Source organism: Danio aesculapii, chromosome 2, assembly GCF_903798145.1.
Source record: "Danio aesculapii chromosome 2, fDanAes4.1, whole genome shotgun sequence".
Classification (NCBI taxonomy): Eukaryota; Metazoa; Chordata; class Actinopteri; order Cypriniformes; family Danionidae; genus Danio; species Danio aesculapii.
Window position 1 is genome coordinate 31,352,060 of NC_079436.1, and position 144,179 is coordinate 31,496,238.

General features: G+C 34.7%; 8 protein-coding genes and 1 gene segment (V, D, J or C); 4 read left to right on the forward strand and 5 right to left on the reverse strand.

The window, feature by feature from the left end:
* Positions 1-1,496: 1,496 nt before the first annotated feature.
* Positions 1,497-6,254, reverse strand: and2 (actinodin2). The gene is made up of 5 exons (XM_056477257.1): positions 6,146-6,254; positions 5,288-5,362; positions 4,505-4,549; positions 3,944-4,071; positions 1,497-3,198 (listed from the first exon to the last, which is right to left on the reverse strand). Exons 2-5 carry the CDS (start codon positions 5,340-5,342, stop codon positions 1,894-1,896), a joined length of 1,533 nt encoding a protein of 510 aa, XP_056333232.1. The 5' UTR covers positions 5,343-5,362; positions 6,146-6,254; the 3' UTR covers positions 1,497-1,893.
* Positions 6,255-13,470: 7,216 nt separating this feature from the next.
* On the reverse strand, positions 13,471-38,055 carry retreg1 (reticulophagy regulator 1). The gene is made up of 9 exons (XM_056477268.1): positions 37,783-38,055; positions 36,353-36,459; positions 36,206-36,236; positions 25,828-25,954; positions 24,809-24,893; positions 24,384-24,506; positions 22,298-22,368; positions 22,088-22,211; positions 13,471-19,709 (listed from the first exon to the last, which is right to left on the reverse strand). Exons 1-9 carry the CDS (start codon positions 38,031-38,033, stop codon positions 19,252-19,254), a joined length of 1,377 nt encoding a protein of 458 aa, XP_056333243.1. The 5' UTR covers positions 38,034-38,055; the 3' UTR covers positions 13,471-19,251.
* Positions 38,056-41,572: 3,517 nt separating this feature from the next.
* Positions 41,573-42,435, forward strand: rnf182 (ring finger protein 182). Its single transcript, XM_056467103.1, has one exon. It carries the CDS (start codon positions 41,686-41,688, stop codon positions 42,433-42,435), a length of 750 nt encoding a protein of 249 aa, XP_056323078.1. The 5' UTR covers positions 41,573-41,685.
* A 1,052-nt stretch (positions 42,436-43,487) lies between these two features.
* Positions 43,488-63,262, forward strand: ranbp9 (RAN binding protein 9). The gene is made up of 14 exons (XM_056477280.1): positions 43,488-44,126; positions 46,516-46,627; positions 49,508-49,560; positions 49,855-50,022; positions 50,208-50,230; positions 52,041-52,225; positions 52,335-52,447; positions 53,147-53,255; positions 53,340-53,494; positions 55,627-55,768; positions 56,168-56,289; positions 56,482-56,633; positions 58,922-59,033; positions 62,013-63,262. Exons 1-14 carry the CDS (start codon positions 43,910-43,912, stop codon positions 62,141-62,143), a joined length of 1,794 nt encoding a protein of 597 aa, XP_056333255.1. The 5' UTR covers positions 43,488-43,909; the 3' UTR covers positions 62,144-63,262.
* A 3,095-nt stretch (positions 63,263-66,357) lies between these two features.
* nol7 (nucleolar protein 7) lies at positions 66,358-68,800 on the reverse strand. The gene is made up of 8 exons (XM_056467115.1): positions 68,529-68,800; positions 68,371-68,431; positions 68,172-68,227; positions 67,839-67,867; positions 67,267-67,306; positions 67,062-67,183; positions 66,894-66,971; positions 66,358-66,802 (listed from the first exon to the last, which is right to left on the reverse strand). Exons 1-8 carry the CDS (start codon positions 68,798-68,800, stop codon positions 66,729-66,731), a joined length of 732 nt encoding a protein of 243 aa, XP_056323090.1. The 3' UTR covers positions 66,358-66,728.
* A 659-nt stretch (positions 68,801-69,459) lies between these two features.
* Positions 69,460-72,940, forward strand: epdr1 (ependymin related 1). The gene is made up of 3 exons (XM_056467128.1): positions 69,460-69,811; positions 71,486-71,694; positions 71,784-72,940. Exons 1-3 carry the CDS (start codon positions 69,591-69,593, stop codon positions 71,972-71,974), a joined length of 621 nt encoding a protein of 206 aa, XP_056323103.1. The 5' UTR covers positions 69,460-69,590; the 3' UTR covers positions 71,975-72,940.
* A 1,342-nt stretch (positions 72,941-74,282) lies between these two features.
* On the forward strand, positions 74,283-91,182 carry stard3nl (STARD3 N-terminal like). Its single transcript, XM_056477290.1, has 9 exons — positions 74,283-74,391; positions 80,401-80,668; positions 82,802-82,879; positions 85,144-85,221; positions 85,923-85,976; positions 86,072-86,189; positions 86,623-86,721; positions 89,207-89,262; positions 89,354-91,182. The coding sequence occupies exons 2-8, from the start codon at positions 80,465-80,467 to the stop codon at positions 89,257-89,259; spliced, it is 684 nt and encodes a 227-aa protein (XP_056333265.1). The 5' UTR covers positions 74,283-74,391; positions 80,401-80,464; the 3' UTR covers positions 89,260-89,262; positions 89,354-91,182.
* A 2,524-nt stretch (positions 91,183-93,706) lies between these two features.
* LOC130244766 (immunoglobulin lambda-1 light chain-like) lies at positions 93,707-113,657 on the reverse strand. The segment is given in 6 exon segments: positions 93,707-94,091; positions 94,413-94,502; positions 96,701-97,009; positions 101,504-101,551; positions 113,170-113,469; positions 113,578-113,657. Coding segments are annotated over 6 exon segments (930 nt in total).
* A 16,530-nt stretch (positions 113,658-130,187) lies between these two features.
* amph (amphiphysin) overlaps positions 130,188-144,179 on the reverse strand; it is a 43,914-nt gene continuing 29,922 nt past the window's right edge. Inside the window, exons 9-25 of one of the 3 annotated variants that reach the window (XM_056477318.1) lie at positions 143,092-143,174; positions 141,336-141,474; positions 141,045-141,167; positions 140,829-140,930; positions 140,685-140,708; positions 140,504-140,530; positions 139,944-140,120; positions 137,352-137,393; positions 136,818-136,982; positions 136,385-136,438; positions 136,010-136,057; positions 135,707-135,760; positions 135,425-135,466; positions 133,886-134,116; positions 133,090-133,260; positions 131,505-131,606; positions 130,188-131,424 (exon numbers count right to left, since the gene is read on the reverse strand). In XM_056477318.1, the coding sequence (XP_056333293.1) occupies positions 131,320-131,424; positions 131,505-131,606; positions 133,090-133,260; positions 133,886-134,116; positions 135,425-135,466; positions 135,707-135,760; positions 136,010-136,057; positions 136,385-136,438; positions 136,818-136,982; positions 137,352-137,393; positions 139,944-140,120; positions 140,504-140,530; positions 140,685-140,708; positions 140,829-140,930; positions 141,045-141,167; positions 141,336-141,474; positions 143,092-143,174 (1,689 nt within the window). In that variant the 3' untranslated portion in view covers positions 130,188-131,319. The remainder of the gene's footprint in view (positions 131,425-131,504; positions 131,607-133,089; positions 133,261-133,885; positions 134,117-135,424; positions 135,467-135,706; positions 135,761-136,009; positions 136,058-136,384; positions 136,439-136,817; positions 136,983-137,351; positions 137,394-139,943; positions 140,121-140,503; positions 140,531-140,684; positions 140,709-140,828; positions 140,931-141,044; positions 141,168-141,335; positions 141,475-143,091; positions 143,175-144,179) is intronic. The other 2 variants (XM_056477326.1, XM_056477333.1) reach the window with 2 other exon arrangements.

The window sequence follows — 144,179 nt, forward strand, 5'->3', positions numbered from 1 at the left end:
ATCTATCTATCTATCTATCTATCTATCTATCTATCTATCTATCTATCTATCTATCTATCTATCTATCTATCTATCTATCTACAGTTGAAGTCAGAATTATTAGCCCCCCTGAATTATTAGCCCCCCTGTTTATTTTTTCCCCAATTTCTGTTTAACGGAGAAAAGATTTTTTCAACACATTTCTAAGCATAATAGTTTTAATAACTCATTTATTTTATCTTTGCCATGATGGCAGTAAATAATACTTCACTAGATTTTTTCCAAGACGCTTCTATACAGATTAAAGTGATTTAAGGGCTTAACTAGGTTAATTAGGTTAATTAGGCAGGTTAGGGTCATTAGGCAAGTTATTGTATAATGATGGTTTGCTCTGTACACTATCGAAAAAATATAGCTTAAAGAGGCTAATAATTTTGACCTTAAAATGCCTTCTCAAAAAATTCAAAAACTGCTTTTATTCTAGCTGAAATGAAACAAATAAGACTTTCTCCAGAAGAAAAAATATTATCAGACATACTGTGAAAATGTCCTTGCTTTGTTAAACATCATTTGGGAAATATTTTAAAAAGAAAAATAAATTCAAAGGGGGGCTAATAATTCTGACTTCAACTGTGTACATAGACATATATGCAACCAAACTTGATTGGCTTAATTTAATTTAGCAGACATTACAATGTCAATATGAGATATTTATGGTGTAAACACACATATACAAATGTTTGATAATCAAATAGACAGTTTTGAGTGTGACGCTTACATGATGAAAAATTATTGAGAAATAGTGAAGAATTTGACAGCTGAGAATCGACTCATCAGTTTTGAACAACAAGCCATATGCAATTAGTTTTTGCCTAAACTACAATTGTACTTACTGTTTGCACACGTGCCAAAGCATTTGCAATTTGCTTAAATCAGAAATCAGAAATGCCACTCTGAAGTGAACAATAAGCTAATTGTTCAGAGATCTAATCTCATTGTTTTGAAAAATAAAAATTTCAATCAAGAATTGAGCCAAAGCAATTGAGAAAAATTGTAAATTAAATGAAATAAATGATATTTACACAAATCGTACACACTATATATATCAGAACAGTATAGAATATACCGTATTTCTTGTATACTATACAGGGCTATATTTTTTTCTTTTGTCTATTTTCTTCCTCCCTTATTAAGACCTGAATTTGCAAAACCAATTAACTTCCAATTTGTTTATTTTGCAAGTGCATAATTCAGATTATAAGATAATTACATTTCTTTTCATTTTTGTCACAATAGAAACAATTATACAACAATGATACAATTTACTACACCATATGTTATCAGTTTGTGTAATTCACACAGAGGTTAAATATATTGAGAACATTTATTTGAATGTGCAGATTTCTGCTTTGCAATGACTACATTGTCAATTTCTTTTGTTGTACTAACATATCCATTATTCTCAAGTTATGTATTAAATGTAAATAATACCTCAAGAAGAATAAAAAAAACAACAATTTTAATTCATTTTTTTATTGAAAAAGAATTATGCATGAGAGTGGAAGCTACATTAAATATGTATATTAAAATGACCACATAACTAAAGAAAGTATAACACAGATCTGAGTATTGGTATTCGTCTTATTGAAGTACCCTAACCTACACTATATAATACATAAATACATATAGGCCTATCATATATTGCTTCACATTACCATCAAGAAAACCCCAAAATGTATTGATTTGTTTCCCAACATGACATTTCAGACAGAATTAGACATTATTCCCTAGAGTTAGTAAAATGTCAATGATTCCTGGATGATCCTGAATTGCTTCTCTTGCACAAAGCTAAATGTGTGCAAAACATGATTGAATTTTCAAGTTCTCATCCATTTCTCATCCAGTTCTTTCCTCTCATTTTTTGTAGCCACCCATGTATGCTCTGAGGAAGTCCTCAAATCTTGGAACAGGATATTCAGGAGCCACGTGTTCAGGGAGAGGGTTGCCATGACCTTGTTCTTGCTGGGCCGGCTCATCACCTGCAGATTTTGACCGGCGCAGGCGGCAGTTGTAATCAATTTCTGGGTCACAGTCAGGATGGGGCTCAATGATGCCATTCTTGACTGTTTTAGCTGGCTCTGCTCCAGTGGATGGCTGAGCGGCAAACCTACCACAGTTGGGGTCATATGGGTGGCAGTCTGGCTTGGAACTGACAGCACTGGACATCAGATCCTGGTTCTCCACTGGGGTGCAGTCCTTATCGTAAAACATATAGCAGTCATAACCTTCTTTGGTCTTTCCACGGACACCTAGATTGTGACGGGTCTGGAACTCTGGGAGAACTGGAGGGGGCTTCCTGAGAGCAGCGGTTCCACCTATCAGACAATACGGGTCGTAACGAGGGTCACAGGCCAGGTTGAGAGGTGCAGGCTCATCTCTTGGAGCATATTCCAGGACAGGCTTATTGAGAGCCGCTAGCTTGGCAGCTGTAAGGGGGTTACAGCCTTCTTCAAACAAAGGGTTGCAGAGCTTGTCTTTTGGTGCTTCGGCACTCTCAGCGGTTTGAGCTGCAGGTGCAACAACATTGGCAACACAAAGAGGGTCAGTAGCGGGATTACAGGAAGGGTACAGGTGATACAAACCTGAGGGAGATCTGGCTACAAGCTTGGGCTGACAGTAAGGATCTTTGGTAGGATCACATCCAAGGTGAGAGTAAGAAGGCAGAGGGCCGAGTGAAGGCCTGTAGCCGTAAGCAGCACGTAGGTGATATTGCAGACACTCTGTGTCTGAAGGGTTGCAAATGCGCAACAGCTCTGCTCTCTGCTCAGCTGACAAAAATGGCTCCATGACTGGAGCATAGTAATAATGGGCTAGAGGTGCTTTCAGGGGCAGCGGGAACAGAGGTGACATAATTGGAGCAGGGACCTTTGCTGGGGCAGGTGAAGGCTCTTCTGCAGCTTTTGGTCTGATGGCGTAGAGGCAGTAAGGGTCAAGGTAAGGGTTGCACACTGCCACAGTAGCTTGCCTCACAGGTAGAGGCATGACAATCTTAGCTTTAGGTTTGCTGGTGGACTCTGCAATGCAATCAGGGTCATCAGAGTTGGCACAGGTTTTGTAAATTTGACTCAAGTGAGTGAGGTAATGGTTGAAATTGGGACCCTCTTCTACTCTGTGCTTGTTCTGCAGGTAAACACGGTACATCCGATCCAAGTCCTCAATCTGTGGATGTCATCACAGAAAAATAAAAATTGGGTAATTGGGTTACTCTTGTTGCAGTTTCTTCTGAAAATATCTCTCAAAAAGACGCCTTTAAAACACCCCATTATGCTAATTTACAGGTTCCTCAATTTGTTTTGGAGGTCTTACACAATAGGTTTACATGTATTCAAGGTCAAAATAACACTTTCAGTTCTCATAAAATACAATAAAATCGCCTAATTTCTTTTACTCTCAAACAGTTTGTTCTTTATAAGCCCCTTTTTCAGAAAGTCTAAAGTTCTCTGATTGGTCAGATGGCATTGTAATGGTCTACCAGTTTTAGCATGTGTTGGAAAAGACCCATTACAATATTTGCTCATGTGGCTTCCTCCCTTAGTGATTGAAAACACTAATGCAGTAGCAATAATTGCATTGATGATAAAACATCTGAAGCTAGTTAATCAACCACAAAGTTGCAAGCATGATATTAGCAGGTCGTGTAGACTGATAAGTAGGTTAGATAAGAATAGGTTGGCATAATGGAAATGTGTTACAGATCTAGTGAAATTCCTATCATTTTAGTGGATCACAATGAATTTTTAGGAGACGTTATTCATCGTACACTTTACACATCGAACACTCCATTAAACACTGAATGAATGTAATATTAAAGTATAATAGGGGCTATTTAAAGAACAACATTGCATAAAGTCAAAGACAAGTCTCAGAAAGACTGTGACCCTGACTAATAATCTATACTACTCACTCCCTCCTGGTTGTTGGTCTCCATGAAGTATTTATACCAGCCCCAGAAATCAGGTTGAGTTCTGTAGAAGGCAATATTCCTCCTCTTGCGGATATGAGACTCGCTGTCTGTTTTCACCTCAGAAGCACCTTTTATAACAAAACAAGCACATGACAATAGTAACTATACACACTGGTATAAAATGTCTTTTTAATAGACTTTTAACTGGCACTGTATATGATAAGTTGCCGAAGTGGGAAAGAGTGGATATCATTGTGCATTCAAACTTGGGATTTATTTGGTCGACTGGTGTAATACAGTCCAAAACTATGTTGTATTCATTTCTAAATATATAACCTAAAATCACATTAAGATGAAAGGGTGTTGATTTTGGGGCCATGATGTAAAGAATCTGTAGATGAGAAAATAAAGCACTGCCATTTTACAGTGTGCAACATAATGATTCAATGGCATTAGAGCAGCACATCATAGCTTTGTTGGTAGTGCCATTTACACAGTAGCTGATGATATAATTAAACACACACACACACACACACACACACACACACACACAAACCTTACCATCCACTTCTTCATTACGCTTTACAGGACCAGCACTCAAGAAGTCTGTCTCAGGCAAAAAAAAAAAAAAAAAAAGAGAGAATTGTTACGAACCAAATGTCACAGTTCTTAAATGAAGGAAAATGCCAACTGACTAATATGGACCTATGGGTGCACAGCAGGCACATTTTTTCCTGTCAGCGGAGGCTGTGTCTTATTCTAGTGATTACCACTCTGTCTCGGCTGTCTGAGAGCTCTAAGTGCTGTAAAATGGGGTTTTAACTTCCGGGACCCCCTGCAAGTGTACCTGTTAAACTACAAAGAGATTGGGGAACAAGCCCACAGGCTCCTGCTATAATTACCAGTGCTGTAAAATAAAATGAAGGATGTAAAACGTTCTGTACGTGCAACATTATTTGTGGCATATATCTGCACCTCCAGTAGGTCCCTTAAGATGTTTATGGCTTATGGAAAAAGTAGTAGTCTAATAAGCGCAGGACTTATTTTTCCTGATTTGAATCTCAAGTGTTCACAAAATAAAATAAAACTAACTGCTCATTAGGTTTTTTGGTTTTAAATAGAAACATAGAAGTTTCATAGAACTTTATATAGAAACAGTTGTGTTTTCTCTCATATATATATATATATATATATATATATATATATATATATATATATATATATATATACACACAAGTTACCTGGTTTTTGTGTGTAATGTTACACAGTTTTGACAAATAAATTATCAGATGTCAATGAGGATTGACATATTCATATTTTGTTTTGATAAAAATGGATTCTTACCTGACACGAAGACGATCATGAGAGCCATTGCAAATATCTTAACAAGTCTGGCCATTTTTCTCGATTAGTTGAGTCCTAAAAACAAAAATTGGTACTTGAGAGAGTGATATAGGGACATTTTTTAAACAAATATTCAAAATAGTGGTTGGTCAGTTGGGTTTTGGAGTCTTAAGTGATAAAATTGTAACTGTAAAATGTAAAATTTGTGCAAAAAATAACCAATTCATTGAAACTTGAAATAATGTTTTAGAAATTGACAATAATGTATAGTTTAGTCATTTGTGAGTCTTTATATAACTTAAGATTATCTGTAGGCTACATGGTTTATTGCATGCAAAATTCTTGGTTGTTTTAACTAAGTTTGGGTAAATATGGACAAACCTACTGTAACTGTTGAGTTAATGTTGAAAAAAATCACTGGGTTTGTCAATGTTACCCAAATTTGGGTTAAATCAATAAGTGCACCCATATTTTGCTACACTTGTTTCTGTTTAGTAGAATCTTTGGCTTTTCCTCTCTGATGTACTTCACTTCTTATTAAATCCCAAATATTTCAATTTTTACATTCAGATAACGATCAGACAATGAAAACGATAAATTATTTAAAATGTTTTCAGTGACAAACACGTGAATAATACAACAAATAAAAAATCCATATGAGAATTTCACACAATGACAGCTACAAGATATTAGGTGTAGTTCTCCATACATATACACACACACACACACACATATATATATATATATATATATATATATATATATATATATATATATATATATATATATATATATATATATATATATATATATATAGTGCAACTCAATGAGAGAAGGTAACTAATGAAAAGCACTTACCTGTTCCAGCAGAAAGGTTTGAAGATGTTGCTTGTGGGTGTCCTGAACCCTTTACTCTCCCCTTCAAACCCTCTGAGCTGCTGTGGCGGATTGTAACATTTTTAAGGAGCTCCATGATCATTAAGTACAGAAAGGTATGTCATATGTCAGGAGCTTGCTGTTAGCTTTATCGTGATTGGCTCCTGCAAAATCAGCTCATTGACCAATGAGGGTCCTGTAATTTAGACGAAAAGCATTAAGATCCAGCTTGAAAGAAGCAGCCGGAGGGATGCAAAAATAATCAAAGCGATATAGTTCTGCTAATAGACAAATGAGGTGCCACATGTACAACTGACAAAGACATGTCTGAAAACCTTCAGTACAGATGTGGATTTTTTTGGTTTACATTGTGTAATAATAATAAGTTTATGTTCTTTAATCATACCAGTTTGCTTGCCATATTAATTTGTAGGCTCGGTTGTTTCTTTATCATGCAGTGTAGCTCTGTTGAATTCTATCATTTGGATGAAAAAATCCTCCGTGTTTTATTTTTTATTAAGCAAAATAGTGATAGCACTAATAGGCATGACATGATAACTGAATTCAAGGTTTACCGCGGTTTGGAAAGTTAAGGTTTTAAAACCGCTAAAATTTTCTGTTACACCTTTCCTACAGTATATGTAATTTTTTTTGTCTGTTTTTTTAAATGTGCTGTAAAGAAATCTGTGTTTTTGAAACTAATGAAGAGAGCAGAAGTCAATGTCTCATTTGGATTATTTAGCCTGCCATGTTTACTGCTACAAAATATTTTAAATATTTCTTAAAATAAAATATATTGTGTTCAATGAGGGGAAAAGTTGTTGTTTTTCACCCAGACATTTAAAAAGAATTTATTTTAGAGCAGTAATCCCAATACCATAATACAGTGAAACCTTAATATTTTTATCCAAGGTTATCATATGGTAAGAAATTAATGTCGGCCTATGCCTAAGCACTAATATAACTATACTACACGTTACAAATATGTTCTGTTTTTTAGTTGGATCATTTCTTTTTGCTACATATGGTATATTGTTTATGTGCTTTGTATTGTCTAATTGTGCATACAGTGAGGACTGATTAAATATTTCAGACTTTACTAGATGTCATTTGTATTTTTGTCCCATTAAAGCTCTTTGGGACATTGATTATATAAGAATTTCTTTTTTATACACATACTAAGACTCCTCTTTAGTCTAGTTATTAGCGTAGTGAAAGCTGTGTAATGTAAGCTAATTAAAAACCAGACCCATGCTGTTAAAAAAAGACAAGAAAGAAAACTCTCCTCAACAAGCAGATTCCTGTCAGCAGCTTTTTGAAGGTGTTATCAGGCAGTTTCTTCACACTCACTAAAGATTCCACAGAAGAAGCAGAAAGTGTTGGCCACAGTCATAAGAAACCGATGGCAAGTGAAGGCTAGAAGGTTACAGGATGCTATAAAAAATGGAGTTTAGGTTAACAATCCGAGATTACGGCTTTTTTATGACCAGGACATCATAGATCAAAATGATGGGCTATGTCAAATATAATTTCAGCCATGTTTTTCCCAACGTATACAGCAAATACCTACAGCTAAAGCTTAAAGTGTCTGCATTTGATTCTGGAAGTACTCTCATATTCATATATGTGCTTGAATGTTTAATGTGTTCTAGTGAGATCCATTCATCACGATGATGTGACGGCCGGATCGGCACGTCCAATGGTACACATATAATTAAACTTCAGGCTTGCAGCAAACAGGTGTTTTTCATAGCACATAAACCTACAATCCAACCTGGAAGCAGCAGAGCAGACAAACACGATACGGCCACATAATTTCAACATACCACAAGTAGAAGAATGTGACGTTTGCTCAGAATTTTGAAACAGCTGGCGCCAGAGAACACTTTAAAATCACTTATAGAGGACAACGAAAAAAAACACTTTGCCCAAAAGCATTTTGTTTGAATATGTCATCTAGTCTCTTCAGCAAATGTCCAGGTTTTCTCTTATATTTCCAAAAAAATAAACAATTTCACAAACTTTAGTGCTTTTTTTCTTCTTTTCTTGTATTACTTGTGGCAGAACAGAACTGTGACAGGAAGGTCAAGGTGATAAAACAATGAGGAATTCTGCTTCTTGATGTTTTCTTTTCCCAGTTCACTTAAAACCCAAAGTTTTACGAGGTTCGAGAGAAGCAAGTTCTCACATCTTGCCAGGTAACTCAAATATCTGCCTTAAAGACCAGAAAGCTATTTTGTTACCTAAAGCCCAAGGATAATGTTACTGTTATTTCTGACTCATAACTACCATTTTACTGAAAACATGTTTACAAAATAACTATGGATACAATAGATACAAATGAAAATGGATACATCTTTTGTCATTCCAAAATTGTGCTGCAAGTTTTCATTAGATGTTATCGCATCTGGTCTGGCCAACCTGATCTCACTTGGAAACGTAACTGTTTTACATTTTGTCAGTTTAGTGGCTAATTCATATTAAAATTTACGATTTAAAAATGGAGGCGTGGCACCCAACCCCGCCCCAAAACCCAACTGTCATTGGGGGATGAGCAAATCACACTAAATTGTACGAATGAGATTGTACGAATTCATACGAATTAGCCAGCAAATCAAAATGTTACGAATTTCTGTGGATCGTGTTGGGTCTGGCGTAAGCTCAACCCACAAAAAATTTGTATTGTAACAAATTCAAAGCTCAAATCTAATCCTATTTTTTGCATACGTGATCAAAACTCCATACATTCTGTACAGTATATATGAATTTAGCAGCACAGTATTAACACAATACAGCAAGTGGCATGTATATGAAAATGTACCAAAATGTTTTACGTTTGTGCATTTCCATTTTTGCTTTTTTAGTACATTTTTGTACTAAAACAACATTGATCTACACTACCGGACAATAGTCTTGTCGTCAATCCCAGTTGTAAGAGCAACAAATAATAACTTGACTTCTAGTTGATCATTTGGGAAAAGTGGCAGAAGATTTTTCTGATGAATCACATGTTGAACTGCATCCCAGTCATCACAAATACTGCAGAAAAACTATTGGAAATCACATGGACTCAAGATTTTTCACAGAAATCAGTCAAGTTTGATAAAGGAGAAATCATGGTTTGGGGTTATATTCATTATGGGGGCGTGCGAGTGATCTGCAGAGATCTGCAGCATCAGCAGCCTGAGGTATCAAAGCATTTGTGTTGCCCATTACATTACAAACCACTGGAGAGGGCAAATTCATCAGCAGGATAGCACTCCTTCTCATACTTCAGCATCCACAACAAAGTTCCTGAAAGCAAAGAAGGTCAAGGTGCTCCAGGTTTGGCCAGCCCAATCACTTGATATGAACATTATTGAGCGTTTCTGGGGTAAGATGAAGTAGGAAAGATTCCAAAGAATCTTGATGGACTCTGGGAGTCCTGCTAAATGCTTTCTTTGCCATTCCAGATGACTTTATTATTGAGTTATTTGAGCCATTGCAGAAATGGATGCAGTCCTCCAAGCTCATGGGAGCCATAGACAATATTCATTTTATTTCATGACTTTATATTCTATACTGTTTATTATTTATTTTAAGTGACAAGACTTTTGTCAAAGCAAAGTCAGACCTTACTGTCCTAAATAAATCATTAAAAATCAAGCCCTGATCATATTTTATTTGGGTAAAATAAAAGTAATCTAGAAGCCTTTGCCTTTCATATAAGCCATTTCTGATACCGAATGATGAACAAGTAGCTATTATTGGTTGGTCCTAAAACTTGTATAGGCGACAAGACTTTTGTCAGGTAATTTATATTACTTTAGATTGTGACTAATTAGCACTAGTAGGCCGATTACTGTAATTGTGATTACTGTAACTGTACTTGTGTTTACTCTGAAAATCATGTCAGTTTTTTAATACTTATTTTTTCAGTGGGTTTCACTTTGATAGGATAGGACAGTAGAGAGTACTGACAAGAAAGCTTGGGGAGCAGAGAGGGAGGGAGGTGGGAATCAAACTCAGGTCACCGTGAGCACTGGAGTGCATGTGTTGACGCACTTTCCACTACACCACTGCACCAACAGATTATGTCTGTTTAAGGATAACAGCATATTTCAAGTATAATGTCATATACATCAGACACTTTGAAATTTTCAGTGGACAGAGCTTTTGAAAAGATGAAGGTAATCAAAACGAATATTCTTAATTATGATAAATACATGCAAACAATATGTTTATCCAGTGCACATATGACTCTGTGTTTATCACAATAATTAAAATTATTATTATTAAACTAAATTTCTATTAAAAATAATTAGAAATAATTATTTCTATGAAATAGAAATATAACAATAGGCCTGTTTTACCGTGCAGTCAATATTAGTAACTTCTATGAAGAATTTTCACCTGTAATTAATATGTGTAGCAATTCAGGGACTTTTTGTGGCTTGTTTGATTCTTTTGTTTTGGCCCTAAGGCACAAATCACACCACATAAAGAAATCCAGTGGCAGTAAAAACATCTCCTGCTGGGCTTGAACCCTTAAAGGACCACCAGACACAGAATTATGGAAGAGTTTCTTTATAATTGTTTCAGTATGTTAAGAAATAACCCATTTAGTCACTTATGTTAAATCCATCAAAAACTGTGAGCTTGTTTGTTCACTTTAACCATATGTGACACTAGACTAGACCACAAAACCAATCATGAGGGTCCATTTTTAGCTAAATTAGTAAGCTTTCCATTGATTTATGTTTTTAGGGCAACATTTGGTCAAGATAAAACTATTGGAACATCTGGAATATGAGAGTTTTATTTAGGATTATTTTTAGTATTATATTTAATATTCTAATAACTTGTGGCATAAAAAGAAAACCAATAATGTTGACTCATACTGTGGATTGAAGGCTATTCATACAAATATTGCAACTTTTCTGTGTTCCAGGGTTACAAACGAATATATAATTGCCTCTCAATTTATATTTAAAAATTAATCAAAAAATGAATTTGAAATAAATCATAAAACATTATTAAATTTGAACAGTTTAAAATGAAACATTTAGCTAATGTTTGTTCACGCAGAAAGTTCATAAACCCACATAGTATCTTTACCAAGCATAAATCATTCACACTGGAGTCTGAAACATGATTTTATGTTGTTCTTTTGACTCGAGGAAAAGTGTAGGTGATATATGGATCGTGTGCTTTACAGGTGGACTAGGAGTAAATCACCAGGTGCTGTTTAGAAGTGTCAGATTTATGAGGAGAACCGGGCCTCCCTTTTACCTGGTAAACCTGCTAAGGGTTAAAATGCCTCATATTTAAAAAGTATGTGGATCTAATGACAAAAAAATGTATTTATTATCTCAAATCTGTGTTTATAGTTTTCGAATTTAATGTGATTGAAGTATTAGTTCCCCCCAAAATGAAAATTCTGTTATTAATTACTCCCCCTCATGTCGCCCGTGAGCTTCGTTCATCTTCAGAAAACTAATGCAGATAGACTATTTAGCTGAAACCGAGAGCTCCCTCATCACCTGTAGACGGCAAAAGCCGTGAGACTTTCAAAAAAAAGGAACAAAAATCTGTCAAAATTTCCGTGTTACTTCTGTGCTTCAACTATAATTCTATGATGCCCCGAGAACACTTTTAGGCACCCAAAAACTGTAAAAAATGACTTTGTTTGCATGTGCCTTCCGTATCATAACATTGTACGCGTTTACTACTGACATTACGACGCTTGCGTGTTGCGTTGCGTATTGGTCACGTGTGGCACCCTGAACTGACGCGGGAAAAAGGACAGGTGAGAAACTCTTATTTGCCCTACAACAGTGTTATTGGAACTTCATATGATTACAGTTGAACCACTGAAGTCATATGATTTTTTTCTACAATGTTTTTGGTTCCATTTCTAGACTTTAAATGTTGCTATGGAGGATGAAGGAGTTTTTCATCCAAAATCTTAATTTGTGTTTCTAAAATGAACAATGTTCACAAAGGATTAGACCGACATAAGGGTGAATAGTTAATAACAGAATCCAATCATTCATTTTTTTTCGCTTTATTAATTGCCACAGTGCGCCAACTTTTCCAGCATATGTTTTTACACAGCGGATTCCCTTCCAGCTGCAACCCAGTTCTGGGAAACACCATACACTCTCACATTCACACACTACGGCCAGTTTAGTTTTTTAATCCACCAATAGCCAGTGTTGGGGAAAGTTGCTTTAAAAATAATGGATTACAATATTGAGTTACTCCTTCAAAAAGTTGCGTTACTTAGTTACTTTTTATGGTATTAATGCATTACGTTACTTTTAAGTTACTTTTGCGTTACTTTTGATTACCTAGCTGTGGCTTGATCTCTTCAACAACACACTGTATAACCTACACCTACATTTACCTTTAACACAACACAAAAATATATTTTAGGATAATGTTATCTGAGAACTTCTTGACTCTTCCAGAGCGATACATGCTGTATATACACATTATTCAAAGTTTAAAGCGATGTGTTAAAGCTACTTTTGGACTATTTGTCTCAAGCAAAATCACTGTCCATGGAGACAATCCCCTTTTTCTTTTTTTTCCGATGTGTTCAACTTCAAAACAATGAACACATTCTCTTTTGAACTGTGATTCATTGTGACTACTTTAATTCAGCAATTAAATTTTTAAAAGCTTTTTAATTAACCTAAAATCTCCCGTTATGTTTTCAAAAAAGTATAGCTCAAATATTATTATTTATTTTTTAAAAGTAATGCATTACTTTACTCGTTACTTAGAAAAGTAATATTATTACATAATATTATTGCTTTACTTGTAATGCGTTACACCCAACACTGCCTATACCACATGTCTTTGGACTGTGGGGGGAAATCGGAGCACCTGGAGGAAACCCATGCGAACACGGGGAGAACATGCAAACTCCCCACAGAAATGGCAACTTACACAGCCGGGGCTCGAACCAGCGATCTTCTTGCTGTGAGGTGACACTGCTAACCTCTTTTAAATGAACTATTTTTTTAAGTTTTAGATTAGCCTACCAGTCAAAAATGTATTAGCATAGCAATATTAAAAAAAGTTTTATTTGTAAAAATAATGCAGTATTTAGTAGAGTCCACAATTTTTTATGCGTATTTTCTTGTTCCTGCAACACTGAATCTATTTATTTACCTCTCTACCTTAATTATCTGTCTTCTTATGTTTCTCTAGGTTTCAATAAAGAAAAGTAACCTGTCAGTAACCTGAAACAGCGTTGAGCCATTTAGCATCTTTTCAAAATCCCCTCCACCTCAAAACAAGAGACAGAAAGCACTACCTTTGAATCATACGTGTTTAATGACATTCTTGAGTTCATGTACATCTATATTTAGTTTATTCTTTTTCCGCTCTGACAGACAAACTTGCACAGGCATATAAGGCGATCATATGTGTGTGGCAGCTATCTAATAGGAGCGATAGATAGGAATAAATAATATATATTTAAATAAAAAATAAAAGTATCAAACTGACACCGATTACAATCATCTCTGGATAGCAGTTATTGTAGTGAGTGGCAGAAACTCACATCCAGCCACTGTGTTATAGAAAGCGCATGATATATTGCAAAACAAATTCATAATACATCAGTAGTTTGTTAGAAACACTAAATTTAGATACACACTGTGCACCACACTGTGAACAGAAACAGTCTTGTTTATATGCGCCTCTGTACTTACATTGCTGAAAAGGCAATTATGAGTAATGTTAAATTGATGACTCTCTTTCCCACTGAAACTGGATAATGTTCACCAAAGAGACATTCAGATTTATATGATTGACTAAAGATACAACTGTCTTCCCACTGCAATATTATTTCCATGACTGAAAATGGCTGTGCACATATTAAAAAGACGGTTCACTCAAAAATAATCCTTATTAACTCAAACCCCAAGTCATTCAAAACAAGTAGGAACCATTTTGGGGGAAAATGAAACATTTTGGTTTATGAAATGATAGTCAGTGGAGTCCAAAATAGCATTTTAAAAGACTAAGACAATTTATGTACTATTTCATAATTATTTATATGAATATGAACCATAATCTGTTCAAATTTGGTGCCTACATGTGCTCTAGTGTCTTAATTGGTTTACTCCATAGATATTTACATTAGATGTCACCTACGCTATTGTTGTCTATTGGAAGGAATGCGTCAATAGAGCCGCCATTTTAGTACAGGGTAGAGCTTCTTTAAAATGAATGTGAGACCAAGGTGCAGTGGAGGACTGGCCATCTGGAGCCATAGATATATAGACATATATACATATATCTATGATCAGGAGTTATTGGGCACCCTATTAAACTACCTCAAAAACTAGCCATTACTTCACTTATCCGACAATAATACAAGTTTTTAGCACCGTAGCCTCTTTACCATATTTCATTAACATTGTTTGATTATTTTTATTCAACTAAACTAGCATAAGCCTAGTATTTAGTGTAAGTTGGTGCTACTTTGCCTTATGGTCAATGCAGTAAGAGACTGTATCATCATCAATAAAGGTACTTGTTGAGCACAAAAGTTAAACACTTAAAGAATAAAATCTTATTTATGAAATGCTCTGCCTTTACGCTTTGTTTTTGTTGTTTGCTCATTACTACACCCGTACACAGCGCTAAAGTCCAGCATCTTCACATTGGCTTAGTCTTCACTAGTGCTGTTGAATGACATTTGTCCTGGGAGCACTGTACAAATGTGGCAGCGGTATTGACGCATGCTCAGGGTCCATATGCAATATCTAGTGTATACATCTATGGGTTTACTTTAAAGAGAGGTGCAAATAGAAACAAACATGACAATACATGCAAAATATTACACTAAGACCCTCAGCCTTTCAAAAATCTTTCATGAAAAAAATAATTATTAGAAAACTATTTAAAATAAAAAAACACATATATTTGCCACATGAATTTCTAGCACAGGGATTTAGTTTGTTTGTTTGTTGCTATGCTGATTGTCAGTTAGGGGAAGGCCCTTTCTCTTTGGCCATGAAGTTTTTTTTTGATGATGATGATGTGAAGTTTAATATTTGGCAGCAAAATATGAAGTATCCTGCCTCTACCAGCCCTTTAACAGCTAAACTAATGATTTACTCTGGTCCACAACACTCCGGTCATTGCAGGGGTTGGAGATTGACATGAAAACATTACAAAAATTATTCCATCCAATGACTCCACCTAAACTAAAACTACTTTCACCTTCTACAAAACAATACAGAAGTGAGCCCAAAGTATACTTCGTTTTTTTATGCATAAATGACATAGTGTCTACACTAGACACAAGTGGAGCAATGTGACTGAACTGAAGACAATAAAGCCCATTATAGTGTCTACACGAAAGATTCATCCTGGTCTAGTGTCTGTGCATATGTTCACTTAAAGTTATAAGGGATAAAACGTCTTTGTAAACTAGAGTTGCAGTTGTGTTTAATCCCCTCACACAAGCACTCATCAACACAGCTGTTTTTTGCCAGCTACAATGGTTTGTTTTTGTTCTTGTTTGTCCTCCATTTCTTTTCTGACAGCCTGGTTCAGTATTGACACCTTGTGGTCAAGCTGTCTTTGAACTTGCTGTTATATTTATGTATCATTTTGAGCAAGTATCAAGGCTTGCTCTATATTTTAACCTGTTTAAAGGAATAATTCAGCCAAAAATTAAAATAACCCCATAATTTACTCACACTTGATCTATCTTCGAAGTATATGACTTTCTTCTGTCCGACAAACACAGCCGGAAGAGTTTGAAAATAAATTCCTGGCTTTTCTATGCTGGATAATAGTATTGGATATAGTGGGCCTTTTTTAGCCTGCCAAAATGTCACAAGTGCATAAATCTATCATTAAACAAATCCATAGGCTGCCATGGGGTTAATGCAGGGGTGGGCAAACTCTATCCTGTAGGGCCGGTGTCCTGCACAGTTTAGCTTCAACTCTAATCAAACACACCTGCGTATAGATTTTTAATTATTTTGAAGACACTGATTAGCATCTTCAGGTGTGTTCAATTAGTGTTGGAGCTAAACTGTGCAGGACACCGGCCCTCCAGGAACGAGTTTGCCAACCGGGTTAAAGCTGCGGTCACAATGGGCTTTTCCTCCCATAGACTTCCATTCATATGCACTTGAATGCGTCAGACCGGAAACGCGTGGTCATGCGTCAAGTTTCGCAGGTTGCTGCGGTGCAAAGTTCAAGCTTGGTGAACTCTGACCTGCAAAATCGCATCACTTGACTGCATGAGACAAATCGAGGATCAAAACAGGACCTCTCTGGACAGAAATTTAAAACATAGCGCAATCGCTCGCTTTTTTTAAATGTCTAATAAGCTTGTTTAATCCCGCCCCCTTTTCGCAACGCCGCATGACAGAATATCGCAAACTCAAACTCTAATGTGACCGCAGCTTAATGCATATCTCATGAAGCTGATCAATATGTTTTTGTGACAACAGATTTTTAAAAATTTGGGGACCTCTTGGGAAACAAACTACTGAACTTCTCCATATGTTCATAATCAGGATTTGTACGCTTTTGGAAGCTTCAAAAAAGGACAACTACCCAAATCAGAGAGCCAGGATAGTATTTAATGAATTTCATCTGAAAGAAGAAAGTCATATACACTGAAGATGGCTTAAGGGTGAGAAAATCCCAAAGAAGGGCCCAAGGGCCAAAGTTGGCCCATGGTATCCTTTGATTTGGCCCACCATCCTATCTGAATAGAGAGGGAGAATGATGGGGAGGTGGTTGGGGCGAATGCTTTTGACAAAGATCATTTCAAAATTAACTTCACCTTTTGTTTCTTTGTTTTATTGCTGAGCTACAAATAAGTGAACTGAAATTAAATGTTGTAAATAAATCAGACTTTTAAAAGTTAAATGATGTCACTTGACAGACAAAGCACAAGACATATGCGAGCAAATCAAGGCAAAGGCAGGAGCAGCTCGAATTCAGCATTGAACTCCATTGTGTTATAAGTGGGATTGTTCATGTTTTTACTGTAATAAGTTCATAATAAAAGGTTCAAATGATACTGCATTAGTTTAAAGCAACATTTTCTAGTTATTTTTAAATATTACCAAATAAATTTGTGAATTACTCATGGCAAATTTATTATATATGGTTAGGTATATAAACGGCCCACAGTTCTCAATCAAGTTTGCTTTTTTGGCCCTTGATCTATACTATAGGATTATATAGAACATTATATATAGATCTGTGGGTTATTTAAATTTTTGGGTAAACTCTTGCTTCAAGTGAGCTGTTCTGACCAAATTTCAATTAGGCTATCGCTCCAGGTTAGGTTTAGCTCCAATTAGGTTTAGCTTCAGGTTAAACCACAATTCATTCTAAAAAGCATTAGCAAAACAAACACTGCTAGTTTTTACACAGTATACAATACATCTCATTTTGCATTGAGATGAAGCCTGGTTTGTTGGTCTGTTGTCTCAGATTGCTTTTCAAGCGAACCACTCCGGAGTTAATTTTCAAGTGCGGTAAGACCACCTTTTTAGTCTAAATTCAAAATCAATTGCCATGTTCAAAGGTTTGCCAATTATGTCAATATGAAATAAGGGACAAAAGGGATGCACTGATCTTGTTTTTTCATGGCTGATTCTTATTTTTTACAAGCAAATTGGCCAATTCTATCATAGAATATTTTTTTCTCATTTTTTAAATTGCATCCACTGCACTTTCATCCAAACAAAGGGTTCTGCATCCATTAGCTTGGGCATGTAGTGATTTAAATTTGATTACAGCAAACTATAAAGTAAAAATATAATGACCTGGCATTAACTTATGCAATTATGCTACATAAAACATACATTTACAAAACATAAGCAGTAGGCAGCAGACTATTTGAAATGGCAGATTCCTGCTCTGTCAGTTGGTGGCACTTCTGGTAGCAGAAATAAAAGTGATTCATTGGTTACTGCTGTGAACAAATCAGCTGTGCTGGTATTCAATATGCATTGATTGAGATCTTCTGACAAAGTACCATCCAAAGCAGGGGTGCCCAAACTCGGTCCTGGAGGGCCGGTATCCTGCAAAGTTTACTTCCCCAATCAGACACACTTGGGCTAGCTAATCAAGCTCATAAGCTGCAGTCACACTGCACTTTTCTCCCCATAGACTGCCATTCATACACACGCAAATGCGTCAGACTGTAAACGCAAGCTTGTGCAACAAGTTTAGCAGTTCGCTGCATAGCAAAGTTCAAGCTTGGTGAACTCTGACCTGCGAAATTGCATCACTTGACTAAATAAGACCACTTGAGGATCAAAACACAACCTCTCTGAACAGAAATTTAAAATATGGACCAATCGCTCGTTTTTAAATGTCTAATCATCTTGTTTAATCCTGCCCCTTTTCACAGCGCCATACAACAGAATTTAGCATGCTCAAACTCTTGTGTGACTGCAGCTTTACTAGGCTTTCTAGAAACATCCGTGCAGGTGTGTTGAGGCAAGTTGGAGCTAAAATCAGCAGGAGACCAGCCCTCCCTCCCAGAGTTTGGGCACCCCTGATCTAAAGTCTACTGAAGACTATACGTTTTAGATACATCATCCTCAAGCGTCCTGCTCAGCACTGCTGCTGTTGTATAGTTAAATCAGCATAGCAGTCAATAAACAGGAAAAGGCATGACAAAAGGCTGGGCAAATATTTTGGAAATGCAGGATGGCTGACAACCCTACATGTTCACATTTGCTTTAACAAACCAAATTAAGGATGTGAAGACTCCTCAAGTAGTTTAAATTAAAATATATTTATATATAATAAATCATAAAAAAGCATGTGTGAGTTGTACATACTTTGTGAATTAGGACTGATGTGTGATGATGAAAACATAAAACTGCATAAGCATAAAAAAGGAAGTATACTTTGGACTTTATTCTACCTCCACAGATTCCTATTGTTTTTTTTTATTTTTAGCAAAACACCTAAATCACACCAGCAAAGTAAAACAATGGAATACCTTCATGACTCTGGACCATTCCCTGTAAACCCTACATTTCTCCTCCCACCCACATCCCATCACAGAGGGAAGGCGGAAACCCCTCTGAATCCGATCAGTGGCGGCCCAGGAGTTTGGACAGAAAGCCTGAGGAAGGTTTGCTTGGTTTAGATGGCTCTGCGCGGTTGGCCCTGTCCAGCCCCAGCTCACCCTCCAGCTGCTCCAGCTCCGATTGGTCCAACAACTCAAAGTCCTCCGCCTCGCTGTCTGACTCCTCGGCCAGAGCCTGGAGCAGCGCAGGTGCCACTGCCGCCTCCAGACGCTCCTGCATGGCTGTGGAGACCGCGGCTGTGATCATGTCTCCGGCCAGCCTCTGCACAACCTCCAGGGCCTGAACTGTGGGCTCGTCTTCAGACTGCGTGGGGCCCACTCTGCTGGGATGAGCTGGAGGAGTTGGCAGCCCAATGCTCAAGTCTTCATCATCCTCTCCGTTCGTCCCCAAGCCATTGTCCAGAGAGGGAAACTCCGGCAGTCCACCTGTGAAGACCTCCTCGTCGCTTCTCCGGTCTGAGTCTGTATATGGAATATATAAATGAATTCATTAAATTTAGCTTGTGTGAAGCAGAAGTTCCTATTGACTATATTCAATGGAGTCTAATTAAAAATACTTTATTTTGACATATTTCCAACTGAAACAGAATTCTGATTAGAGGCCTAGTTTTATTTTCCAAATTTTCAGATTCTGAACAAAGACTTTTTATCAATTCAGGAATAGCAGGGTGTGCTAACAAAGTAAACTGTCAAATTTGATCTCATAAGGACTTGTCAGAGGGTATCTTAGATCTACATATATTTAGCTCAGCTGATGCTTAATTTGGTCTATTATGCATCAACATATAATTTCATTGAATCTGTATAATAAATAACACATGATAATACATGAATGATACTCTAAAAATGCTTGATAAAGACAATTTTTTAAAACTAATGCTAATATGCTAATGACTTTATTGCATGTCGCATTCATTTCATAAATTAGTCAGATTAATTATTTTTTTAATAATAATTTTTTCTGGGTTTTTCATCTTTATTTGATAGGACAGTAGAAAGTATAGACAGGAAAGCATGGGGAGCAGAGAGAGGGGAAGGATCGGTAACTCGGGTCGCCATGAGCACTGGAGTGCATGTGTCGACGCACTAACCATTACACCACTGGCGCCGAGCAAATTAAATATTTTAATAATAAATGTGAACTTTTATTAATTTATGTTTTTAATTTTAATATATTTTAAAATGTAAATTATTTTTGTGAAGGCAAACCAGACTTTTTCCGTGGCTATTCAGTCTTCAGTGTAACATGATTTTCAGAAATAATTCTAATATGCTGATTTGGTTTCTCAGAAAATATATTCTGTTTATATCAGTGTTGAAAGCTGTTATTGTTATTCATTCATTCATTTTTTTTAGGCTTAGCCTCTATTTCAGAGGTTGCCACAGTGGAATGAACCGCCAGCTATTCCAGCATATGTTTTATGCAGCGGATGCCCTTCCAGCCGCAATCCAGTACTGGGAAACACCCATACACTCATTCACACACACTCATACACTACGGCCAATTTAATTTATTCAATTCACCTATAGCACATGTTTTGAACTGTTGGGGAAACCAGAGCACCTGAAGCAAACCCACGTGAACAAAAGGAGAACATGCAAACTTCACACGGAAATGCCAACTGACCCAGCCGAGGCTCGAACCAGCGACCTTCTTGCTACGAGGCGACAGTGCTAACCACTGAGCCACCCGTAAAAGATATTTTGAAAAAAAGCATCTATTTCAAATAGATGTTTTGTAACAATGTCATTTCGTTTTCTGATCCTATTGCACAGTTACACGAAATTATTAACTACTTGCTTAAAAAAGTTTTGGACTTGTGAGGGAGCACCCGGAGGAAACCCAAAAGAACACGAGGAGAACTCCACACAGAAATGCCAACTCACCCAGCCAAGGCTCAAACCAGTGACCTTCTTTTAGTAAAATTAAATGTATCAGTAATAAATGTGAAATTGTAGTACAATTCATGTTTTTGATTTGAATATATTTTAAAATGTAAAATATTTTGGTGATGTCTTCAGTCTTCAGTGTGACAGGCTTTTAACAAATAATTCTAATATTCTGATTTGGTTTCAGATTTGAAATATTTACTGTTAGAAAAGCTGTTAGTTATCAGTGCGGTTTAATGTGTTTATGTAAACTAATATACTTTCTTTAAAAAATTATTTATAACTTGTTATTATTAAGTTATAAGTTATTATTATAACAATTTAGTCCCTTTTTCTGTTCCTAATGCACTGTTACACTAAATTATTAACTATTTGCTTATAAAAAGACAGCACATTTTAGCTCTTAAGTGGCTATTTAAAATACTTTGAATGTTTTATATTTTGTTACAGACATACAGAGTCATCCTGCATCTGTTTTGCAGCATATGAAATGTCCCAAACAATATTTTTAACTGTCCAAAATGGGAAAAAAAAAAGTTTTTACTCTCTGATAGTCAAAGCAAGTTAAAAAAAAAATTCTATGTTAAATATGCATTTAAAAAAAATCAGGAAAAAGTGTTTTATGTCAATTCAGACCACGAGTCCACATATATGGACATCATTTTTCTCTGAAAGTACATCATATCAAAAGATGATACTTAGGTTTTTATTCTAATTGAGTTCTAATAAGCCCATATAGCAAAGAGAAATAAAAATACACCATGTAAAAACACATTGGGCCTTAAGAGGATATTATAATTAAGTATACAGTACTACTATGTATTTTTGTTATGTACAGTGTGTAACTATAAAAAATAAGCAAGCCAGTTTGCGTTCAAGGTGAATGATATTTAAATTTATCCTCACACTACACACACATCCTATTCGTATATTACTAAATTAAAAAATACCGTCAGAGTTCTCTGTTTGAGGCGTGTGTCCCTCTGAAAGGTTGAAAGTGCCGTTGTCTGTCCACGTGACTTCAGAGACCTCTGTGTCTGATATGGACAGCTCTTTGCACACAGTGGAGTCCATCTGCAACAGATCAGTTCACAGGAAATGGACATATGAATATTATATCATTCAACCCTCTGTCTTTAATTGTGTGACAGTGCGCTCACCTTGGGGAAAAGTGCGGACAGATCTGCTTCGATGCACTCTCTCTCGGTTTGTGACTGGAGTATCCTTTTCTCTGGAGAAAGAGAGTAAGTGTGATGATCATTCATGTTTGCTATATTCAAGTTGTTTGTAGCAGCACATTGTTAGCTTAGCAACATGCTAATGCCAAACCTAAGACTCAAAGTTGATTCTTACATTTAAAGTAATGTGTAGTGGGAAGAGATGCTCCATATTTATAGGTTACCTACCGGATTACTTTCCATGCAATTTTATTTTAGTATTATTTATATACTTGTAGCATATATAATAATACTTAAAGGGTTAGTTCACTCAAAAATGAAAATTACCTCATCGTTTACTCAAGATATTTTGAAGAATGACAGTTGCTGAAACCCGACTAACATGGTGGGGGGATACTATGGAAGTCAATTGGCCCCAGTAACCAGCATTCTTCAAAATATCTTAATTTGTGTTCAACAGAATAAGTGAAGGGGCGAGTAGATGATGACAGAATTTAGGTTTTTAGGTGAACTGTCCCTTTAAAAAATGTATTATTAATAATCAAGTAATTAGATTTAGCTTTATTTTAATCTCAGTTTTAGGTTTGTTTTACTGCTTCAGTCATTTTATTTCAGCTCCCTGCATAGTATTTTTATCATAGCATCATAATTTTGTCTTAACTAAAAAATTGTATTATGTGTACCCTCATATTATTCCAAACTTACATGTTCATATTTTGTTCAAAACTATGTAAAAATAATCCTGTTGCTATAGTGGATTAATTCCAATTTCATGAAGTGATGCAAAAGCTCTAGCATGCATTAATAATTTTAAAATTGACTTTATACATTTTACATATATCTTTATACAATTTCTTTACTTCTTGCATTCTGGAAATGTAACAAATTTGGCATTATTCATTCAAGTAATACAGACTAGGGGTGAGCGGGTCACAAAGTACCACTCTTTGGTTGTGGTCAAATAATGAACAAAGTAAAGGGGTTAGACAAAGCATATTTTTACCAACAACACACAAGCCTCTTCTACAAATGAGCACTGAACTTATGATCGCCGGACCTATGGCTTTTGTGCAGTATTGCCTAAAAGTGCCAGGAGTAAAAATGATACTATTTACCCGACCTGCAGGGAAAATTGTAACAGATAGAGGGTTAACTGTAACACATGCATTTAAAGGCAAATTTCAAACAATTAATTTAAATTCAGTTTACTTTAAATAGTAGCTAATATACCTCAGTAGTTGGCTCATTTCTTTTTTATTCTACATAGCACAGTATGTTTATGTATTTATTTGTTTATCGGATAAACACATTTGTATCTATTTGCATTATTATCCATTTATCCATTATTATGCAATGCATTTATTTGCATTATTAACAATAAAAAAAATAAATTTCTATTAAAAAATATTTTCTATGAAAAAAAAAATGTATTTAAAAAGTTCTCAACATTACAAAAAATTATTTTGTTAGTTTAATTGGAGTCCAACAGTGTGTGTTTCGTACATCTTGCAAAACGGTTTCATCTTTTAGCCTAGAAGACGGTTATCACAACAATATAAGATTTTACATACATACTTTAACAGATTTAAAAAAAATAAATAAATTTGTGAGTATAAAAAAAACTTTTATGCCGCAAAAATGGTTTCTCCTGTGTTTCTCATCCAAATTTCGCCAAAAATTTTCAACAATTGGCAGGAATACGTCTGCTGATACTGTGGTGAAAACCTTGGAAGCACGCCATGGTTAACCCTAAGCAAATACCTTAAAACTCTGTCCTACATTTAACCCTGCGTTACTTTGTGCCCCGTGCTCCCCTACTTTTATGATGATTTTTTTCTAGTTTAAAAAGCTCAAAACATTTGGGTGAATAGAGTATCAATGATTCATCTGGGTTTTAAGTACCAAAAGCTAAAAAGTTAAAAGCTATTTCCAAGAAGGTTAGGATTAGGAACAGAGTCTGGTGAGGCATTTGTTTTGGGCTTCATAAAAACAGCACATCCTGGGGAAAAGCTATATAAATTTAGTAATGTAAAGTCAATTTTGTATAGTGAATGTATTTGGGATTTACCGTGATTCTCCTTTATTTTCTGAAAAAACTCAGCCACTCCAAAGTCCAGTTTCTGCAGAACTGGTTCCAACCACATCCCGAACTCATGTGACGACACCAAAGGCCAGAGAAAAATACCCAGCACTGCGGTAAACAGATGTGTAAACTATTAATGTAAGGCTCACACTTACAAACCTGCTGACTGCCAGGAGGAAAAAGAAACCAGAGACTGAGTGTGAATGTGAATGTCGTCACAGTGACATTACTAAGAATCCACTACCACATGACGACTGAACTGTTAGCTGTTTTTGGCTGTGCTGGAGGTAAATCCAGCTCTCCTTGGCCAGTAGCAGCATGGTTACATTAATTTGCATATAAATGTGAATAAACAAAGACAAAAATGACTATTATTACTATTATGTGTTTAGGATCTTTTTGGTACTTACCTAAGATGTATGAAATAACAACCCCTGGTACGTAACGTCCAAGTATTGCTAGAAAAGAGCACATACTGCAAACCAGCAGACAAAACTGCAAATGAGACACAAATTTAAAATGGCTCAGTTCACTGTAAATTAATCGCTAATATGAAATGATCTTAAGGTAAATAAGGTAAATAGAAACTGCAATAGGTTACTACACAATAACATACTACATTCTATCTAAAACTATCTTTAATTTTTAATTTTGATTATTGGCATACGTGTAATAACTCTCATTAAATTACTACATAAAACATGAACCCTTTCTAGGTATCTCATTGAAATACTTTTATGTATCTCATTGGAAACAGTATGAGTGATACTGCAGGTTATTACAGGACCCTTGTAGGACTTAATCAATTTATTTTTATTTTATTTAAAATTTATATTGTTATTAATGTCAATGAAGTTGCACATAGGTTTCACAATAAAAATACAATACAAATGTTTATAATAAACAACAATGGTTAAAAATAACAAATGGAATATTAATATAATATAATAAAATATAAAATAATTACATTAATTAATTTATTATTATTTATTTAAATTGAATTCAATTTATTTATTTTTATTCTTTTCTTCTTATATATTTATATGCATATTTATATATACACATGTAAATATGTATTTACTTACTTGTAAAGTTATTAGTTCATTTATATGTTATTGTTTATGATCTGATTTTGTGGTTCATTTTTGGTCGCAATGTCTTTAAAATTAGCTTTTAATTGTTTGTATTTTTGAAAGCACTTGTGCATGCATCCTAATAATTTTGCATAAACATTTCACACACAAAAAAAAACATGAATTATAAGACCAATGTAAGGTGATTAAAAGTGAATTAGTAAAGGCGAAATGATGATTATAACTGAATAAAAACTTCTAAAGAAATTGAGACTTGTTAGGTATATAGTTACTAAATTTGTAGCTTGATGTAACAAAAGACATGTTAGGTATCAACTAAACAAATCCATCCATACCTTGCCTGGATTCTGCTGTTTAAAAGAGGATGTCTCCTCAATGAACAGCTTGAGGCTTGTCCAGAAGTCTGTGAATGGAGATTCTGATCCAGACTTGCCCTCCTGGACAGAATCAATGATCTCCCAGCTACAGTTAAAAAGATCAATGGCATAAATAATCATTAGACCGACCCCGTCAGAAAAATGTGTTCACTACACTTCTTTAATTATCACTTTGAACTCATACACTACCATATTGTAGAGTATTATATTAACCTTTGCATGATTTGCCTGTGTTGTCAGTTAAACATGTTCTGTACATGCACAGTTCAGTACTTTACTAGAAGTGAAACCACATTCAACAACCAAAATAAAAAATAATTAATCACATGCCAAACTGTATATTCTGTGACTCACATGTGCATACATGGTGCAAGAAAGCACAGGCAACACTGCATTGTTTTACTCAATATCATTTGTCAATCTACTAAAAGTAAAAATGCAAATACAAACAAACTGACTAAACATATTAAGATAAACTTGCATAAACATAAAAGCATTTGTCATGACTTTTACTCATATTTGTGTATTCCTCTGAAAGCAGAAACTAGCACCATTGAAAGCATATGTGAATTAGTTCAGTGAGAGTGAGGACTACAGTAATGTACAGCAAGATTCTTCTTATAGTACAACTAAAGGTTCATGAGATAATAGAAATAGAGCCAACCTGAAAAACACTTGATGTAACCCTTAAACCCATACCTAAAGTGACCATCTTGCTCGTTCATTTTTTAAAGTTAGACATCAACGTTATTAGTATTCAATCTATTCAATATTGACAACATAATAAAGAAAGTAAATTTATAGAATATCTGTTTTCTATTTGATTGTACAGAGTTGCTATATCGACTCGAGAGACATGTCATGATGTATTTACTTTAAAAAAACAAATAGGTGTACCTGTCATTTGAAGGTGAATACATTAAACCAGACATTTAAAGACATTGGAAACAATATTTTTTTGAATATGACTGAGATTATGAATATGAGCCAGAAGTTGAATGGGCTGGGGATTTGAGCTCTGACAATGATAGTGATGTAATGTCATCTCAGACTGAACCTTCTGCTTAAATAATTCCTAAATTCTTGATTCTTTAATTTCTTTTATCATTTTTTTAATGACATATCAGGAGAGTTTTAAACTATAAGAAAACTTGGTCGCTAAAAAGTTAAGGGACATTGAAATGGCTTTGCTAATTTTTGCATTTGGCTTTGCTAATTTTAGAGTGTCTTTTTTATATTTATATATATTTATATTTTATATATTGATTTATGATTATATATATATATATATATATATATTTTACACTTTTATATACAAGTTAACTTTAAATATTTAATCATGGTAGCTAATAATAATAACCACTAAAATGTCAGGCAAATATTTCTTTGGTCAAACATTTGCCTTGCAATGAATTAGTGTGACTTTTAGAATGGGGCATCTGAGAATTTCTTGGCACAAGATAAGCATCTATTAACAGGCAGCCTGTTAATGCCCTTTATCTCTGGTTATGCGTCCCTACTCCAGTCCCCTCACAGCTGTCACCCTATATTTCCCATCACTAAAACAAACCAAACAAAGCCACCAATGCATCGAAAACTTCTTAAAGTCCATCATAAAAACAGATCAACTCCAAACCTAAGCAGAAAAACATGCTAGACATAACCCAAGCAATTAGGCCCTCTCCTGCAGATCAGCTTGAACTGCATTTCCTCTGAAAGGTCATAAACCAGTCACCTCCAGCATTGCAGAGACATGTTTCCCCCACCGGAGGTTTCCTATTAAACAGAGCGCATGGGGTGCATGTGACTATGAGGCAACAGAGCTCACATTAGCATTTCACCATCGACCATGTGGCAGATACAAGCGAATGTGCCAGAGAAAGTGAGCTCAGGCTTACCCAACCCCGGAGCAGAGCCGATGACTGGAGATCAATGAGGTGTAATACTCGCATGGCACTGCGAAGAGATTTCACCAGATCACATCTTTGGTTTCGTCTTTTGGGAAATCTGCTTGTTGACTAGTGCCATGTGGTGTTTGATAGTTAATGCTATTTGAAATCTAACTGCGTGGGACGTTTGCCACTAGTAAATATTAGAAATATTAAATATTGAATGAGGAATCAGTATTTATTTAGTGAAAATAAAGACTGAAATGTCTAAAGACTGAAGCTGTTTTACAAATGAACATGTGAACATGTTCCCTCCAGGGCAAACATATCTCACTGTCTAAACTTGTCAAAGATTTAATAGACAGCCAAGTCATTCCTTACACAAATTGGATAAAAGGTAATACAAATCTGTAATTTATTAACATTTGTATAACCAAATATTTACCATTAAAGATATTGCTAAAATACATACTGTTATGTGATTCTAAAGCTTTTTGAGTTCATGTTATTTTTGAACACAAAAGAAGATATTTTGAAGAATGATAGTAGCCAATAAACATACTTTTTTTTATCTACCAGCATCCTTTAAAATATCTCAAAGAAAGAAGCCCATGTTTGAAACAAAGGGGGGTGAATTTACATTTTTGTGTGAATTATATCCCTTTTAATAAGGTTAGTGAAGCAACACCATCTGATTACTAACCACTTTGGTGTTTTTGTTGTTGTTGTTATAGTTAAACCATAGTTAGCTTTTCTAGAACACACTATGAAGAAATTCACTAGGGAGTTTGAATAAAACTTATCACTTATCACACAGACTTATCACACAGTGCTATTCATGTAAATATGTTCTTTCATATTACCAGAAACCCTAATAAAATTAAAGTTTGCCACCTCGAGCAGGTTAAAAACCTTTTAAAACCAAAGGAAATGTGTAGAAATGCCTTTAATGCCTTAGTAAATGCCAACAACAGGTGAGTCTAGACTCAAAACCAAACCGCTCGACTAGCTGACTCCCATGCTAATCGCTAAAACAACACAGAAAGCTACTTGTCTGACACTCAAACAGGCCCAGTGACAGGGCACTAAAATAGCCCAAAACAAACAGCTGACAAATGGCTGTGAACATCCACAGCATCACTTCATTTTCAAAATAGGGTCAGAGAAAATAACAGCTAAATAGACAGCATAGAGTTTTAGCATATAGCTGAAAGCTGTATTTTTACAATGCTCTTAGCCTGTCTGTGGTTTTGTCTACTTGAAAGTCATCAGTCTTGACTGACAAGTTGGTGCCACTGCTGTGTGGCTTACGTGTATGTATCAGTAGTACCTAAAAAGTCCTTGAAACACTTAACATCAAATTCCCTCTCACAAATGTTCCAAAGCAAGCGTCACCATAAAAACAACATGACCCAGGATGCATCTGATATGATGACTGACGTTTATAATAATTTAGAGCAAGCCCATGTCTCAAATATTACACATGTAACTGTAATATAAGATTAAAGTAAGACTTTTCAAGTGTAACAAATACAATTTTCTTTTAAAACATGTTTTATCCCTTTGTCATATGTAACTTTACTGTTTTTGTTTGTGTGATGATGTGTTTTTTTGATTTTAGGTTGCCTTTTAAAACCTGGCAGGGGACAACAGATGAAAATTAGCCCTTGTGGCTAACTCTGGCTTATTTACAGTTCTGCTGTTTATTAATGAGCACTGTCCCTGTTAAATAAATAAATTCAAATTAAATAAATAAATTCAAAGTATAAGACACAAAATAAATACAGTCATCAGGTCAATCTAGCCAATTGGAGTTACAATTTCCAAACCATGGATGCTATTTACTCATTAGTATTCACAATTAGTTTTTTTTACCTCACCGCTGATCCATGGTCTTCAGCTGTCATCTCAAAAACTTTGGGTTTCAGCATAAAAAGTGTTCAAAAGGTGAGAGTGTCAAAGATAAGTTCCAAAGTCACAAATGAAGTGTCGCATGAAGCCACACCAACTAGTGTTTATGTTGATCAAGGCCTGAGCTTCACTATTTCAACCAGTCAGGTCTAAAAATACCATGAGTCACATAGCATTCCAGAGGCAGGCATCAGACAGACAGTGCTGGAGCATGAACACACACACGTACAAACACTTCATATAATACCCCCTTAATACCCCCTTTCACAGAAGGAGACCCTCTTAGAAGAGTATTTCGAATGGCACAAATTTCTCACTGAAAAATGATCTCTGTTTATCTTTATTTTTACTGGAATGCAATTATCTGATGTCACAACAACAAAATATAGTCTTTGCTCTGTTCCCTCAAATTTCATCTTATTGATTTATGATTATTTTGTTTTTGATTATTGTTACAAAATTGACTAACTATAAAAACTAAATTAAAAAATGTCACCATCAATTTTAAACTAATAAATGAAACACTATAAAAATAACATTTTTCATGACTCACATTTAAGCACTGATGTTTCTTTTTCCTTATTACACATTTTAAGTTGTTTAAAACTCTAGTTTAATGATTTAATATTTTAATAAATGTTTACTTGTTTTAACTTGTTTTTTTCACCCATTGTTTTAAATGGAGATATAACTAAAACATTAATACATTTGTATTAATTATCTTGATAAATGTCTGTTTGTGGCAGATTTTTCTATTCCCTTTCCATTTTGTCTTTTAAATGACATAAAGATATACCATTTATTAAATAAATAGTCCCTTTAATATAATGTCTGTTTAGGCCAGGGGTGCCCAAACTTGGTCCTGGAGGGCCGGTGTCCTGCAAAGTTTAGTTCCTACCCCAATCAGACATACCTGGGCTAGCTAATCAAGCTCTAAAGCTGCAGTCACACTGGTGCGTAAGGTTTCGCAGTTCGCTGCATTGCAAAGTTCAAGCTTGGTGAACTCTGAACTGCGAGATCGCATCACTTGACTGTGTGAGACCAATCGAGGATCAAAGCTTGCCGCAGTCACACAAGCGTTGTACGGTGCTGCAAAAAAGGGGCGGGATTAAACAAGATGATTAGACATTAAAAAAAAGCGAGTGATTGGTCCATGTTTTAAATTTCTGTCCAGAGAGAGGTTGTGTTTTGATCTTCGACTGGTCTCGCGCAATCATGTGATGCGATTTCACAGGTCAGAGTTTAACAAGTTTTAACTTTCCAAGCGAACTGCGAAACTTGGCAGATGAGCTTGCATTTCCGGTCTGATGCATTCGTGTGCGTATGAATAGAAGTCTATGGGGAGAAAAGTGCAGTGTGACCGCAGCTTGACTAGGCTTTCTAGAAACACCCTTGCAGGTGTGTTGAGGCAAGTTGGAGCTAAACCCCTGGTTTAGACTGTCATGCTTTAAACTTCATGAATTTATTATTTTGCATGACCACCTGTTTTGACATGGTTGCAAATTGTTTCCTAATTTTCATGAGCTTTAAATAATATAAAATACAAACATAATAATTAAATTTCACTTCCAGCATTTCAACTTTTGGGCAAAATTATACAGTGTAGTAATTAAATCAATATTTTAAATACATGTAAGGAAATAAGTAAACAATTTAAAATGTATACAACTATACAGTAAAACTGTAAAATTTATTAATTAAATAATTTACTAAAATACCCATTTCGGGCAGATTGTAACTTTTTCATCATTTACTACACTGTAAAAAACTTATTTGAACAATTGGTCATAACATCATATGTTTTTAGTTCATTGTAACTTATTAATCTAAGTTAATCATGTTCTAACTTAATTTTATAAGTTATGCAAGCTGTTTTAAGTCAGTTTAACATAATATAAGTTCAATGGACTCATAAGGTTAATTTGATTCAGCTTAAAAATTTAAGACAACCTTAAAAAAGAAAACCTTAAAGATCATTAGTTTTAAATGGTATAAAGTATTTATTAATTTAATATTTATTTTTCATAAACGCCGAATTTTAAAAGGTGGTTTTCTTCAATATACAGTAGTCAACATTTGAAGTGGAAGAATCTAAAACAAGAATTGGTGTTGCTCAACTTAGATAGACTTTAATGAAAGGTGATGAATCACTTCAAATGTTGACTACTGTACATGTTTTAATTGGTAACAAATACCACCTCTGTTGTTTAAAATATTTACAAAAACATTGTTTTCTACTTTTCTGTTTCATAATTGTTTTGTTTACATATTGCTGAAAACCTTTAATATTTAAACTGCGAAAATGTACCCAGTAAACAGTAAAATAATTCGGTCACACTTTACAATAAGGTTCATTAGTTAATGTTAATTAAAGCATTTACTAACATGAACAATCAATGAACAATACATTTACTACAGTATTAGTTCATGTTAGGTAACGTTAGTTAATGAAAATACAGATGTTTATTGTTAGTTCTTGTTAACTCACGGTGCATTAACTAATGTTAACAAGCATGGACTTGGATGGTAATAATGCATTAGTAAATGTTCAATTATGATTAATAAATGCTGTACAAGTGTTGTTCATGATTAGTTCATGTTAGTAAATGCATTAACTAATGAACCTTATTGTAAAGTGTTACCAATATTTCTATATTATTTACATCACTTTACTATTTATATAATACGATTATTATTGTTATTTGGTCATTTGATTGTGACGAAAGAACCGTGACTGGTCAGTTGGTCAGTGGACACACGACACCAGTTATCTCACCTCTCTCAGGCTTCCACCAATAAACCACAGAGACTCTAGACACACCCTTTGTAATTTAGTATCTTGTAATGTGATTGGCTTCCCAGCTGAGGCACTCCAAAATCCCTCCAATAAGAATGACGAGGAAATGCAAGAAAGGATTCCCCTCGCTGCTAAATGCACAAACGGCTGTGTCATTCGACTGAACACGCACAACTGTCTCAAACATAAACTCAAGTTTCACAACATGGCAGGACAAAACAAGCCAGGGTACGCCATACGTCACAGTGTACAGACAAATAAAGTGTTTCATCACTATGACAAATATTAGAACTACACCTGTTGGAACAATGATATATTTATATGTCAACAGATGACTGCTAATAAATATATGTACATATTTAAAAAAAAACTTAATTAACTAAATCCATATCACTAAACTTCTGTTGGATGCTTTCAAAACACACTTATTTGAAAGCACTTAAAGGGATAGATTTATGTCATTTTATCCTTATGTTGTTTCAAATCTACATGCATTTCTTTTTTTTCTGCTGAACAAAAAAAGAACAGCTGCTGGTCCCCAGTGACTTCCAAAGTTTGACGAAAAATACATTGGGAAACATAGATTGAGCAGTTGGGTTTCTAAAGTTAAAACTCCATTTTTTCCTTAAAAAATTACATTTCCCAAGATGCTGTACAGAATATTCCACAAATCAGAGAGCTGAATGAATGCAAACTGAGGCAAAAGAGATCCTTAGCTCCCCCTAATCCTACGAAGCACCAAAAAATTTTAATTATTTGAATATACATGCACGTTTGATATTTCTGTCTTTTTTTTTATTATTATAATTGTCAATTGACAATTATTAATTGTCAGTGAAAGAAAGAAAGTGCCCCAATTCTCACTATTACCTAGTGGCTTATTAACTGCCGATTAATAAGATATTGGCTGTTTATTACTTACTTACTTACCCCTACTCTAATAGTAAGCAGCAAATTTGGAGTTTATAGAGGCAAAACACGAAATCTGTGCGCGCAAAAACCTGCAGATTTTCAGCCGATCATGGAGTCTGTTTATTTAGTTGTGTGTTAATGTGTGTACATGTATATTTATTCAGTTTTTAAATTAATTTAATTAATATTACTGACTAATATGAAAATGTTCACATGATTTACTTACAATACAGTTTGTAAAGTAATAAATTCGGTCTTTTAGTAGATATATGGTAGATATGAAGAGTTCACATGCAAAAACCTCCTTTATTTATGTTCACTTATTTCGCATTAAAGGCAATGGAAATAACATATTGATTGACAAAAAAAATGGAAATTACTCAACTTATACACAGGAGCTTGAGAAAAATGCAAATTTTAGGAGAAAAATTCACCTGGCACTTAGAGGTTTTTGCATCTGAACTCTTCATATTTTATATGAGACTAGCTTTGTTAACCAAATAAATGGATCTAATAGGATTTGCATTGTAAACATTAAATAAAAGTTTAAAATGTATCATTTTTATTTGACATATTAAGTTTTTAGTTATGATACACCCAAAATCAAATCCACAGCTTATTTTTTTTTACAATATTCTGCGCAGAAATAGCTAAAAATTTCCACAGATTCTGTCTGTCATAGGTAATTGTTTATTATTAATATCGCAAATTGTACAAGGGGTTTAAGGTAAATTCATAGATGTTTGTAACAACAACAGGGTGAGTAAATTACAACAGAATTATAAACTTTGAGTGAAATATTCCTTTAAACAACAACTAAAATTTAATGAAACTATAATTATGTAATTTAATGTCTAAAAGTAAAACATACAAAAAGTAGGCCAGAAACAGAAAGCTCTTTGAGGCTGCGGCTATGTGAGGTTAAAGGGGTCAAAGAGAAGATCCAGCTGAAGACAACTGCTGTACACAACTCACATCAACAGCAGCAGGCAGAAATGAACAAGCTGAGATTGTGTAGCAGCTGTTGGTCAAGTACCCGAGGTTTTAATGAGGCCCGTCTCGCATAAACACCACACTGAGGAAGATTACAGCGCTGGCATCTCACCCACTGGAGCACAATGCTGCCATTGCATTTGTTTTCAGCACAAGCATGTAAACAATGACAGAGAAGCTCCGGTGAGTCCATAGCACAACCTTGAATAAAATAATGGAAAGCTGAAGGCTACTGATAAGCAGTATTGGATAAACTGATCAAACCGTCCTCTAATCCAATACGTTAACAAATTTAGGCTGACTTTTGAAAGTTCTCGTTTGCAAAATGTTGACGTAGCCTAAATATTATCTAATGTTTGATCCGATTCTCCAACCGTCACGGGTTTTTATGATTTGAGTAAGCCAGGAGTGATTTGTTAGGTTTCTTTATCAGTCTTGATCAAGCAAGAGTTTCTCTACAGAATCGTTGATGTTTGTAAACTCACATGACAGGTTTTACGGATTGCTGTGTGTCGTCAATGATTTCATTAAAAGGCAAAGGCCACCCTCTGGTGGTCACAGGTTGAGTTGAAGCCGATGAATGAAAAGTGCTTGAGATAAAAACATATTTATATATGCAGTCAGAATCAAACCGCTTAAATGATTGAGTCAAGTGGAGCTTCCAAATATAATAGATCTATTACAGAATATTTGATGTAGAAAGATGATTTAAACTGAATTTTGAATGGCGTTGTTCAAAACTCAAGCAAAAAAACATAACTAACTCAAGTTGCGCTACTATTGAAACTAGAAGCTGCCGTTTTCTTTATAATGGGAAAAAACTGTTGTATTTGTTTTTATATCAAATTTTACACTAATTCTTAAAGTGTAAGGTCAGTAAAATGTTAAAAATATGTATTTAAAAATATAATATATTATTGCTTTGGTGTGGAGAAATACACAGATACCTGTCCTGTCACAATGAATAAAAGATGTCTGGAGTGAAAAAAAAAACATATAAACATATAAAGTGTGGTCGTCATTGCTATGGAATAGATTCAATGTCATCATATAATTACAATTAATTAAAATTACAAATTATATAATTTTATGCATAGGTTAATTAAAATGTTAATTAAATATGTCCTTCTTTTATTCTTTTTTTCTTTTCGTTTTTTTCTGTTTAATAAATGTTAGTGCGGGCAAGCACATTCTGAAATGTAATAATTTAATATTCTGTAATCTTTACTAAGGTTTGTAACAAAACTTAAATCAATAAAAACTAAATTTAATATAATACCAAAGTTTAATAACAAAGTTATAAATTATAAAATATATATTTATTTTGAAATTATCCATGAAATTAATGAAATAATAGTTAAATAATAAAAATAACAATCTAATTTTATAATTTTTTTATAAAACAAAATTGTTAGTTTAGTTTTCAGCACATACACTTGTAAAAAGTGCAATCCAGTTTTTATTGTTATGGCTGACAAAAAGAATTTTTGCATCAATAATAACAACAAAAGTTTCTTGAGTACCAAATCAGTAGATCAGAATAATTTCTGAAGTTACCACAGACTGAAAATTCATCTTTGACATTACAGGAATACATTTTAAATGAGAATATAAATAAATGGAAAAATATAATTAATTTATTTAAATAAAATGTCAAAATTATTGATTTTACTGTATATAATTGGCCTTACTGAGCATAACAACTTGCTTATTAATATTAGTAATACCCTCACTGACCCCAAACTGAATGACAGTGTACATTTTGTCAGGATTTTAATCTAATGAAAGTCCTAATCTGCATATAAGTAAATATGTGTTCATGTTCCAGATTTACCTGCTTGTCATACTCCTCCATAAAGCAGCTCCTATAATAAGAGAAATAGACACCAATGGGATCTATATCAACATTTGATTCCATGCTCAAGAATAACCACTGTCACACAAAGATATTAGAGTTTTATGGAATGAAATAAATCCACACCTCTTGATCTGGAAAGAGCCGTGTCTCTCATTAGCTGGACCACCTCTAGAAGAGCCAGACAAATGGAGATGAGGGTGAACACTCGACAGGGACTGAGCGACACAAACCTGCATGGGAAAAACAAAACAACACAAAAACAGGTTTTCTTATCTTTCATCACATGTTAAAGTCAACAAGTGTAAATATCACTTTCATTTTATAGAGCATGTTTTTAAGGTCATGGTATTATCTATGACTGGCATACATTGGAAGCCATTAAGCAATTAGTACATGCTCACGTGTTGTTATTTCTGTTTACAAGATACCTCTCATTTAAAATCATGCGCTTTGAGAGTGAAATTAACTCTAGAAGGAACACCAAATTACTACTCACAAAGTTATGTTAACCCAAACAAACTTTTTATCCACACGCCACAAAGATATTTCTTTAAAATGCCAATCAATTAAGCGTTTAAACATTTTTATTGGTTTGTTTTAAAATGTACGATTTTTTTTTAAGACCGTGACATTCAAAAAGTATTCCAGCCAAATATAAATTAGTAAAATGAACACTGAAAGTAATATGCATTGTACATAGAGGATATAACATATGCGAATTTGCATAATAAGTCCCAAGTAATATAATAAAGTTTAATATTATATTAAATAGTATTCATGTATTTTTTCTAATAACGTTTATGTTTATTGATTATATTTTGCTACGTTTTTGCTAATAAAACCAAAATTTTGCAAATAAAATCATCTGACAACAATGACTGAACATAAAAATGTAAATAAAGACTATAACTTTTATAGGAGATAACTAAAAGTAAATATACATATTAATACATATTTATACATACAAAAACTCTAAATATCCACTTTAAGCCTTGAAAAATATATGTAATTCTCTGCCAGGACATTATCCATACATTTGTTGACCATTCTGTTAACCACAAGTTAAATGACAGGGGAACGTGTAAAACAATATTAATAATAATCATAAATACTTCAATAAGGGAATTTTTTCATATTAGTACATTAATGTCCTGCTTTATAAATAAATACTTTGTTAAAATGTTAAATTTGATACTAATAGGGCTATTTGAAAAGCTTCTGCAAATACGCAAGGGAAACAATTATAACTTGCACAAAAGATTCACCACTGTACTCACAACAACACAACTAGACTATAGTCAATCACATATATAGAGAAAAGAGTCAAGGGTAAATGCCTGTGGGACCAAAAAATCAGTTAGGCCTGATCATCGATTAAGGCAGAGAAAGTGCATTGGAAAGCGATAAAGACTGTCCGTTACTTATTAATGCAAACATTTTATTTAAACTCCAGCGTCATGTTACCTGCAAAGATATGTTAAATTCACATTCATACATTCTGCATTGAATACAAATCAGTGCACAAGGAAAATACGCTGCGTCATGAGTCTCACCAAAACGCTATATTTGTAGTTGCGAAGAAAGCGGAAGTCCATAATGGTCTTTTCCAGTTAATGAGCTTTGAGACGCGGCACAGCGGATAACAGGCTGCAGGGTGTCGGACTTCCGAAGGCTGCTGCTGCTCGTTCTCTTTCTCCGCCATCGTCTCTCCTCCACCTGAGTTGAGTGTTGTGGCGGAGCTCTGGTCCACCGGCTCCACCTCTGAAGCATCCAGGCTGTCGCATCCGCCCCGACGATGAGCCATAGCAGAGAAACACGAGCGCGCGCCCCGCTCCTCACGCGCACTGCCAGCTGCTGTTTACTTTGTTGTTGTTTAGTCGCTGACGTCACGCAGAGTCAGCTTCGGGTTGCTGTTGGGAACTCTTACGTCATCGTTTAGTCAGCTGTGCGACTTCCACCTGTTCCAGGTTGCCTGTGGTGAGAAATTGCAGCCAAATCAGTGTTTTGTTTGATTTTATTTACATTACAAGGAAACGGGCAAATGTATTCTATGTTTGTTGTTGTTGTTCTTCCTATAACTGGTTTTAAGTCTTTGAAAAATACTTTATTTTTTCATGTTACTCATTTTGTTAATATTTTGGTCATCTTTGAGTTGATTTCCTCTGAAAGACAAAATGTGAATGAGCTCAATAAATTATTTAACCACTAGGATGCAGTGTACATACTGCAAAGTGTTTACAGTAGCCTTGTGCTGGCAGAAAACACGCACAAACACACACAAAATCTATAGCTTATAGCTTCTGTAAGTCATCATATGGCAATTTTTGGCCCTACATACAGCACAGGTCAAAGGTTTGGGGTCAGTAGGATAGATGTTTTAAAATAAGCTTATCCTGCTCACCAAGGGTGCATTTATTTAATCAGAAATACAGTACATTGCAATGGTGTAAAGTAACAAATTACAAGTACTCAAATTACTGTAATTGAGTAGTTTTTCTCAGAAATTGTAATATACTAAGTAGTTTTAAAAATGTGTACTTGTACTTTCCCTTGAGTAATTTTTAGTGCAGTATCGGTACTTTTACTCCACTATTTTCCTTCAACCTGCATTCTTTATACAGTCTTAATACTTTATTATTTCCCGTCTATGGGAATTAGAATCAGTCCTGCGATTCCTGTCCAATCAAATCGTAAATAGAAAGTAAATCACATCATACAGAACTAAGACATGCAGCAAACTGTTTGGAAGTATTAAAAGTGTCCAAGAAGATACTTTACACGCAATGGCCCAGAGACTGCATGTCACTGATGAGAAGATGGCAGATGCCGACTGTATGATGACTGAAATGGTCTTAAACAATAACTAAATGCACTACAGAATGTTACGTTCACACACACATACAAATTACATGTAAACGCATCAACCTAACGTAATACTCACTACACTTGAGTACTTTAAAAGGGCTACTTTTTACTCATACTTTGAGTAATATTTACAACAGATACTTTTACTCTACTTGCACTACATTTTTGGGCAAGTAATGATACTTTTATTTGAGTATGATTTTTCAGTACTCTTTCCACCACTGACAAAGTGTAAAACTGTGAAATGTTATTCCACTACAAAACAGCTGTTCAAAAGTAGTTTATAATTTAATTTAATGATTTATTCCAGAGATTTTAAAGATGATATTAATTATTATTATTATTAATATTATTAATAATGGTAATAGTAATAAAAGCAATAATGACTGGAGTAATCATTTCATTTGAAACTACATACAATAAGCAGTTTTAATACATTTTTAATATTGAACAATTTAACACTTTTTTTTACATTTAATAAATGATGCCAGAATAAAAAAATAAAATAAAAAAACTGAAAAAAAAACTGACCCCAAACTTTTGACCAGTGTATGTTTCAATAGTTAGTGGTAAACTGCGAAAGAAATGGATAAAGAAAAAAGTTTACTAAAGGAGATCAGAATTTGAAAGACCTGAATTATTTTAAAATGTGTGACTTTTACACATTTGTATTTTTCTCTATTTGTTTAATGTGAACAAAATTTATTACAGTAATTCATAATTTAAAAATACACTCCAAAATCAGTAGCTCTCAAGTAAAATAACACCTGAATTAAACACCTCAAACTCTTGCAAACTCCTACAAAGCACTTTTGAAGAGAACACACATTGCATAACAAAGTGGCCATATTGAAAAATTCTTGATAATCGTGATGAAGGATTCAGGATTAATGTCCTTCTGTGTTGATAGCAGGATGCTGATTGGCTAAATTTTTGTCACATTCTTGCAATATGTTTATAGCCATCCATTGAAATGGACATAGACCTTCTTCCTGCATACTTTTCCCATCACCCGAGAGCTGATTGGAACAAATAAGCATATATTTGCACTAATGATTTTCTATCCAATTGTTTTATATCAATCTAAATGTAACTAATAATTTGTGTGAAGGTGACACGGTGGCTCAGTGGTTAGTACTGTTGCCTCACAGCAAGAAGGTTGCTGGTTTGAGTCCCAGCTGGGTCAGTCGGCATTTCTGTGTGGAGTTTGCATGTTCTCCCAGTGTTCATGTGGGTTTCCTCCGGGTGCTCCGGTTTCACCCACAGTCCAAAGACATGCGGTATAGATGAATTAAATAAGCTAAATGGGTCGTAGTGTATGAGTGTGAATGAGTGTGTATGGATGTTTCCCAGTACTGGGTTGCAGCTAAAAGGGCATCCGCTATGTAAAACATATGCTGGATAAGTTGGTGGTTTATTCCTCTGTGGCGACTCTTGATGAATAAAGGGACTAAGCTGAAGGAAAATGAACGAATGAATTTTGTTTGCATGACCCAAGGAGGCCTCAACTGGCCAGGTGACACTGCTGTGTTCTGTCATTTATTTTCATTCCAACATGACAGTGCTGTACCCATTTGGAATTTTCCCAGTCCCCCTCTTCCACAGCACCACCTGCCAAAATCTGAAACAGTTGGTTCTCCCTGCTTTCAATGCTATAGCATGTTTATTTGTTTTATGCATGTTTCAGGCAGTAGCCCACACTCAACAGCAGTGTAGCAGATCTAATCCATTAAAACACTTTTAAAATTAAAAGTTTATTCTGTATCTTGCTGTAAAGTCAAAGAGAGTTATGGATAGATAGAGCCTACATAGAACCTAGAACCTACATAGATGAAGACGGTTAATATGGCTTATTTTTGTTTTCATTGAGTTCCAGAAAGCCCCTAAAGTGTTATTTTAAAGCAAAACTACTGTATGTAAGTATTGCCAATGTTTTACACAAATTGTAGTGTGAAACTTCACTTTTCTTTGAAAAAGGAAGTCGTAACATTAAATTCTCATTTGATATGATAAATTCTCATTCATTTGGGAGACAGAATCAGTGAACAGCAATGACCTAATTTCTTGCACAGTGAACTGTGTACATTGGCATTCAAAATGAAAGTTTAAAACAAGTTTGAAACGAGTTTGAAACATTTCATACTACTGTATATTCTGAACCGAGCATGCCTTCAGCCAAAAAATCATCTCCTTTTTTGGAGTGATCCTGCATTGAACAAGCAGAAACTGTACCAGAAAGAAGAGCCGAGCCACTAATTGGACTGAATTTCAGTGGCAACAAAAGCCCTGGCTAGAAAATTCCAGCCCTGGTTTTACAGGACCTGCTTTGTTATTGCACTGTTTGTTCTCTACTGCTGTGTTAACAGTTATCTTTTCGGTGGTGGCCTCTCCCCACCCTTCCACACAGTGCATGAAAAGTTCCTCAGCACAAACCCGTCCAGACCCACAGTATAGCACAGTGCGGGTGATGCTACGTTCTGCACGGGACACCATCCAGACTCCAGCAGTGGCCCTGCAGCAGCCGCGCAACCATGTTCCCGCACAGCTTTGACTACAACCAGCCGATGAGAAAGCGTTGACAAGAAGGAGATATGATGGGACAGCTCCCGGAGGAGGATGTGGTGGGTGGCTTTACCACAGAGGAACTGGAATGCAAGATCTGCTACTGTGCTTACAGCCTGTCAAGTCGACGGCCCAAGGTTCTCAAGTGCTGCCACTGTCTGTGTGCCAAGTGCCTTGCAAAAATCCATGATTTAGGTGAATCCTCTCCAAACGCGGTGATTTGTCCATTCTGCCGTTACATCACAGAACTTCCCAGAGAAGATGTGGATAGTCTACCAGATGAGTACAACTTGGTGTCAGCGCTTTTGTCCTTCCAGATGAGGAAGAGTCACAACCTGCATGACACCCAAGGTGAGATTCTACTCAGTCCCAGACGACTCACCTCCTTGGTGGGACACTCAGCTTCAGCTTCTCCGACCTCAATTCGTTCCAATTACGTGGTGATCACCATTATGGAGCCTCGGCAAGAGTCTGTTATTCCATCTCCAGGTAGGGATTACCGATCTTCCAGCCTGGACTCAATGGCCTCAGTTACCAATAGATGGACAGTGTGGAACTGTGCGGCCCTCCTGTGCCAGACCTCAGCACGCGTCCTGGTTTGGCTGTTGGGACTGCTATACTTCAGCTCGCTGCCTCTAGGTGTGTACCTGCTAATCATGCAGCACACCACCATGGGGGTGCTGATGGTCAGTCTGGTACCTGTCAGTCTTCTAATTGTCATGGTGTACGGCCTTTGCCAATGCCTGTGCCGTGAGTTTTGGGACTGTGTACCACCGTAATGACCAAAGCAACTTTGTGGAAACGTGTGTGTTTATGGATAAACAATGCATACTGAAGTGAAAAATGTGTAAAATAAAATGCAGAGGTTTAATTTAGCTTCATGCAAATTGGTGTTGTTTAAATTGAACACTTAAAATGGTTTCACATCTTGAAAATATATCTCTTTTATAACCTTATGTATATGTTTGTTTAATGTAACTTTTACTGGAGTTATTATTCAATTTAGGTCATTCATTTCTCTGTCTCATTTCTTAGCAGTAACTTTGTTAGAAATGGAGGTCATTGGAAGTTTGCAATATGAAGTCTTAACCTTCAGCATATGACATATTGAATTATGGGTGGACCTCCTTTTATAATTTAATCATGTTTAATAATTTGACCATGTTTTACTTGGAACACAAATGTATGTGGTGCATGAACATGTCAGAACATGTTTGGAAGAAAGTAACATGCATACAATTTTCCACATCATAACACATGTACAAATGAACCATTTTATCACAAGAATGTTGAAGAATGCACTTTATACTGTGTAAACATGAACTCTGCATCAACAAGGCAAATGGGAAGACCAACTCTCATTATAGAGATTAGGAAAATCAACACATCAGATCATGGTAAATTACTACATTCCACTTGTTATGCAAATGTGAAGATTTGTTGCACAAGACTACACGGACTATATAGACATGTAGACAATATTTTCTATTCTGTTTTGAAAAACGTTTGATTGCTGCTCTAAATGCTCACAACCTGTCTTAAATTTGCATAATCATTTCTGTATGTTTAATCACAAGTCGTGTGGACTGTGGTGTAGTGTGGTCCCAACCATTAAAAAGTATTAGATAGCCCTAAAATCTACACCACAACTGCACTGTGCCATGATATGAAAATGACTAAATAAATAAATAAATAAAACGTTGCCATTTGTAAACATGCGTGTATATTATCAATGTCTATCGATAACAACCAAAGTAAAAAAGGACATGTTATCGGTAGCTTGTGTCTAGTCATGTACCAAGTCCTCGAGGAAGTATGACTGGACCTTGAGAGAGCCAATCAGATCGTCGGATTGCACACTAACAACAAACAAAAGATCGGGGTTCCCTCTGCTGCTGCCTTTCTGCTCTTTTTACCTGATTTCGTCTGTCCGATCGGCTGGATGTCGTCTTAAATAACACGGATCAACTTTCTGGAAGTCTGTTATGTTTTTGTAAGCTGCAGTTTCGCTCTGTTTGCGTGATTAATTCTCTCTAGCGTCTTGCTAACTCTATCAGAGAGGCTGTTTGCGGGCTAATCGCAGTTAGCTGGCTGGCTAGCCGTCCGATCCGAATAAAACAAGCCCGAAATCTCGGCGGCTCTTCTCCTGCGGTGTCTGACAGTGGTCGCTTGGGCCACTGGACACTGTTAGAAAGCTGTCCAGCTAAAGATAGCTGGCAAGCTGTTGGTATCGACGGCAGGATTCGGATCGCGATGTCAGGACCGTCATCGGGCTGTGGGTTTCTGATGTCGGTTGTTGTTCACGGAGACTTGGCTCTCAACGAGCAAGAAAAAGAGCTCAACCAGCGGCTTAGACGCCTTTACCCAGCCGTCAACGAGCAGGAGACCCCGCTGCCCAGATCCTGGAGCCCCAAAGACAAATTCAGCTACATCGGCCTGTCTCAAAACAACCTCCGGGTGCATTATAAAGGTAACCAAGGCTAACAACAGCAGATCAACACAAACACCAAGTTGTTTACCAGCTAAATGCTGAAGGCATTAGCCAGGTTAGCTCGTGTCAAGTTACATATATGATTAGTGATGTTAATAAGACACTTTGTTAGCTTCAGCGTAGTCGTATTGTCTCCAAACCTGTTTTTTTATTAACAAACACTGCTAAATTGTTACGAAATAAGGGCATATTTGAAGTCTCAGCCGAGTATATTATCATATACTGTATAAAAAAACAAGTGTTTACTAAAAACTTTTAGTATTGTTAACTAACTGCTTAGTCGACGTTTGAATAAAAATAGCCTCCCTTTAGCATTATTTAGCAGCATTCTCGAGCAGTCAGCATTGACCATTAATTGAACGAAGGCGAATGTTATGTTCTTTGAAATAATGTGTACACGCGACAAATAACTTTGGGAAATTAATTATGAAAAGTGTTACGCTGTAAAGTATAAAGTTCGTGCACTGTAACAAGGACATGGTGGCGAGTTTGAGTAGCGAGCTATAAAGATGCTACTGTAATTTGCGGAAGCACCTTCTCTATGGGGTTTCACTACTGAAATGCAGGCATTGTCAGCTTATTTGACAACACGAGCAGCGTACAAAGGCCATGTCTTCATACACACGCCGATGATCGAGCCTGTCGCATTATAAGCTCTAGCAAGGCCCGTATGTGTGTTTATCTGCAGAGGCAGGTTTTCTGGCATCGTCAGTGTGTCGAGTTTACTATGAATTCACCTGATAAAGAAAAGCTGTAATATACGTGTCATTTGATTACCATATTTAGTTGTTAAATAAGCTTCTGTAATCCAGAGGGGGTGTCTGCCATTTCCCTCAGCTGAGTCATAAAGGGAGGCCACAGAATTGATCAGACATTTAGTGCTGACGACAGGTACGTTTTAGGTAGACATCCTTAAATTACCACCAGTAGGCCAAGATGACTAGTAAATGTACAATCTGCATATAAGCTCAGAACTGTACTGTGTGCATATTTGGGTTTAAGGAATGAACTGTTACCAAAATTGACAAAATGCCAAATAAATGTAGCTAAGTAAAGCCAGACATGTGAAATGATAATTAAAAATCTTACAATTTTTAATTTCAATAGTTTATTGAAGGCTTGGACAAAATGTTTTGTTTTCTTCTATTTTAAGGTTATTTTTTTAAGTAATCAGACATTCTACCAGAAACGTACATTATCTAAAATGTACTGATGGTTGATTTCTGAGTTGTTCTGTAAAGGAGGATGTCATTCATTTGGTCCTCAGATTTTTTTTACTTTATTAAAAACACTTTACAAATGTACAAACCCTGTCATTGTATTTGTCCTCAACCCAATAGAACCTACAGATATGCTAAAATAATGTTATTTAGTGAAAAAAAAAAACTTCAGAAATAGCAAAGGTAAAGTTCATTCATTCACATCAATTGATTAAAAACATGAAATTATAAATTCTACAAATAAATACCTCAATTATGTAATACAAATAAATTTAGTGTCCCCATTTTTGTCAGTCCTGTCACAGTTGCATTAAATTCAACATGCAATGCATGCAATACACTGTTAAGGCTAACATCTTTATATTTACTCAAAAGTGACATCATTTGATGGAGAAGCTGACTGATCAAGGATGCGTTATATCATTGAATTGTATGATTTTTTGGAGGACAACAAGTTTAAGTCAGGCCCTGTCACATTTTTTTAAAGTAAAAGTGTACACTTGATTAATAATAGAGTTAATGCTTGTACAGAGACAGAAGTGCCCCTTAACTGTTAGATAAAATATATTTGGTGTCTCAAAAGTGAGTGTTGTTAAATACAGCTAATAAATTGTTTTAATAAAAAAAAAACTTGGAAATTGAACAAACTTTCAAAGAGTTAAAATAAATATTACTAATTGGCTACAGTATTCCTTAGAGAGGTATATTTTTCATGTAGATCATATATTTTAGTTAACTATTTCCTGCTGCTTTTGTATTTGATATTGGTTTGGTTTTATTACTAACTGTCATAATGTTTGTTTAGAGACTAAGAATTTGTTTCAATTCATTTAACTGAAATGTTCAAAATAATAACAACACAGAAATAATTTTTTACACTGATTTGTTGCTAAAAAAGTAAATTCTCAAACGTATACCAGTGCTTATTCCCATTAAATAATCGTGACGATAAAACATAAAAGCAAATGTTGAGAGTCTTTGCTGTTGCCAGGCAAAACATCACGTCAACATAGCAAATACATCATTTTGTTAAGTGATTTTTGCCATGGCGACCTCTGCTGAAATTATAAGTTTACAAATGCTTCAGTGCTCCTTGTGAGCGACTCTAACCACTTGCAATTGTAAAATGTTATGTTTATGTCATCCAGGTCATGGAAAGACCCCGAAAGATGCTGCATCTGTCCGTGCAACTCACCCGATTCCAGCTGCATGTGGGGTCTATTACTTTGAGGTGAAAATTATCAGTAAAGGACGAGATGGGTACGTGGAAATCATCTATATTTTGAGGACATTCTTCATTATAATAAGTGCACTCAAATGTTTATTTATGTGTTGCTGGGTTATATATGCATTTTTTATTTTACCATGGTTGATTTTTATTTTACCATGGTTGATTTATTTTGGCAAGGGAAATAATAAGAGGTTTGCAAAATTTAGATTTGAGACTGCATTGGTGAGTGATTGGTGAGTGACGTTAAAGTATTGTGAGTGTAATTACGACGACTCTGTATGACATTGAATTGCCTTTGTGGTTTTTAGACATCACACATAGATCTGTCTGCTCAGTGATCCTTCAAGTCAAACTCACCCAATGATAACATGGCTGCGTTCTATTTCCACATACATGCACTCGCAAACTTCCCTTCCCTTGATCCCTCAGAGGAATCCCCAGTGCCATTTTTAACTGCATTCCACTTCATCAAGTGAACAAGGAAACCTTACATTGACATACCCTCAATCCCTCAATTTTGATAATGGGAGCAAGTTGGCTTCATATGTCCACCCCCGCACCTATATGTCCCAGAATGCAATGTGATTGTGACATCACAACAGTAGTTCTCAAGTGCTAAAGGGTGTAGGGCATTCAATTTAAACCCATTCAGATGTTCCATCAATAGTGGACACTTGTGTAACGTAATCAGTGACATCTGAGGGAACAAGACGAAGGGAAGTTAACGAGTGAAGGGTGTTAACACTTGGACTGGAATGCAAACTTTGAGTAGTATGGTCATGTGATCTAATTGTGTGATCTCAACATGGCAGCCCCTATGAGATGACCAAGGACCTGTGCCATGACGGTCACTGAACAAACTTAGGTTTACTTCCAGTTGATGAAACCAAATCAGTGATCTCAGGTTTTATTGGTACCATGCCACTGATCAGCAAATTTCTCTGTTAACTCAGGCTTTGATCCTGAGTTTGAGACTTTGTGCACATTAAGGCTGGACATCAGTAGTAACAGCCAATCACATGCCTTGAAATAATCTGCGATTGACTTCTCACAAGAGAGCCTGGCCAAGTCACAGGCAACTATTAAATTTAAAGAAATTTCAAAACTTTTATGAAGCAAGAAGACAGCTAAAAGAAAACCGCTTGCCTTATTAGTGCACGTGTACATGTGAAATCAGTTTGTGTAGTTGATAATACGTGTTGTATAGGTGACTCAAAAATGATCTCCTGATTAAAAAATTAAAAGGCTTTGAAATTACAGTTGAATATATACATTTAAATGGTATGTATGTATGTATGTATGTATGTATGTATGTATGTATGTATGTATGTAAATGTGTGTGTATATATGTATATGTATATACACACTTATTTATTATCAGGGGAGGCCACAGCAGAATGATACCAGTTTTCTGTACACTAACACTAGTACACTTACTAGCAAACCCCCAGTGCTGGTCAACACACACAAGCTCTCTCATTCACACAGTCATACACTACTGCCAATTTAGTTTTATTTTATTTACCTATCCTGCATGTAATGTAATGTGTAGTTATATAGCGCACTTACCGTGTATGGTATACACCCAAAGTGGCTCACAATTATGAGGGGTGGGGTCTCTCCACACCACCACTAGTGGTCAGCAGCCACAGGACAACAGCGCCAGTGCGCTCACCACACACCAGCTATAGGTGGAATGGAGAGACCGTTGATACAGCCAGTTTGGTGGATGGGAATGATTGGGTAAAGGTCAATGGAGGGAATTTGGCCAGGACACCCCTACACCCTCTACTCTTTTACAAGAAGTGCCATGGGATTTTTAATGACCACTGAGAGTCAGGACCTTGGTTTAACAGCTCATCTGAAAGACGGATGTCTTTGCACTGTATGCGAAATCGGAGCACCAGGAGGAATTTAATTTGCAGCAAGAGAAATGGGAGAAGTGGTTTGATATGTGTTGCTTTGCTTACAGTTTGTTGGTTGAATCTCGGTTTGTGATCTCAACCTGAATATAACCAGCACCTAAAAAAAAAAATGGTGCAAATTTGGCTTCATGGTACAGGCCCGTGGTCCATCTAGAAGAAAACATCTTTGTTAAGTCAATGATTATTATGACTAAAGCCCTGTCCACACTTCCATGCAGTTTCACTCTTTGTCCACACAAAACACCGCGTCCGGTGACTGAAACCGAAACTTTCTGAAAACTCTGACCAGGAACATGATTTTCCAAATCTTTGAATACAGTGTGGTCGTATGGATGATATAACAAGATTTTTCGCCTTGTGACATCAGCATGCGTGCTGTTTTCTCCTTTCTGATTGGCCAACACTGCTGGGTTTACACCAAACGCAGAAGACTTAAATTAGGCAAAATTACACAAATTTGCGTCAAATGCATCACATATTTTGTGTGGTTTGCCTGTGGGTTGGTAATCCGCTTCTGTTTTCATGTTTGTGTTGATTTGTATGCAATTTACTCGTGAAAATACTTAATTTGTACCCTTAACATGCATCTCAGTGCATTTTGTAATTTTCATGTGGACGAAGGTTTTCGAAAATATTGAACTATTTTAAAATTAATGGTAACTAAAATAAAATCTATTATGGAAATTATATTTTATTTAACCTAGTTGCCAAAGTGAGATTTCCTATTTTCATGTTGCATAACTTGATTGTATTAAAAAGTTAAATGAAAAAACTTAATTAACAACTATATATTGACACATTTAATTTAAAATCACACAATGAACTTACTAAAATGAAAAGAGAACATATAGAAGCAATATAATTATTGTTAGTGAGTAATAATTTACAGTGATGCTATCATACTGTTAATGTCTTTATAAGTGCACATTTAATTTTAATTAAATTTACTTTCATTACACATTTGCTGTTCATTTGTGTCACCAGGTACATGGGAATTGGGCTGTCAGCTCAAGGTGTCAACATGAACAGACTTCCAGGTAAAATGGATTTCAGACACTAAGGAGTCACTGAACTTTTACTGCTAGTAACACATTAGCTATGTCATGTTTTCAGGTCATGTCCTGTTTCTGAAGCACTATAGGGGATCAGGTTTAAATTTTAGATGCTAGCAGTGCTCATGTTAACTTGATCCTCCACCTTTATGATGCTCGGAGACACTGGTTGGTTCCTGCAGGGAGATAAGAGTTTAGAGAGATTAGTGCTCTTTAGTGCTGTTATATTTTATTGTTCTAAAAGAAATCATCATTATGTGCACAATGTTCTTTTCTTAGGTTGGGACAAACACTCATATGGCTACCATGGGGACGATGGCCACTCTTTCTGCTCTTCTGGCACTGGACAGCCCTATGGACCTACATTTACAACAGGCGATGTGATTGGCTGCTGTGTGAACCTCATCAACAATACCTGTTTTTACACAAAAAATGGCCACAGTCTAGGTAGGAAACATTTGCTTTTCTTTATTATTAGTGTCTTTGTAATAAAGATATTAATTCAATAGTCTTTAACATTATACACATCTCTAGGAAGGGAATGATTTGTACAATTTTAGTACAATTTAGCAATATATGTATTATAATATTAAATATTGGATACATTATAATGTAATTCTTCCTTTTTTCAGGCATAGCTTTTACAGATTTACCGGTAAGTTTCATTCTTTCTCATTCTCCTCTGAGACTGAAGTTGCAATATTTATATTGTATAATACTGTACTATTGTTCAACATTTTGGGTTGGTAAAATTAAAAAAAGAGTAAAGAAAGTTTTTGGTAAAAAAGATGCATCTTTGTTAAAATGTTTAAACTGGTGTTAACATCAAATTAAAAAAAAAGAAGATTAAAAAGTAGAATCATAAAAGAGAGGTATCATATGCATTTAAAACGAGTCCAGTACATACAATAATTATAAAAATGTTTGAGTGCTTAAGAAGCATTTTTTATTGGTATTAGTGTTTAAAAAGGTTTAATATATTTGAAAAAACAGTGATACATTTTTTCAATATTCAATGAAATGATCAATAAAAAGTTATTATTGGAAATAAGTATATAATTTTTAAATGTTGACTGTTACTTTTAACCAGTTTTTAATAAATAAAAGTTTCTTGAAAATCAGCTTACTTATCCCTAACAACTGTGTGTATGTATACTATAGTTTTGTGATGTCTGTCCTGATTTAGTTCATGATATTAGTTCAGATGTTTTGTGACAACTATGATATGTCCTTTTATGCCTAAAGGTCATGGGGTGATTGATTATTTTTCTGTTATTCACTATTGTGATAATCCTCCATTTTTAGATGTAATAGCGGAAACCTTTTGCTATTGTTTTGTCTTTCCTTCCTTTCTTCATCATTCAAGATGTTGGACTTGACAGCCCCAAGCACTTCTTTCGCTGACTGAACAGAGGCCTGTTTGGGGCTAAAACAATAATCCATTGAGCAGAAAACACAGTTGGCTGGTGACCAGCATTCATGTTACTCTGAGTATTTCTGTGAACTATGTCAGTTTAGCAGACCTGACCTTTCTTTCTATTGGACGATGAGCACAGAAAGCATCGCAAAATGACTAATGTGTGCCTGCCCCCTGACCTGAACGATGAGCAACATTTGAATTGTGTAGTTGTGTTTTGAAATCCATTTCAATCTGATTCGTCTTAGTATAAATGCCTATGACAGGCATGAACTGAGGCACATTTTCAGTTCAAGTAAACTGTATTTCTATAGCACAGTGCACTTTGTTTCAAGGAAGCTTTAAAATAAATGTTGTTTTTTTTTTTAATAGAGATGCACCGTATATATTTCTTCAGTTAAGATTTTAATTCTTTTTCAAATATTTCCATATTGATAACCAAAATTAATAACTAATTATTTTGTCTTTGCCATAATGACAGTACATAATATTTTTTGTAGTTTTATTGCGAGATACTAGTCGGCTTAAAGTGCATTTTAAAGGCTTAACTAGGTTAATGAGGTTAACTGGGTAGGTTAAGTTATTTAGTTCAGTCATTGGACAACAATGGTTTGTTCTGTAGCCAGTCTAAATAAATCTTAAAGGAATAGTTTACTCAAGAATGTAAGTTCATCGTATGTTGAACACAAAAAAAGACATTTTGGAAACCTGTAACCATTGAATTCCACAGTATTATTATTATTATTATTTTTTATTCCAGCCAAACTAAAAGGAGAAAATACATTAGGACATACTGTACAAGAAGTCCATGCTGTGTTCAGATCATTTGGGAAATATTTGTGTTATCTTCCAAAAATCCTTATTAGTGCATATTTATTATCATTTTAACCAATATAGACAAGTTAAGCAGATTAAATGTGGGCGATTTAATACAGTTTTCATTTTGAAACCCAAACAACTGTGAGTTTTTAGATTTTATATAATTGACGAAAACCAGTTTAATTAGTTGTCATCTACATTTAATTAACCGTGCTTATTTTGCTTTCAGCCAAACCTGTATCCCACAGTGGGTCTACAGACCCCAGGGGAGGTCGTGGATGCCAACTTTGGGCAGCATCCATTTGTCTTTGATATTGAGGATTACATGCGGGAATGGAGAACCAAGATTCAGTCTCAGATTGACCGCTTCCCTATTGGGGAGAGAGAAGGAGAATGGCAAGCCATGATTCAGAAGTAAGTACTTTTGATTTGGAGTATGTTTTTAAGGCTAATTTTAGCACGTGCTAGTGGCAAATTTCCCCATTTCTCTTTCTGATTTTCATACTTTTTACTGTCTTCCCAGAATGGTGGCCTCCTATCTGGTTCACCACAGTTACTGTGCCACCGCTGAGGCCTTTGCCAAATCAACTGACCAGGCTGTACATGAGGAACTTGCTTCTATCAAAAATAGACAGAGTGAGTCTAGTCAAACGTTCAGACTGTCTTTTGGTTTTGTTTGCAGGGTTCCCACAAGTCATAGGATTTTAAAAGGGCTATTTGAGTCATTGAAAGGCAGGGAATTTTATAAATATCTTATATTTTTTTGTCCAAGTCATTGAATGTAAGTGAATTTGTTTGTTATTTAAAATTTTACTTCCCATTTATCAAAATGTATTTCTTCTATACCATGTTTATTATGTTTTGCCTATTGTTACGGTTAGTTTAATTTTCATTGCCTTTCCCACTTATCAGCCGGCAATCAACAGGCTCTACCTGTTAAAATACTGCCTGTTTTTTTTATAATGCAGTTTTTTGTCTGCGCAACAGGAATTTTAACAGAATTCTGGTTGGCCAAAATCTGCAGCAATAAAAAAAAAACTGCAAGCCCCTTCTGAACCATTTACTTAATTTTGAGTTAAAGTCAGCAATCATGGAAGCACAACATTTTGGAAAGAATGTTCTGGATGGACAGCTGCTTGTTTTTCATTGTAGCTCATGGAACATCAGCTTTTAGTCAGTAGAAGTCAGGGAATTTGACATATAGATTAGTGTGGGAACCCTGTGCTTGATTATAAAGGTCAACATTAAGTAAGAATGACAATTCTTTTTCTTTTATAATACATCCTCAGCTGAATGGCAAACTTCTCTGTAATGATTTACTATTTGTAATTTCAGAAATCCAGAAGCTGGTCCTGTCTGGCAGAATGGGAGAGGCTATAGAGACCACTCAACAGCTTTATCCCAGCCTGTTAGAGAGAAACCCAGACCTCCTTTTCATGTTGAAGTGAGTGTGACATGTGCAGTCTTTCATGAATGGACACCCATCGAGTGAAGACACTGTATACACGATGTGTGTCTCTCTTTTCAGAGTCAGGCAGTTCATTGAGATGGTGAATGGCACTGACAGTGAGGTCAGGTGTCTCGGTGGCAGGAGCCCTAAGTCACAAGACAGTTACCCAGGCTCCCCTCGCCTCTTCAACAGCCCTGTTCACAAACCCAGCAGCTCCCAGGCCTACCAGACAGGTTGGTGCACTACACATATACTCTTTAATTGATTAAAGAAAACTGGTACAATTTCCAACAAAAGTCTTGTCCAGAGAGTAGAGAAAATGTAGTATTCCTTTAATAGGGGTTTTATCTCTTGCTTCAACCTTGGCTAATCCCTGAAGCATACAATCACACCGGTGTGATTACAGTCAACTGCTAAATTCAAATCTGATTTAATATAAATTGCATTTTATCAGCGTTGCAAAACAAAAAAAACATTTATTTTTGCTTTCAGACATTCAAATACTCATAAGTTCTAACAAAACATACCATTTATGGTTTGTAAAATACACACGCTGGTGTCCAAAACTTGTTTTTGCAAGTCACATGCGAATACAGCTGTTGGTCATTGTCTACCTGTTTGAGGTTCTCTACTTTATCTAAATGGATGACAGGTTTGCTCCATGGCCTCATTGTATCTAGCTGTTTTCACACATGCACATAGATATGTGGCCAACATTCCTGCTCTAACCAAAATATGAAATGGATTTATTTTTTAAATATCAACAGATTTAATATACTTTAAAAAAAAAATAATCTTATTAAAGTGGGAAACCACAACGTTTGTTTTTAAAACATGGCAATTACACAACATTTTAAGATGTTAATTTCCACTGAAACAAATGTGAAATGCTGCTGCTTTGGATGTAACACACTTGCCATTTTGATTTACAATGGAGTGGTGCAGGATTGACATTACAAATGATAAGAATAATTCATTGTAGTTTGCCTCAAGATTTTCCTATGGTTGTTATAGGGAAAAAAAAATCTGTGGTAAACATAACTTTGTCTAAAATCTAAATTAGACTCGCCCAGCTATTTTATAAAACATACATGTTTAATTTGTAACTAGATGCATACATTTGGGGTGTGAGTCTGTGTAGTTAATGTAGTGGGGAAAAATGTTGAATTATAATTCAGTTTTGTTTACCACAGACCTTAGTTTACTCATTAAAAATATCTTGAGGCAACCAGCAGTGGATCATCAGTTGGTTCTGATGTCACTCCTGGACTACCCTACACTTCCTGTTGTTGATTGTTTTATTGGGTTAGATTGCTTTCTCAACTTAACTGCTTGAGTTCGCTTTGGTGCAGATCTGACCTTGATTACTATGTTCATATATGGGACATACCAAGCTGATGCCAAAGAACTAACAAAAATCAACTGTGTCGTTGCCTTGCGTTTGCTGTGTATTGTCCCATCTGGACCAAAAAGCTACCCTTGAACATCCCAAACAAATGACAGATGACAAACGAGAATATGCGCTCTGCACCTGTGTGAGAGGACATTTCTTTTCACACCAGCAGGGGGCAGTAGTCTGTTTTCTCATTCCTCAAAGGGAAAACCTAAATAGTGACAAACACATAGAAACCGTTAACAAAGTAACGTTTAATGCTATTTGCACTGTAATTGTCACTCACTACGAAGGGATTCGCTCATGCAAATATGTCTGATTATCTACTAATTCATATAGTTTGTAAATAAATGCAGCGAAATTACAGCCAGTTCTTTGAGTTCCTTCTTGACTTGAGTTGTTTTTTTGTTTTTGTAACTTTTGTTCTTGTTTTTTGTGCTTTCATTCATGGTTGAACAGCCAGTTGTCTTTTATAGACACCGATTCTCTACATGTTGAATCAGGGCAACTTGCTCGATGTAAGCATGACAAGTGGTAAGGTGTGGAACACACCAAACAAACTAACCTGACAGATACTGACAGCGGCCAATCACTTCCGGCCTTTAAATTGAATGAACTTCGAAATAAATGCATCAGGTTCCAAAATCAATACTCCAAACAAGCAAACCGAGTGTGGAAACAACATTGGATCTTTAGTGCTCAACTAGGGGGACTCCGAAATCTTCCTGAAGGATGCAGTAAATCAGTTTAGACAGGAGGAGCTGGGGAGGTAGAGGGTGTTAAATGAGGCTCATTGGCTTCAGATGAAGCAGAAGCGGTGCATTTGACTGTATGATTGCTAGGTTATTTGCAAAGGAGATGTAAAGTTTTGTGACTAAAGTTGATATTTATATGAATACAGTCTTTGTGATTGATAGGATGACCCTAAACTATTACATTTAACTGACATTTTGCGCTTTCATCGGTCTCCAGGTTTTGATAATAATTATTGTAATGGAGTTTCATCAAGTAAAGGCCACACTTCAGCTCACAGTCACAAGTCATGTCCTCCTACCCTTTCAAGTCCTGAGCTTGGTGTCCTGAATGGCAGTAGGGGTCAGCAGACCATTGTGAGGTATGTATGACTTTATTTCATGTCTTTGGATTAAATAAGCATTCTGTTAATTTTGTAAATGCATGATGGAGATCTGTTTACAAATGAATACTTTGTGTATGTTTAATTTAGTTTTTAAGTTCACATTAAATCAAAATGTCAAAATTTGTGCGTCTGCTAGAATGATATATGATTTATGCTGAATCGTTCCAGTTGTGGGGTCCATGTAAATTCTGCCCCTTCACAAATTGAAAATTCAGTCAATCAGTAAAACCAAATCCCAGGCTTATATTTTTCTTTTTGATAATCTTTTAGACTCTGATGAATGTCACAAAGAAAATCTGTGATTATAGACAAAATTACATAAGAACATCCAAAATAAAACAACCCTATTGAGTCAATTTTGCCTGTTTCTCGCAGTAGCGAAGTGGAGATGGAGGTGGATCACTTCTTAAACGGAGTGTCTGAATCCTCTTCAAATGGGTTCCTGAATGGCAGCTCTACACACGGGACAGAGCCAGAGGACTGTGATGCAGATATGGGTGAGTAATTCATTTGGCTCAGATTCCTGTGTACATACACAAAGAAATTTGTTGTCGAATGTCAAAGGTTTTTTTATGTGATCAGCATTACAAATCGGATGTTGTGCATGTGATTCTCAGTTCTTTGGACAACCACGTTATGCAAATGAATCTGTGACCCCATTTTAAATGGATAAAATGCTCTTTACGCAGAAGTGGATAGCACTCAGTCTAAGAGACAGTTGTGCGGGGGGAGCCAGGCAGCCATTGAGAGGATGATCCAGTTTGGCCGGGAGCTACAAAGCATGAGTGAGCACTTGCGCCGTGAGCGGGGCAAAAATTCAGCCAATAAGAAGATGCTCAAGGTACTTGCACTTGTACTGAAAGATGAACACATGTGTTGTTTGGTGGCTATCATCATGTTTAGGATTTAAGAAAACCCTACATGAAATGTCTTATGGGTGTGGTTACTGGCATCTAATCAGCCAATCACAAGTCAGCAACTCTGCATGTAGATTCAGAGTAAACTTTTAAGCAGATGAGCTACAGCATCAGAAGGGCACACCAGTACCGTCCATGTAAGAACAGGAAAGCGAGGCTACAATTCACACAGGCTCACCTAAATTGAACAATAAATGGCAGAAAAATAACTGCCTGGTCTTAAATGTCTATCTGCTGCAGGATTAAGACCGAAGATCACAATTTGGTCTGAGAAACATAAAAAACATGCATCCACCCTCTCAGATATCATTGGCTGCTAGTGGTATAGAGATTTGTGGGATTTTCTTAGACTTTTGTTTACCGTAGTATTAACTGATCAGCACATCACATAGCTCAAATTTTCTTAAACTGGTTCCTTCAACATGGCAAAAAAAGTTCTTGTTACTGTAATGGCCTCCACAGTCACCAGATCTCATTCCAATAGAGCATGTGCTGGAAAAGAAGATTTGGATCATGGAATGAGCTGAGCAGTGAATGCTGTCATGTCTATGTGGATAAATATCTCTCTGCAATGTTTTCAGTACATTGTTGAATCTATGAAAAGAAGGTGCCATTGAATGAAAGGGTTAGCTGAATATTCCGTTCAGTTTATTGTAATGACTTAATGTGAGCCTCAAACACTGAACAATTCCTTGTTCTCACGTAAATCCTGTTAGTGTAAAATCCTCAGAAAAAGTAATGCCCTATCAGAACAAAACACAGACTCTGACAATCTACACGGAATCATTCATATACAGTTGAAGTCAGAATTATTAGCGCCCCTGTTTATTTTTTCCTCAATTTCTGTTTAATGGAGAGAAGATTTTTTTTTCAACACATTTCTAAACATAATAGTTTTAATAACTCCTCTCTAATAACTGGTTTATTTTATCTTTACCATGATGACAACACAATATTTGACTAGATATTTTTCAAGACACTTCTATACAGCTTAAAGTGACATTTAAAGGCTTAACTAGGTTAATTAGGTTAACTAGGCAGGATAGGGTAATTAGACAAGTCATTGTATAATGATGGTTTGTTCTGAAGACTATTGAAAAACTTATAGCTTAAAGGGGCTAATAATTTTGACCTTAAAATAGTTTTTTTTTTAATTAAAAACTGCTTTCATTCTTGCCGAAATAAAACAAATCAGACTTTCGCCAGAAGAAGTAATATTATCAGACATACTGTGAAAATTTCTTTGCTCTGTTAAACATCATTTGGGAAATATTTAAAAAAGGGAAAAAAAATTCAAAGCGGGGCAAATAATTCTGACATGCCATGTGCAGCTTTTAATTAGCCACAACATTCCCTAATGAGATTACAATAAAATTAAATTGTTTTTTCCTTTATATTAAAGTTTATCTAAGCTTGTGTTATGCTTACTCTGTATAGAGAACTCTTATTTTGAAAGTGAGACTGGCATTATAAAGCTCTCAGCTAATGCAACTAGCCATGGAGCATCTCATCAAAGCTTGTCAGCAAAATTTAGGAAAGTAGGGGTGGATTATAAGGTTATAGTTTTAAACCATGATTTAAACTTTATTGCATCTTTTGATTAATGTGAATATTGTGAATTTGCTGCATATGTTTTTAATGAGGCAACAAACGCATGTAGACTGCTGAATATAATTATTTAATGCACATTTATGCATCATCTCATAACACTTGGCTCTAACTGTGCTTTTCTGGAGTGAAAGGATGCCAGTGAACTTTATAAAAGTCATCTGTTTATGTGAAGGTTGATATTAATTCCTTCCATTTATGACTCTAAATACCTCTCTGTTGGCCTATTTTGTCTAGTATAGTTATAATTTAGCCTATATTTCATCTACGACAGGAGATTTCCTTTCATTCGCTTACTGCTTTTGGCTAAAATAAGCCTTACATGTTTACTGTTCCAAAATATTAATGTTTCCTAAAATAAAATATGTTCAAAGGGTAAAAAAAAAGTTTTCTATTGTTTTACTCAGACATTTAAAAGAACTTATTTTAGAGCAGCAATCCAAAAAACTGTGAAACTGTTGTATTTTTATCCAAGGATATCATACAGTCAGAAACTTATACCAGCCCATGCCTAGTACTAGCAAGATTTACCTAACAAAGCAGTCTGTGAGTGTTTGTGTATGTTTTCTTTGCTAAAACCTCTTGATCTGTCCATTTCTTGCAGGATGCGTTCAGTTTGCTGGCATATTCAGATCCATGGAACAGTCCCGTGGGCTACCAGCTAGACTCCATTCAGAGAGAGCCTGTCTGTTCCACACTCAACAGTGCAATATTAGGTACAGCATCCGTATTCCTAACTTTCTGAAATGATTACATTAGAACAACCAAAAACCACCTAATCATCACAATAATCCCTCTGTCAGCATTAGGCAAATCTCATTAAGCTTAAACCTATGCAAGTGAAGAAAGGGAAAGGGAAAAGGGAAAATGTATTAAACTGTATGGGCTGAGGGTGGCACTTTTTAGCCCTTTTGCTTCTCTGTTGAAACACGTTGACATATGTTGCCTTATAATTGACCCTTCGCTAAGCCACACCTAAAACCCGCCATCCACCAATCGTGGCTTAGCAACCGTAGCCACACGCAGGGGCTCTGTCAAGCTTTCGAGCGAGGGAAACAGACCAAAGCGTTGTACATATGGATACCCGGTATCCTTAAAGTTTGGACAGGGTGGTGGAACTTTTTCCCTTTTAAAAACCAAAAACCCAAGAGGAGAAATGCCAGCATGGATCAAGCTGTGTGAGGGCCGCTAAAGGAGCAGAGTTAAGTTGGTTTGTTTTGATATTCCTGACACATTTAGCAATAGACTGACGGCAATGACTCATACACCTCTTACCTTAAACAGATCTAAACTGTGTTTCCTACAAAAACACAAAGCTGGTTATGTTTCACAGCTGTCTTTTTCTTTTTTTTCGCTCTATAATGAGTAATGCTCCGTTTATAGTAATGTTAGTCATACTAATAGCGAATAGGTCATAATGAGTTATTGATCCGGAAAATACGAATCTGCGAATCTGTTGCCAACTTTACTGAACTTCATATTTCCATTTATTTCAAGCTACGAATATTTGAAATTACAAATCAGCAGAACAAAACCGAGATATGATCACAAACTGAGCACTTGCGATCAATATACTTTACCCACAGCTGTTTTTCATTAATTTATAAAAAGCACACAAACATACTGATAGTAATAGGTAACTCACTGTACATTGTTATGGGTCAGTGATGCTAATATTCGGCACAAATCCATCAATTTCCCCTTTCTGGCTGCTCTTTCTATGAATGAACTACGTTAAAGCACTGTCAATGTGTGTTTTCTCATCGGTTAGTAATGCTATATTTCATTGCACAACAATTAGTCTATCAGGCTTTTGGCTAAAAATAGAGAAATTACAGTTTAATTTGTTATTATTATTATTAGATTATTTTAAAATTTCACCTCTACTGCTGACCATAAGCTAAGCTGTTGAATGGTCAGCGTATGAGGCGGCTAGGCTAAGCTAGCTTCAATTTTTATTTAATTATTCTCTATTCGGTTGCCTATTATGTCGTGAATATACCCCTGTAATGAAGTCCTTTTTTGTCTGGCTTACTCGGATATCTCACCTGTTCGCCAAAAATGACATTATATCCCTGGCAATGTCCAACACTGGCGCAGACACATCGTAAAAGCCATGCCAGGCACGAAAGCTTGACCGGCGTAGCAACAGTAACTAAGGAGGGCAGGGCTTAGCGAAGGGTCAATTGCATGTTAAAGTGTAAATATTGAAATCCAGTTTAAACATGTTACTAAATAAGTTTATTTAGATTTTTCTTCCCTCTCCATTTTGTCATCTCTCTTAGTCAGGCTCCATACAATATAGATACCATGCTCAAAACTGCATCTGAGCCAAAAAACAAATGTCCTTTCCTGAAACCAAAGCATGTTCTTGGGGGGAAAAATGGATAATATTTCCAATTTGTGTTGATCACAATGTTTTTTGCTGTGCACGCTGATCAGTGCAGCTTGATATCGGTCTTCACTTTTCCACAATGTGATATGAATTTAAATATTAGTGCATTGAAATGCAGCATAACTATCATTCAAAGATAAGGGGTAAGTCTTTTCTGCTCACCAATTCTGCATTTTGTTTGTGTGTGCGTGCGTGTGTGCGTGCGTGCGTGTGTGTGTGTGCCTGTGTGTGTATAATATTTTTGTGGAAACCATGATTCACTTATTTCAGTTTTCATTGATGATTAAAAAAAAAAGAAAACCTATATATATATATATATATATATATATATATATATATATATATATATATATTATTAATATTTTGCTGTGTGCTCTTTTGACTGGTTCCCTGGTTAGTTTAAGCCTGTCATGGATATTACTATTATTGTATAGTAAAAAAATAGTGTCATTCTAACTGCAGTTCAATTTTACCAGTCTGGTTTTATCGTTCACTGAATTCCTTTCGTCTCTCAAGATGAGTTTTGTTGGTTTGTTTTTTGTAATGCTCGATGTCAGCTTGCACATTATTTAAAAACAAAATTACAATATTAATCTAAACTATAAATAAACATTTAACCACCCTTAATTTAAAGTCACTTATGATTCAATGTAATGGATCTTTGTCAGCTGTTGGAAAACTGGGAAACTCCAGGAGACTCATTACAAGCAGAATTCTGAGATGTATTGGTTGTTCTGCGGTCAAAAAGCATCTTCAAGAAGTAAATGAGTCTGCAAGTTTAACACAAGTCTGAAATGAGTCTAGATGCGTCTGATTTGAGATGGAGTTGTCCTGTCTATATTATGTTTTTAGGAGGGGCAGTGGCTAAAGGTGGAGATGGCTAACAAAGCATGCAAATGAAGTAGATGGGTGAAAGAACATGCCCAGCCACTGACCACACAAGTTTATCAACAAGAGTTTTTTTTGGCCTGCATTGATCCACAAAGGCACAGTCATTGAGACCATGCCTATTGCATTTGCATCACTTTAGCTCACCCAGAACTTGTATAGATAGATAGACAGACTGACGGATTTATAGATTGATTGATGGATGGATAGATAGACAGATCCATCCATCTATCCATCCATCATCCATCCATCCATCCATCCATCACTGTTAATTTAAAACAACATTATATAAATGTATATTTCCATGCAACCAAAATTATTTTTTCCAAAGAAATCTTATTGACCTGAAATATTTGAACAGTACTGCAGCTCATTATTCAGACTAATCTTGAATCTTTTTCCACTCTTGCAGAGACTCATAACCTGCCAAAGCAGCCTCCCTTGGCTCTGGCAATGGGTCAGGCAGCTCAGTGTCTGTCCCTCATGGCTCGCACCGGCAGCGGATCCTGCGCCTTCGCATCAGTGGATGATTACCTGCACTAACCCCTGGAGAATCATCACTTTAAACGACCACGTGACCGAGGCCCACATCATCCCACTCCATCCCAGACTCCCAAAAAAGAAAAAGAAAAAAAAACTAACAAAAAAAACAAACAAACCTGGACCAGATGTACTGGCCTCTATATGGCCAGACCTATCCTGGCTCTTTCTGACAAGACTGGATCCTCTTCTCCCAGGCCTAAAGAGACATTATAGAAGAGGGGTCCTTTAAAAGTCGGATAAAATCCCCAATCATTATGGTCTTCTTTTTTATTATTATTATAATTTTTTTTTTTGGATTTTGTCTTTTTTATTTTGGGGGAGGGGAGGAGGTGTTGGGTGGGGGGTGCAGCAGGCTCTGATTGTTTGTTTCCTAATTTACAAGGCATGAGGAAAATTATTATGACATAATTAATGTTATTATTGGTAAACTTGCATATAAGATATATTTGTTCTCGGTTGAAAGCTGGCAGAGTGAGCGAGACCTGAAGGTCAAACCGCAGCTACACCCTGCTATTTTCAGGTCTCAGCTTGTGTACTTTACCATAAAAAAAGAAGAAAAAAAAAGAAAAATATTGAAGTTATATTAACACAAGGAGTGTGGAACATTTAGTTATCTTACAGTAAAAAAATAATAAAACCCAGAAAACCTAACACTGCTGGAGTCATCCTTAGTGGTGGTATTTAGTATAGAGCGTTAGTGTGAGCTGTATGAGTTTTGCCCTTTTTTGTGCAAGCGCACCCTCCCTCTGCCAACTGCACAGCAGGATTGATGCAATGTTCAGACACTTTGATTTGTAATTGTATTGATGTCTATGGTCTATTCATCCACCCCGTCCCTTACTCCATCTTTTAAGAAGTCCGTATTCAGGCGTTCTCTAGTCATCGTTTGCCTGCACTGTGTTTTTTTTTCTGTGCAGTTTGAATGTGCAACAGGAACATGGTGAAAATTAAGGTCATATCCAGTCCCGGAGAGGCAAGCCTGCTCCATTGTTTTTTCTCCTCTTGTTTACTAGTCAGTCCCTCAGACCATCAGTACTTTTAAAACAAGGAGAATGGTACAGTATTGTCATCAACACTGTCTTATCATTTTCAGTAATAAAACATAAATACCCAGTTGAACGAGATTTGCCAGTCTGTGTTTGGACACATTCTTAGTGAGCGTTCAGATGTTGCATGAGTATGCTATTATTGAATGACAAGCATTTATTAGTGATGGGCGTTCATGAAACACTGCTGTGTGAAACTTTTCTTTTTAACCTGTAGCATGGAGCATGTATCCATTTAGCAACAAAAACATGATTTAGTGAATGAGGTGCCACCACAGTTATAATTCAAGAGTTCACACTTAGCTGATGATTGGTAATAAGCTTGTTTGGCATATGTCCTGGGAGAGAGCCCTGAGTGTATAAGAGCCCTGGGCTCCCTCCCATTAGCAGGGCGAGAGGGGAGTTTGAGCTCTGGTAGATCTCGATGAACTCCCCAGACTAATATCTGGCTAATGACAGATATAGGGATGGCTAAGGAGAGATGTATGGCTTGCTAAGAGCTTGACTATGATACCAATTTGGTATGTTTAATTTACTTAGCTTGTGCAGTTTTTTGGACTGTGGGAGGAAACCGGAATACCCGGGAAAATGGAAAAACCCATGCGAGCATGGGGAGAACGAGCAAACTCCACACAGAAATGGCTGGTTTAATAGGGACTTTAACCAGAGACATTCTTGCTGTGAGGCAACGGTGCTAATCATTGGGTTGCCATGTGGCCCACCTAGAAAGGCGGGGGAGTAGGGGTGGGTCGGGCTATTCCTCCAAGATGAAGATACTGAGAAAAGAAACTCTAGTTATTTATAGTGAATAGGAATTATCTGATTGGTGAATCAATCATAAGCTAATGCGGGACCAGCCGTGGACAATCATAAGCATGCGATCCTCTCGAAATAAGTTTAGAAATAAACTTCACTTGGTTCATAATGTTTCAACATATTGTTGATTTGGCACTTTTGTGTGAAAAAAATTAGGCTCTTTTCAGATGGCCAGAAGGTTTCATCCCTATGCTCTAATCAAAATCTGTAAAATCTAAACAAAAGTATCCGTCTGTAGCTCCATGGGACTTGGCGTTTGTTAAACATGTTAAAAACTCTTGTCCTCACTCTGTTCCCATGGCTCTTGGCCTCACCTTCACTTGTCACCAATACCAAGCTGACCAATCACAGATTGTGACATGTAATTATTATCTTTTTTTTTAAGTGTGCGTCAGGGTACAGTGAAGGGTTTGCAGCCATGCGAAGGCTAAATGGATAGACTGAGAACACTAGACAGTGTAGTATCAATTTGGCGTTACAACCATATGGATGCTGTTCATATTGGTTTAGCTCCTATTGCTAGTTTCGTGGTGAACAATTCATCTGTGCATGTGATTAAGAAAAAATGTTTGAAAGGCCATTCGAAGTGGTCAGTATTGACTGGTGGCTAGCTACAGTACAGGTCATAAAACCCAACCTCTCTATGTTAATGTTTAGGACGTGAACCAAACAAAAAATTCTAATTGCATTTGCATTTCTTTACCATTAGTCCCAGTGGTAAATACTTGTGTTAATTTTCTTCTTTGCTTTTATTTAGTTATTTGATACTCTAAAAACAGGTTTGGTCTTATAATTGTGTTTTTGCGATTGGGTTTGCAGTAGTTTGAATGGGATTTTCATCTTGCATCATCTGCTCATAATCACTATTGCACAGACTCAAAGTCCAAAAGATGGCAGCAGCCAAACTGGGACTATTTTGTTACAACTTTTTACAATGAAAGGAAGTGTAGACGAGTCATTCATATTGTTTTTAGTCTTTGGTGTGAAACATGGAGGACCAAAGTATATAGAGGGGTTGGACAATGACCTGAAACACCGGCCAATTTAGTGTTGGAGGTTTCAGGGCTAAATTTGACCAGCCTGGTGGCCAATCTGCATTGTTTACACATTCCACCAGTAACAGTAGCGTGTGAAGGTTTAATTAAGTGAGTAATAGCACAGTTTTGCTTAAAATATTGAAATTGACACAATATTATGGGTGACAAATCAGAGTTCAGAAGAGGATGTTTTGGTGTGCATCTTGTCGCCACATCTGTGACCAAGACAAAGTCTTTGTGATGTATCAAGAGCCACGATATCCAGGGTAATGTGAGCATATCATCAAGGAGGACAAACCACATCCAACAAGAGTATCTGTGGACTCAAGAGAAAGCTGTCTGAAAGGGATGTTCGGGTGCCAACCTGGATTGCATCCAATGAAAACATAAAACCATAGCTGCAGGATTAAATGTGCACCTCAAGACTGTTTCCACCAAAGCTGTTTACCAGGAGCTCCACAGGATCAATATACACGTTTAACATCTCTTTTGGCCTGCACGGTCACCAGATGTAACTATTATTCAGCCACTTTGGGGTTTTGGAGGAGCGAGTCAGGAAATGTTTTCCTCCACCAGCATCACGTAGTGCCCCCTCCACTATTCTGCAAGCAAACTGGCTCAAAATCCTTTTGTCATTCCCTAGAAGAATTGATGCTGCATTGGCCGCAAAAAAGAGGCCCTACATCATACTAATGAATTATTATGGTCTAAAACCAGGCATTTTAGTTTCATTGTCCAAACCTTCTACATAAACACAAAGCCTTCCAACTTACTCTGTTTTATAGTATGGGTCATCACTAGATGTTTGACAAATGCACACCTTGAGGGCAAACTAGGTAATGTAAAACAATTAATGACTCATGTGTGAGCAATCTGTATCTGCAATTAAAAATAAAATAAAATGTGCCAATGCACAAAGTACACGCTCTGTTCTGTACATCAGGGCCAAAAGTGAAATTTAATTTGTAGCCACAGGTTGATTAAAAATCACACACAAAAAAAAAATGTATATAAAAATCAGCCACGGGCTGCACAGTGGGTGGCACGCTCGCCTCAGCAAGAAGGTTGCTGATTCAAGCCTCGGCTGGGTCAGTTGGCGTTTGTGTGTGGAGTTTGCATGTTCTCCCCATGTTGGGTATGCTAAATTGTCTGTGCGTGAATGAGTGCATGGATGTTTCCCAGTGATGGCTTGCAGCTGGAAGGGCATCCACAGCGTAAAACATATGCTGGATAAGTTGGTGGTTCATTCCGCTGTGGCGACCCCTGATTAATAAAGGAAATAAGCCGAAAAGAAAATGAATGAAATCACCCGTGATTTATGTAGTCAAAGGGTTTTAGGAGTCAAACAATCTACAAAAGCAACTGATCAGAATGTTCGTTTCCTAGATCAGGTTTACATTTATTAAAATGTACAGTAAATATGCATACAAAGCAAACTCACATCCTGCCTCTTATTTTTAAAGTTTGAATCCATAGACAAGTCATCTCTTGTTAAATGAGCAAACACAATCTTATTTGATATTTAATTGAATATGCTTGACTATGAGATTCCAAGAGGTCAGAAATCCTTAAAGGGGTCCTTTAGAAACACATGATCCACGTGGTCAGAAACAGCTGGATGAAAGCCAACAGTCCTCCTCATCTGTTGAACTCCTAATTCAGCACTCCTTTCTCCTGCTTCAGATCTCAAGTAGGAATCAGTTTCTCTTTATGCATAAACCTTTTGTTGGTCTTTGCAACATTTGCTTTCACGTCAACAGCTGTAGATGAACAATAGAAACGGCTCAGCGTGATGCATTTGAAAACATACGTTGAGGACATAATATCCCTGAACACAATCTCAATACTCACCCCATTTTTTATTTGCAAACTGCACAGCGGCACCTTTGTTGGCACCCCTCTTCTTATTGAGGGACAGAAGCTCTGCATCTGTAAATTAAAGTACACATTGATATCCAGCTGCTCAACTAAATCTGCTAAAAATAAAAACAGGCTCTGAAGAGCACAGCGAGAGCTTACTGGTGGTTCTGTGGGTTCTTGGTCCGTAAAAGCGAGACTGAATGAAGTCCACAGCGCTTTGTTGCAGTGAATTGGAAGCAGATTCATCCTTCAGTCTTATTACTGTGTAGTTTTCTGGTAAACTAAAATCAGATGTTTTCCTCATATATACATGTGGAAGCCTGAGAGTAAGATGAATGTGTGCATTGATTATTATTATACTTACCTCTTAGAGATCGTCTCTGACGTGTTCGTCTCTTCCTCATCTACAAAATAGTTTTATGTCAATAAATACTCTAATCAGCTGACTAAACACAGTGTTAAAGAGACAGTTCACCCAATAATGAAAATGGTCATCATTTACTCGCCCTTCAGACCTTTGAGTTTCTTCTATTGAACAAGAGGTTTTGAAGAAAGTTTTTTTTCCTACTATGGAAGTCAATGGTTACAGTTTTCCAACATTCTGCTAAATATTTTCTTTTGTTTTCAACAGAAAAAAGAAACTTGGTTTGAAACCACTTGAGGATGAGTACATATTCAATTTTAGGTGAACTATCTTTTAAGTAGCAGAGAGATCTCATGTTTATACAGTGTGCATATTCTTAGTATTTTCAACAATATATGAGAAAGTTATTTTAAATGACACATACATTTGTAGCTCTTATTTTTGACCACTTTCATTTTGAGTGAAAATGAGTTACACACACACACACACACACACACACACTTCAACACCTCTGACATGGCCACTGGTGTAGAGTTTCAGAAAATGTAAATGTTATGGTTTTTGATTGTTACCTTTGTTGTTATCCGTAACTTCAGTCTGCCTAAATTGAAAGAATAAGAGTTAAAAGAGTTTATTAAGACTCCTAATTGATTTGGGGAATTATTGTCATTTTAATAAGAGGGGAGTTCTCACAAAAATGAAAATTCATTTAAATTTCAAAACCTACTTGAGTTTCTGTCTTCTGTTGAACACAAAATTATATTTTACAGAATGCTGGTGCATGGTAATTCTTGTCAATGGCTGCAACCTGCATTCTTCAACCTATATTCTTTTGTGTTCAGTAGAAGATACTCCTGAGGTCATTTCATTTTTGAGTGAACTACTCTTTAGGGGCAAGAAATTACTTTTGAGTTTCTGTATCAAATTCCTCCAGAAGGTCTTCAGGAAGTCGCTTTCTCTTCTAAAAACAACAGATATAACACTTCAAGATGTGTGGAATGATACAAATGTTACACAAACTATTATATGTGGATAAATACATTGCTTGGTCAAATTCAAGTAACAACATATTGGACATCTTTAAGACCGGATGAATCGACCAACCTTTTGCTCTTGAAACAGCTGCTGCCTCTTTCTTCGCTTCTCCTTCAACAAGTTCTTTTCTCTGAACACAAAGGGAAAGAAAGAAACAATGTTAAAGGGCCATCAGCTCATGTGTGTATTGATGAATTTGACTCTCTCTCTGTCACACACAGGCAGACCTTTTGGCCGACACGAGCGCATCTTTGACGCTCTTCAGCGCCGCTTGTTTGGACGCGTCGAAGGCGACCTCCTCCGGCAGTTCATCATCGCTGGACTCAAACTGAGTCTGTGTTAAATCTGACATCTTATCAGTCTCTGTAAACGTACACAGCCTGATTTTAGCACACACGTTGTACGGGGCTCGCCATTTTAAATACCAACAACTTTGAACAAATATTGAAGACAAACATACTAAAGCCATAGGTGGTGGCAGAAAAAAAGATGCTGCCATCTGGTGGTTTGGGTGTCTCGGCGATTCCTGCTTCTGTAAACAAACTGATGCAAATGGCGGCGTTTATTATAATACGACAAACGCCAGTATACTACTCTGAGTTATATTTAAATAATTTTTTGTTAGGTGCACATTGATAAGTAAGAATTTGATCAGACATAAGATTAAACACTAACAATATTATAAATAATTAAAACTTGTATCGTTATTGTTGTTATGATTATGGCAAACTGATATAATTCATTATTGAAAATGTTCGGAAATATTATGGTGAAATACCAATGTTATTTGCAATAAAACATGTAAACAAAAATAATAATATATTATTATTATTATTATTAAGTATAATTAAGTATTAATAATTAGGTAATTAAAACTTAGTAAAATTAGCAATTATTTAACTGCATATAGTAGTTTAGGTATATAGGTATTATTATTTACATGAGCATTCAAAATGATGGCGAAATATAATATTGTATTTGTTGTAAATAATAACACATGTTGTTATTATTTATTAATCTTATTATAATTATATTTTTAACGCAATTTAGTAATACAATAAACTATTTTGTTTAGTTTTTTTCGATTTGTGCAAAATAATCTGTCATATGGGTCTGATATCTGACCAATCGCTGTTTCTGACGTGTTCGTGACATGGATGCTGCTGCCAATGTATTTTGTCATTTGGATTAAGCATCGCCCAAACATCCCTCTGCTCCACTTAAAGGGCCTCTGAATCGTTTTGTGATTTTGTTCATTTTCTCGTCATTGTTGCGGTGCGCTAGCAGAGATGTCGGTGTTTGTTGTTTTATGGCAGGTGTTGTGTTTGTCCGTGTGTTTGGGCTTTCGGGCGGCCCCTCAGCCCTGCCCCGCGCCGCTGCAGTGGGAGGGTCGGACGGTTGAATATGATCACGGCACCGGGAGAAACACACGGGCAGCGGTCTCTTATGACGCCCAGAACCAGAGAATCAGGGTCCTGGAACAGAAGACTGGACACACACCATGCAAGAAGTACGGCTTCATAATGTTATGAAATACACTGTAATGCGCGTGCTGTCATTATTTTTGTCTTGTGTTATAAAAGTTAAAAACATTCCCAAAATATACTTGAAAAGCAAAGTGATAATGTAAAAAAGAGACAATATAGCCTATATAAAAGTGTTATAGTATAGTAACAGTAGCTGTTGTAGGCTATTGTAATAGGCTAGTTATTAAACAAATACACTGAAAAACAAAAGATTCAAAGATGATTCCTTGGATTTACTTTTTTTAGGTTAAGTGGTTGTAAAAAATGTATTTGGGCTAAATTTAAACAAACAAATTAAGTTGAACATTATTGAATTTAATTTTACAATATTTTACAAATGTAATTATAACATTATCTTATTTAATTTAATTTAACCTTTTATTACCTTTTCCTTTTTAATGCTTAATATACTCTAAAAACTATATATATATACATATATATATATATATATATATATATATATATATATATATATATATATATATATATATATATATATATATATATATATATATAACTGAAATATTATTATATCATTATTACATAATTATGATATAATATACTTTTATATTATATAATATAATTGTTAATATTTCTGGTAGTATTATTATTATTTTATTAGCCATTATAAAATATGATAATAACAGTTCATTAAATCAATAGTCCTCAAATTGTTTTTTTTTTTTTTTTGACAAAATACAAATAAAAAGAGAAAAAATATCTAGGCTTTCTGTTTATTATTATTATTATTATTATTATTATTATTATTATTATTATCATCAGTTTTTGGTCAAAAACTCTCAAATTGTACGGTTATTCATAAAAATACAGTAATAATAATTAATGAAATCAACATAAATTTACTTGAGAACCAAAATGACAACATAAGAAGTCTTGTTTTCTGAAAATGATCTGCTATCAGGGAATTCAAAAGGAAAAATGTTTACCTTTACCATATTGTGTGACTTTGTATAATATGTAATTTTGCTATGCATGTCAATTATCTTGATTAAAGAATGTTTAGTCACTTGTATCAGAAAACAATACCCAGTATAAAAAAAAAATGAAAGCATTGAATTTTGGTAGGTGAAAAATATAATAGGGGCAGCACTGTGTAAGTAGGTAGCACAATCGCCTCACCCCAGCTGGGTCAGTTGGCATTTCTGTGTGGAGTTTGCATGTTCTTTTCGTGTTCGCAGTTTTTCTTCCGGGTGCTCCGGTTTCCCCCACAAGTCCAAAGACATGCGCTTTACAGGTGAATTGAATAAGCTAAATTGACCGTAGTGTACAGTATGTGAGTGTGTGCAAGAGTGTATGGGTGTTTCCCAGTGTTGGGTTGCGGCTGGAAGGGCATCTGCTGTGTAAAAAATCTGCTGGATAAGTTGGTGGTTCATTCCATTGTGACGACCCCAGATTAATAAAGGAACTAAGCTGAAAATGAATGAATGAACGAATGAATGAATGAAAAATATAATAACTGTCTGAAATGTTCACCATTGAATTGATCTAAATAGTAGATTAAAAGGCAAAAGTGGAACAAAAAACCTCATATAATTATTGTATTGTGAGTAAATCAGAAACAGCATTATTATAACTACATTAATAAAAATGTACAAATTGCTTGCATTAAAGTATTTGTATTATGTTTTGTTTATAAGGTTCTTTGAGTACATCTACTTGTTCAAAAGTGGAGTGCTATTCCAGATTGAGGAAATTACAAAGCAGTGTGTAAAACTCGCTCTGACGGAGGCCTGGGACCCTTTTGATATACCCCTCAACTCTACGTACGAGGACCAGTACTTCATTGGAGGACCTGGAGATATGATCGAGGTCCAAGAGTGGTCTGATCGCAAACCAGCTCGCAAAAGTATGTTTATTTAGTGTGCAGTTTTCAAATGGCATTGCTTTTTTTATACCTGAGTGATAAAACTGCACATTTTTCTGTGTCTCTGACAGATGAAGCTTGGGTTGGTGTGTACACTTTGAAAGACTGCTATCCTGTGCAGGAGACGTACACCAAAAACAGCAGTGTGACCACATCCACTCGCTTCTTTGACCTTCAGCTCGGCATCAGTGACCCAGAGGTGTTCAATCCACCCAGCACCTGCCTGTCTGCTCTGTCTGAGAGGATGACATCTGACTGCTGAAAATCAATGTCTGCTCAGCATTAAATAACATATGGCTCTGCAGTAGATCATCCATAATAAATAGATGGCTTTCAAATAACTAGTATTACACTGACAAAGAGCACATGGAATGAGTGCAGATACTGTTAAATGCTTTGAAATAAACCAGGATTGTTCATTTTAAGTTTCATAGTTCTTGATAATTTATAGTGTGAAGTGTGCCTCATATCTTATGAAGCCTGATTTTTAATGCACAGGGTGGACAAATCTAGTACTTTTTGTTCTTTTTTTTTCTTTTTTAACAGTTAATATTCGGTCCTAGTTATTTTATTTAGCATTTAAAGTGATATGTCACACCAAAATGAAAAGGTTTTCACTATTTACTTATCCCTATGGTTTCAAACCTTTATGAGTTTCTTTCCACTGTTAAGGAAAAATTATATATATATTTCTTTTAGGAAAAGTGTAAACTTGACATTGACATTTTTCAAAATATCTTCTTTGTGTTTAACAGAAGGAGAAGAAGCTTTTAAAGGTTTAAAACAAGTAAAGGGTGAGTTAATGATGACAGAAATGTATATTTTTGCGTGAACTTTCTCTTTAATTGGGTTTATTACACTATTGATGCTATACTGTTTATTTTAAAATGCTGTTTTATATCTGCAGAAAGCTTAATAATTTGATTTTCGTTTGAATAAAATTGTTTACCTAACTTCCACATTGTTTGAGAAAATCAATTTAACAATGGATACCTTATATCAGACAGTTAATCAAGACCTTATTGGGTGCATCGGTTATTTGTTGATAAATGAAAGCAGTAGTCTGTGTCCTTAATAAGATTAGTTTTAAGCCATGCTATTGTTTCCATATCTTGATTAACTTAAAAGTATACAAAGGCTAAAATATACAAAAGTATCTGGATGCAGACATGCAATCTCAGGCACAGTGCACTCAATGGAGCTAGTGACATCATTGTGAAGAGCAAAGTTAGGTGTCTTCATTAAAAAGATATAGTTCAAACATAAATACATATTTACTCAGTTTTTCCAAAACGACATGAATTTCTGTCTTTTGTTCACGACACATACAAAAAGTATATATTTTGAAAAACAGAACAGCAGACATTTCTCATTGCATAGCAAAAAAAATACAGGGAATTTAGTGACTGTCATCTGTGTGGCTACCAACATTATTCAAATTATCGTATAGATATATGTTGATATATACATTATATTCATTTGTTTACATGTGACGCTAGTCCACAAAACCTGAAAATAAAAAGCTGAACAATTATGCTATATGGTTTGTTAGGATGGGATATTACGATACAACTAGAAAATCTGGAATCTGAGGATTCAAAAATTAAAATTTCCTTTAAAGTTGCATATTACTGGTCAAAAATACGTTTATACATACATACATATATATATATATATATATATATATATATATATATATATATATATATATATATATATATATATATATATATATATATATATATTACAAGGAAATTTGTACAATGTGTTCATTTGAATGTGATCTTTTTAAATCTTTGAATCACTACTTTTGCCTCATACAGTGTATTTTTGGCTATTCCCACAAGCCCATGCAATACTGGTTTTGTGGTCCAGGATTACACATGTGTGTTCATAATATGTTCAGAAAAAAAAAAAAAGGTTTGAACACTTAACTGTCCAAAGTTAATGTGGTAAAATATGACTTTGGTAACTCTACTAAGACACATACTGTATGTGAACTTGAGGAAAACTGACCTCACACTTCCACTAAAATGAAGCTCACAATTGGACTAAAATGACCTACTGACCCCTATGAGTTAAAATATCACTCAACAAATTTGTTCTGATAGAGGCTGTAGCATCATTTGTTTGCAAATGCCACTTGATTTTATTGTCTTTGTAAATTAATAAACTAAAAAATATTTTAAATGTTGACTTTTAGGGGTATTAATGTATAATTACATATTGAAAATGTATTCTAATAGACACAGTGTGTTAGACTAAAATAAAGCTAAATCACTCCAAAAAACGGTTCATGTACTAACCTTAGTTTAACAGTGGTATTTGTAATGAATAGGTGGTTATACATTTAGTAGCCTAGCCTAAAAATCGATTATTTAAGTACAATTGTATTATAATAAAAACCATGGTTAATTTTCATAAAGGAAAACTTCGTACATTATAATGAACTATAGTGTTTGCTTACTTGATTTGTAGAACTGTGGACAATGGGTAGACCTGTCGCATTTCCGTGTTTCACTACATATCCCACAATTCCATTTTCCAAAACAACACCATTTCCTGTCTGACTGAAGCGAAACTGGTCAGATGGTGCGGAATTTGTAACGTCACAGATGTTTGCTGATTTTGTCGGTTGGCTGTAACACAACGCACACTTTTATATTATTACACATCAAGGTAAGCGACACGACAAGCCTATCTGACATTTATTTTGATAAATCAGTGCTAACGAGACGGGAAATTATGCGGTATAGGCAGACTCGATGTAACCGGATAAATTGTTTTCAAGAGAGATTGTGAATTTGGCTTTTTCGTTTAGCCGTTCATCGTTGTAGTTAACACAATGTAAATATGTGATTCGTAATAATGTAACATTTTGACAAATTCGCCCTGGCATTCGTGTTAGTGTCATGCTAGTTAGCCTTATAGCTTGCAGGTTTGGAAATAATGATTCTGCAGAACATAATAAATACTGCAAAGTTGGTTTTATATTCGCACATTAATTCATTCTGAACGGTCCCTATATTGTTTGCCATGCTAATTTGAACATTCGGTCTGAAGATGCATTTAAGTATGACTTACATACAACATTAGCACTATTTAATTGACTGTAAGTGTAGTACTTTGATAGTAACCTAATTGGCTGCTAATATGATTTCCCTATTTGGATTTTGCAATGGTTTTCCCGAAAATAACTCATTTTAAGGAGAAAGTCTGAATGAGTGAATATAAAATGAACTTTACCTCAATGCAAAACATAAGTGAACTACATAACTTGAACTCTTGATTTGTTTTAATTGGTTGCTTCGTATGATTTCTATTGTAAGAAAAGGAACTAGACCATTTTGTGATGTTATAGATTAAAGCATAACCATTCTCATGTAAACATTACGAGGTAGTTGAGAACAATATAAAATACTCATACAATATTTGTCAGAAGAAAACCCCTGCGTGGTTTTGTTTTGGTCAGGCATATTTTGTCATATGCAAACAGTGTGGCCCATGAAGTCAAGAAAATTCCTGGACTTGCTGTATTTCGGTTAATGACATCAATAAGAGGAACCTTTCCAACTGACCTGACAGACAGTTACTGTTCTCATAAACTCAATGCTTCCTAATGATCATCCTGATAAGACTCGCTGGACTAGATTTTCATGCCTAGTTACTAAAGCTTGTTACCATTCACTTATGTTGCACAAAAGTCCTTTGTGTTGTGATTGAATTTAAATGGTAGCAGACTTCTTCAGGATTCCCCTTCAAAATATTTGGCAGAGAGAGAGCTTTGTATTTCTCAAGTTTCATGATATTTTAATTTGGAGATAAACATGTTTTCATTGTACATTGCCAATAAGTTACAGTACTCCGCATAATTGAGTACACCCCATTTTGAAAATGAATGTTTGTATCCATTTCTCAGTGAATATAGGCAATGTATTTTGGTGCATTTAAACTAAACAGATTTATTAAACAGATATTTTTATTAAAATAATATTTTAGTCCCCAAACAGATTCAGAAATTGAAATATAATACAATTAAATTCTAGCAAAATATTGCAAAAAATAATTTTTTTTTGCTTCTCTTGATTTTTCCTGTTTTCTCTTACTAATTTTGTAATTAATATTTTTCTATAACATATAAATTTGGGTGTACTAGTTTTTGGACCGTTATCGTAAGTTATTTTGCTAGATAAGCTCCAGATTTGGCTTCAGTACTGACTAATCTAATGTATATGCACAAATATAAAATTGTAGAGCTTCCTATTAAAAATATGAATTCAAAAGATAGATTTGTAAGGAGTGTACTTGTATATGCTGAGCACTGTATGTATCTACAAAATAATGATTTGAGTTTAAATTGTGTGAAAGGAAATCTGGATTCCGTGGATTGATGTTAGGTGTAATGGATGTGATACTACATATGAGTCCATTGGATGCTTTGACTGTCCAATTAGAATTAAGTATTCTAGGGAAGCGTTAGGATAGCGATGCACAATATATCATTTCAGTATTGATATCACAATGTTTGCATCTGCAATAGTCACATCGCAGGATCTGCAATGTTGAATCCAGATTATACAGTAGTTGATCAGGAGCCACAGTTGAAGACACTCATGAAGTTGTAAAGTTTCTTAAATGATTGTTATTTGCAAGTGTTTTCAGGACTTGTGACTGTAAACATTTCAAGCCAGGTGAATCATTCAGGCACAAGAAATTATACTATTTGTAACTACAAAAAAGATGAATTGTAATTGTGTTATACTTGACATTAGATTATTCAATTTGTGTAGCTAAATGTTGCTAGAATCCCAGAAACCAGTTTATTTGACTTGCATTTTTGCTTTACTGTATTTATCAATACTCGTGATTTATTTATTGTATTTTGTGTAGATGCACTCTGCTACAAAATTATCACAGTCAGTCTAAAATTATTTTAAGATCATTTAATAGATAGTATAATAATAGATAGATAATGATAAATAATGAATATATAATTATAAATTATTATTATTATTATTATTATTATTATTCATTTTTTCCAAATAGAGTTATTCCAGTCATCTGGTGAAAATGTACTCAATATCGCAATATGTATCGCAGGATAAAATGTATCACAATGTCAGTTTTTTCCAATATCATGCAGCCCTAGTGTGTAAATGATTGCATTAGCTTTTGTCCATGTTTATGCAGCACTGGTTCTGGAAGAACTATTGTGTTTTGAATAAGTTGTTATAATGTAAAGAGATGCAATTGATCAAACACATGCAATTGATTAACAACCCATGGGCAATAAATAAAAAGATAAATAAAACTTGAATTGAAACTAATAAACTTAGGAGTGAAACTTTACTTAGAAACAAAACAAACAAAAACTTGAAAATCAGACCAGACAAATTAAAAGCTGTTATGCTACAAGAAGGGAAAAACTACAATCCCATGAAGCATTGCAAATGGCACAATCAAAAAAAAAAAAAAAAAGAGACAGCTAAATCTAAAACGATTGGTTTAAAGATGTTAGTTGTTCATATTATGGCTGCACGTAATGTACACTTCCGCAATAGTCATATTACAGCATGCGCAATGTCCAGTCTGGATTATAGTTAACCTTGTACAATAGTTTGTCATTGCAAAGTTTTTCATGTGTTTTTAAGATCTGTGACGATTAAGCATTTCAAGAGAGCTTAAAAGCACAAGAAATGTATGATGTTTGTAGCTTTAACAAAGATTATTTATATATAATTATTTATACAGTAAAGACCATACAGGGATTATTTACATTTGTTTCTTTAAGTTCTTTGTCTCATTGCTGTACGACTCCTCAGAAAACCAATAAAGCCCTGTTTATTTAATTTATGTCTTTATATCTATGCTTATAGATCGTTTCGTATGTTATGCAGATACACTGTCCTACAAAATTATTCTAATCAATCAAAAGTTATGATTTTTTTTTCCAAATAGAGATGTTAAAGTGATTTGGTGAAATTGTATTTATAATATATCGCAAAATTATATTGCAGAAAAACTAAATATTACAATATTTGTTTTTTCTGTATTGTCTATCACAAGTTTATATAATCAACAACACTGTTTACACACACACACACACACTCACACACACACACACACACACACAAACAGTTTGAGAGCACAGGGAGTTTGTGTTGATGACTTTGTGAATGGAGGATAAGTGTCCTTTAGGTGTGATTTACTTGTTTCAGTTCTCTGATTGATGAAACTGTCTCAGTCGAATCATGGGAATTTTTTTTTTCACATGTAATTCTGTGGTTAAATAAGATCATTTAAAAAGGTTAAAATCCTGTGGAATGATGGCTGCAACTTAAGCAGAAACTTGATTGCTAATCTTGTAACAGTAGATCTGTTTTTAATAATTATTTTTATGTAGATGTAATAAATTCAGACCTCCTGTTGAGAAAATAAGGGAATTTTGAAATCTCGACCTTGATTGTCACACACTATAATTAGTATTAAAGTTGTAGTTCATCCCAAAAAGTAAATATTTACATGGTAAATGTTATAATGCTGCTCTGTGCAGTCTAATAAAATGCACAATATATTAAAGTATCTTTGATGTTTCCCTGTTTTCTATGAAACCAATCTGGAAATCAAGGGCGTATGACGTCTATTGCATGATGATTTAAAAAGACACAGTCCTCATCACTAGTTAAAATGGCTTATTTCTCTGTGTTATTTTCAAAGCATTTAGGATAATGTAAGTGCATAAGTCAATGACATATAGAACACTGTTCTAGTGTTTTTTAAATATATTTTAATGACAAAACTCTTAAACATTGTGCCTTTAAAACATCTCTGGTGCCAGTGTGAATGCTGATGTTTGACCATTGACTAAATCAAACTGAACAAAAGAACTTGGTTCATTTCCAAATCAGGTTTAATGCGGCATATCCAAAATATGAAGACAGTTAGACCAGACACATCAAAACAATCCAGAAATAGTAACATGATGTCACAAGATGTCACCTGATACAAATGCCATCACATGCACGTGTCATTTCAGCCCAGCACACAGAATTGTTCTACATGCTCATTTATAAATGAAAAATAAATTTTTGTTTGGTTGTTTTATTTGCTCAGTATTAAAAATGACAATGGAGCAATTCCATACAAAATGAAACTGCTCGTATCATAAAAAAAAAAAATGTTTTTACCAAAATAGCGAAACCCTTTCTATTTTTTGTGTGTATAGGCTTGTATTTTACAGTACTGTACAAATACTCAAAAATGTCTCTGTCAATGTTTTCAAACAATTATATTTGATTTAACAAAGTCACACAAGTAGCAATTTCACATCTGTCACATCCATAATGAAGTTTATTTTTTAAGTTTTTAAAATATAAAATAAAAATCAATCATTTTTGTTCTATACAGATCCAACTCTCATCCTTTTAATTAGCATTATTTCTTTCAAGTTGTGCAAAGTGTGTTGGTTACTGTAGGGCTCCACAATATATCATTTGAGAATCAATATCACAATGTGTGCGTCCGCTATAGCAGTGTTTTCCAACCCTGTTCCTGAAGGCACACCAACAGTACATATTTTCAATGTCTCCCTAATCAAACACACCTGAATCACCTAATTAGAACATAAGAAGAGACTCCTGAAAACCTGAAGTTAATTAGTCAGGTAAGGGAGACATCCAAAATATGTACTGTTGGTGTGCCTCCAGGAAAAGGGTTGGGAAACACTGCGCTATGCAATGCTGAGTTGAGAATATAGTTGACTAGAATCCACAGGGTAACCTTTATAGAGTGTAAAATTAACAGTTTTAAGGCCTATATGTGGACATTTTAGGAGTTTAAAGCAAATTAAAAAGAACATAATTCTCTTAAGAAAATAGATACATTTTATTAATTTGTTTATATGATGAAGACTATACAACGCTCTTTTACATTTGATTGTTCAATTTGTACCTGAATGTACCTGAATACTGTTCGACTCTTCCCAGAAAACCATGAAGCACTGTTTATTTCACTTTAACATTTGTTCCATTGTGTTTATTTATGAGTGTAGTTTTTTCCTTATGTATATTTTTTATGTTTATTATATGTATACCATCATTTACATAAAATATATTTATATTTCACTCCTATACAAAATCATCCCAATGAAGTTTTGACTTTCCAACCATTTAAGTCATGTGGTGAAATTGTATTTATATCGCAAAATATATCGCAGGGAAAAAATATTGCAATGTCAAATTTTTCCAATATCGTGCAGCCCTAGTTTACTGTAAACTCGATAACTTTTTTAGTCACGTTCATAAAGCATGTTTATTTTCTACATTTAAAAAATAAAACATGTTTACAGATTGATCCCATATCTTTGTGGTTTGATGTTTTGGTAAATATAAACATGTTTCAATATGTTAACATAAACTTTCTCTGTGAATTTATATTTTGAGATTTTACTGCAAATGTCAAATCTATAACGCTGGAATTGCTCAGCGTCAGAGCTAATCAAACCAACAAATAATGTATATATTCTTTTCCAAATGAACCAAGAGAACCAAACTACACGTCTGAACACACCCTTTATGATATTTGGTGGTTTTGTTTATTCAAAGAGATCACAAAGGCCTATCTAACAGCAATAACTATAAACCTTTGAACCTTGTGTGAAATGACTCCACTTTCTGTCTGTCGTTTCAGGACTAGGCATGACTACAGACCGTGAGTCTCCAAAAGCGTGAGTGTAAATGGAGTGACTGGAGTAATGGACAGCCAGTGCAGCAGCAGTGTGGGCTCCAGGGCCAATTTAGGCGGTTTGGGTAACATTAACTCCACTCCCGTTTCTGCTCGCGTCGAGTCCTATGAAGCAGGAGAGAAGAAGGGCATCTCTGATGTCCGAAGAACCTTTTGCTTGTTCGTGACCTTTGACCTATTGTTCGTCACCTTGCTGTGGATCATTGAGCTCAATGTATGTTGGGCATCACATTTCCATTAGATGATATAACACACATGCACCTACTACACTAAAGCACTTCATTGAACATGTACACATAGACATCACCTATATGCTATATAACTGCAGGTTAACAATGTTTATATATAATAACTTTAAGTGTGTCTCCTTGAAAGTGACAGAACATTTAATTCCTCCTCAGGCCCTGAAATTTAATTAATTTGTATATAAACGGAACATGGCAAAGGGAATGGGACAACTGCATAAATAATAAGTTACACAAAATTAACCTGAAAATAAATGAAAGACACTTTGCAAATGATAGTGTTGAGACCAGGCATGAACAAACTGTCTGTACTAGATGTCGAATTGGACATTCTAAATCGACTCATTTGTATATACTGAATAACGAAGCACCCCCTAAATGGAATTACTGCCAAGCTGCTCTTACCATGAAACATTTTTTGATGGAATGTGGAAGTTTGAATGCCATTAGACAAGATTTGTTATAAGGAGAGTACTTTGATGGACATTTTTAAAAAGGAACCACCTAGAAGTATCTTAAATTATTTAGCTAAAATTTAACTGAAAAGTCTAATTTAACTTTAAATATATTTTAGTGTAAATTATATTTATTTATTTCTATTTAAATATTTGTCTAAGTAATTATATTGTAATATAAATTTGTTTTTAATCATGTCATATTTTTATGTATATTTATTTTGCCATGAAATACCTGAAAGTTGCTGATGTGGCAATAAATAAAAATAAACAACATTAAGTGTTAAAAAGCTATTAGTTGATAGTTAATTAGTTATTGTTATTTAAATAATAACATTATGGTAACTAATGACCTTACCTTTTCTAATATTTGATTGTAATGCAATAATGTGCACCTTTTGTAAAGCTGCTTTGAAACAATAATTCTTGTTAAAAGAGCTATACAAATAAACTTGAATTTAATTGTATTTTAATGTGAAAAAAATACACTAATAGTATTTTAGTTGTAATACATTTTGTTTGAAGTTATGGTAACAGTCTCAAGTCACAATTCATGCTATTAACATACTATTAACTAAGACCTATAGCTCAATAAACTGCTAATTTGCTGCTTTTTAATAGTTAGCAAGGTAGTAGTAGGGTTTATAGATATTTAGATTAGGGATGTAGGGTAAATAATACTTTATGACTAACAAAAAACTAATAGTATCGCAATAATATGCAGGTAATAAGCCAGTAGTTAATTGAATTCATTGTGATTTAAACTAAAGTGTTACCACAGTCTGAGATATATTGGCCATAGACTGCCACCCACTAGAATTTGATTGAGTTCAACAGTAGTTTATAAATATCCAAAACAACTTTTCTGTCAAATATAGAACATCTGTCATTTGATGACATAATAAAAGACTCTAATGAAGGATGACAGTGCAGCCCTAAAACACTAATTCATTGTAATTTATTTTAAGTCATTGTGCTCAAACCACAATGTTTTGGACAGCAAGACCGGGATTGAAGCATCTTCTTTTATAATTGTCCTGACACGCGGCTGTGCTGATGAAGTAAAGCGGAAGTAAATAGCTGTAATTCATTACACACGTGCACTGTTTTAAAACATTTTAAACTTGTGAAACTCACTCTTCTTGATCACATTTGATGATCAATGATGATCCTAGCCAGCTGAACAGACCTTTTATTCCCGGTTGCTTTGCGCTCGTCTTCTCTTGTTGATATGATTATACACGTGACTACCAGGACATGTTACGCAGCTGTCAATCAATTCTGTGGGCGGGGGGACCGCACTCCTACGTCAAGTTGCGGTCGGTCTGAAAACCGCTCCAATTGGTCCACCGTTTTTATGTTGTTATATTTAAAAAAAAAGGTTTATATCACTCCAATATGACGGTCTATACACTATACCCACACATATTTCTGTCCAAACAGCTTGAAAAGTAGATTTTTCACCATAGGTGCCCTTTAATGTTCTCAACTTTTTCTCATTTTGAACATTGATATTAAGTTATTTGAAACATTAAAATAGAAAATGTATTGCATTTAAAATGCTTTCATATGTGCACAAAATGAGGTGTCTCATCTTTGACCTTTAAGTGACCTTAAATATTTTTTTCATTTTTTTTTTTCATTCAGGTCAATGGGGGTATACAGCAGCAGCTGGAGCAAGAGGTGTTGAAGTATGATTACCACAAGTCTTTTTTTGACATATTTGTAAGTATTGCCCAATTAACTATCTTATTATTAATTTCAGTTACCCAAGCCAATAATATTAATGAAAGCAAATATTAGCTAATAAATCATATAAGATAGTATTCAAAATAAGAAGTTTCAAATGAAAAATAAATTACAATGTTTACATAAATAATAACAATAATATAAAAAGTATATTTCCCAGCATTATGGATGTCATGGCTGTTACGTTTGTGTGGCTGTTACATTTGTGAACCTGTGCTATTAAATTATTTAGGTTTTAATTAAATAATATTTAGGTACTTCTAATAATTATTTTAAAGCTTTTTGTCAACAAAGAGATATGTGAATCTGCAATCCAAAGATATGACATGACATGACTAAAGACAAACAGTGTCATCCTGCAACTGTTTTGCAGCATATAAATTGTCCCAAATGCTATTTTCCACTGTCCAAAATGGGCAAATAAATTGTTTTTACTCTCTGATAGTCAAAGCAAGTTCCAAAAAAAATCTGTGTTAAAAATGCATAAAAAAATTCAGGAAAAGGTGTTTTATGTAAATTCGGACCACGAGTCCACTCATATGGAGATCATTTTTCTCTAAATGTACATCATATCAAAAGATGATACTTAAGTTTTTATTCGAATTAGGTTCTAATAAGCCCAAATAGCAAAGAGAAATAAAAAATGGATGCAAAAAAACAACAACTCGGGCCTTAAGACGTTAATGGCCTCATCAAACCTGTATGACCTATGAAAAAGCCATTTAAATGCAAAACAGTGAAACCTACTGACTTTCTTTCTGTGGACAATTTCCAAAATAACTTCTTTTGTAGTCCACTGAAGAAAAAGACCATGACATAATGATGACATAATTGTCTCTTTAGCCTTTTATCTGCAGTCACATGCTAATAAAGTGGTTTGTTTCCTTGATGCAAAAATCCAGTTGTCTTTGTGCACTCAAGCATGTGATAAAACCTCTTTGAACATTTTTAATGGGAGATTTTTTGGCTTGGTGTGGTGAAGGTTTTAAAAACAAGACAATGTTGTTCTTGTTGGGAAAAAACTGACATTTATGTTTTAATACAGGTTGGAATTTGGGAATTAATCCTGTTGACTTTGCCCTCTAAGATCCAGTGTGGCCTAGATTTACGCTAATGCACCTTAATGCCATTTCGAAAGTGTTACCCGACAGCATTGTTTAACTGTTAAGTTTGAATGCAACAAATCATTTATGAAATGTTGAATAACCAGTCCTGAAAGTTAGATAGCATGTGTATCTGTGTTTTGTACATTGTTGTGCAAAAGTTCACAGTGTCTTACAGCCTTCAAGGCTGCATTTGTTTCATCAGAGTAAGACTCATAATATTGTGAAATGCTTTTGAGGAACATTTTTTAAAAACACATTTATTTCTGTTTATTCCTCCAGTCTTTAATGTCACATGCTCATTCAGAAATTATTATAATATGCTAATCTGATGTTCAAGAAAGATTTCTTTATATTAGCAACCTTGGAAACAGTTTACAGGATAACCTGACTAGTTTTCATGACAAATGTTTGCTATAATTGCTTGGTTTGCTTGGAAAAGAAAAGTTTCTTTATATTAATTATTTATTGAGGTGTACTTTATCTGAAGTTCTTAAACTGTTTCTTAAAGCAATCAGAACACTATGAACTTTTACCAATAATTGTAAATAAAATATTAAAGAAAACCCTATATAAATTAGAGCTCTATTGTAGGAACCTCTATATGTAAGGCCACAATATTATTACAGGAATTATCATTGTTAATTATTGCAGTTGATATAGGCTTACTGTGAAAATGGCACATCATAATTGCTACACAGACAAATTCAGTCCATGCCCATAGTCTAGCACCCATCAATCGTTCAATCAAAAATCAAGATGAATTTATTAATTATGTTGTATCTGCATTTTCTGTTTGATGAATTTATTGGACAGGATTCAGTCAGTGATTGTGCATCCAAACGAATTTTCAACTGTGACTTGTATAAATGCCTATGATTGGTCATTGCATTCATAAGCTTAATTGAAATTTTTGATTGTGTTTTGTTCTCTACTAAAACAACACCCATATGCAACAAGTGTAATCCCAGGAAAGTACACTTTTCATTAGTTTTCATGTTTTATTTTAACCATGACAACCATTATACAATATTCCGTTTCATTGTGCAGGGCCATTTTAAGCCTCTTTAAATTTGTGGGTAAATTTTTTGTCACAAGCCCCCATTAATGTTACTGACTGAATGTTTTTCTCCTCAGCTATTGGCCGTGTTCCGCTTTGCAGCCTTGATTCTGGCGTATGCGGTCTGTAAGCTGCGTCACTGGTGGGCCATTGCGGTAGGAAACTTTTATTTATTTATAATCTTCCTTTATCCACCAGAGGCCGCTGCTGCTTTACTCATCAACTCTTCATCCTTATTCATATTTGTTTAGTTTTGTAACAGCGTACATTTTGACGAAAAGGTCTATTTTTAAAGAAATTGTAATTCCTAATACCTTTTTATAAATAGTTTTTATGCTAAGTAGCCTACACGTAGTTATAATTAGGATAAAAATGTCCCATTGAAATGCATTAAAGCCGCAATTTTTACCTTGGTGTCATGTTAGCATAAAGCAAAATGTAATTTAAAGAGCTTAACTCCTTAAAATAACAGATTGTTGGCTGTTATGATCTTGACTGATTCTGATAAATGCATGTTCCAGTGAAGGAGGTATTAAAATAGCTTTATAAAAATATGGGGAACACTTAATTAAAGTTGTGCTTGTTAACAGTAGTTAATGCACTATGAGTTAATATAAACTAATAAGAACTGAAGTTATTTAACTTAAATAACATTAACTAGTGGTAACAAAGTTGAATAAATACCGTAATAGATGTATTACTAATTGTTTGTTCATGTTAGTAAATAAATTCATTAACTAACATTAACTAATGGACCATTATTTCAAAGTATTGCCAAAATATGATACAATTTTCAGTTGATACACAAAAGTGTATGACTTAAACAATGGCTTAATCAAACCTTTGTTCATTACAGATAACTACAGCAATCACCACTGGTTTCTTAATAGTGAAAGTAGTTGTGTCAAAGGTATGTTTCTCATTCAACACCTTTTTTTTTTGTCATTTTAAAAATTACACTTTATTAATTTAGCATTGATCCACTAATGTCCTTGTGTTGTCCAGCTGCTGTCTCAGGGGGCGTTTGGGTATTTGTTACCCATCATCTCCTTCATTCTGGCTTGGATTGAGACGTGGCTGCTGGACTTCAAAGTCCTTCCTCAGGAGGCCGGTGATGAAATCAGTGAGAATCAGATACATTTATTTACACTGATATTCAGTAAAAGTGAACGCACATTGTAACTAATGCTAATTATATCTAATTTTCCATTATGCCATTGTTAACAGGATAATTCACCCAAAACTGATAATTCTGTCAACATTTACTCCCCCTTTACTTACTTTTTCCAAACCTGTTTCAGTTTCTTTATGCTGTTAAACACTAAAAGAAGATATTTTGAGAAAGCTGAAAACCTGTAACTGTTGATATCATAGTATTTGGTTTTCCTATACTGAAGTCATAGGTTTCAGCTTTCTGTAAAATATCTTCTTTTGTGTTCAACAGAATAAAGAAATTATAAATGTTTGGAATCACTTGAGTGAGAGTAAATAGTGAGTAAATGTTCATTTTTCAGTGAACTGTTCCTTTAAGCTAACATGTTTGTTTTGTGATGCAGGGTATCTTTCAGTGCAGAATCGGCTGGAACATGAACCTCTTTTACCCCCGGGACCCCTATCTGAGGGCCTGTTTTACTCTCCTCCTGAATCTTTGGCTGGTAAATGACTTATTGTCTGCAGTTTTTTTTTATTAATTTAAACAGATGGCTCTAGTTAATAGCTTTAATGTTCTCATGATAGTTTTTCAACGTTAACGGACATGCATTTTCCAGGAAATATCACTGTTAGAGCTCAGGTGCACTGCGGTGAGCGCTAGAGATATTGCAGATATAATATTATTAAGTGGCTTGAAAAAAATAATTAAAGCATTGCCATCTTACAGTTAATTATTGTTTTACAAATTTGTGTAGTAAAATAATTGGCTCACAAGGTCCACAGTGAAGTGTTTTTAGAAATATAAATTATATTAGTGAATTTTTAAATGAATTTGCCTTTCAGGTGAATCTCTTTCATTAAAATTTTGTTTATTAAATTACATAAATTGGTTAAATCAAATATTATATATTGTTTGGCTAGAATAAAAGCAGTTTTTAATAATAAAAAACTAAAATGTCAATATTATTAGCCCCCTAAATATTTTCTTTTCGATTGTCTACAGAACAAACCATCGTTTTACAATGACTTGCCTAATAAACCTAGTTAAGACTTTAAATGGCCCTTTAAGCTGAATACAAGTATCCTGAAACTGTCTAATAAAATATTATGCACTATATGCACTGTTATCAAGGCAAAAATAAAATAAATAGTTTATTAGAAATTAACTATTAACATTAGCTCATATGTTTTGGTTATGTCCCAGATTATCTGTATTTTGGTCAAATATTTTTTTTTATCTTACTCCAGAATATTTTGTAAAGATGTTTTGTAAAGGTGCAAATCCCTTAACTGCTGTCTTTGGTATTGTATATGAAAATAATAATTTGTCAAAAAGTAAATTGGATTGCATTGCCTTAACTTTTCTTTTGGCAAGATACTTGATTTCAATCAAATGGAAGCAATAATTTCCCCCTTCATTTAAACAGTGGGCATTTCCTCAGTCTGGAAAAAATAAGACTTAATTTAAATGGTTCACCAAGGTCACTACCATGTGGCGTCCATTCATAAATTACTTCCAAATATAATTGCAAATGGACAAAACGATGCTGATACTGTCAGGTTTTGCTTGTATTGTACTGATGTCGTCTTCATAGTTTTTTTTTTGTCTGTTTATATGAACACAATGTTAAAGCACTATGTTTATATATTGACTATTTAAATAAATAAAAAGAGAAAAAACAAGAAATGAACTATTAAAACTATTATGTTTTGAAATGTGTTGAAACATGTCTCTGTTAAACAGAAATTGTGGAAAAAATAAAAATCTAATTTAACAGGAGGGACTTTACTATAAATAAAAATGATATCCTACATCTTTTGTAGCAGCTCAATTATTTTCAACATTAAAACAACTAATACTTGTTTATTGAGCAAAAAAAGCACACATGCATGCTACAGGTGGATTAAGGACACATAATTACTGTCTTACTAATTTCAGTATGACAACACTTGACATTTTACTCAGAGCTGTTTATGACCTAAGGTACACATTTTTGAGGCAATGGCTTAAATAAATGTGCAGCAGTCATTTAATGAAGTTTCCAGTTTACAAGCTGTAAAAACATTTTTGTGCAAGGATGTAAATGCATTTTTTCTAGTATGAATCTCAAATTTGTGGTAATTTTGATAATGAACGCACCTTACATTTCCAGATGTTTGGGTGGCCCTAGTTTTACAAAGTAGTTTTACACTTGATGATAATTGAATCAGGAACATCCAATTCAGGAGAAGGAAATAAACAGTTTTTGACATTATGTCCCTTTAATTTGTTATTCATTTATTGTTAATGACCACAGATGTCTTCAAATATCACACAAAAGTGGAAAAAGCAAATGTGTTAGAAAAATATGTCTGATAAATGCACCAAAATTACATGTACTAAGAAATATAACCACAGTGCTCAGCATAATTGAGTACACCCCATTTTGAAAAGGAATTTTTTTTTTATCCATGTCTCAGTGAATAAAGGCAATGGATTTTGGTGAATCTTATCAAAACATATTTATTAAACAGATATACTTATTAAGATAATATTTTAGTCACCAAGCACATTTAGAAATTGAAAGATAATAAAATTTAATTCAAGCAAAATATTGCAAAAAAAAAAAAAATGTACAAACTACAAAATTTCCACTAAATTTAAAAAGGTTATTTGCTCGATTTTTTTCCTCTATGTTAATTTGTATTTAATATTTTTCTATAACATATAAATTTGGGTGTACCAGTTTTTGGACCGTTATTGTAAGTTATTTGGTTAGATAAGCTCCAGATTTGGTTTCAGTACTGACTAATCTAATGTATATGCACAAATATAACATTGTATAGCTTCCGATTAAAAATATGAATTTAAAAGAGAGATTTGTGAGGGGTGTACTTATATATGCTGAGCACTGAATTTATTACAAATTCTTTTTTTGCTAGTTTGTAAACATGTTGTGTTGGTACAGCGGTGCAAGACGCAATAAACATGGTATTTTGCTTCTGCAGACTCAGATGAAGATCTTGATGATAAGCATGATCTAGGGAAGCCCATCGTCTAGCAGGTTTTTACAACAACATTTAAATAATTCTTTTATACAATGTTAAGTAACTAATAAATTATTAAAAATATCCTAATATGTTTTCTTTCATCAGGTGCTGAGGTTAAACAGTGACTTTTGGCCTCTTCCAAGCTGTGTGTCTTAAAATGGGTTTGTGCGTGTGTGTTTGTTTGACCAGAACTAGACAGTTACTCTGCCTTACATACACCATCGCCATCAACAGCAGTTTTATTTATCCGTGTCTACATGAACACACAAGCTTATAGTGCAATCTTTTTTATATGTTTGTCTCAAATAGATAGTTCTTCTCAAAAAATGAACAATTTACATTTACTCAAATTCAAGTTTCAATTCTGTTTTGATGTTCTTTTAGATATTTTTAATAATTGTCAATTAAAAACTGTTGTAGGGAAAAAAATAACATGGAAGTGAATAGCTACCGTCAATAACAACATCATATCTTCTTCCGTGTTCAATGGTGAATACAGATTTGAAACTTTTATAATGCATAATAGCTTAAAGTTCATTTTATGTGAACTTTAGCTTTAAATGGGTTGTTCACCAAAGAATTCCATCTCATTTATTCAATCTCAAGTTTTTATGTTGAACACAAAACGAGATATTCTGAAGAAAAGCAGCCATTGACATCTATAGCAGGAACCAAAAAATACTATGAAAGCCAGTGGCAACATTCTTCAATAAATCTTCCTCTGTGTTCAACGGAAGAAACTCAAACATGTTTGAAACAAGTCCATGATGAGTAAATGATGATGGAATTTTCATTTTTTGGTGAACTATCCCTTTTAATAGTCACCACTAAACAATAATCTACTCTGTTTATGCAGTGTTGCTTGAAAAATGAAGGATTTTATTGTGTGTTTTGAACTTGATCAGCAAAAGATATCAGTGTTGAACACGACATTTTGCTTGACACTCTTCAACTGCTTCTATGAAACATAACTGCCGTCTTACATGTGTATATATACAGTAAAGCCGCAGATTAACACATGGATCTCACATGCATCACTGGAAAGGACCTAAATGTGAATAGCAGTATAGTCTCAGGTCTGCACTGCCACTCAAATGTGTATGAGGAGTTCGTGGTTCTCTTTTTTTAATGCTTTTTTCTACAAGTATTTGAAATGAACAGAAAGACAACAGATGCTCGGTTCGCTTGCATGAAATAAGTTTATTAAATGAAGAATATATATGGCTAGTAATGATGCATGGATATGTAATACATTTTTATATTTGCCTTTTGCCTCACTTCAGTAAGCATCCCTGTGCAAAATATAGAATTCTACTTCTGGTTGCGTTTACATGTGCCAAGTTTACTGAATAAGGGCTTCTGAATCTGCATTGCAAAAAAAGAGTATTTCTAATTCATTAAAAATAGTTGCTTTCATTTTTAATTTAAAGACTTTACAAGTCGTTTCAACTTACTTTACATTAAACTGATTTAAAGCATCAAGTGAGATCTTGTACAACTTAAAAAAGAATCATTTTTAAAGGGATAGTTCACCCAAAATTAATCAAAATTAGTTAGTGGCTGCTTTTTGTTATCATTTTCTGAATATTTAGTTTTTGTTCATTTAAATGTTAATGTAAATGTGGTAAATGATGAGGACATTTTCATTTTTGGGTGAACGTCAATAAGATAAAGTATAAAAAAAACCTCATGGCTTATAAATCATTTAATTCATATATTTTGAAGTCAGTTTGATGTAAGTATAAGTTGTAATTACTTGTAAAGTTCATTTGATTTGACTTAAAATTTGAAAGCTGCAACTCATTTCTTTCCCGGTGTGCTGCAGCTCAGATTTTTCTTGAAATAATTGGATCACAACGCCTCAAGTATGGAGGATAATTGCAGATTGTGTCCTTCTCTTTGGTTATGTATTAAAATCTTTTTTTTTAAATAAAAGCGTGTCTTTCTGCATGGTTTGTGCAGTGTGAAAGCGTGGGGGAGCGGAAACCCCTGCCCAGAGTCAGTTTGCTCTCTCACGGATGGTTCAACCTCAAATAACAGCTGAGATTAAGAAGACAAACAGTTAATGAATTATCAGTCAATCGAGCTGTGGTGAAACTGCTGCTTGTTTTCTTTCCAGTAAGCTGCTCCGCCTGTGGTATGCTCATACACAACCACATTTTCCTACCGCAGCACTTTCAGGCGTCGTCATTGCACATTCACAGCAGAGCTTTTCATCTTTAAACTTTATTCATGCATTGAAATGAGAAAATCTATTTTGGAGCTAAAGCAAAAGTATTCTTAGATTTTTATGTTGTTTTTAGCAAGCATATTTCTAGTGAAGGTTGTAGTATTTGCCAATTTAGTTAATGTCATTATTTTTCACCTAATTATATCTGATACATAGATATTAGTGTGTGTATAAATATTTGTGCTGAAGTCAGAATTAATTATTAGCCCCCCTGTTTATTTTTTTCCCAATTTCTGTTAAAAGAAGAGAAGATTTTTTCAACACATTTCTCAACATAATAGTTTTAATAACTCATTTCAAATAACTGATTTATTTTATCTTTGCCATGATGACAGTAAATAATATTTGACTATATATTTTTCAAGACACTTCTATACAGCTTAAAGTGACATTTAAAGGCTTAACTAGGTTAATTAGGTTAAATAGGCAGATTAGGGTAATTAGGCAAGTTATTGTGTAATGATGGTTTGCTCTGTAGACTACCGAAAAAAAATTTGCTTAAAGGGGCTATAAATAATTTTGACCTTAAAATGGTGTTTAAAAAATTAAAAACTGCTTTTATTCTTGCCAAAATAAAACAAATAAGACTTTCTCCAGAAGAAAAAATATTATCAGACATACTGTGAAAATTTCCTTGCTCTGTTAAACATCATTTGGGAAATATTTAAAAAAGAAAAGAAGTTGACTTTATTTCTGACTTCAACCGTATGTGTGTGTGTGTGTGTGTGTGTGTGTATTATATACATACATGCATGCTTATCAATACACAAAAATACCATTAATGTTTATATACACACAAATGTATAATATTTACCACTAATAACTATCATCATTGAATCATAATAAAATATTATAATCTTTTTAAAAAGCAGTTGACGCGGTGGCGCAGTGGGTAGCACGTTCTGGGTCAGTTGGCATTTCTGTGTGGAGTTTGTATGTTCTCCCTATGTTCGTGTGCGTTTCCTCTGGGTGCTCCGGTTTCCCCCACAGTCCAAAGACATGTGGTACAGGTGAATTGGGTTTGCTAAAGCTGACCATAGTGTATGAATTTGTGAATGAGTGTGTATGGTTGTTTCCCAGTGATGGGTTGCGGCTGGAAGGGCATCCGCTGCATAAAAACATGCTGGATAAGTTGGCAGTTCATTCTGCTCTGGCGACCCCAGATTAATAAAGGGACTAGCCCAAATGATGTTTAACAGAGCAAGGAAATTTTCACAGTATGTCTGATAATATTTTTTCTTCTGGAGAAAGTCTTATTTGTTTTATTTCGGCTAGAATAAAAGCAGTTTTTAATTTTTTAAAAGTCATTTTAGGGTAAAATTATTAACCCCTTTAAGCTATATTTCTTTGATAGTCTACAAAACAGACCATCGTTATACAATGACTTGCCTAATGACCCTAACCTGCTAACCTAAATAACCTAGTTAAGCCTTTAAATGTCACTTTAAGCTGTACAAAAGTGTCTTGAAAAATATCTAGTCAAATATTATTTACTGTCATCATGGCAGATAAAAGTAATCAGTTATTAGAAATGAGTTATTAAAACGATTGTTTAGAAATGTGTTGAAAAAATCTCTCTCTCTCTCTCTCTCTCTCTCTCTCTCTCTATATATATATATATATGCCATTTCAAATTAAAGGGCATTAAAACTGACTTTTATAACTACTTTTTAAAAATATATAAAATATTTTATTATGATTCACTGATGATAAATATTAGTGATATATATTATATAGAGATATATACGTTTAAATATTGTAACTGTTATAGTTTAAGAATTTAATTATTCCTTATTCCAAATTTTCATAAAGAAGCTGTGTATTTATAGCAACTTCATTTATATGTTTAAACCCTTTATTTTTATTTCATGCTTTGTTAGACTTCAAGATTCAAAGATGTCCACAAATACATTATAAAGTAAAAAAGAAGAATTGATACATTGTGGTTTTATTTATTAGATTTTAAAATACACAAAACAAAAGTCTTAAAAGATTTAAAACAAAAGCAATATGTTTTAATGATCAAAACAGGTTTTGTCCATACAAACATTATAAAGGGTGAATGTTTATACTTTAGATTTCATACTTTTTAAAATAATAAAATTAAATGCATTTTAAAAGATACAAAAATAAAACAAAGTTGTGCAAAGAATCACATTTTAATGAACAAAACATGTTTTGTCAGATTTTATTTAAATTAAAAGAATTCCATGAAAGCATTAAAAAATGGAAAAAACTTTGTAAAATTAGGTACATGGTGTACTTTTAAAACCAAATCTCTCCATTTCAGTAGATGCAAAAATAAAGTTGCACAGAGCAGATCTGCATCGAAAGCAATTCATGTATAAGCAGAGGCAACAGAGCTGCGTATATTCTTTAAAAATCAGCTGAACATACTTTATCTGATAAATTCATTCATTCATTTGCTTGATGTTTATCTAAAGCATTCAGTAAACGAACTGAACTAAAGTTTTTAAGGGCGCTCCTCCTTCTTTCCAGCTTTTCTCTTCAATAGAACGATGAAGACTACTATAAAATACAGCACGTTCTTCATGAGCATGACAGCGTAGCCATACACAAACAGCTGCAGACTCTGTTTCTTTTCCGGGTTGTCTGTAATAAACAAATGAATACTTTAATTTCAAAAAAGCATTGCAAATGTTAATAGTCATACTGATAATCATAGGAAGATAGCCTGATCAATATACATATTTTAAGTTATATATAAAACATGCTAAACAAATTCTTCATTAATTTGTTAATTTGTTAAAGTTCCATTGAGATAACGGTGCTTGGATCTGCTGAGTGAAGTTCAGCACAGACTCTATTAGGTTAAATGACTAAATTTACTCGCATTAAAACTGATATATTATGCAATGCATCATTTAAAGGTTGTTGTGTTGTGGTTGTGAAAGCTAGAAATGATTTATTTACCTGATTCTTGTGATATCGGGGTCTTGTCAGTGCTCGGTGGACATGTTGGGTCAGGAGCACCACTGGGTTTAATTCCAGGCAGCTTTTCATCTAAAATATTACAAAGTCACAAAAATCTTTAATCCTTTTCTATATATTTTATGTAATTATATTCCTGTAAAATTTAAATTCTTTATAGCAAATATTTCCATTGTGTTCTTTAAAAGAGCAAGGACATTTCACAGTATTTCCTGGTGTATTGTCTTCTGGAGAACATCTTATTTCTTTTAGTTTGGCTGGAATAAAAAATTGTTCAATATTCAAGGTCAAAATTAATAGTCATCTTATGTTTTTTCAGTTGTCTATAAAACAAACTGACTTGCCTAATTGACATAACTTGCCTAGTTAACCTATAATGACCTTGTTAAACCTTTAAATTGCACTCTATGTGTAATACTAGTGTCTACAAATTGGTTGTTAAAACGATTATGTTTAAAAATGTGATGAAATATACTGTAAATATGTAAAGATAAATTTACATGCATTTGAAGTCAAAACTATTAGTTCTCCATTGACCTTAAAATAATTCGTAAAGATCGTAAAACTGCTTTTATTCCAGTCAAACTAACAGAAGCAAGACTTTCCCCAGAACACAACAAATATTATAGTAAATACTGAGAAGATTTTCTTGGTCTGTCAAACATCATTTGGGAAATATTTGAAAAGGCATAACAAGTTCCATATGTACATAAACACAAAACACTTCAATATATATATATGTATGTATATAAATAATATATATGTATATGATAAAAAAAGTTAATATCAAGCCCTGCATTTATATGTGTGTGTGTATATATATATATATATATATATATATATATATATATATATATATATATATATATATATATATATATATATATATATATATATATATATATTTGTGTGTGTGTATGTATATATATATATATATATATATATATATATATATATATATATATATATATATATATAAGTATATGTATATATATATATATATATATATATATATATATATATATATAAGTATATGTATATATATATATATATCTATATGTATATATGTGTGTGCATATATATATATATATATATATATATATATATATATATATATATATATATATATATATATATTTGTGTGTGTGTATGTATATATATATATATATATATATATATATATATATATATATATATATATGTATATATATATATATATATATATATATATATATATATATATATATATATATATGTATGTATATATATATATATATATATATATATATATGTATATATATATATATATATATATATATATATGTGTGTGTGTGTGTATGTATTATGTATGAATTATTGTCATATCTAAAAGTATGCACAGCAGTCTGTACAGGCTAAAGGTCCCAGATCAGTTAACTATACATAAATGGGAAGTTAATCTCCTATTAAAGCAATGTTATTATAAAAGATGATATTAAACCATAAATAAAAAATAAGAAAGCAGGTGAAAAACAGACCATGTACGATAATGAAAGGACAATTGCTCGCACATGGTTAGCGTTAGGCTCATTAGTAATCTCTCACTAGTGGTAATTAAAGCAAAAGCGGCAACCGCTACTTCTAACAAAAAATGTATTTTGCTTGCACGAACAGTATATACAGTGCTCAACATAAATGAGTACACCCCATTTTGAAAATGAATAGTTTTATCCATTTCTCAGTGAATATAGTGCATTTGAACAAAACAGATATATTTATTAAAACATTATTTTAGACTTTGAACATCTTTAGAAATAGAAGGATAATACATTTAAATTCATGCAAAATATTGAAAAAATTTGATCAATTTTTTGTTTCTTTGGATTTTTGCTCTTTTTAATTTCGTAATGTAATATTTTCCCCAAGAATTATTCTTCTAGATAAGCTCCAGATTTGGCTTCAGTACTGGCTAATCTAATGTATATGCACAAATATAATATTGTAGAGCTTCCTATAGAAAATATTAATTTAAATGAGAGATTTGTGAGGGGTGTACTTATATATGCTGAGCGCTGTATATTTGAACACCAATATTAGAAATGTTATCAGATGTTTATAGAATAAAACAAACATTAAAATTTATAGCCCTCATTTTGAACTAATTTATTAATTCTTTGTTTAGTAGGTTGTCATTTATAATAAAGAATAATAATAGTTTTATAATGGGAACTCTTTTTGTGTCTTGAGCTGGTCGACTTTAAATGTGGCACACGAGAGTTTCTTCAAATTACCTTTTTTTCCAATTTCAATTTGTAGTGGGTTTTTGGAGCTTCCTTCATGAGTTACAGTGCATCTGTAGATGTTGTCTTCGGGTGTGTTTAATATCACCATACTTGTAACAGGGTCTTCATTGTTGCTCTGTTCCACAACCTGGTCATTTGATACTGCGGTCCAGCCTCCACTACTGCTTTTCTTTTCCCATTTGAATGACACCAGGTCAGGAAACATGTCTTTGGCCTGGCACAATGCCGCCGGCTTCTCATTTGCCTTATTCAGATATCCTGTAAGCTTTGGTGTCACGACATTGTCCTTCCCAGGTTCTTAAAACAAACACATCAAACATAGTTTCAGTCTTCATTAAAGAACAAGCAAATATTCATTGATAAATGAGCAAACAGAGAATAATTGCATCATTTTTCAGAACATTCTTTATGAAGAAATTTGAACACTGCTAATTATTGGTTACAATCAGCCACGATCCAGAGCCAAATATCAGGATTATTACCGATTATTTTTATTATTTTCCCTGAGAGTCTATAATTGATTAAGATCACTCTTCCCAATAGTCTACTTTATTTTAAAGAGCTGGTGCACCCAAAATATAAACAGTTGAAGTCAGATTTATTAGCCCTTCTTTGAATGTTCTCTTTTCTTTTTTAATATTTCCCCAAAGATGTTTAACAGAGCAAGGGAATTTTCACAGTATAATATTTAATGGAGAAAGTCTTATTGGTTTTATTTTAGCTAGAATAAAAGCGTTTTTTTTATTGTTTAAAAACCATTGTAAGGTCATTATTAGTCCCCTTTAGCAATATATTTTTTTGATTGTCTACAGAACAAACCACCATTTGCCTGATTACCCTAACCTGCCAAGTTAATCTAATTAACCTAGTTAAGCCTTTAAATTGTACTTTAAGCTTAATACTAGTGTCTTGAAAAATATAGTCAAATATTATTTACTGTTATCATGGCAAAGATAAAATAAATCAGTTATTAGAAATGAGTTATTAAAACTATTATGTCTAGAAATGTGTTGAAAAACCTCTTCATTAAGCAGGGAAAAATATACAGGAGGGCTAATAATTCTGACTTCAACTGTATGTTTTAAATATATTTGGGCTATATATAAATCATTTGTTTATATATATTAGGGCTGCATATATATTATGATTTCAGCATCGATATCGCAATGTGCGCATCCACAAAGATATGCAATGTTAAGTCTAGATTATAGTTGACCAGGAGCTATTGAATTGTAATTAATTACTGCATTTATATGGAATTTATACAATTTATGCAACAACAACAACAAAAAATTTACTAAAACTTTTTTTGTCTTGTTTCTAGTCCAAATAACTACATACATGAAAAAAAAAAAAATCTTACCACACTGGCAGATAATTTAGTTTGCTTTAAGGAAAAACTCTTAATTTTATTTTGATATGTTAATAACTGACTTTTAAAACAAAACAATATTTTTACTTGATCCAAAAAATAATTTTTAGATATTTGGACTAGAAATTACACAAAGCAAAGAAGGAAAAGCTTTTTTTTGTATTGTGATTATTTAATTTCTGTACCTGAATACTGTTTGACTTCCTAGAAAACCAACAAATAGAGCTATTCAACTATCTCTCTTTACTGCAGAAAAATAAAATATCACAATATCAGATTTTTCCAATATCGTGCATCTCTAATATATATTATTTCTTCCAAACTTGCATGTTTTTCTTTTTTTTCTGTGGAAAACTAAAGGCATTTAAAGGCATTTATTCAGTGCAAGTCCAGAAACAACACTGATCTCCTTTGAATATCCTTACATGGAAAAATCTTTTTTAAGGTGTCCTTTTTACATATGTTCCATGTATTTAGTGTAGTAATTACAATTAATTATGCATAATTACATGTAACTAGCCCTAAACCTAGGCCACATTCTAATCTTAACCATATGGTAAGCACATATAATGAAGGAATTAATTATTATTACTAAGTAGTTCAATGTAAGATATATTGTAAAAATAAAATAAAGTGTGACCAAATCTTATCTTTATCTAGCAAAATTATCTTCTGTTTTGTTCCACAGAAGAAAGCCTTCACACTTGCAAAAGTAATTACATTATATATGAATTTATAGAAATGATATATTATTTCCTACCGGTTACTATCAGCCGCGTTCCAGAGCCAAATCTTTTGATAGTATAGTAGCCCACTCAGATAAAGTCTATTACCAATACTTCTGAACAAAATACAATTTTCCAGCATTTCTGTTCCTATTCGTGATATTTTAAATGGATGTTTATTTCACCCTCACATTGTTCCTAAACCTGAACGTCTTTCTTTCTTTTTGAGGAATGCAAAATATATTGTTGAAGACTGAAACAACAGTTAAAACTTTTCAACGTCACCACATGGATAAAAGAAGATTTTTAAAATAACATATTTTGTGGTCGATTAATGAAAATAGAACAAATTTGGAATTAATTTAGTGAGTAAATAATGACAGACAAAACATTTACCACATTATTTAGCATGTTTTGTATTAACCAGCGCACTGATTAATCAGGATTACATTTGAAGTGTAGCTTACTAGAAGTTCTTCATTGCGAGTTGAGTTTTACACATACAGCACTGAACCCCTTTAAATGTCACTATATGGAAAACACATTTTTAACTTTGTCAATTGATGAAGAAATGATGATGTTATTTCCTACCAGTTACTATCAGCCGTGTTCCAGAGCCAAATCTTTTGATATCGTAGTACCACTCAGATTAATTCAATTACAAATTCCTCTGCATAATGTTAAGCCTACTTGCATGATACGTAATTGATCAAGAAAACCAATCCTGAAGGTCTGCACTATTTAAAATGGACAGTTCAAGCATATTTCACTCTCATGTTGTTTCAAACTGCTTTTTTTTATGGGTAATACATAATTTAAAAAATTTTCAGTAAAAGTCATCGGGATCCAAAACAACACTGAGCCCCTCTGAATTTCATAACTTATAGTAAACAAGAGTTTAGATGCAAAACCCTCTAAATTCCTAAAAATGTCCTCCAAAATGTGCATTTTTCTCAGCCTCTTATGTTTATGTTCACTTATTTCACTTTAAAGGAAATTAAAATAACATATTCTTTGCACTGAGAGTAAAGTTACTGAAACTACACACAACTGCCTGAGACAAATGCTCATTTTAGATGAATATTTCAGATGGCACTTAGAGGTTTTTGCATCTAAACTCTTCATATTTTCCTGTGTGTTCCACAGACAAAAGTCTTCTATTAGAAATTACAATTATATGAATTTGAAGAAACATTATTTGATTATTATGAAGATTACATTATTTCCTACCGGTTACTATCAGGCGCGTTCCGGATCCGAATCTTTTGATGAGGTAGCCCACTCAGATTAAGTCTATTGCAAATACTTCTGAATAAAGCAAAACTTACAATGGATTTAGATCACACTTTCTGATGACATGCATTATTTTAAAGATGCAGTTTATCTAAAAATAAAAATATATATATTAATTTGATCTAAGCCTGAATGGCTTTATTTTTGTAAACACAAATTTTCAAATGACATTATTCATCTGTTTTTGTCTTTTTATGTGCTCTGAAAAAATGGTTCATTGCAAATTGCTGCAAGCAATTTATAAGCTGAATTTAAACAAATGAAGTTGAACATTACTGTATTTAATTTGTCTGTTTAATATCAACCCATGTAAATTGTTTGCAACAACATACCGTAAAAATATTTAGTGAATCCAGTAAATCATGTTTTTCAGTGTAGAAGAAACTTCTTTGAATTACACTACATGAATTTTTTTTATCTGTATCTGTATATGTATCTAGCAATATATCTTCTTTCATCCTGCTCATATTAATTTACAAAACCAGAAATTTCTGAATTATGAAAATTCTTACTTGGCACATATATAACACTGCACCTAAGGGGTCAATGCGATAAGGGGCTTTCTATTTTTCTGAGGATCACAAAGAACATTTTGAAACTGCTCAAACTTATACTGAATCCTTATGAATTTCATTATATATACACATTGCATTGTAAAAATAGCCTATGTTGTATTCCACAGTTGAAACTGAAATTAGGTTTAGAATAATATCTTAGTGATGAATCATGACAGACCTTTTACATGTATGTAAACTACAACTTAATTTATACTTTATTATATTGAGAAGTGCACTAATTTAGCAGGATGGAATTGCTTAGATCTTTAAGGATAGCTTACTTAAAAAACTATCTGTTGCCAGATGAATTTCACAAATAATTTGGTATATACTGAATGTACAATTTGTGAAAACAACACTGGACCCCCAGTAATTTCATAATATGGAAAACTGTTTTTCTTTATGTAGCCAACAATTTTAATTTTGCTTTGATCAAAATTTTTATTGCATCATAAATTATGATATTGACGACATTAATATAATATTTCCTACCGGTTACTATTAGCCGTGTTCCAGATCCAAATCTTTTGATCCAGTTGCCCACTCAGATTGAATATATTACAAATACCTCTGAATAATGAAAAATCTATTATAGTTTGGTAATGGATTCAGACCAATCTTTCTGATGGTCTACATTACTTTAAAGGTGTAGTTCATCCAAAATTCACTCTCCAAACTTGTTTAACAAACACAGAAGATATGTGTACAAATATTTCAACAGTTTTTCTTTCCCAATATCAAAATCTAACAAACTACCTTCTTTTGCGTCCCACAAAAAAAGAGAAGTCATCACTTGGAAATTACACCATTATATATTTGGAGAAATTCAGATAACGTTTCTTACCAGTTACTATCAGCCGCGTTCCAGATCCAAATCTTTTGATCCAGCCCACTCAGATAAAGTCTATTACAAATACTTCTGAATAATGAAAAATCTACTTGTACAATACATAATTGAGGATTAACACTATTTTAAAAGGACAATTCACTTAATACACTCTCATTTGTTCAAACTTGTGTCATTTTTCTGTCTTTCTGAGGAACAGAACAGGTTTTTTTTCAGTTTATAATTCACTGGGATCCAAAACAACACTGAAACCTTTTTGAATTTCATTATTTTCATGCATCTTCTTTGTGTTCCACTCATAACTAATAAAATGATATTATTTCCTACCGGTTACTATCAGACGTGTTCCAGATCCAAATCGTTTGATATAGTAGTTGCCCACTCAGATTAAGTCTATTACAAATACTTCTTAATAATTTAGAATCCTCATGCATGATGTATAATTGATGAAGATCACTGTTTCTGTTCTATTGATATAGGATATAGTGCATATTTTTAACACGGTTCCTAAGTTTCAATGGTATTTTAAAGGTCCAGTTCACAATTCATTTCACCTTAATGTTGTTCAAAACATGATTTACAAACAATATTTTGAAGATTGTTCTGTTCAAGAGAAACAAGAGCAAACGAACACAGAACAGGGCAGACACGTGAAATGCATCACTCCAAATGAGTGCTTTTTATTTCATATTTATTTATTTAATGTATTTCAGCATTTTATCATTTCCCAGATCGCAAAAATATTTAACATCACCGCTTCAGTCTTAAGTATATCATGACCCATTTTCTCAAGTTCTTTGTATATTTTTGTTATCTGAGAATTTTTTAGCAAGTGAAATCCAAAACGATAGACATTTTATTGTATAGACAGAACATCATTTTCAAAATATAAACAGATTAGATGAGCTTTTGCATGTGAGTTAGACTTAATTTATCATCTTTTACATTAACAAGTGAACTAATTAAACAAGATGCAGTTGTTTGGATCTTTTTAGGACAGCTTTAAGATGAACTCTTTCTGCCAGACGAATTACATGATAAATTTTCATAAATGAAAGTTATTACTTGTAAAATCGGCAAAGCACATCATAATTATGTGAATTTTTCTTCTTACCTGTCACAATAAGTCTTGTACCGGAGCCGAAGATTTTCCTGTCTCCACAGTCATATGTTCCTGAACAAAAAGATGTGGCTTGTGTAAAAGAGAGTCTGTACCTGCTTCTTGTCTATTATTTTATAATTTTCATGCAGAATTATTTAACATAATATATAAGGAAGTGAAAATTGCTATCAACTTAGAGTTTCACCACTGAAGTGCTAAAACACTTTTAATTTACCTGTGTTGTGAAGAGATTCAGCAATAGTCCTCTGCATGGTGTCATATCACACTCCTACCAGTAGGGGCTGCAATAGTGGATAAAGGGATAGTTCACCCAAAAATGAAAATGTACTCACTATTTACTCGCCATCAATCGGTTCCAAACATATTCTAGTTTCTTTATTCTGTTGAACTCTAAAGAAACACCTGTAACCATTGACTGTCATAGTATTTGATTATCCTATTTTGGAAGTCAATGCTTACAGCCAGGTTTCCAGATTTCTTTAAAATATTAATGTTTAACAGTGTTTAACAGAACAAAAAAGGGCAAACATATATGGAACAAGTGAGGGATGAGTAAAGTTTTACTGGTAGGATTATGCCTTGATTGCCATCTTCCTGGATCACCAAAATGTTGTGGCCCATAATCGACCCATATACAGCTAAATTTGCCCTTTTTCAGCCACAATTGGGCCAGATCCACATAACCAAAGTCGTCCAAAATCTGGCAAATTGAAACTTGGCCAGCGCTGGCTCACTCCTGGCAAGCTGCTACCGGTACAAGAGTCAGCCGCAACTGGCCCGATTCCGCTGGCTACCTGTGGTCAGACACAAAAAAATCATATGGCGCGTGAACTCTCAAAGTGCATTATGGGTATTTTTAGCATACCCATCAAACAGATTAGGAACAAGTGAAGGATAAGTAAATGATAACAGAACTTGTATTTTAGTATTTTTTGTGAGCTATCTCGATAACTGATGATGCCAAAAATGCAAATAATATATATAATATGCTTAACTATATATATATAAATTAATTCCAAATATGATTGAGCTGACCGCCCGCCCACTCATCTTACTGATGGCTTGAAAAAGCTTATATGTTCAACTTTTTACCAAAAGTTTGGTCTTTAATTCTAGATTTTCTCTTTAAAAAAGGATCAATAAGAACTCTTTGGTGGGACTGTATTAGGACTGAAATCTTTAGTCTATTTGATTTAGTGTTTGGCAGAGGCTGTCTATGTCAGCCTTTATACCGCAGTGTAGTAATAAAAAATAATCTTGTGGTTTCTGATGAGGAAAGGAGCCCTGTCGAGTTTTTGTTCAGTGTTTCTGTATTTTTAACTGCTGTGCTGCTCGAGACCCAACAAGCACAATAATACACCGCTGAATGCTCTGTTTTCAGTTCAGGTATTTTCAGAGCAATATTTGACTGTTTGCGGTCTATTTTAAACAATTCAAAACCAGCATCTCTGGATGGTTCTCCTCCTGAAATTCGTGCATATAATATTCTCTTTAAGGTTTGTCCTTTTAGTTGGTACCAGTGAATGTAGCTGTAACATTCTGAAGAGTAATCACAATCTATTACAACAGTCTTGTCCTGAGATTTGGTTGAGGATATTTTCTGTCGCAGCGTCGCTTGTCCATCAACTGCAAGAAAACACCAAAACTCAGCGTTATTACAAACAAAATATAGAAGTACAACAAATAAATTGAATGAAGTTGATTATATTTGCTATTTGTGACATTGTACACACTTATTATTCAAAATGGGTAAAAAAAAACATACCTCTATATAAAAGAAAGAAAAAGAGGATCATTTGAAGACTCATGCTGGCAGAGAGCATCTGCAGAGCTTCTGGCTTCATTCTCTGGTGAAGGAGAGCAGATCACTGACAGCAGGTTTATATCATAGTCAGTTTCAGGTGCTGTGCTGAATTCTTACTCCCGCCAAATTTTTCCACCACTACTGGTAGGTTTCGAGTTTGGTGTGGGGGAGGGGTAATCGTATGTTCAACCCCAAAATATAAGCTTTATCTAAAATCGACCCTCATGCACTATTGCCTACACTAGTCCGCTGTGCACTGGAAGGAATGTCATTTGTTTGGGCTTGCTGGATGATAAATCCTTTTGACAGATAAATTGGTCAGACCCTGTGGTAGTTATTTAACATTAGTTTATTTTAACGTGTATTATTATTTGTCTGTTAGTAATGAAAGTATTTTGACTTTTGTCACTAACAATGTTAATTTAACAATCAAATAATTGTTTGTTTAGAAACTTTCACCAATAGGATTGTGCTGTGGATGCCATTTTGTGGACATTCATTCGATGCACAAACTCTCACATAATGCCTTTATGGGTATTTTCTAGCCTTTGAGTCTACATTGGTTGTACACTCATTATTGAGGTGCACTCTTGATCTTGGACACAACAAACGTCTGTTCCCTCATAATATTTAAGGGCATAGGCAAACAGATCAGGAACAAGTGAAGGATGAGTAAATGATAACAGAATTTGTGTTTTAGGGTGAGCTATCTCTTTAACTGGCAATGCAATGCAAAAAATGCTATATATATATATATAGTTGTATATTAACTAGTTCATTTAACTGCCAACTCAACTGAGCAGGTTCAAAAATAAAAATCTTACTGATGGCTTGAAAAAGCTTATATGTTCAACTTTTTACCAAAAGTTTGGTCTTTAATTCTAGATTTTCTCTTTAAAAAAGGATCAATAAGGACTGTTTGGGACTGTATTAGGACTGAAATCTTTAGTCTATTTGATTTAGTGTTTGGCAGAGGCTGTCTATGTCAGCCTTTATACCACAGTGTAGTAATAAAAAATAATCTTGTGGTTTCTGATGAGGAAAGGAGCCCTGTCGAGTTTTTGTTCAGTGTTTCTGTATTTTTAACTGCTGTGCCATCTGATCTATCCCAACAAGCACAGTAATACACTGCTGAATGCTCTGTTTTCAGTTCAGGTATTTTCAGAGCAATATTTGACTGTTTGCGGTCTATTTTAAACAATTCAAAACCAGCATCTCTGGATGGTTCTCCTCCTGAAATTTGTGCATATAATATTCTCTTTAAGGTTTGTCCTTTTAGTTGGTACCAGTGGATGTAGCTGTCGCAGTCTGAAGAGTAATCACAATCTATTACAACAGTCTTGTCCTGAGATTTGGTTGAGGATATTTTCTGTCGCAGCGTCGCTTGTCCATCAACTGCAAGAAAACACCAAAACTCAGCATTATTGCAAACAAAATATAGAAGTACAACAAATAAATTGAATGAAGTTGATTATATTTGCTATTTGTGACATTGTACACACTTATTATTCAAAATGGGTAAAAAAAACATACCTCTATATAAAAGAAAGAAAAAGAAGATCATTTGAAGACTCATGCTGGCAGAGAGCATCTGCAGAGCTTCTGGCTTCATTCTCTAGTGAAGGAGAGCAGATCACTGACAGCAGGTTTATAATATAGTCAGTTTCAGGTGCTGTGCTGAATTCTTACTCTAGCCACATTCTTCCACCCCTACCGATAAGTCAAAGGTTTTGTGTGGGGGGTGGGGAATGGTAAAATTTTTTACAATGTTCCACCCCTAAATATAGGCTTTATCTGAAATGGACCCTCATGCACTATTCCCTACATTAGTCCACTAATACAATCCACTTAAAAGAGTGGATGAAACCAATTGAGTGAATTCGAGCACTGAGTGCACTGGAAGGAATGTGTTTTGTTTGTGCTTGCTGGATGATAAATCCCTTTGACGGATTAATTTAGATTGGTCAGACCTTGATCAGGCATAATTATTAACATTTATTTATTTTAATGTATATTATATGATATATTACATGTTATAATGTGAGACTTGCTTTGTTTACAAAATAAGTGGATCTAATTGAGTTTTTAATGTAAACATTAAATAAATTAATAATGATGTATTTCATTCATATATTAAGTTTAGTTATGATACTCCTTAAATCATTCTGCATAAATCTGCAGATTTTTTTACAAACTTCTCCACAGAACTAGCAAAAAAATGTTTGCAGATTCTGTCTGGTTCTATAGCGAACCCAGATTAATCACAAATTCGCCATTGCTTATTGTTTATTCTTTTAGCAAACTATACAAATTGTCATTTCTAATGATATTTCTTGCATTTCATATGCTTTAAATACATTTTGTTCATTCAATTTGATGTGGAACCTATAATGGGATGAATTTTCAGTTCACACCACGCCACAAAAGGCAACAAATGCAGACAGTCACCAAGATTATAACACTTCTCAGACCCTATACACAACATGACAAGCTCTGATTCAGCTTTTCATTTAGTGAAAGCAAACTGTGAGAGATGCCAACAGACACAGACAAGGCAAGAACACTGATCTGATAAATAAAAAAGAGAAAATATGCAAATAAATGTTATGTTTTCTGTTCTCATGCTAATCTGGGTTTTAACCGCATAACTTAAGCATAAACCCTTTTGCACAATGTCTGTTTACATTGTTAATTCTCCAAAAGAAGACAACTGAAACCTGATACACTTTTACTGTAATATAAAGACTTACATTGAGGTATTTGACAGACACAGTTTATACATGGTTGGAGATAAATTTCCTGTAGCTCAAATAGTGACGGATGGCACTAGCAATCCCAAGGTTGTTGGTTCGATTAAGGGAAAGGAATGACTAACTTTAAAAAGTGAACCTTCATCTGAAATTAGGGGGAAAGTTTGTGGTTTCTGATAAAGACAGGAAACCTTGAATTGTTTTGTGCAGGGCTTCATTTAGATGTATTTACTGTGCTGCCTGTGTTCCAGTTCCAGCAAGAGCAGTCATACATCGCTGAATGCTGCTTTTCCAACTTGGCGATTTTCAATACAAAACGATTTATTGTTTTCCTTTCTGATTTTATGAACTCAACACCAGTGTCATGCTTTGTGGTTCCATCATCCTTGTCGACATATAGACATCCTCTTGAATGTTTTTTTGTCTTTCTGCTGATACCAGTAAATATAGATTCCACAGGTTATATAAAATGTACAGTCTATAATGCCTAGTTTCCCCTCTGAATTTGGGATGGAAATTTCTGCTCCATCCACTGCAAAAAAAGGAAAATGTATGAAAGGAAAGGATAGGCATAAGAATAAACAAATATTTAAGGAAATGTTTTGGTTAGTTCTACAGAACATTGATGATATAGAGATCACCACATACTGTATGTAAACACTTACCTTTAAATATAAAAAGAATAAACAGCAAACCAGAAAGCTGTAGTTGAAGACTCATGATTCCAGATATATATGACACGACAGAGAGCTTCTGTCTTTTCTCTGGGATGAAGGTGGAATTTGTTTGTACAGCAATAAAACAGGAAGTTGCTGCGTTGTTAAGTTTCCAGTTCTAAATCTAATCAGAGTTTGTATTAAGGGTTTTTAATAAATTTTTTTCTTTCCTAAATATATATCAAGTTGAAGTCAAAATGATTAGCACTCCGGTGAATTTTTTTTCCATTTAACATATTTTCCAAATGATGTATAACAGAGCAAGGAATTTTTCACAGTATTTTCTATAATATTTTTTTCATCTGGAGAAAGTCGTATTTGTTTAATTTCAGAAAGAATAAAAGCAAAAAAAAAAAAAAACAGTTTTAAGGTTAAAATTATTAGCCCCCCCCCCCCCCCCCCCCCCCCCCCAATCAATATATTTTTAAAAACAAAATTTGGACTATTGTAACTAACTATACTTTGGGATTAGTCAGAAAACCTTATCGCGTCTACGATTAGTTCAAAATGCTGCTGCAAGGCTTTTACCAAGAAACATGAGCACATTACACCAGTTTTACGCTCATTGCACTGGTTGCCTGTGCACTATCGAGTCACTTTTAAAATTCTTCTCCTGGTTTTTAAATCTCTAAATGGCCTGGCACCTTCTTATCTGCCAGACATGTTAATTGAGCATCAGCCTGGTCGATCTCTTTGGTCATCTAACCAGAGATTGTTATGCAACCCTAAGTCGAGGCTGAAATGCAGGGGTGACCGTGCTTTTGCAGTAGCTGGTCCTAGATTGTGGAATGTTTTCCCCCTCTGTATTAGATCTGTTTCATCTCTGTCTGTTTTTAAATCTAGGTTGAAAATGTACCTCTTTGATTTGGCATTTTATCAATGAAAATGGTCAGTTTTAGCTATAACTTTCTAATTTTATATTTTTTCTCTGATGTGTATTGTGCAGCCCATTTGTCAACCTCTGGTTGTGTTTAATAGTGCTATATAAATAAAATTGACATTGACAAACTATTGTTACAATGATGTGCCTAATTACTCTAATTTGCCTAATTAACCTAGTTAAGCCGTCAAATGTCTCTTTAAGCTGTATACAAGTGTCTTGAAAAATATCTAGTCAAATATTATTTACTGTCATCATGGCAAAGATAAAATAAATCAGTTATTATAAATAAACTATTATGTTTAGAAATGTGTTAAAAAAATCTTTCCGTTAACAGGAGGGCTAATAATTCTGATTTTATAAAAAGACAAATAGACCTTTGCTTTTTTAATAACATTTAGAATTAGATAATCTGATATTTTTTATGATCATGTTGTTTGATTTGCATATAATAATGTAAATGTTTAACAAAATACTGATTATGTACGACAATTACATTTCTAAAAAGTTAAACCTGTGTGTTGAACTAAATTGTAAAGTGACATGCCTATTTCATCATTGACACTTTTACCTTTTTTTTACAGTACTCCAGTGGGATTACAGTGATATAAGTCATACTGTTTACATTAAGGATAAATTAATTGTAAGATATGAGATTAAACCAATGTTTTGTATCAAATCATTTTGATCCATTTCGACATGATAGCAACACTTAAGAAGGGTGCAGATGCAAGCTGAGCTACATGCAATTCTAATTAAGATGCACACCTAAACCGGCTCCCTATCCCTCACATTGACATAACTAGCTCTGTTGAGTGCATTGTGTCTGAGATTGCATGAGACGGTGTGTCAGTTTGCATATTCAAGTCTACAGTCAGATACTATTGAAGAACTCTAACTCGCAGCTGGAGATTAGTTGGTTCCACAAACCCTTATCAGAATTTCTTTCGTTACCTAGTTGAAATCCTTATTTTCTCTTTATCAAGATCAACAAACACTAGCTGTAGTGAATGTGATGTTCAGTCATTCATTTCCCTTCAGCTTAGTCTGTTTCAGAGGTTGCCACAGCAAAATGAACCGCCAACTATTCAAGCATATGTTTTACGCAGCGGATGCCCACCAGTGTTGGGAAACACCCATACACATTCATTCACACACACACTACAGACACTTTAGCTTATCCAATTCATCACATTTGGTTCATTGTTTAGATGTTTTCTATGTCGGTATAAAAAATGTGTGGTTTCTGATAAGGAAAGGAGCCCTGTTGAGTTTTTGTTCAGTGTTTCTGTATTTTTAAACTGCTGTGCCGCCTGATCTATCCCAACAAGCACAGTAATACACCGCTGAATGCTCTGTTTTCAGTTCAGGTATTTTCAGAGCAATATTTGACTGTTTGCGGTCTATTTTAAACAATTCAAAACCAGCATCTCTGGATGGTTCTCCTCCTGAAATTTGTGCATATAATATTCTCTTTAAGGTTTGTCCTTTTAGTTGGTACCAGTGAATGTAGTTTAAGCAGCCTGAAGAGTAATCACAGTCTATGACAACAGTCTTGTCCTGAGATTTGGTTGAGGATATTTTCTGTCGCAGCTTCGCTTGTCCATCAACTGCAAACAAAATATGTACATCCCATAAATGTAAATGTAATGAGTTTGGTATTTGAAAATTATGGTAAGAATTAGAAGTGGGTGAAAGCGTTACCTGCATAAAAGTTAATAAGAAAGAAAATACAGAAGAGCATTTGAAGACTCATACTGGCAGAGAGCGTCTGCAGAACTTCTGTCTTCATGAAGGAGAGCAGATGACTGACAGCAGGTTTATCAGTCAGTTTCCTGTTGTGGTTCATTATTTAGATATGACAATGTGCTTACTGTGTTCTCCAGTATTATATTAATGTATTTTCTTTAACTATGTGTTCATAGTTGTTTTCGCTCAGTATATTGAAATGTGTCCTGTTTAATTTACTTTTTTAGATTTTTACATTTATTACTAGGTAACGTAAAATATAATTAAATGTAGACTAACAATGCTCTATGCAAAATATTCTGTCAAGAACTGTTAAATTTACATGCATATGCTTCATACACTTTATATGAATTAAAAAACATTCATGTCCATTTAATTGAATGTGGATGACTTTATTTGATGTCTGATGTTCCAATAGAGAAAACTTAAATCTTAAAAAATACACTTTTTTTTTGAGTGTGAGATATTCCTCTTAATGCTGCCTAGTTTGTCATAGTAATATTCTAGGTGCAAATAGAAACTACATTGTCTTTTATTGCTCATTTTGATTGCTCAAGTGCGTTCAAATGATTCTGACCTTCAGCCCATATAAAAAACACTATAATAATTTATAGAAAATATTACAATGTATTTAAACCATACTATAGTACTTGAATTAAACTGTTGTGGTAATTTTGCAGTTGCTCCTTGTTATGGTAATGCAACAACTATTGTAATATAAACAAATTACCCAATGCTGTAGTTTTCTGCAACTATAATGTATATTATAGTACAATAAACTTCAGTTTACTGTAGTAAAAATTAAAGTATACTACAGTATTTATTTGCCAGTTCACTGTAGTTGACAGTATGGTGAAGCATTCATCAACAAGATGTTGTAAATACAATAGTGTATACAGCTTAGTTCAAAAGCATGTTTTATGATTTGATTTCATCACTTTTGTTAACGTACAGAATCCTCTTCAAGGACTTTTGTGGGAATATAGTGAATATCTGCAGGTACTATATAGTTTTCAGTCTATAATAGCTCATATTTCCTCTGCTTTGGTCTGGAAATTTTTCTGTTCCAATTTTTTATTATCATTTTGTTTTTCATACCTTTGGAGTAAGCGATTTATTTTTTAAATTATAATAACTAAATGATCATATTTCTTATACATGTTATAATTTTGTACCACTGTCACTACTCTGTTAATAAACGTTTATTATTTAAACTTTTAGAGTGCTCTTAATATTCAGATTGTTGTATTTGCAGTAGTTTTCTTGTTTGAAACCTTCTGGTACATGTGTTGAAGCAGGGTTGGAACAAAATAGTGCAGGGCTGCAGCCCCTGATCTACAACATGCCTAAAGATGTTGAATGATTGTTTTTTTTCTATCGGCCTACAGGTTGTTTACACTTTACAATAAGACTCCATTTGTTAAAATTATTTAATGAAAATAAACTTTTGATTTAAAAAAACGACTTCATTAACTCTAGGTAGGTTAAAACTGTTTTATTGAAGCCAAAAAAATAATGAAATCATTTTTTAAACTAAAATTACCACTAAGTTCTGTGTAATTAGCTTTTTTTGATCTGTTGATCTTAGTTAATGTATTAAAGGGATAGCTGACCTAAAACAGAAAACACTTGTCACAGAAATGCTCGAGTTTCTTTGACCTGTTGAACACAGAAGAAGTTATTTAGAAAAAACTATTGGAAAACGGTAACCATTGATTTCCATAGTATTTGTTTGTCCTACTATAGACGTCAGTGCTTACCCTTTTCTAAACTTTTTTAAAACACCTTTTTTGATCAACTGAAAAAAAGAACAACCAACTATTTAGGCATATGTTTTATGCAGCGGATGTCCTTCCAGCCGCTACCTAGTGCTGGGAAAAACCCATACACTATGCTTAATTTAGTTTATTCGATTCACCTATAGCGCATGTCTTTGGACTGTGGGGGAAACCGGAGCACCCGGAGGAAACCCACGCAAACATGGGGAGAACATGCAAATTTCACACAGAAATGCCAACTGGTTTAGCCTGGACTCGATCCAGCGACCTTCTTGCTGTGAGGTGGCAGTGCTAACCATTGAGCCACCGTGTCGTCTGCACAGAACATTTATATACAATACATAATTATTTTGCTTTCATATACTTGTTAAAGCCTTTAATCTAACTTATGTAAATATTGTGATAATATCATATAATGTGATAAAAGCTTCTGAATATATTAAATGCCATCATTATCAACTAACACGTCTCTATTTGTTTATTTTTTGCTTAATTATTTCCATGTTGTTGTCCTCCATAAAATCCAATAAAAGCAACAAAATAATAGTTTTTCTAAACATCAATAACCTTAATTTTATTATTGTCGACTCCCTGTTCTTTTGTATTGGACTGCACTTTGAATACTTAGAATTGCTAGCAGTGAGAAAAGGCTTTATATACTGTTTCCACTACATTTCAGGACTGTCCCTTTAACCTGTATAGCAGTTTATGCTGTGTTTTTGCAATCTGCAGTGTTTCATTGCTCTCCTCTGAAAGCACCTGTCAGACGAGTAAGTGTAATAAATGTGGTTAGTAACTGTTAGATTTTGGTAATGATCCTGCAGTGTCTGGTTTATGTTAGTGATGACAATGCTTTCTCTCACTGTGGCTGCCATCCCAGGCTGCACAGTAATACATGCCAGCGTGTTCCTCCTTTATTTCTTTCAGCTTTATGCCATAGGAATCTCCATTCTTTTCAGAAACAAAGTCTGTTGCTTCACCTGTAGCTGTCCCAGCGTAACTAATGTATAGTAGTCTTTTAAACGTTTCACCATCTTTTTTATGGTACCAGTGGACAAAATTGCTAGAGCCTAACCCGGATACTTCACATTTGAACGACACAGTTTTACCTTTCAGCTTCACAAACACCTTCTGAGATTGAGTTAAACTCAAACCTTCCACCCCTGCGAAGAAATAAGTTGAAAATGAGAATTTTTAAATCATATTTATGATTTATTAACACATTAACCTATAATATTCGACAAATTGATCTCCCTTTAATGTTCACTTACCATGGATTATAAAGAGTAAAACACTGCACAAGTTTATAAACATTGCTCATTCAGTTACATTTGATGATACTGTACTGTTCACGAACTTTCCTGCAACTTCTTTACACTACTATGCAAAAAAGTATTTTCAGAATAATCTTTAGTTACACCTTGCTGACGTTATTTCCGTAGGTGGAGCAACAATAGCGGCGCTCTTTACTTGATTTGTACTTGAACAGCAATCAGAATATGACATTTATTGTAAAAACAGATTCATACCAAACCTGGTAGATATTTTTAATATCACTTTTGGGTTCATATCTACAAATAATATAGTAAAATGCAATTTATTAGATGTATTGTGGTTCATTCTGTACTGTTTAAACGCTGAAAAATCCTCTATTGCAGCTCAATAGCACCATCCACTGTTGCAAATCTGCATGTCAAACACAAACACTACAATTACTTTTAAAACGTATTAAAAGAGGGGTGAGATTGTTACATTTCTTCTCAGGATGTGTGGTGAACCTTAGGGACTTTCAGTATAAACTGGGTTTCATATAAGTATTAGCTTCTGTGCAATATATGGTTAGTGTGATTTCACCAAACAGACATGCTCCTGGATTAACATCTATGTTGATCCTGGAACAACATTTCAATCAGCCAATCAGAATTAAGAGATAGGCTTATGGTTAGGGTTATGTACATCTACATGATTGTTAAGCAACTATTGTTCCCCTCTGATTTTTGTAAATCTAAATAATCTACAGTTATGGTTGGGTTTAGGGGTAGGGAATAGGTATGGATTACATTTTCGAACAAAAATGACATTCCACGATCAACACAGATGTTATATCAGGCAAAATCCCACCAAAAACTTGGCAAAGTCCCACCACCTAAAATATATCCAGTGTTAAGCTGCAGGTATTTTGTGAATCATGTTTTTTTAAGGTTATAAGTTATGGGATATATTGATCTCTGCTAAACTTCATCTTTGGTATTGAAAATTCAACTGTGCAGTTTAACAAAGTAAGTGACCTTTATTGTCATTTTAATAGTTTGAAACTGTTGTATCAAAAACTTTGACCTAGAGAAGCCTAACAGAAAATGTATTGGCAGTTTATTATTCCGTGTTTTTGTATTGTAATTGACAAAACCAGCCCAGATGATAGCATATGTCTATTAAACTATTAATGTCAACATCAAAAGTTAGTTGGAGAATAGATGAAGGACCCATAATGTAATTCACAAGCACAAATATATGAAAAAACATGAATCCCAAAATATGAAAACAGATTCAATTTGTGTGTATTCGGATAACTGTGTAATGAGTTAATGCACAGTATGTGTGTAAATATTTACACGGTAGTTGCTTGTGTCCCAGTAGGCGCAGTAATAAACTGCAGCGTGAATCGGCTTTGTGTTGCTCAGTTTTAGGTTATAGAGCTAAGTTCTGTCCACTGTGAAGTCATTTGCTTGAGGATTTTTGGTATCAAGAATAAAGCTGCCAGCTGAGCTCATATAGAGCAATCTTGATGGGGCTTCACCATCTCTCTTTTGGTACCAATGGATGGAATTCCAGGACTGCAGATCCGTCACTTTGGAGGGAAGATATGAAGTTTTGCCCTCTGCCTTGATCAAAGCCTGCTGACCTTGTTCTAAAGTTACTCCCAGAACAGCTGCTTAGATTAAACAAAACAAATGTCTGTTTTTATTAATGGCTTAATTTAATAATTTAATTGGGCTTAATTAAATCTACCTGTGATCTCTGAGAGGAGGAGAATATACATAAATACAGACATGATTTATGTAGCTAAAGAAGACATTTGGAATAATGCTCTGTTTTGATTTTGTATACACATACAGCTTTGTATGGCATTCAAATACAGTTTGCTGATGTCATTTCCTGAGATGGAAATGGAGATTACAGCACATAATTGTGTATTTTCAATCATTACATTTTAAAATGAATGCTTTTAGTGTATGCTTAAACTTAAGAGTATGATTTTGATGGTGAAAACATGGTATTAAACCATGTCCCGCTGCTCACAATTGTGACTGTGTGTGTTTTTTTGTTATTTCAAAAAAGTCTAAAAGCATTGTAGCCTTTGGGCAAGAAATTCAACTTTTTAATGAAAAATAGATTGTTTCAATTGAATTATATCAGTCATATCACCATATCAGTTTACATACATCCTCTAGAAGATGTAAGAGGTAGAAAATGTTAATAGTTACAACAGTGACTGGCAGCTGTAACACATTAAAACAGCCGAATTATAGTGCAATTCTGACAATGCTACATAAAACCTAATTTAACCAACATAATATCAAAGGAGGCACCAAGTTTGTGTTAGAGAGGTCTAGTAAAATGCATATTCTCAGAAATTAGGATTAAATGGGTTAAGGAAAGGCCTTCAACATACTAAAATAATATGTTTCTGAAAATAATATGTATTAAAATTGTATGCAATTTTACATATGTATGTGTCACATATGTATTGTGTAGCTTGATATACATGGATCATTTTATAACCTATTAAAAAAAAGTATCAGTGATATTAATGTTTATTCCCAGGTAGCAAAGAATTCTGGCCTAGATTTGGCTTGAAGGTGGCACAGCAAGCATTCATCCACTGACACAGAACATGTGGGCCAATCATGGCCTGGATTTGGCAGAGGTGCCACCATCTTTAAGGTGGCACACAAGACATGGGCCAGATCTATACACATGAAATGCATTTTAAATGCTTTATAAATGTGACTTCGATATATTATTGAGGAAATAACATGTTTGAAAAACAACATTATTAATTTATAAGACAGGTTAACATCAGGGAAACACACATTGTAGTTATTATTTCATTATTTTAGGCCTATATTCCCTCTCAGCCTCCCTAAAACTTTTCCGATTAGCTAATAAACTGTAGACCAAATAATCGTCTATGTCCCCATTAAATTTGATATGAAGACGGTGGCAGAAAAATAGCTGTTTTATTTATTAAATACATGGAAACAAAAACTGTACTTCAACATATAAAGTGGCTTTTACTATAGTAAACAGGTTTGTTGAGCCTATTTGGCTCATTCAGAACTAAAATGACTATTCACGTCTACACAATACAGTGAAACAATGCTAGTTTAGCATACAACCCTACCATATTAGTCAAACATTTTTAAGTGTATTACTATTAAATAAATATATATATATTTCTCATAAGGAGCTGAGCCCCCTAAAATGAAAATTCTAAAATCGCCCCTGTTGTGGCTTATTGTGGGTTCCAGCATAGTAAATATTATATTTGTTTCTACTAAAACACATTTTTGTAACATTTAAAATAGCTTTTTAATATAACAACAAAAACAAAATTAAAGCTGTCTGCTTCTGCTGTTGTGCCAACTGCTAATGACAGGTTTTTGTAATGGTTTCCTCTGACAGTCAGCACTGTGCTTTCCACTCCAGAGCGCGCAGTAAAATGTTCCTTCATCAACTGTCGTCAGCGTTGAGATAGTCAAAGTCACTTCCCCGCGAGCCAGCGAGCCAGAATATCTACGGCTCACGTCGGGATCATTTTTGGCTACTGTGGTTTTAGCTTCATAATACATTAATCGCTGGAAAACTCCACCTTTACTTGCTTTGTACCAGTGCAGAGCATTGGACTGAAGCGTCGATGCATCCACTTCGCATTTGATTAGAGCAGTTTTACCCAGTGTCCTGATTACCAGAGGTTTCCTATGAATAACATTTTGTCCATTTACACAACCTAAAACCAGAAGAGGAACAATTAAAACGTGCGAACATATTTCAATTAGACTATCTGAAAAATTAACCATATTTAAAGCTTATATTTTTTTACATGCCATTAATTATAAAAGCCCAAGAACAGTAGTTAATCTGACATTGGGGTGAAACGTTAGTGCTTTCACGAATTTATAATAAGTAAGCTATGTTTATAATGAATAATAAACAAGTTATTAAATTATAATAAATAATAGTAAATTGTAATAAATTAGTTGTGTTTGGTTTTGTTTTCAATTTATTGTGCAAGGTAAAACTTCATCAGATAAAGTAAAAAAAAATGCAAAATTAACAAACAAAATAACAATAATAATAAAAAGGAAGTTACTTGATAGCTAAAAAAGTTAACAATTGTACTGTACTAATCTCACCTACAACTACAAACAACCCAAATGTTATAATTCCAGACACTGCCATGTCTGCATCTGTCGTCCAAGAGTTTGAAGAGTTATGAACTGCTAATGAAAAAGGCCCTGTGGTTTCCTTTTTACGCATTTCTTATCGTCATCACTATGACATTGTTTTCATACAACCCCAACGGCCTATTCAACATTTAACACACGTGCATTATTAAAACCATCAGACATCAGGACATATACAGCAAACAGCTCTTCCTTAGTTCTTCTAAAGGGACTTGTTTAAATAAATGAGCAGGTCAGTGTTGAGTAAAATTTAGATAAAAAAAAAACGAACACTTATTGGCACAATATAGTTTACTTAGACTGTTTTTACTGTTAAAATAGTTAACATTGTTAACTTGATTCAGAGGTAAAAATGTCAGACACAGTATTTTGTAATAAAATATAATAATAAATAAAAACTTTTTATTATGTCAGTGAATTTAGTATTATGTAGTACAACAACAGTAGTTTATCATTATTTTTTGGGGGGGTTTCACCTTTTTTGGATAGGACAGTAGTAGAGAGTATTTGTAATGCGAATTGGGACACTGACAACAGAGCGGATCCAAACACAGATTTATTAACACAGAATGGTCAGGCAAGCAACAGTCAACACAGGAGCAAACAGATGTATACGAGCAATCCAGAGTCTTGGTCAATACACAGGCGAATGGTCAAAAGGCAGGCAGCAGACAACGTAAGCAAACAAAACAAAGCAAGGTTCAAACATAGAAGGCAAGGAAAATGCATCGTAATGTTTACAATTCAGTATAACGAGATTGTCAGCCTTATATATGTGTGGTGTAATCAGTGCTTGAGCAGCATCAGCTGTGTGAGTGTAATCAATGGAGACTTGAAGCAGGTGTGTGTGTGTTGCATGACAAAACTTGTAGTTCATATTGAGACAGGATTTTAGTCTGTGTAAATGGGAATGTTTTCCAACGATCTATGAGGGTTAGATCACTGGTGATCGTGACAGTATTGACAGGAAAGTTTGGGGAACAGAGAGAGGGGAAAGATTGGCACAGGACCTTGAAGCAAGAATCAAACTCGGGTTGCCATGAGCACTGGAGTGCGCACTAATCACTTCGTCATTGGCGCTGACTGAACTGACATAATGTCATCCACTTGCATGGTGTACGAAATAAACATCCAGTCAAACGAAGAGGAATCATGCAGCACTTTTTGTAAATTAAATTTTACTGTAAACCATTTGCTATTTTCTCATTTTCATCCCATAAGGACAGAATATATTTTCATCACAAGTGATATTTTAAACAAGGCTCTCATTAAACGGAAAGCCACAAACCAAATAAATAAATAAACATAAATGCATTATGAATATCCCCAAACTGTTGAATTACACACACACATATGAGATAGGCCTACACTCTATAATGGTGAACATAACGGCAATGGGCTATAAGCACAGCTAGTGTTTTACAGCCAATGATAAACTTCTGGATGAATCCGGAGAAAGATTAATGTGAATATTTTTAATTTCATAAGGTTCCTTTTACAGCATTGATGTTGTACAGTAAGTGCTGTCTGAGGCTGGCTGAAATTAAAGGTCCGTGTGCATATAGCCCATTACAGTTTAGCTCCAAACAGATCCATAACTGCAGCATAGCCTACAACTTAAACCTTAATGAAGATTTAAACACAAATGTATAATTTAACTGTTAAAAGTTTTATAATAACAATTACCAGTATAGTTTTTGTACAGGACGTGAGTAGTTGTTCTCAGTGTGGCTGCTTGAGTCCCAGTAGGCACAGAAGTAAACAGCAGTGTGTTTTTGTTGAGCATCACCCAGTTTTAGGTCATAAAGCCTTGTTCTGTCCACTGTAAAGTCATTTGCTTGAGGATTGTTGGTATCACGAGTGAAAGCACCACCTTGATTGATATGAAGCAGTCTTGATGGGGCTTCACCGTCTCTCTTTTGGTACCAGTGGATATAATTCCATGACTGCAAACCTGTCACTTTACAGGGCAAGTATAATGTTTTGCCTTCTGCTTTGCTCAAAGCCTTTTGACCTTGATTCAAAGTCACTCCCAGAACAGCTGCATAGATTAAACATAAATTATTATTATGATATTATTTCATTAATGGTTCTTTTAATAAAGTCTTCAAGGCTTCTTAACTTACCTGGGATCTCAGTGAGGAGAACAATATAAATGTATGCAAACATCATTCAACTATTCTGTAGGTGAAAATACATTTGGAGTATTGCTGATTTACTTTTGTGCACTGCCTCGATATTCAAATACAGTTTGCTGATGTCATTTCCTGAGATGGAGTTTACAGCATGCATAACCTTTTAATAGATTGTTTGTACTGTTACAGTCATAACAGTTTAAAAACAAGTGCCCTTAAGTTGAGCTACACACTTTATTTGTGCAACATAGGCTCCTATGCATTTTTGGAGATTGAAAATTATATAGCCAAAGCTACTATTGGCTGCATTTGATCATTAAAACGAACGCTATGGGGTGGTATGATGCCATTCCTTTTCTTGCTTACCAGCTGACCGCTTAACTCTGTATGGACCATTTTTCTGCTGTTTGTCCGGTAGCTTAACATTTATGTCAGCGGACTTGAGATGACCGCAACAATGAGGTTCAAATCTGGTGAAGAACGGTTCTAGAAAGCAGGATAAGACAAAAGCTGAAAAATAAAATAAACAAGTAAATAACATGGTGAGAATGTGGTAAAATCTGAAAGCGTGGTAAAAGTCAGGGGGTTTTTCTTTTTCTGGATTGCTTTTTAAAACACTGCAGTTGCGTTTAGGGAAGTGGATGAGCGGGTCAATCTGTGCTTTTTAAGACACTATTGGTTTAGAGAAGGGGGAGGGTGGGAGGTTTGGTCGGTTGGTCAGTTAGTTGACAGCGGCCTCTGGTGGGTTTACGTGAGAACAGCAGGCGCGAATGGCACTCTTGAGAGAAATTTGAGATCTGAAAAGCATACACAGCGGGCTTGGGTGGATTTGCGAAGACAAAAACTGCAAAAAATATACCTCCTGTGGTGTATTTAGCTCTCTCCAGAAATATATATAGGGGTTTGTACTTAGAATGAGTATGAGTTGTGTTTGTTACTTTACCTGTTTTCAAAGCACTTTATTTAGCTCTTATACTGTATATAAACATATTTTCTCATTTGTTTAAAATTATGTAAGTTATTTCGACTCAATCAAGTGTTTACTCTTTCTCACAATATGCATAAATTGAATGCCTTAGGATAAACTGAGTATCCTTAAAAAATGGCCTGCCACTTGTCCTGTATGTTTTTATTTTTATTTTTTTTATTTTTTTTTAGTCTTTGTTTGTAGCAATTGTATTTATATAAAGGGTGTAACCACACAGGTTAATTTACCTTTTTTAATTAATTAATTAATTAATTTATTTATTATTTTATTAATTAATTAATTTATTTACTTATTTATTCATTTATTTATTTATTAATTCATTAATTAATTTATCTATCTATCTATCTATCTATCTATCTATCTATCTATCTATCTATCTATCTATCTATCTATCTATCTATCTATCTATCTATCTATCTATCTATCTATCAAAGCTATCAAAAGTAAATGTTTAATTAAATTAATAAGCATTCAAAATGAAGTGTTAAGAATATAAAAGTGTTTTCATGATCTTTGTGCTAATTTAAAAGGAAAACTCTGTATTTAAACTTTTTGTATTTTTGATACTTATTCATAGTGATGTCTGTATTTGTGCCTAAAGGTTTACACCTGCTTGGCTAAATGACTAGTAGCTGATTTGATCATTGCATCAAAAATTGAAAAATAAAATCAAAATGATCAAATCAGTAAGTGTTTTTAGTGGGCTGCTATCAAGTGGGGGATTTCTGCACAATGAAAACAATGTTGTTCTTTCTTTATGGGCTGCAACACACCCACAATTATAGGAAATCAAATAAAAAATTGAATGTCTCCCCCTTGCTGTTGCTCTAAATCAAACCTCTTTGATGATTACTGTAGGTTTTTGTAATGATTTCCTCTTACAGTTATCACTGTGCTGTTGTTAGCATCCCAGTGCGCACAGAAATATGTTCCTTCATCGCTGGGCTCCAGTTTTGAGATAGTCAGAGTCACTTGACTACCACTCACCGATCCAGAATATCTTTGTACAGTTGTTATGCCTTTTGTTGATCCAGCATCGAAATGCACGATTCTTTCTAAACCTTTCTGGGATTTACCTTTGTACAAGTGGAGAGGGTTGGACAGAAGAGACGATTCCACGGTCCATTTGATAATAGCAGTTCTAGTTCTGGACTTAAACACAACTTTAGCATGTGCACTTTGTCCATTTGAACAATCTAAAATCAAACGAGAAATAAAAATACAATTACCAAATGTCTAAAACGTTAACTTAAGCATTTGTGTTGTGAAATACAAACACTTCAGCTGCATTTCTGACAATTAACGTTAATTAAAACAAATTCACTTTAGCTCATTAACTCAATTACACATGCTTGAAGAGGATCCATAGCAACAGTAAAAGTCAGTTAAAATCTGTATAGAGCAATACATCAATAAAACAGTGTGACCTGCAGGCTATGTATGACTGTAAATCCCAAGTATGCATACACTACAAAAAATGTTTTGCTAAAATATTTTGGGATAGCTGACAAGTCATTTTGAATTGAAACCCTGAAGTAGGCCTTCTGACAGAAAATCGCTGAATCTCCATATCCCAAACTGACAAGTGTCTGCTAATTGTAATGTAAAGCTGAAATCTCACCTATTAGGGCTAGGGCTACTAACAAAGCAAACGTTATCATTCCAGATGCTGCCATGTCTACATCTGTCTGTCAGGAGTTCGAAGAGTTTTGAAGACTGCAGCCAATCAGAAGGTAATGATGCCTTTTGGTTTCCTCTTTTTGCTTGTCGTCATCAGGTGGATGCAGGTTATTTACGCAAGATAAAATAATAGGTTCAGTAACATTTAAAGTGTAGTTGATGTTTAGGGCATTGGGTATATGCAGAAGGACTTTCAGCTACCCACTTCAAGTGCTTTTGGTGAACTTTATGCCATTACAAAATTGCTGCGTTTAAGGTCTGTTTTCTTTAAAAATCAATGATCTTCACTGCCTGATTGATAAATGATATAAAACAGGTCTCAGACTCTACAAGAAGCGCTGAATTAAATTTCATTGTTCTGCGCTATGTCTTTAAAATATGAAAAATAATTTTAACACAGTATTTTCAATGGAGTTTTAGAGCTTGCCTGCTGCTCCTGATTGTGCTTGTTTTACACTTATGAATACTTAAGTCTATATTTTATATAGTCTATATTTTAATTACATTATAACATTGATGCTGTAAAAGAACTGTATGAAATTTAAAATAGTCACATTAAATTTTGACCGGAAGATTATTGTTAGGGGAAAAATCACAACATGTGCATATACTCTTTCTCGAGCAAACAGCTCTTTGCTAAAGTGACATCTGCATTTGAGTTGTAAACAAGTGAAGATGTTAGGTTATGTGTAAAATTCAGTTTAAAAAGTAAGCTATGGAATTATGACATTTTGATACAGTTTGATACGGAAGACAACATTTTATTAAAGAATACACTACCTGACAAAAGTCTTGTGGTCTATCACAGTTGTAAGAGCAACAATGGATGGCAGCATCAACAGCCTGAGGTATCAAGACATTTGTGCAGCCCATTACATTACAAACCACAGGAGAGGGCAAAATTCTTCAGCAGGATAGCTGAACTTCTTCATACTTTAGCCTCCATATCAAAGTTCCTGAAAGCTAAGGTCAAGGTGCTCCAGTATTGGCCAGCCCAGTCACTGCAAGAACGCTTTCGTGGCCATTCTAGATGACTTTATTATAATACGTTATTTAAGTCATTGCAGAAATATATGAATGTCGTCGTCAAGGCTCATGGGAGTCATACACATATTAATTCTGTTTCCACTGCACCATGACTTTATATTCTATACTGTACATTATATTTGCTAAGTAAAGTCAGACCTTACTGTCCTAATTAAATAATTCAATTTCAAGGCATGATCAGTTTTTATTTTGGTAAAATAAGTGTAATCTAGAGGCCTTCGCCTTTCATATAAGCCACTTCTGATGCCAAATGATCAACTAAAAATCAAGTTATTATTTGTTGTTCCTAAAACTTGAATAGGCAGCAAGACTTTTGTCAGGGAGTGTATAAATGCTGAATTGGTCACAGAGATAAACGGTAGAGAGGAAAAGTATTATGTGCCTTAACCTAAATTTAAAATACAGTCATTGTATTAAGTCATTTGTTTTAAGCTATAGACTTAATTGTACTTTCAGCTTCTGTAACTTTGGTAAAAGTAAATCATGGAATGAAATAGCTGAACAAAAATGAAGAGAGATCCAGCAACACTTGTGGTGAAAGAAACTTTATTGTAAACTTTTGTAACTCTTAAATGATTCAATACACAAACTGCATATGAAATAGCGTATGAAGTTGTCACACTTGTTACACCTTGAAAATATTTTGAGCAAGTTCTTTATCAAACTGAACATTATATGCGTATGCAAATCCATAAAATACATAAACACTATAAATGCATTTATGGAAAAAGAAACACCCATAATTCCAACATAATCCAAACAATTATAGTGGCTCATATTTTTGTATATCTTTACAATTGTTGAGTTAAACACAAATATAAGATACACTATACACTGAATATAAGATAAATATAAGATATTATAAAATCACAATAAATACAAGGAGGACAAGTGATATTTTTAGTTTGTCATTAAAATGAAAATTACAAACCCTCTAAAAATATAATAAATAAATGTATAAACAGAAATAAATATTCTCAATATAAATGGCAGTGACATGTTTTATGAATAGCAGACATAGATGCAGTTTGTTTATATCTAATCATCCATCTGCTCTGTGCATTATTGAATCAAACAAAGAATTTAATAAATAAAGTTTTGATATATGTTATGCAGTAATTAGATGTGCTAGTTCTTGTAGAGGGTGTAAATAAATCTTCTCACTGTGTCCTGTGCTTGAGTCGTACTCCCAGTAGGCACAGAAGTAAACAGCAGCATGTTTGTTCTGAGTGTCACTCAGTTTTAGGTCATAAAGCCTTGTTTTGTCCACTGTGAAGTCATTTGTTTGAGAATTTTTATCATCACGAGCAACAGCACCATCTATGCTGATATAGAGCAGTCTTGACGGGGCTTCCCCATTTTTTACTTGGTACCAATAGACATAATTAGAAGACTCCAGACCAGTCGCTTTGCAGGGCAGATACACAGTTTTACCCGCTGCTTTAACCAAAGCCTTAGAACCTTGATCCAGTTTCGCTCCCAGAGCAGTGGCTTTAAACGAAAGCAAATTACAATACGGTTAAAAAGAATTTAATTTTTGCTATAATTGTTTCATTATTATATGCCACTTACCAGGAATCTCTAAAAAGAGGACGACAGAAATGTAAAAAAAACATCTTTCATCTCGGAGGAAAAAGTTTGTATTTGGTGCTGTGACATCTTTCAGGTTTTCATGCTGCTTTTGTATCTCAGGATAGGTTGTGATGTCATTTCCTGAAATCAAGTTGCCTTAAAACCTTTTCAAAAACTTTTTATGTACATTAACTAAATGTCAAATTACTTAAACTTATAGTCACATATACCAAAGGCTTTTCTTTACATTATCATCACGTCTCTAATTGTAAATTATATCATTTTTTTGTATTATAAAAACATATTAAATAACAGATTTTTACCAAACAAGGGAATTTATTATGTGATTTTTAATAAATTATTTATTTTGATAAATAATCACAATAGCTCAACAGCACCATCCACTGTTAGAGATTAAATTGTTACGTTTATTGTATCTTAAATTAAAGAAAGGAATAATCATGCCTGTTGCGTTGCTCTTTGGGATGTGTTGAACTATGCATAGTGAGAAACAAAGGTTTTCCCTTCTTTTATAAACTTTTAAAGTCTTTTTAACCCATCAGGTGAAGAACCATATATCGCAATTATTCATTGACACTAGTTATAATTTTGTTTTTTAAGTCATAGCATTTTGTAAGTCTTGTAATAACCTCCAGTAATACTCCAGGTTTTCCCATTGAGTACTTCACTGAGTGCCCTACAGGTATAAAGAGTTAAATGATGAGATCCTAGAGAGGAGGACAATATACAGACTTGTTCACTCAAATCTTGAATTTTACTTTCTTCCATGATAAAATCACATGTGCTTTCAAGTATGTTATACACTTTTTGTAGCCAATCCCATTAATACTTAATATAAAAAAAGTTTCATTACACAAATAAACAAACAAACACACAAAACATAATGTAAAACTTTTATTTATATAGCGCTTTTCTAAACACTCAGTGCTTTACGCAAAGGGGGGAATCTCCTCATCCACCTCCAGTGTGCAGCATCCTCCTGCAAGACGCAACGGCAGCTGTTCCAGACCGCACACCACACACTAGCTGATTGATGGAGAAGAGACAGAGTGAGGAAGCCAATTATGATATGGGGACGGTTAGGAGGCCATGATGGGCAGAGGCCAGTGGGCAAATTTGGCTAGGATACCAGGGTTAAACCCCTATTCTTTTTCGAGGGACATCCTGGGATTTTTATTGACCACATAGAGTCAGGACCTCGGTTTAATGTCTCATCCGAAAGATGCCGCTCACTAAGCATTATAGAGTCCCCATCAACATACTGGGGTGTTAGGACCCACACAGACCACAGGTTGAGTGCTCGCCACTGGCCTAACACCACTTCCAGCAGCAACCTAGTTTTCCCCTAGTTGGTCTCCCATCCAGGTACTGACCGGGTGCAGCCCTGCTTGGCTTCAGTGGGCAACCCTGTGAGAGCTGCAGAGAGCTAGCAGTTGGCTTTATTTATTTTTATTTATTTTTTATTTATTTATTTTTTAGCTAGCTTCCATTTACATATGAAAAGCATATAAAGTTATGAAAAGACAAACTGCTGCTACTAGAATTTACTTTTTTATCACAGAAGGACGAGTGATATTGTTACTTATTTACTGAACTGAAAATTACAATACATACAGTTCAAAAAATCAAGTCAAAAGTTCACACACACCTCGCAGAACTGTATGATAAATACAAGTATTTCAATAGTAAGTGTTTCCTAGTTTTTGTGCAGGATGTGAACAAATGTTCTCACTGTGGCTGCTTGAGTCCCAGTAGGCACAGAAGTAGACGGCAGCGTGTTTCTTCTGAGTGTCACCCAGTTTTAGGTTATAAAGCCTTGTTTTGTCTACTGTGAAGTCATTTGTTTGAGCATTATTATCACGGGTGACAACACCATCTTGACTGATATAAAGCAGTCTTGATGGGGCTTCACCGTCTTTTACTTGGTACCAATGAATATATTCCAAACCAGTTGCTTTACAAGGCAAATACACAGTTTTTCCTGCTGCTTTAACCAAAGCTTTTGGACCTTGATCCACGTCCACTCCAAGAACAGCTGCTTTGATAAAAAAATAAACAATGATAAAATACAACAGTTTTATTGTTTTGTTTATTAAAGTTGCTTTATTATTCTAAATGAGACTTACCTGCGATCTCTAACAGAAGGACAAAATAAATGTATAGAAACATTATTCATCTGGTTATTCATGTGTATGGGTGTAATGCTGTTTCAGGTTTTCCCTGCTTTTGTATGAACCACAGAAATAGGGTGCTGATGTCATTTCCTGAAGTGGAGTTGCCTTAAGAATGATTTATAAAGAAAATTTACAGCAGTCTTTCACATTAACTGAATTGTAAATGACCAAAAAGACATGAGCATAATTATGAGAAAGATGTCACTTTTTCTTTTAATATTTCACATTTTGTGAATGATGTCGGGGTTTAGTGTTTTTTAATCATTCATTCATTCATTTTCTTTTGGGCTTAGTCCTTTTATTAATCAGGGGTTGCCACAGTGGAATGAACCGCCAACTTATCCAGCATATTTTTTACGCAGCGGATGCCCTTCCAGCCGCAACCCAACACGGGGAAACACTCATACACTCTTGCCTTTACACACCTACACTGCGGCCAATTTAATTTATTCAATTCACCTATACCGCATGTCTTTGGACTGTGGGGGAAACCAAATGCGAACATGAGGAGAACATGCAAACTCCACACAGAAATGCCAACTGACCCAGCTTGGCCTCAAACCAGCGACCTTCTTGCTGTGAGGCGATTGTGCTACCTACTGCTCCATGACACCCGTCATTTTAATTATTTAATCTTTAATAGCAAGGTTGATATCACTGTAGGAAAACAAAAGAGCTGAAATAAGAAAACAACGGTTAAACTAATATACACTGTAAAAAAATCCTAAAAAAAATCCTGCCTTAATCTTTTTAGTTTAATCAAATAAACTTTTCGATGGCACGGTCACCTCACAGCAAGAAGGTTGCTGGTTCGAGTCCTTGCTGGGTCAGTTGGAATTTCTGTGTGGAGTTTGCATGTTCTCCCCGTGTTGGTGTGGATTTTCCCCACCATCCAAAGACATGCGTCCCCTGTTGAATAAAGGGACTAAGTCGAAGGAAAATTAATAAGTGAATGAACTTTCTAGTGAATGAACTTTTCATCTCACCTTATATCAATTAAACTGACTAAAATATTAAGTTAAACTTTACATAACTTAAAAAAACGTAGTTGAAACCTGATTAACTTATTAAAATATGTTAAAGTAACATAAAAACATTTAAAGTCATGATTTTTGTCATATTATTTTTAACAGTAGGCCAGAACTAACTATATGGACATGATCCAGTATTATCTATGCTGTATATGAACACATTCAGTTTAATTTTAAGCAGTGTCTGATACAACAATAAACAATACATTTAAAAAAGTAAGTGTAGACCCTTTTTCAGTTAAGTTATTTAATAAAAGGTTTTCTACAATAAAGAGAAAATATGCCAAAATGCTGTTTTTTAGGTTCTTACTAAATCTGTATTATTTGTTGGATTATACTAGTACTTAATATATTTAGACAACTATACACATTTCAAATGCAGCTAACAGTTTGCTAACAATTTATAATAAAGATGTTTACAATAAGGATGAAATTTGCATAAGCTATAAACTAACACATCTAACAATAGCTGAATTTTTAGCATTTATCAAACTTATTAACTTTAGATAATAAAAATGCAATTGCTCAAGTAGAAACAGTCTACGGATAAACTTCGACTAAAACCAAAAACAGCTAAAAGCAGCTATACAACATTGCTAAGGCATCAGTTCACTGATAAAAGACAAATGTGGAAGACAAATGTCTCCCCCTTGTGTTACATGGATGTCATCACAAAATAAATTACAAAGTGGACTCCACAATACTATCTGGATGCAGCCTTGATGATGCAAGCTGAGACTAAATACCTCAGTAATGCAATGTCAGACAAAATGCACTCAATGGAGCTAGTGAAATCACTGTGAGGAGTTGAGCTAGGGGTGATGTTAGGTGAGCCCATTAAAATGCATTGGATGCAACTCAGATTGCACTGCACCAGGTCATGATTTTTGTCATATTATTTTTAACAGTATAGGCCAGTACTAACTATATGGTCATGGTCCAGTATCATCTATGCTGTATATGACCACATTCAGTTTCCAGATTCATTTTAAGCTGTGTCTGATACAACAATAAACAATACATTTAAAAAAGTAAGTGTAGACCCTTTTTCAGTTAAGTTATTTAATAAAAGGCTTTCTACAATAAAGAAAAAATGCCAAAATGCTGTTTTTTTTTAGGTTCTTACTAAATCTGTATTATTTGTTGGATTATACTAGTACCTAAAATATTTAGACAACTATACACATATCAAATGCAGCTAACAGTTTGCTAACAATTTATAATGAGAATATCAGGTGTTCAAACTTGCATATGCTATAAACTAACACAAACAATAACCGAAGTTTTACATTTACTCAATCTTTTTAATGTTAGATAATAAAAATGCAATTGCTCAAGTAGAAACAGTCTACGGATAAACTTCGACTAAAACCAAAAAACAGCTAAAAGCAGCTACACAACATTGCTAATGCATCAGTTCACTGATAAAAGACAAATGTAGAAGACAAATGTCTCCCCCTTGTGTTATATGGATGTCATCACAAACTAAATTACAAAGTGGACTCCACAATACTATCTGGATGCAGCCTTGATGATGCAGGCTGAGACTGCATACCTCAGTGCTGCAATGTCAGACTCAATGCACTGAATAGAGCTAGTGATGTCACTGTGAGGGTCAGCTGAGATTGCACTGCTCAACTACAGACTTTCTAATGCTCTACTCTGATCAGTGATTATAAAACAAGTGATTTATTGATTTGTGGAACTATATTACCAGCATGTAACCACTGTTTTAATTTGTGAAGATGAACCAGAAGTCGTATGAACTATTCTTTATTCACTTTACAGTTAAAGTAGCACAGATATGTACATCACAGAAATGTTCTACAGTGAGGCTAACAATACGAACACAGGAGTGATGCTGTTTTTTTTTTGTTTTTTTTTTGGTCTCAGAACCAAACAATGAAGACAATGATAACTCTATCAACCAGTTACATATATTGCATATTTTTTAGATTTCCCGCCCCGAACTTTCCCACTCGTCATTGGCTGAAAAAATATAAAGTTGAATAAATACAATTTCTCCAAAACATAAGACATCATTCACAAATTAACGTTTCCACGTCCATTCAAGAATAGGTTCTGCATTTATGTCATTGTGAATATATTACACATAATTATAGGGAGCTACATGTTGTGTTTTGCAAAGCTGTATTAGCCAGGTGCAATAATTCAGATTTCTTCTCACAACACTTCTCATGCTGTAAACGCAACACATATCCATATTCACCAAGAGGACTTTGATTAATTTGGCATAAACACTGAAATTCTCGGCCATAAACTATATGTCAATATCAAATATATGCCAAATACCACCACCATAGCCGCGCACGGCCAGCCGTGAAACTACAGAGAACACTAACAATGATGCAATGTCACATTTATATCCGAAATATCTCAAATAAAACACCTAAGTTTTTTTTTGTGTAACACTTAGAATGGTTAAATAGATCATATCACTACAAATTCTGATAAAATTCGCTGCAGAGCAACAAAGTCAGTACAATACACTTGGTGCAGAGAGGAGAAGGTTTAGTCTTCAGGGGGGAAACGCTCACTTTAGTTCTTCTTTAAACAGACAGGGATTACATGTGGAGGTCACCAGAGTTCCAACAAAGCACACATCAATTCGTTGCTGCTCACAGGTAAACGAAAAAAAGGATTTAATCTTGGTTTTGCGAGAAAAGGTTGACCATACTATCACGTCATGCTTGGTTATTTTCTTTATGCGCTGAGTAGGTATTTGTGTCTCCACTTGTTTCCATTGTTATTTCCTCTCATGTGGTCTGAGTCTAGTCTGAATGACAGCTGCCATCAGTACATCAGACTTCAAGCTGTGTGGCTCTGTCTGCAAATGTCCAGATCCACACGGCCTTCTCGCAACACGCTGAGGTCATTTACTCCAGACGCTGTGTGAAGTTTTCAGGAAACAGTCCTTTCTTAGCTGAGGTGCCGCGCTGCTGCCAGTCACTCTCTCTGATGCCAGTGAGCCAACCGGCATCCTGAGGAAAGAATGAAATGAACGTTAAAACACATTCAGATGTCATGTTGAAAAAGGAGAATTAAATGAGGGATATCATACCTGATCTTCAGCTAGCTCTGTTGGTACTACCAAAACTATGTCTCCTTTCTTCAGCTCAAGTTCATCTGGGTTCGCCGCTTCAAAATCATGCAATGTTTCAACCTATAAGACAGCATAACAAGAAACATAAAGGCTCTGTTAGTTTTTGCTGTATTACAATGAATTTTAAGTAATATCTTGGAAGGATTGTGCTGACGATATTGGGAAAGCATTATACTTAATACAATTAGACTTTTAATTTCAGTCAGCCAGCCCCAGGGCTTCAGGTGAATTGTCATCCCTTACAAAATTGTTGTGTTTACGATGTGGTTTCTTTAAAAAACAGCGATCATCACTGCCTGACTGAGATACAATATAAAGTGAGTATCAAATCAAACAAGAAGCACTACGTTAAATTATATTTTTCTGCACCATGTCTTTAAAATATGGAGATTAATTTTACCCCAGTATTTTCAGTGGAATTTCTGCGCTAGCCTGCTGCTCATGACGGCGCCTGCGTTTAAAAGTTCTTTCGTCTCTTTTTACGCTTTAACAACCAAATGAAGGCTTAAGTCTATTTAACTGGTTATATTTGAATTACATTACATCCATGCTGTAAAAGAAACCTTATGAAATTAAAAATAGTCACATAAACCTTTCACTGGGTTCGTCATTGGCTGAAAAACAATAGCTGTGTGTGTATATAGCCCATTTAACAGTACTAACAAGTTACAATTAAAAAGTATGTTTGTAGGCATATAATTGTATAGATAAAGAAATATAACATAAAAAACATTTAAATTAATATAAACAAAATCTGTGTTTATATTTGCCTAATCTTTTATGATCAACTGTGGATGTGTGGAATAGTTGATTTGGATTCTTCAACAGCGCCATCTAGCGGTCACGTGTTTCCTATAACCAGAGACACGTTGAACTAAAATGCGATTTCATAAACGCAGCTGGCGCAATTAATATCGCTTCAAAATGTGTTCGTCTTGTTGCTAGTTCTAATGTTTTGTAAAATTGAGTTAACCATCACCTTATGTTTAAGGTAAGATAACCATTTTAGACACTTTTTGGACTACTAAGGCTTTTTTCATCAATGCTAGCCATGTTTTTTTTTCGTAACACTAATTTCCACCCTCTAACGAAAGTTAAATTATTTTCACAATACAGTATATTCGCATATTCTTTTAGAGTATATAATGTTCACGCATTTGCTCATTATTGCAAAATAAACGTTGATTATCTCTGACTGCAATAATGTTGTTGCTAAGTTAGTTCTATTGTTTTGTAAAATTGAGGTGACATTCACCTTATGTTTAAGGTGAGATGACTATTTTAGAAACTTTAGAAACAACTTTAACCTTTCAGACAAGGCTTTCTCGTAAAGTTAGCCATGTTTTTTTTTTATCTTATATGTATATTTTACTGTTATGTGTAATGTAATGCAATGAGCTGGAAGGGCATCCGCTGCGTAAAACATATCCTGGATAAGTTGGCGGTTCATTCCGCGGTGGCGACCCTAGATTAATAAAGGGACTAAGCCGAAAAGAAAATGAATGAATGATGTAATGTAATGTAACGTTGTCTTTATTTTCACCTTGAAAAGGAATCTAGCAGGCATTCCAGAACTGTCTTTGGTTGTCTGGCATTCTGCAATCATGCCATTATCCCCAGTGGCTATTGGAGATGTAATATCACCATCACGGTCATCATCACCCTCATTACTAGAGGCAGGCTCAATAACAACAGAAGGGATAGGCATCTTTTCCTGAGGTGAGGCAAACAAACAGCATCACTCCACTTGCAACTCAAGCAACACCTTCAAGGTAAGATTTAAAAATCCATTTTTGACCAATAACTTGACAGTTGACACTATTTCATAATACATGTTAAACAGATTACACATACAAACATAATGCTTAATATAAATAATATTATAAACAAAAAAACAACTGGATAAAAGCAAAAAGGGTACATTTTAAAAGTGCCATGTTAATGTAATACATTTACAGTAAAATATTTGCCCAGCATACATTATTTGTTGATTTAACTTATCAGTTGACTAGTTAATGCAGTGTGAACAAAGTACAGTTGTATCTTCATTAACTGACATAAAACAATTAATAAATGCTGTGAAATAGATTACTCATGTTAGTTTAATGGCTTAAAATATGCTGATAAATGAGCCCTTATTTGTAAACTGATAACAAGGAAAATTCACATATCAAGTTAGAAAATAAAAACCCAGCAAAACAGATTTGTTGTAAAGCATTTTGATTACAATTCTAAGTATCAGTGTGCTTTAAAGTACATTCCAGAATGATTACACAAAGAAACCGAGATCTTGCCAATGGCCTGCATACCAAAGTGCAGAATCACAAGAGAATATCTACCTCCTCATTCCCATTGTTTGCAGCACTCTCCTTACTGGTTTCATCCCCTGGCTGGAGCTCAACATTATCAGGAGCATCTCCTGGTTTGGGCTCAATATTATCAGGAACTTCTCCTGGTTGGGTCTCAACCTTATCTGGTTCATCTGTTGACTTGGGCTCAACATTATCTGGTTCATCTCCTGGTTTGGCTTCTAATGAACTGGCCTCTTCCTCTGGTTTGGCATCTATAGTCTAGGAGAGGTGGCCAGGAGTGAGAGCCAGTGTTTGAACACTCAACACAAGCCACTCATGTGGATGGATCGGTGCACGATACCACGGAGGGGAGCACTCAAGAGTGTCACAATGAGGGGTGCAGGGACCAGTTTCACTTCACATGTTAAAACTGTCCCTAGTGTGGAATGGCAAGTCAGTTCTGACTTGAGTTTCACCAACAGTCAAGTACTTTGGCTGAGGGAAATGTTTAATGAAGGATCAGGGGTCATGATTCATAGTGGTTGCCTAGTGGGTGAAGAAATATGAGTGAACATTCCTCAGATCATAGTGACTACTATATGATCTCAATATACATGTGAAGAAAGTTCAGTCCAACTTTAAGAATAGATTCATATTTTGCAATATGAATGATTTTGCACCAAGAATGACGCTTTCTTAGTCACTTATAAACCATACAAAGAGAGAATGTAAAATCACCGCCCATTATGGTGATGTAAGAATAGAATCACCATGGAAACCAAAAACGGTGATTAGATGGGTAATAATAGTCATCAGTTAAGTCACTATTTAAGGTTCAGTAAGCAGGGGAATTGTAACATCATGTCTGTTAAATCGGCTTTAGAGTCTGCAACCTTTATGTGGTTCAAAACAAATTGAACAGAAAACACCAGGGAACAAAACATGAAATGAAAACTAAACATTAAAGGTGCAATCAGTAATTGCAGAATCAGTAGCAGCGTCAGAAAAACAAAGCTTTGTGTTTGGAAGGAGAAGAATCTTTTATTTTGGCAGAGCTGGATGGTGTTTGTTATTGTGCTGCCAGATGATACAACTGCTGATTGTACCCTCAATAACGTAAAATAATACATATACACAAAAAAATGAGTTAGAGGTTTTGATTAATGTCACAGTGCTTGTTAGAAGTCTCCATCCATCAACATATATGGTTAAAAAAGCAACAACAAATAATAACAAACAAAAAATAAACTAGTATGGCCACCATCCTGTTCCAGTGCATCAGTTTGCTAACCACACCAAGTTTCATATGAAGCCAGATGGTATATCAGACTGAGAACGTATAAAATAATTTAATAATTAGGTTACAGTGTATTTTGAATGGAAAATAAAAAAGAACCTGATTTGTTAGTCAAATTTGACAATATCAGAGACTGGATGAATAAAATAGTTAAATGCAATTGCATATGGCTTCATGAGACAAAATCAAATACATTGAATATTTTGACAGCAACATTAAAATAACAGCATTTAACAAAAACATAACATTGGAAAAAAAATTATTTGATCTATTAAGACTTAAACAATTACCGGAGTCTCTTCAATGGGAGACTCTTTATCTTCAACAGAAGCCTATGCAAAAAGAAACGTAATAGTCAGCATCATTACACACTCAGGTATTCACATGCTGAATGAATAAGTATTTGGATTCACTTCATAACTGTTACTACTCTTCCATATCAGAGCCTGGATGCTTATAAACATCTCAACTGGATCTTCATTATAGCAAAAATGTGGAATTTGATAATGTAAGGCCTTCACTAATGTACTGATTTCATAATTATTATGCAATGATTATAGAAGTGAAATTACCAGAGCCGCCTCTGTAGGTGACTCCTTTTCTGTTTCTTGGACTGGAACAGATTCCTACATGCAAATAAAAAACATTCAAGCTATCTGCAATTCCTGTAACACCTATACTTCCAAATAACACCACCTGTTTTCCTATCATATCTTGCATCTCATACATAATTCATTTTCACACGTTGCTAAAGCCAAATGGCCATTTCTAAAGAGAGTTTGCTAGATACAGTACGAAAGCAAGCACATATGCGACAGTGCAGCATATGACTTGAGTTTCTCTTATGCCATTCGTTAGACATAAGTTATAGTTACCGGGGCTTCTTCACTCGGTGGCTCCTGTTCTATGTCCTCAACTGGGAGCTAAAGAATAGTTGAGACTTGTTCATCAACAATACAATTCTCAGGCTCAACCAAAGTCTTTGTGAAAACTATTCATGTACTTCTAACTACTCATGTAAATGCAGTGTATTATTTTTATAAGACCCTACTTAACCCTATGTGAAATAAAAAAACTAATACTGAAAATAAAACAGGAGCAATACAAAAAATATGCCATTTTGACAAAATAAAAGACATTCAGAATTACAAAAGAGCTTAATCTAGACAATCTCGCTTTTCGAACTAAATAAGTTTGATGGCCACCATGCTGGCACATTTTGAATGGTTTGTAGTGGTTAAGGCACATACCTCAGCCTGCTCTGCTGCTTCAGGCTCAGCAGACACTGGAGACTCCACAGTGCTCTTTATAAACAATAGTACATAGATACGATCAGTGACTATAGTTCATTTCTGATCAATTCAGTGTGAGGGAAATTTGCAGGCAAAACAAAACTTGATGAGCGTATGACATAATGACAACAATGGCAATAACGTGATGGATGATGATGATGAAGATGACGATGAAGATGCTTAACATTCTGACAATGTGATGAAAAGCATCAACAAGCCGATGAAAATAAAGATGACGATGACCGTGATGATGATGATGTGATGAAAATAATAACAGTAATGATGAAAAACATTGATGAACATAACAAAAATGATGACAATGATGCTGATGATGGTGGAGGTGGTGACAATGTTTTTGATGATGGTTAAATTTTGACGCTTTGTCACTCACAGTGGGCGTTTCAGCGGGAGGGCTTGAAGCTGTTATCTCCTCTGGTTGTGTGTCGGTTGGAGGAGTGGTGGCAGGACCCTCTCCACCCTCAGGTTCTGAGGCTGGAGATGCTTCACCTTCCCCTTCAGCTACATCACTCTCTGGGGCCTCAGCCTCGGCTTCAGGCTTTATGTACATTTACAAGGACACAATAAGAAGTTTGCCAAATGATACCCTTACCGCTGGACTAGTGTCTAATCCACTAAGTTTAAAACCACAGTCACTTTCAGATTAGACCTAGCAGTTATCTAACATTTGAATCAAGCCATGATATATGAGTAGATGTTGTACAATCACAATTTGAGGCACAACAATCATTGGAGAACATGATAAAAATGCATTTGAAAATATTTCCCAACAAAACAGAACAGATTGCGCTCAACAAAATTATATTACAAGAAACATATATACATCATACCCACTGACAGCAATTAATTATGAGGAGTTATTTTAGGGATGGTGCAAAGCATTAACAGTTAAATGAAATCCACTCACCATCTTATCAAAGTCAGCCATAAATGTTGGGACTGTCGCATCCTAAAAATAACAGAGAATAAAAGGATAGAAATAAGCACATTTACTCATATGAAAGCAGAAATATACCCAGCTAAGTTAGACAGGAATGTTTTGTTCAACAATCATTTTTGTGAGAAATATTTTAATGGATCTTTCAAGGAACAGGAATTAGTAGGGGTCATCACAGCATTAAAAATAAAAACAACAGTAGACTTATTAAAGCAGAACCACTCTTATTTTAACCACACGAATCTGCATATTCGTTGTAAAAATGGTAAAAAGAAAAACTGTGATAAAACATGGTAACATCAGAAATAAGTTAGAAATATTTTGTATTTCTATATTTATAGATATTTCTTAAAATGGACCAACTACTTGGGGGGGAGATTTTTGTTTAAAATGATGAGATCCATTATTATTTTATCTTTTTCTTGAAGATATTTTTAAATAAACTAGAAGATATAATGACAATGACTCTTGATTAAACCACCCATTCTGATTTTACAAACTCTATGTCAAGTGAATGTATTACATAATAAAAAATAAATGAATAAATACATTAAAAGAAATTGAAAATCCACATAAATTACCGAATCTCTGAATACTAAAAGCTTTGCTAAAATTCTCAGCACAGTCACTTTGGCCACATTGACAGTAATTCACATTTTCATTATGACTTCTCTTCTAATCTACTGCAAAGAGCAACATTCTAACCTCTCATTTACCTTAGGAAATCCATTAAAAGTCTTGTTGGAAACCTAAACCGAATTAAATAAGCAATTAGTATTTAAACCCGTAAAGACATGTATTTTAATTGCACAGACTAAGTCGGAAGACTAAGATGGACTTGAAATTAGCAGAACTAACAAACAAAGCAAGCAAAGGAGAGAGAGGAGAACAGGTCTTGGGGCTGTGGACAGTGGGAAGGGTTCCTGGGTCCGAAGGGTTTTGTAGCAGGAAAGTGGTACTTCATCTGCAGGCAGGAAAAGAGGGGAGTATTCTCGCTGTAGTCTACTCTATACTAAGCTAACAGTGGCAGGAATCAGGTACCTCTTCCAGCTCGGTATCTATTTCTTGGTATAACTTTCCGTATCTTCGATTTGCGACTTCATCTTCAGACAGGTCTGAGTTCTCTGGCTCTTTGTGAATAACCCGGTCCTCTGCAACAGTACTTTTTGGATTAGAGCTGCCTTTTGGCCCAGGGAAGGAGGCAATGGGGTCTTGAGGTGGAACAGCCTCACCTGGCCAGCCTGCTGTGAAGTTTCCTTGGCCATCAGAAGAGAAGAAGCCACTGCTATCGCTCACCTCCTGCCAGGAGCCTTTACTGGAGCTTTCGGAGTCTGCAGCTGGTGGAGGAAAGGCTGCCCACTGGGCAAACCCATTGGCTTGTCCAGTGTTGTCATCAAAGACACCAGAGTCTTTTTCATCACCACCAGTCTCCTTTGTCCCAGTGGAGTCAAAACCCTTTGCCCACCCCTGGTCATTCTCGTTAAATGGATCCCCGCCACTTTCATTGTCAAAAGGATCAGGTGTGATCTCATTAGCAAATGGGTCCTGATCACCCTCAGTAGCAAAAGGGTCTGATGTGAATCCAGCTGCAAAGGGGTCTGTTGGCCACTGTCCTTCGCCTTCTGGCTGGCTCTCAGCAAACGGATCAGAATCAAACCCAGTTTTCACATTCTCTGTTGGTAACTCTTCTGTACCGAAAAGTTCACTGCCACTTGTAGCAAAAGGATCACTTCCAGAAAAGCCACTTGGATCTTGATCTGAGGTGGCAAATGGATCGTTACCAGTGCCGAATGGGTCATCCCCTGATGTGGCAAAAGGGTCATCTCCTGTACCAAATGGATCATTACTTTCAGTGCCAAAAGGGTCTAAACTCAGAGCAGATTCAGGAACATTTTGAGACATATCTGCTCCTGTTTCAGCTGGGTCTGCAAGCAGCTCGCCTGGGCTTTTTTCAAACTCTGAGACACATGGCGCTGCTTCAGGCTGATCCCAGTTGGCTGCAAATGCATCACCGCCAAATCCAGAGTCAGCAGGGGTAATCTGCTCGGGGACACCATCAGCTCTTCCCCAGTCTGCAAAGCCCACTTGGGCCACAGAACTTTGTTCTGGTGCCACAACTTCATTCTCATTCTCAGTAGATTCAAGCTCATCATCTGCACTGACCCACCCACCATTTTGTCCTGGAACATCACCCCATTCTTCAGCAGTTTCGTACTCTGACCCGGATCCATCTAGATCAACCTGGCTAGACAGGCCCCATCTGGAACTATCTGCCCCTGCACCCTCCATGGGATCCTGAATCTCCTGACCAAACTCATTGGTGAAAATGATTCCAGGCATTGCTTGTAAGCCTACTGTCTCCTCTGCCCCTCCCTCCTCTGACACGCAACCTGTCTTTTCTTCTGCCCATTCCACTTGATTTGTTGCCCAGTCTGTCTGCCCTTCCTCTACACCCTCCTGCCCCTGTCCTGGATGCTGTTGTTCGGCCTCGCCACCCCCCACAGCACAGGGATCACAGTCTGGGTTTGGCTCAGGATAATTTTCCGTATCCCAGACTCTAACCTCATCTGTGGCCGTCTCTCCTTGAGGCTGTGGTGTTGAATCTGTAGGCCAACCATCAGCAGGTGGCCAGCCCTGCCCATCCACTGCAGGTTGAGTATTTGCAGATTCATCTGTACCCGTAGTGGCAGAAGAGCCAAAGTCAGCTGCCCAGTTGGCAGTGAAGTCACCATCTGTAGCCTGATGAGGAAAGAAAGGTAACTTGTTAACTAAGGTAACCTGTTTACTATTCAAACAAATTTTCTCAACAAGATGGGGGCCAACAGGGAGTGGGGTCATGAGACAGAAGGGGTAAAACAGAATACAGATTTGTCACAGACACAATAATGAAAAAAATTTTTTGATTTGAGGAACAGAGTACAAGAATATGTGCAAACTGAGATGCTGTCACACGGATGGCATGTCAGACAGATTTAATTTGCAACAGTAATGAATAAATTAACATTTATGAAGTAATCTGCCATTTTCCAATAAGTCTTGAAAGCTGGGGTTGATTCTACCATGAACTTTAATTACATTTGCACTTTATTTATACTGAGACACTTTCATCAGTCATTACTTACGGGCTGTGCAGGTTGTGCAGCATCTCCCTAGAAATGAAATCAGAGGTATTTTATGTCAGCTTGACTGGAGTAATTCAAGGTCTGTCATGAAAATACCCTAACTATCACAGTTCATGCCAGTGCAAAATTATTACTTCAAAAGAGTTTAAATTCAGGCCACTTCTTTTGATATCAGACTCACCGTCCAAAGATCCCAAGGTAGTGTCTGTGTGAAGAAAAAAAAAATAATAATTTAAACAAAAAATGTTCTTACTTACTGACTGATTAACACTCCATATTAATTAAAAGTAGAGAAATGATTGATAAGCAAGGTGGTTAGAAGGACCTGAGATACAGGTGATTGGGTCTGCCCAATAGGTGTACTGGTATCAGGCTTAAATGGATCAAAATCCAGATCCAGAAGAGATTCTCCGGGCCTCTCGTTTGGCTTAAGAAAGAACATAAAATGGATCCAATTTTTAATTGTAGTAAAACTCCTGACAAGGACATTGGGTTATAAGTTTTTGGAAGTAGCAGAGGACTACAGCGAATGTTCACTCACCTGTGGTGATGTAACACTGATCTCTGGAAATCCTCCATCGAACAGGTCGATTATCTGCTCTTGTTGAAGCTCCCTGGTTGGAGTAACTTTTGGAGGAGGTGGTTTTGGAGGTCCCATCTTCAGCTGATATAAAGAGACAACATATGCAGCATTAGACCTCATAATTCAAAACCTCACCAATAATTGTAAGTCTTATTTGTACTGCACATCATGAATATACTGCAAATGTAAATATTGCAGAAAACCTGGACAATCACAAAGGCTGTGTGTTTTGGAATAGTTTGGTTCTACCTGTGAAGGTGATTTGGGTCGAGGTGGGCCAGGAGATGTGGGCCTCAGTGTGTGGTTAGGACTGGCTGCTGGGCTGCTGTCTGGACTCTCATCGTCAGGTGGGCTGGGAGTCCTGGCTAATCGCAGGGGCCCAGAGTCACTGTCAACACAATGAAACTACAACTATTAAAAGAACACAACTGTCTTTTGGATCTTGCATTGTTACCTTTTTCATTCACACACTATCAGATTTCTTTATAGAGTTTTTTATGGAGAACAACCTGTTCAGCCTTTGCTATATAACGTGTTAAAGAGCTGGTCTCACTTTGCAGGAGTTTGTCAAAGTACTTTTAAATGGATTTCTATCACAATCAGCTTATTATCTACTTTATAATTTTAATTTCATAATGATGCAATTCAAGAAAATTGGACAATGTAGAACATTCAAAGCTTTGAAATCACAAAAAGCAATAGTTAAATACAGGAACAACCAAGGATTTTTCAAAATAGCTGCCCCCTAAAGGCTTCTGACACCACCAATCACCAACAAGGTCTACGAAACTAAACACAATCATCATCTTTCTCAAGCACAGTGCTGTTCAGCTATGGGGTCTTCTGCAGTACAAATCAATTTTGTACAGGCTATTTACTTACTCAAATGTGTTCTTTCACTAAAGTGGTTACCTTATATTAAACTAGGAACACATAAGAGAAAGTAAAACTCTTAATGCCTACATGATAGTCTATATGCTATTCCACTTACCGTTTCTCTCTGTATCAGGAAGAACACAAACAGAGCCAGACCATACAAATGTTTAATTGTAAGCATTTAAAGGCACAATTATGGTAACACTTGTTTTCTTTTGATTTGTTAAGGTTGTAACAGATATTAAACGAAATAAGATTCTTCAATCTATGGCCCATCTATTTTTCTACCCCTACCCCTACCCCACCTCGAAACAGAGTGTGAAGGGGAAGGGAATCAAAATTTACCCCTAAGAAATGGGAAACCACCACAACACCTGCACACGTCATCATATATCATCGCAATCTCTTGCTTCATATGAGATTGCTTCATATGAGTCTTTATCTTCAGGAAATCACTGAAGGCATGTATTATGTTATCATAACAATATCATGTGGCAATAAGATCGTAACTGTACTGTGCATTTACACAGTGGCCATATTCATCAATGTAAACACACGAAAACAACATTACCATAACATTGCCACTAGACATTTCTGACAGGGTATTCGAGTGTAAGAATGTTGTGAGACTACTGTACAGGAGTTATTATTATGGATTATAGATAGCGAAATTTAGCGGTTTTTATTTTAGCATTTTTTTTTAAAGCATGACGGTAAAACACGAACGCTGTTATGAATGTATCAAAAATATGCTTGTTTGTTGTAAAAATTCATAATAATGACAAAAAAATACTAATTTGTGCATCTCTTTACTTCCGTGTGCAGCCATGCTACCGTTGTAGATGGTGTTTTCTGGGAAATTTTTTTTACCCCTTGATTTTGAGTTTGGCCCTGAAAAATCTTTGTTTTAAGGGGTATCTAGCCCTTCCCCTTAGCCCTACGCCTTCAAGCTAAAGAAAATTAGGACACCTCTACACCTTCATGTGAATGTGCAAAACGAGGGGTAAAGGGAAGGGCTGAGGGGTAGAATTGGGATTGGGCCTATGTCTACTACAGAGAACCATCAGTTCTACTATAATATACAGTACACTGTACTTTCTGGGGATGGAGGTTAATGGAGGTTTCTTACCTGGGTGCTCCTTGAATCGTGAACATTTTGTCTGAGTGTTGTTCAGCGAGCTTATTCATTACTTCATACAGCTTATGACAGAGCTGGATCCAAAACATAGAGAAAAAATAAATGTAAACCAAAAATTACTTATTTAGGTATGGTAGTGCTATTGCTTATAGACCCTTTTCACATTTATGTATTACTATTAGTGGAAGTCATCATAGTTGGGTAAACTTAAAGCGCAGTGAATAGGAGAGCACAACAAATATTTTTTTTACAATCCTATTATCTGAATAATAAAAGAAACTCCATGATGATGGTGTTAAGATTTTAGAAAAAGGAAAAAAATTGTGAGAGACTGATGAAGAAAGACAGAAGAGGGAACAACGTCACATTAACTGTCCTGGCCATAGACACCTCACATGAGCGGTAACTTGTTTTTTTTGTAAATTGATGCAAAGATGATAATACATGTGTAAATACATATAAATGTACATAAGTAAAAAAAAAAATCTAAATATTAAAACCGTTCAATGATTTAAGATTATGTTGACCATTAAACATGTCATAACAGTCTTGTGAAGAGGGTTCATTGCTATTTATATTAATTGCATGTCTTTGAACTCGGACATTATCACGTGATTGGTAATAAAAAGTATGTAAATCACAATATTTTTCAAAATTATAATTCGTAATCACCATCATAAACAATTAATGCTCAAATGATTTCAAAGTGTTTTGAATGTAAAATGAAGGGAAACGGTTTGTACTACAACAAAAATAATAATTAGAAGACAAAAAAGCACGTCACTGCAGAGATGCATTGACCTCAGTGCTGGTCACGCTTGCACAAACAGAGCAGATCTTTGCAGTAGCTTCAGTACCGAGCTGCACTGAATGCCCCTTCTGGCAATGTAAGTCTTTAACAATGCACTGATGCCCACTGACGGCCACATGCTGTGTCTAATAATAAACACAATATACCATGTAGAGTTCATTGTTGAAACAGTACAACCTTCAGCGTGGACTCAGAATGACGGATAAACTGCCAAATGATAAATGGAATGTGTGGATCTAAAAGAAAACACAAGCATTCACTTGTCTCT

Bases quoted from the DNA above. Each gene is read 5' to 3' on its own strand.
- and2 (XM_056477257.1), bottom strand. From the start codon at position 5,342: ATGGCCAGACTTGTTAAGATATTTGCAATGGCTCTCATGATCGTCTTC. The intron at 4,550-5,287 runs GTAAGAATCCAT...TGCCTGAGACAG, and splicing joins CATGATCGTCTTCGTGTCAG to ACTTCTTGAGTGCTGGTCCT. The intron at 4,072-4,504 runs GTAAGGTTTGTG...TTGTTATAAAAG, and splicing joins GCGTAATGAAGAAGTGGATG to GTGCTTCTGAGGTGAAAACA.
- retreg1 (XM_056477268.1), bottom strand. From the start codon at position 38,033: ATGGCTCATCGTCGGGGCGGATGCGACAGCCTGGATGCTTCAGAGGTG. The intron at 36,460-37,782 runs GTGAGACTCATG...TTTCCCATGCAG, and splicing joins ACTACAAATATAGCGTTTTG to GTTTGTGTCGCTCAGTCCCT. The intron at 19,710-22,087 runs GTATTTTTTAAT...TTCCATATACAG, and splicing joins TCAAACAGAGAACTCTGACG to ACTCAGACCGGAGAAGCGAC.
- rnf182 (XM_056467103.1), top strand. From the start codon at position 41,686: ATGATGGGACAGCTCCCGGAGGAGGATGTGGTGGGTGGCTTTACCACA.
- ranbp9 (XM_056477280.1), top strand. From the start codon at position 43,910: ATGTCAGGACCGTCATCGGGCTGTGGGTTTCTGATGTCGGTTGTTGTT. The intron at 50,231-52,040 runs GTAAGTTTCATT...TTTTGCTTTCAG, and splicing joins TAGCTTTTACAGATTTACCG to CCAAACCTGTATCCCACAGT. The intron at 55,769-56,167 runs GTATGTATGACT...TGTTTCTCGCAG, and splicing joins GGTCAGCAGACCATTGTGAG to TAGCGAAGTGGAGATGGAGG.
- nol7 (XM_056467115.1), bottom strand. From the start codon at position 68,800: ATGGCAGCATCTTTTTTTCTGCCACCACCTATGGCTTTAGTATGTTTG. The intron at 68,228-68,370 runs GTTGGTCGATTC...TGTTGTTTTTAG, and splicing joins AGCTGTTTCAAGAGCAAAAG to AAGAGAAAGCGACTTCCTGA. The intron at 67,868-68,171 runs GTAATTTCTTGC...CTTTCAATTTAG, and splicing joins TTTGATACAGAAACTCAAAA to GCAGACTGAAGTTACGGATA.
- epdr1 (XM_056467128.1), top strand. From the start codon at position 69,591: ATGTCGGTGTTTGTTGTTTTATGGCAGGTGTTGTGTTTGTCCGTGTGT. The intron at 69,812-71,485 runs GTACGGCTTCAT...TTTGTTTATAAG, and splicing joins GGACACACACCATGCAAGAA to GTTCTTTGAGTACATCTACT. The intron at 71,695-71,783 runs GTATGTTTATTT...TGTCTCTGACAG, and splicing joins TCGCAAACCAGCTCGCAAAA to ATGAAGCTTGGGTTGGTGTG.
- stard3nl (XM_056477290.1), top strand. From the start codon at position 80,465: ATGGACAGCCAGTGCAGCAGCAGTGTGGGCTCCAGGGCCAATTTAGGC. The intron at 82,880-85,143 runs GTAAGTATTGCC...TTTTCTCCTCAG, and splicing joins AGTCTTTTTTTGACATATTT to CTATTGGCCGTGTTCCGCTT. The intron at 85,222-85,922 runs GTAGGAAACTTT...TGTTCATTACAG, and splicing joins GTCACTGGTGGGCCATTGCG to ATAACTACAGCAATCACCAC.